Raw genomic sequence first — 144,179 nt, 5'->3', positions numbered from 1 at the left:
TAGTGGGTGACATCACTGCCTAAGAAGCAGCATTCTGTGTTTTCCCCCTGAGCCTACAGTCTCCTCAGCAGGCCCCTATTCCCAGCCTGGGTCAGGAGGCAGAACAAGAACCTGCAAATTGCTATTCCAGCGGCAGTTTTGCCTGCAAGCAATTTCGGAGACCACTCAATAGAAGTTTTCAAATAGGAGGTTTCAAGTAGCCACGGTGTAATGAGATCAAGACTGCCAGCATGTAGCATGACAGGAAAAATATCACTTATGGCCGGCTTATGAATCCTATTTGCATAAAACTTATGAACCCGAGAGCGCACACTCCCTACGCAGGGAAAGTCAACAAGAGCTCTCCTGGCTTTTGTTTTCTCTGGCTGGTGGCAGCCTATCAGGTGAATAAGCCTTCGTGAGGAGAGATTTCTCCAAAGCTGAACAATGCTACTCATAATAGATTCCTAAATACACGAATGCATTCATTCAGACACTTCCTTTACTGCTGCATTGTAAAAATAAAGTTTTTCCCCTTAAATTGTTTTACAACTCTTAAATCCCTGCCCACCCACTGACACACCCTTCATACCCCACCTTCATATCCACCCACCCATCCAGGCACAGAGCATCACACAGCCTGTACCCAGTGTATCCAGAGTATGTGCATATCTACAGAGGCTGGCCAGGGTGCTGAAAATTGTCTAAAGCCCTCATTCTCCTGGGCTGATCTTGAAGCTCACAAGGGCATAGTCCTTCAATCCTTTTAGAGGAAGAACACCCTTAACAGGCTCAGGTGAATTTTTTCCTAGGTAAATTGAAGCGGTTGAATTATATGAAGTTTGAAGTCCCTTCTCACATTTTAGAATTCTCAATTCCCTTCGCTCCACACTTCTCAACCTCACAACACAGCATAATACAAGTTAGCAAAGAGTAGGCGTATCATCTACTATGTAAGGACCTTCCTGTGCCTTGAGGGGGCGTGAGCTTTTCTGCTAAATCCCCCCAAACCTTGGTTTTCATTGGTCCCAGTTGCTACTGCACTCAAAGAGTCAAATAAATAAAAATGAATTGAAACCCTACTCTGGACACTTAAGATAATGCCCTTTATGAGTGTCTCTAGACCCAATGTGTCTTCAAAGCCCCTTGGTTTGACTGACTAATGGTGAGGACTAAAGAGAGCCAGTATTAAGATGGGGTAACATTTCTGGACCTCAGAGGTGGTTAGGACCACAGCCAACAGCATGGCTCTGGCGGGTGGACGGGGGCCAGGAGGGTAGACTGGAACCTGTAGAAGGCGGGAGGGTCTGCAGAGAGCTGAGCAGGGAGCCAGGGAAGATGCGTTAGGGCAGAGAGGAGAGTGAGGACCTGAACGTGGGCTCCTCCTGTGCGGGGCTTGCAATACCCCCTGCCCCCAGACAGCAGTATGGTTTAAAATTCCGTAGCCTAGTTGGGGGCCAGAACAGGGATTGTAGATTCAAAAGCTTACCAAGGGATGGTGGCATAATTGTGGGAGACCTTGTTCCCCAGGGTGGGGAACAGAGCAGGGAGAGAAGGGGACTGTGTAGAGAGCAGGCACCTGGCTCTAGCCAATTGTTGATTTTAACGCACAGGGACTCAGCATCCCAAGGTCCGTCATTTGATGTGAAATTTGCACATTTCAAATATTAGCAACTAGAACAAATTTAGAATATTTTGTGTTCCAGACAAAACAACTCGGTGGGCCGATTTGGAACTCCAGTGGGATTTGTACACAGGCCAGAGTAATCAAAGACATTTCACCAGTGATGGGACATGAGGACCTGGCCTGGGGAAGGGCTGTAGGGACCTCAGATAATCTGTGAAAGGAAGACAGGTCACCATTGCCAAAATAAACCTCAAAGTGAGGAAGACTAAGAACATTTGGAGTAATGGAAAGCTTGGCTTCCTCAGGAAAATTGTATAATCAGGGTCCGGGGACCCATGCTGTCCCAGGATATATATACCTGTGGTCAATACTGGTATCCCAGGAAACACTCAGGGGGAAAAAAAAAAAAAGGAAAAAAGAAAACCTTACTTCTGGAATACATGAAGCTTAAAAGAAATTGCTTCCAATTTATACCAGAAGAGGGAAATGAGGTCAGAAAAAGGTGAGAATAAATCAAAATACTTACATTATAGAAAGAGCTACACCCACCTGTTTCCTGATTGCAGGAAACTGAGCAATGCTTTTGGGAGGCCGGACTGCAAAGCACAAACCTGTTTAGCTATGGCTTGATTACAGGCAATTCATGCCCCGAGATTCCCCTCTCACTATGGTTCAAAGTTTGTGTCCTTTAAATGGTGAGCTGATGATGTTGTATTACTGTGAATGCATATGGATGTTACAAATAAAGTGGGGTTGGGAAATCAATATTTTTTGAGCACCTACTATGTGCCAGGCCCTCCGGGGGTGCTTCAGATATGACAACTGCTTTTGTTACTCACAGCATCTTTATGAGATAGGTCATTTTCATCATCCCCATTTTATAAATGAGGAAACTGAGGCACAGAATGGGAACATGACTTATTCAATGTCAGGGAGCTAATAGTAAGTGGAAGAACTGGAATCTAAGCCAATTCAGTATAATAATAACAGCAGCTAATACTTCTTCTCTCCTGTAAGGGATCTCTGAGCTACCTCTGACTTGTAACCTTCCATGATTAACTCCAGCCTGTCTTTAGAGGGCTGTGAAGCTGAAATGAGATGGCACATGTAAGCACTTAACACACTGACCTGCCCAATAAATGCGATTAATAGTTGTTATTATTAATAGAAGTAACTGGATCTGGCATTCAGAAGGCTCTGATGACTGCAAGGGAGAGAGACAGGAGGGACAGAGACAGATTGCCATGGACTGGGAGGTGGCTGGAGATGAAAAAGAGGAAGCAGCATGTATAGACCACTCTATGGAAAAGTTTGGTGTTTGAAGTTTGTTTTCAAGAAAGTTGATTTACCACACTGCTATGGACTGAATTGTGTACCCCCCAAATTCACGTGTTGAAGCCCTAACTGCCAATATGATAGTATTTGGAGATGGCCTTTGGGAGGTGATTAAGTCATGGGGTGGGGCCCCATGATGGGATTAGTGCCCTCATTGAGAGAAGATCTCTCTCTTTCCATGACCAGAGGACACAGCAAGCAGATGGCCACCTGCAAGCCAGGAAGAATGTTCTCACCAGACACTGAATCTGCTGACAACTTGATCTTGGACTTCTCAGCTTCCAGAACTGTGAGAAATAAATGTCTACTGTTTAAGCCGCCCAGGCTATGGTATTTGGTGACAACAGCCTGAGCTGATTAAGACAATGACTGTAAGTGGAAGAAGAGAGGCTGATGCTGCAAAGGACAAAGGTGCTGGTAAATGAAGAACAGCCCTAGGGGCTGGAGGGAAGGGCACCAGGAGCCCAGACAAGGTCAGTCCTGGAAATGGGGAAGGATGTATATTCCCCTGAAACAGGGGAAAGAAGAAAGTGGGTAGACGACCCTGATATATTTTGATGTGAAAGGAAGAAAATTGAGGCACTAAAGTTTGACCTAATTCCAATGGAAGTGGAGAAAATGCCTCTCTTCAGGGAGGAGAGAAGGAAAGTGCTGGGCGTGGAGGAGCTAGGAAAAGGTGGCATGGCTTCCGTGGGGAACCGTAACCAGGGTTCCCTAAATTTTCCAGCACAGCCCTGATTTTAGGATTCTCCCCTGTTACCCTCTGTAAGTACATTCATATGGACACGCATACTTGCCAGACCTTATGCCCAATTTGGGATTCAAAAAAATAGTCCTATCCACTAAGGGTGAATAAAAGTAATGATGAGCAGCCTGAAACACACATGAGATTAGACTGAGCAAATGTGCACTGGATTCTATCAGTCAGGCTGGGGGACTCTAGCTCCACAGAACAGTCCAGAGAACCAGAGGCAGGGAAGGCTTTGCAAGGGGGACATGGTGGAAAACCAAAAATGATAGGATTCTATGGCAAAGATGAGAAGCAAGGCATTAGGATGGGAGCACCTCTTTCCCTGTCCTGACCCAAAGTAAAGAAAGCTTACCTTATACTCAAGATTTCTCAAAATGCATTCCCCTTGGTCAAACAAACTTAGGAAGCACAGTGTATTTTCTCCACAGAGGATTTATATTACAAGCCACTGTGTTAAAGTCTCTGAGAAGTCCTGCAGTAAAGAAACTTTGTGTCTGATAATGAAACACATGCATTTTAATGAAACTGATCTCTAGGAAAATACTAGAGGTACTTGGAAGGACTACTTTAATCATCTACTAAGGGTTGGGGTGGCATTGAGTCGGTAAGGAACCTGCTTAAGAAACAACAGATGGGCCCTAAATGCCTGCTATGGAGAGTGGGACCAGTGAACTGCAGGAGTTTTGTTTTACTGAATGCAATATGCAGGTTTGGGGCCAAGACAAAAATTTTCTGGACAAAGAAGAAGAAGCTGGATTTGAATGAGGAAAGGACGGGTAGAAGGACTTCCATGTGTGCCAGGAAAATGTAATCTTGGAAAAGAGGTACATCTAGTGAGGATATTTAAGATACCTTTCTATGAGTATGGGTGACAAAACTTCCTCTTCATTTTTTCCAAGAAAATTTCAGCAAAGGCTGAAAAATAAAATCACAAAATAGCTGCATGTAGTTGAAATTCCCTTTGAAAATGGTAAGGGAGCTGAATGCCACATGGCATGGAGTTGACATGGCAGCATATTAAGATGGGGTAGGGGCGATGTCTGTCCAACTGGGTTCTCTCTGTTCAACCCCGTATTTCCCAAACTTATTTGTCCAAGAACCTGTTTTCTTTCCTTATAACACCTATTGACATCTCAGAACTGGCATTCCTCAGATCCAAATTTGGGAACACCTGGTCTTACTCATTCCACTTTCATATAATCTGACTAAAGTAGGGAGCTTGAGAAAGTTCTAAATCTGACTTCTGGCAGAAATAACCAAGGATAATATTCAAAATAACTAACAAGTCCAGCATGAGTTTCAATAAATGAGTGGGTAACTGTCAGACCTGAACATTCAAGCTGAATATCAGCCCTACAAAATCCTATTCTTTTCTTAAATACCTAACAAGTCCAGCATGAGTTCCAATAAATGAGTGGGTAACTGTCAGACCTGAACATTCAAGCTGAATATCAGCCCTACAAAATCCTATTCTTTTCTTAGGCTACATTTAATTCTGGCCCTGGAATTTAGACTTATCTCTTAATAGAACTGGAAGGGACCTTGGACACCTTATTCTTCAACTACCTCCTTGGATACAAGAGATAATAAATAGCAGGTTGGTGGCATAGTTGGGGCTGAAACCCCAACCCACTAATTATGGGGAACACTAGCAGTTACTCCATGAACTGCAGTGAATAAATTGCTACTAGAAATCCAAGACCAAAATCATCAAATGCTGCCCTCTTCCTCTTCACCCACCCTCCTCACCTACCATCTGTTTCGGGGCTACAGTTATGCAGAAACCCTGCATTTAGGAGCAAGACCACAGCAGTTGGGCTTTGCTTGGATGTGGAAGAAGGAACTCTTTGGACCTGTGTTAGTTAGGATGGATTAGGCTGCAGTCATAAATAGATCCATACAGGTTATGGCTCAGCACAACAGAAGCTTATTTCTTGCTCACATGATTGTCCAGAATGGTTCCAGATCTAGGGAGCTGGGGGATGGCGGTGGGAGCTCTTCAGTTATTCAGGAACCTAGGACGTAGGTTCCTACGTCACCTTCAGCATGTAGCTTCTGAGGTGGCTCAGGGGTTCTCCATCTCAGTCAGCAGGATGATGGAGGACACATGGTAGCATGTGAACTAGATTGGAAGCAACACACATCACTTCTGCTCCACTCCCATTGGCTGGAACTCAGTTACGTGGCCACAAGAGAGGATGGGATTGAACCGAGGAAAGCGAAGGAAGACATTTTGGTGAGTAGATCCTTTGACCTTCATTTTCCCATTAACTTATGAAGTGTGAGGATTTAAGACATCAGTTTCTCCATCTGTAACTGTGAATAAAATAGAAAGAAATGACAATCAGCTTCACTGGTGTCTTTTTTTCTTTTTAACTTCCTAATGTTTCCGGTAGCCTGGTTTATGTTTAGGACAAAAACTGGCAAATGCTGATAGTAATGTAGAGTTCTTCTCCAAATCCTTATATGTTCTGATTGCCCCCCTCCTTCTCCTCCATTCTATGAATGAAAGAGAAGTGCTGGATACTAGAAAGCCTATTGATCTAACAGACAGAAGATTTAGGTTCAAACCCTTCCACTTCCTAGCTGTATGACCTAGGGCAAGTCCATTAGCCTTTTGGAGCCCCAGTGTCCTTTAATTATAAATTAAAAATTTACATAGGCGCTCCACCAAGATATCTAGTCCCAGAAAGTGTAAGAGTCTCCTCCATCAGTTCCCGTATACATTCATATTAGGGTCCTTCTTGGAGGATTCATTTCATTGTTCACATACGTTGACAAATGCTCTATTTTGGGGCTGGGGAGGGATGGAAGGCTAACCCAAAGATGCCATCAAAGTGTCACACTTGAATGGGGCCATTTTAGTGAGTCATCTGTCTCTCCTTGAAAGTAAAGAGAGAGACCAATTTTTCCATGAACTTGGTTTTGTTTTTGGGGTTTTTTTTTTTGGTTTTTTTTTGCCATTTCCAAGCCACTGGTAGTCTGTCTAAATTTATAGTCATTTTGTGTTTGAGTCAGTCCTTAAATTAAGACACAATGCAGGGGATTTCCCTGGCGGTCCAGTGGTTAAGACTCTGTGCTCCCAATGCAGGGGGCCTGGCTTCAATCCCTGGTCAGGGAACTAGATCCTGCATGCATACCGCAACTAAGAGTCTGCATGCCGTAACTAAGACCCAGCGCAGCCAAATAGATAAATAAATAAATAAATATTTTTTTAAAAAAGATACAATGCAGAACATAGACTTGGAGAACTGGATTATGCACAGAAAAATCAGTGAAACTCATATCATGAACTTGGGGCACATTTTTATTTTCCAAGATACATCAAGGTTCAGGATAAATTTTTTTGTACTTGTAGTATCAGTGATGATGATGATAATGATGACAATGGTGATGATTTATGATGATGATGATGATTTTGCATTAAGGATATAACACTGATTTAATAGGAATACAAATAAGGGGTGGTGGTTGGGTAGAGATGGTTGTGGTTAGACTTGTCAAAGGGGAAAATTATGAAAAGATACATGCACCCCAATGTTCAGAGCAGTACTAAGTACAATAAGCAAGACATGGAAGCAACCTAAATGTCCATCAACAGATGAATGGATAAAGAAGATGTGGTACATATATATACAATGGAATATTACTCAGCCATAAAAAAGAACAAAATAATGCCACTTGCAGCAACATGGATGGACTTGGAGAGCATTACGCTAAGTGAAATAAGGCAGACAGAGAAAGATAAATACTGTATGCTATTGCTTATGCATGGAATCTAAAAACTACAACAAACTAGTGAGTATAACAAAAAAGAAGACTCACAGATATAGAGAACAAACAAGTGGTTACCAGTGGGGAGGAGGGAGGGGCAATATGCAGGGTGGGAGGCACAAACTATTGGGTGTAAGATAGGCTCAAGGATGTAGTGTACAACACAGGGAATATAGCCAATATTTTCTAATAACTGTAAATGGAAAGTAACTTTAAAAATTGTATAAAAATTAAAATTTTTTTAAAAAAGAGGACAATTATGAGCAAAATAGTAGAAAGGCAGAAATAGACATAGTTTACTAAAAGACAGTGGAAATTGATTTGGTTAATGAACACTTCTTTTTTTAAATTAATTAATTAATTAATTTTATTTTTGGCTGTGTTGTCTTTGTTGCTGTGCACGGGCTTTCTCTTGTTGCGGAGAGCGGGGGCTACTCTTCATTGTGGTGCATGGGTTTCTCATTGTGGTGGCTTCTCTTGTTACAGAGCACTGGTTTCAGTAGTTGTGGCACGTGGGCTCAGTAGTTGTGGCGCACAGGCTTAGTTGCTCCGTGGCATGTGGGATCTTCCCGGACCAGGGCTCAAACCCATGTCCCCTGCATTGACAGGCAGATTTTTTTTTTTAAGGAATTTCTTTATTTTTATTTATTTATTTATTTATTTTTGGCTGTGTTGGGTCTTCGTTTCTGTGCAAGGGCTTTCTCTAGTTGCGGCAAGCGGGGGCCACTCTTCATCGCGGTGCGTGGGCCTCTCACTATCGCGGCCTCTCTTGTTGCGGAGCACAAGCTCCAGACACGCAGGCTCAGTAGTTGTGGCTCACGGGCCTAGTTACTCCGCGGCATGTGGGATCTTCCCAGACCAGGGCTCGAACCCGTGTCCCCTGCATTGGTAGGCAGATTCTCAACCACTGCACCACCAGTGAAGTCCCTGAACACTACTTTGGTAGAAGGAGCAGACAAGAGGAGGGAGAGAAGGTCAAGAGAGGCAAAGAAGGAAAACCGACAAGGGCAGAGGAGACGAGGGTCAACCGGCATTTAGAATCCATTTCTATTGCCTCCTAGTATACATGTGCACAGCACAAGCTAGAAAACAAAACACGACATTCCTCAGACGTTTTCCCTCCACCCGAAAGTGGGGTTGTGGATGTTAGCTGGGTTCTATCCAACAAGGGCCAGCCTGCTCTGAGCATGCAAGCTGTGTGAGCAAGGGCCCCTTGCTCAGCAGGGCTCCAGGTTCAGTTTAATGCTCTGCTGTCAAGGTCTGGAAATCCTGAATAATTTTAGCTCTGAATTTGTGTTTTATAAGTGAAGTCCAACGGGACAACAGAGCACGTGTGTGAGCAGAGGAGATACACACCGATGTGGGTGTCTGTTACTGTTCCTTGCTGCCCATTCCCATGTAGCTTTAGGGGGACCCCATGAACAAAGAATCTACGTAGGAGGACATTTCCCCCTCCTCCAAGCCCCTGGCAGCCACTAAGCTACTTTCTACCTCTATGGACTTACCTATTCTGGATAATTCATATACAAAACTCAAAATGAGTACCCAGGAAGGACATTACCTACACAACTGAATAAGCAGGGCTTTCCACTTAGGCAGAACTTCCTTGAATACAGAAAGAAGGTAAAGACATTTTAAGATACATGAAGCACCAAGGTACCGTTATCATATCGTTTCTTACTTGCATATTTTTTACTTTCCTATAATCAGGCAACCACTTATGCTGAAAATGAGGGAAAGGGAAAGCTACGGTAACCCATGGTTCCTTTTCTTTCTGTCTGTCCTTGCTCACCAGTAAGCTGAAGGCACAGAGTATTGGTGGAATGTGTACATGTCAAAAAGTGAAATAAAAACAGTTGAGTTAGGGAATTCCCTGGTGGTCCGGTGGTTAAGACTCCGTGCTTCCACTGCAAGGGCCATGGGTTCGATCCCTGGTCGGGGAACTAAGATCCCACATGCTGCGGCATGGCTTAAAAAAAAAAAACACTTGAGTTAGTTATGTGCAGTGTTTCCATTGCTCTGATAAGAATAAAATATATATGCATAAAGAAGCTATAAAATACAAATTGTGTGATTTTGGTGATCCTACATGCAAATTAAATGCTTTTATATTTGCATTTGAAACTGGTATTGCACAAGGTAAAGATGAATGGTAAAACTCATGCTAGTAAATTTTTAACTTTTTCTCTCTGAGAAAGACATGAAATAGCAAATAAAAAACACCACAAGTCAAGAGAGAGACTGCAGAGGAAAGGGAAAAACTTTTTATTTTAGTACCTTTAACAGTACTTTTTTTCCTTCTCTTTGAACAAAGGGCCCTGCGTTTTCAATTGCACTGGGCCCCATATATTATGGAGCAGGCCCTGTCTGTCAGTTTGATTTCCTCATGTGAGATCTGGGAGGCAAAATAGTGTGGACGCCACTTTCCTTCATCGCCACTGCTTTCCACGCAATTGCCACTGCCTGACGCAGCCATGGCTCATGGTTTACGCTACTTTCATCACAAGATGAAAACAATAAGAGTCCTAGAGTAAGGTTTAAATTAGGTAGGGTTCCTTCCCTATTTCAAAGGTAATTCAGGGTTTTGAGTCTAATACTATTTTTGAATTAATTTTCATTTTTATCGAGGTAATACTTTTAAATAATGGAACATTTCAAATAACATATGATTTTAAAAATTGAGTTGTAATTTGCATACCATAAAATTCACCTTTTCAAAGAGTACCATTCTGGAGTTTTTAGTATAGTCACAAGGTTATGCGACCATCACCACTATCTAATTCCATAATATTTTCATCACCCCCAAAAGAAACCCTGTACCTCCTGGCAGTCACTCCACATTGCTCCCTCCCTTAAGCCCCTGGCAACCACTCATCTCCTTTCTGCCTCTGTGGATTTGCCTATTCTGGATATTTCATATAAATGAACTCATACACTATGGTCTTTTGGGTCTGACTTCTTTCACATAGCATAATGTGTTCAAGGCTCGTCTTAGTGTCAGCAGCTATCAATACTTCATTCCTTTTTATGGCTGAATAATATTCCATGACATGGATATGCCATGTTTTGATTATCTATTCATCCACCAAAGTATAAAGTTTAAATGAAAAGAGTAATCCCTTGCTCCAGTCTTTCCTTCTCCTCACTCTTACTCCCCAAAGGAAGCCACTTTCTACTCTTGAGTCATTTCTCCTGGTCTGTACCTCCCTGTTTCCACATATCCTCTTTATACTGCTATTTATTTGTAATTTTTAGATCTTTATTATATTCCTACTTGGGAAGATATGTCACTTTGACACCTCCACACAGACCTATTTTTTCTTCTTCCTCTCTCTTAATACAGTTACATGGACAATTTTTGGTTAAATCAGTATGTATTTAGTGGTCAGATTATCGTGACCACGTAAAATGCTGTTCACTGATGAGCCAAGAATTATACCATTATTCCTTCTACTTTGCAGAGCCAAGAGAGTCATCTCTCTTCCTGATCTCCACGTGCTGGAGTGCCGCAGGCTCAGGCCTCGGACCACTTCTTTTCTCTATTTACACTCACTTTCTAGCCACCCTCCTGGTTTTCAATATTATCCAAATGCTTATGACTCCCAAATTTATACTGTCAGGCTCATCTTCATTTGCATTCCAGACACATGTCATCCACTGCTGACTTGACATTTCCACCTGGATGTCCCACAGGTACCATATATTTAACTTGCCCAAGACAGAATCCCCACCTCCTTTCCTCTGGAGCCACAAAATTCCCCATTTCAGGAAATGGCGCTTGCATTCTTCCAGTTGGTTAGGTTCCAAACCTTGGAATTATCGCTGTCTCTTTTTTTTTCCCCTTTCATACCCTCTATCCAATCCACAGAAAATTTGGTCAACTCTACATCAAAATATATAAAAAATCCAACCACTTCTCATCATTCCCTACTCTTACCACCCCAAGTCCAGGACACCGTCATCTCTCACCTACACTATGGCAACCACCTCCTGACTGGTCTCCCTACTGCAATCCTTGCCCCCCGACAGTTACTGTCTATACAGGAGCCGGAATCATCCCTTTAAAACGTGAGTCATGTCACGTCACTCCTCTGCTCAAATCTCTCCAATGGTTTTCTGTCTCACTCAGATAAAAGGTGCTGTAAGATCTGACTCTGCTGTGTCTTTGACCTCATCTTCTTCCACTCTCCCCCAACTTACTCTGTTCCATCAACGTCGGCTTCCTTGCCACACATGGAACACTTTAAGTGCATTCTAGCCTCAGGGCCTTTGCACTTGCTGTTGCCCCACCCAGAATGCTTTTCTCCCATATAGCAGCATGGCTGGCTTCCTTACTTCTCTAATGTCCTACCTGCTCAAATGTCACCTTATTGGGGTGGCTATTCCATTAGGCTGTATAAATCAACCCCCTACTGTGACTCTCTCTATACTCCTAATCTTGCTTTATTTCTCCACCAATATTATCTCCAGTATTGTTATCACCTGACACATTATATATTTGTTTATTGTCTGCTGTCTTCCCCTGGAAGGCAGTCATTGTTACATGTACTACTGTATATCCAGTGTCTAGAATGTGCCTGGCATACAGCAAGCACTGGAATACAGTAAATATTTGATGACTGAATGAATTAATTTAAAAGTGTTAATAAATGCATGTATTCAATCTACAGGTTGAATTCGGAAGCAGAATTTCGTATCCTGCAATTAAAAATTCTATGTAGTTTCACCTCATAAATGCCTCCCTAGTTTGTAGGACTCTGTGTTTATGTCTCATTCTCTTCCACAGCCTGAAGCTCCTCAGAGGAATTCTCAGTGCCTGGCACAGAAGAGACCCTCAAATGTCGGTGGGACTGTAATATCTCAGGGACTTAAAGAACTAATGGGTAGTTCTGCTCATAAAGGTAACATGTGGCTCATCCTTCAGATACATTTAAGGAGTGAACCCAATACATCTGAGATGGAGAATTCTCCAACCTCGTTCATCCATTCATCCATGTATTCATTCAAGCATTCAATCTGATATGTATTGAGCACCTTCTTTGCGAAAGTCTCTAGTTCCTAAACACTTTCTATTGTATCTAAATGACCTGCCCTCCCCCCTTACTGGTCTAAATGTTATTTCTTGTTCTGACCTCAGTGAAGCTGGGGAACAGCTGGGTACCAGCATCTGTCTAATCACCCTTCATCCCTTGGCAACTATTAAGACATGCCAGGATGCTCTTTGCTGAGACCTCTCAAATTTAAAATGGGGACACTTGGTATTCAAAATAGAGAGCCTTGACATTTGAATATTTGCCCCTCCTTTTTCCTGCCGGAGAGAAACGTCTGGTTGTTGACTTTCAGGGTCAGGCATAGGCAGCCCATCCTTCTGTAGGGCTGGTGTTTGGTTTGGTGGATTGATTTCATAGACAATGGGCACATTTTCATAAGTTGTCACAGCAGGAAGTACCCACCTTCTTGGAAGCAAAGTGTGGCAGCATGAGAGAAGAGGGGTCATACTTTCTGTATGGAACTTGAATTCTATTCAGCTGATATGGAGCAATTTGTTAAATGTGGGCATAGAGATGAGGCCAAATTGAAAACCAGACCCCCAAGTCTAGCAGGAGGGCTATTTTGTAGTCAAGTCTTTAGAAGTTCTCTGCAAAAGTCATTGGGCTCGCTGTACATCCTTGCAAACTCCCTGCTTTAGTTGGAATGAAAAGGTGTCCTTGGAGTGAGTTTCCTGAAACTCTGCTGTGTTATGTAAATAAACTTGTTTTATAATCAAGTGGTGGGGGGTTTTTACTGTAGGGCCTTGTTTTTAGGTCAGAGGTCAAGAAAGCAGGGCAAGGACCAATCAACATTATTGTTTTGCAACAATTATTCACTGTTTATGTTATCTTCTAAAAGGAGACCATTTGCAGGGTAAAGGGATGTTTTACTGCAAGAAACAAGAGGCAAAAATTCATTCTTAAAAAAACCCAAAAGCTGAACCTAATTCTTTCATATTAAGAGGGGATTCTTTGAAGCTCTCCTGTCGTATTTTAAATGATTCAGTTTACACAGATAGCTACGCATATACATACAATTTGTTTTACAACCAGCTTTTGGTTTTTGTTTTTTGCTGCCTGGTTCAGAGCCATTGTGTAAACGACTATCATTTGTATGTGAGACATTAGTAGGGGAAATGGGCTCATCTGCCTGGAAAGGTGAGGGGGGAGGTGGTGTCAGTATATAAAACTGACTCCGGATTCCTATCGAGTGCATTTGCCTGTGAAAGGACCTATTCAGCCGTAGTGAGGTGGAGTTACAGCCCTGGGCCACAACTGTTGGGAAATGTTCCTGGACCCGCAGGTGGGCTGGGCCTGGGGCCGGTTCCTGGTACAGCTCCTGGCTTAGACTAGGCTCCTTTTGTTTTCCTCTGGGAGGTTGGCTCCGCTCTCCAGAAACCTGCCTGTGGCTGGTTCTCCTGCCAGGTGCTTCCGTCCTTGGAAAGGTACGGGCCATGAACACAGGGGCAGCTCAGTTAGGACACACAGTTTGTAATTTAACCGATACATTTCTCTAGATATGCACAGTCTTCCTTCAGAAGTATTCTTTCCCCTTGACCTCATCCCTAGAAGTTACTTTCTTTTGCTCTAAGACATTTTCAGAATCCTGTGTTTATTAGCCTAACTTCCCAGCTCTTATTCTGTTCCGCATCTTACCCGAAAGTCCCAGATCAGAGCTTTCCACCCACCTGGTGCCCTCAGCCTCCATGGGAGCTACATCCTCTTCACAAGGATGGAAGCAGGTTGGGGAGTCTTCTGGATTGAGTCCCTCAAAGCTCCTGTGCAGTCAAGTCACCCATTGATACCGGGCTAAATAAGCACTGTTTTTGATGGTAGATAAATTATCAGGAATAGATAGAAAAGAAGCAAGTTTCAGGGAGTTAAGTAGCAGGCAGACGACTACAAATTTCTTTCTTAATTCTACCATCAACTCCCTGTGTGACCTTGAGTTTCTAAGATGTAGCATAAATGCAGAGAACCTCAGATAACTTCCCAGGGCTATTTTGAGCAATACATATTAATTGGCTAAGGAATGCGGTGATTACAAATGACTTTGTAAATGCAAAGCTTTATACATACTAAGTAATTTTTCTGCATGACTTACTAACGACTGGACTAAAAGCTACAGAGAGAAGTCCACATTGTCTCTATAATAATAAATATACATATAAAATAAGATATATAATAATATCTTGTATAATAATAAGAGCTAACAAATATGAAACCTTTATGTCCCAGGAGCTGAGCTTAGATTACCTCGTATAATTTCCCCAACAATGCTTACGGGTCAATATTTTCATTTTCCCCATTTTAGAGATGAGGACACGGAGGCACAAAGAAGTTAAATAATTTCCCAAAGTCTTGCAGACAGAAAGGGCCAGAACTTCAGCAATTCATTTTCATAATTGCTCTTCCCCACTCTGCTGTAATGCCCACCTAGATCTGGAAGTCTCTTAAACTACTGCAGAAAAGTTTGTTAATTCTGTTTCATTAAAATCTTCAGTCCATCAGAGGAAATAATGAATACCTGTTGAACGATTATTTTGGCAGTTACACATATTAAACCATTTAATTCTCACATCAACCCTAAGAAGTTGGTACTTATTCCCTGTTTATGGATTAAGCACAAAGATGTTAAGAAACTTATCCATGGTTACAGTTAGCAAGTGGCAGAGACTGGCTTTGAACCTTGGGTAATCTGGATCCAGAGTTTGTGTTCTTTATCCATAAGTAACCCAACCAATGACCAAAAGTGTAGAGCAACATGTAGAATCCCATCCCTGTCTCAAGGAGTGGACTTGACCAATAAACTCACTGTGTGATTTTGGACCGCAGTTTCTTCATCTGTAAAATGGACGTTCTCCAAAGACCCTGCCAGCTCTGTAATTCTGTACTTTAACAAGTCTGCATTTCTTTTTTTTTTTTTTTAGTATTTATTTATTCATTTATTTAGGCTATGCTGGGTCTTAGTAGCAGCACACGGGATCTTCATTGCAGCATGAAGGATCCTTTGTTGCAGCATGAGGGATCTTTAGTTGTGACATGCGGACTTCTTAGTTGCAGCATGCATGTGGGATCTAGTTCCCTGACCAGGGATCGAACCCAGGCCCACTGCACTGGGAGCGCAGAGTCTTACCTACTGGACCACCAGGGAAGTCCCAAGTCTGCATTTCTTAACAGGAGTCTGGAGAGCAATCTTTGCAGCTTCAGGAACAAGTGGGTAGCAAACATCGCAATTGTAGGAATTTGAGAAGAGGAAGTCTACACAAGTTTGGTGCTTCATGCAGGAGCCGTGGGATGCTTGAAACCAGAGGTGTTAGTGAGACTTCCAGGAGGTAAAACCTCTTGGCAAGAGAACAGTGTTGCGTTCCCAGGGGAAGTGAAAGCTGGTGAGGGCTTTAGAGGTGTGGTACAGAGGGGCCGTGGAGGACTCACCTAGAGTAGAAGGTAGGAAAATGTTTAAAACAACAACAACAACAAGAAGTAAAAGTGTTTTGTGAATTTGGATGTGATATTGGGAAAGGAAGAGAAGTTGCAATGTTATCATTCATAAAATGCAAATCTTATAGTAAGGGCAGAACATAAAGAAAGAGCATAAGGGCTTTGGAATGGGACAGACATGGGTTTGATCCCACTTCTGCCACATTTTAGCTTGTGATCTAAGTGCCTTAATTTTCTCCTTGGTAGAATAGGGGTCACATAACACGGAGCAAAGACTCAATAAATGCTGCTTTCCATTCCAACCAGCCAGGATTGCTTCTCTCCCGTCCCCACCCTCACCCCAGACCTAAGACAGTCAAAAGCCAATGAAGTCTTAGCAGTGATGAAAAGCTTTGATCTTAAAAGAGGAATGAAGACATCACATCCTCCCCTGTTTTTCCTTTCAAATTGCACTAGGCTCCCCAAAGAGCTTCACCCTGAGCTCCAAGAGGAAGGGATGGGAAGACCGGGATGAGCAGCAAGAAAGCAACCCGAAGCTGGAGGAGACCAGCTTGCACCAAAAAGGTAAACCTGGGGAGTCTACTAAGAAAAGTCGTAATCGTAGTTCCTCCCTCCTCGGTCCTGTTTCCCCACCGGCACCCGAGGTCGGGCCTGGAATACAGACGCTGGCCAGCAGCTGACTGGCTCCACTGGAGAGAGGGCTGTCAGAGCAGCGGCCTCCATCCTTCCACTCAGGGTCCTCACAACAGAAGCAGCCTTGACGTTACTCAAAGGGAAGAGTGGGATGAGGCAAGAGTGTCACATACATAGATGCCAAAGGGCAAGTTGCAGAGAGTGGAAAGAGCCTCCCTGTATCAGTTTCCTGCTGCTGCTGTAACTAATCATCACAAACGATGGTTTAAAACAACACAGATAATTATCTTACAGTTCCGGAGGTCAGAAATCTAAAATGGCTGGGAAGGCCAGCTGTCCTTCTGGAAGCTCTAGGGGGAAACTCATTTCTTTGCCTTTTCCAGCTTCTAGAAGCTACTTGTGTTTCTTGACTTCTAGTTTTAGATTAGTCCCATCTCCGCTTCTATCTTCACATCTCCTTCTTGGACTCTGACCCTCCTGCCTCCCTCTTGTAAGGACCCCTGTGATGACATTGGGCCCCCCTGGATAATCCAGGATCTCGCCCCATCTCAAGAGCCTTAATGTAATCACATCTGCAAAGTCCCTTTTGCCTTGGAAGGTAGCATATTCACAGGATCCAGGAATTAGACATCTTTGGAGCAGGCCATTATTCAGCCCGCCACACTATCTAAAATTTGGTAACCAGAAATCTGATTTATCTCCTTATTAAATTTGTAATCTCAAAACAACTCACTTCACTCTAAACCTTGCTGTCTCCATCTGTAGAAAGGAAGTGACACTATTTTACTTGATTCCTTTTGGGCTCATAGGGGTCATCTACATAGGCTGTCCACTCTCGTGCCTCGTGTGGCGTAAGGGAATGGTAAATGTTGGATCGTCTCCCTCTTCTCTAGCACGCAACGGATAGGCATTATAGGGTTAGGGGCTGGGAGGAGGCACTGGGACCCTTGGGAGCTGTCACAGGTTGAATTCCCGGGAAAACAGACGTTGAGACTGAGATTTGTATGCAGGAAGTTTATTGGTGGGTGGTCTCAGGATCAACACCCTTGGGGTGTGTGGGAAGTAGAACTGGGGACATTGGGCTGTGATGACGATGCAACAAAGGTCTCAACCTACCCAACGGAGAGCTCAGAGTTGACTCAGGTTAGGCTGAGGGGCTGAGCTTCTATATCACTGCAGGTAGTCATTATACGAGGGTTGCCTGAGGAGGGGCACGACATTGGCCTAGGGGGCTTTCTCCCACCGAGGGTACCCCAGGAGGAGAACACATCAGCAGCCAGTGCTTCCAGAAGCTGGAGGAATGTGTGCCCCAGTTCTGCAGCAGGGACCTGGGGAGTGTACCCTGGTATCCACTATAGCAGCTAACCTTTCTGTCTTATTGAGTGAAGACCAGAGAGAAAACAGACCATAAGGGTCTTGACCGGCTGTATAGTGCACAGGCTCAGAGGCTCAGAGCTTGTGCTCTCAGGCAGGTAAGTCTGACTTCATATCTCATTTCTACTTCTTCCTGATGTGTGATTTGGGGATGTCACTGTACCTCTCTGTGTCTCTGCTTCCTCATCTCTAAATTAGAGGATAATAGTATTAATCTTAGAATTGTCGTAAAGATTAAACAGATAGTCAATGTAGAATTCTCAGCAGTGTCTGACATCTGATGGGTCCCATACATGTTAGATTTTGTGGTTAATAATATTCTCACAACTCCTTTCCTACTTTGTCTTTTCAACCCAAACCCAAGTGTTTAACATGTGAGCTGGAAAGGAAAGGGAAGAATCCTACAAGAATACCCATCGTGACTTAAGACACATCTCACTAAAGCCGGGGGTGGAGGGCAGAGACTGGGGCTTAGAGAGTGGGAAGAGGGGCGTTAGGAGCACACACCTGGAGCCAGCCTGCCTAAGTGAGACTCCATGCCACTCACGAACTGGCCGGATGACCTTGGAGGGTCATTGTGGGAATTAAATGACATCATGAAAGTAAAGCTCTTAGGACACTGCCTGACACATGGTAGGTACCATGTATGTTTGCCATTATTATTCTTAGGCTACAATGTATCCACAAAGGCAATATCAAGGGAAGAAGCCCTTGATTTAGACCTTGCAGGTTTCCCAAGAAGTTTAAATCACTTGGATGTCCAGACTGAATTTCTGAAGTTGGCTACAAACTCTGTCTCTTCTGTTACTAGATTAAACCTCCAGTAGCACCAGTTCCCTGGCTTAAGTGTTTAATCATTTACAGCTGTCACCAGGTTGTCAAAGAGGGTGATGCTAGCTTTAGTTTGAGCTGGGACTGGGTGAAGAAAAGGGGCTTAGGAAAAATTACTACAGGGATCAGCTACAGGGATTGGTGTTCTTTGAGAATCCTGGACCTCCCTTCAAGGTAAAATAAGGGTTGGTAAGAGATACTAAACCTTTTATGCATTTTATGTCTTTTTCTTAATTCCTTTTTTTTTTTTTTCTTAAAGATTTATTTATTGATTGATTGATTGCTATGTTGGGTCTTCGTTTCTGTACTAGGGCTTTCTCTAGTTGCAGCAAGCGGGGGCCACTCTTCATCGCGGTGCACGGGCCTCTCACTATCGCGGCCTCTCTTGTTGCGGAGCACGGGCTCCAGACGCGCAGGCTCAGTAGTTGTGGCTCACGGGTCTAGTTGCTCCGCGGCATGTGGGATCTTCCCAGACCAGGGCTCGAACCCGTGTCTCCTGCATTGGCAGGCAGATTCTCAACCACTGCGCCACCAGGGAAGCCCCTCTTAATTCCTTTTTTACCTGGAATGTTAAAACTTGAGGAACTTCAAACACCCCAACCTTTACGTATCTGCCACTTTCTCTTATGTTGACGTTCTCCAATTTTCTTTCTCCCCAGTCCAAACCCATGCTGGAAAGGGTTACAGAAGATGGGACTGATCAGAATAAAACTGGGACTACACTACTGAATTAGGAGACAGAGGGGGGGTGCTTTACCTCCTTGCGGAGGGTCCAGGCTCCAGGCTGAGAGGTCCTGCCCCATCCTCCACTCTCCTCTCCTTGCTCCTCTCTCTGTATCAAAAATATCAGATATTTACTTTGATTTTCCTTTTCAAATGTGCTTGATTTTCAAGCCCACCTTGTTGGGTTCCTACCACACAGAGTAATAAAAATAAGCCACAGGAATCCCAAGTCACGGAGCCAGTTTGTTGGACCCATTTAATCTTTCTCCAAGACTAACTCATTAGTTTTATTTAGTTAAGAGTCACAGGAATGTTTCTCCTGCAACTATGGTGTCAAATTTTTTTAAGCAAGTTAAAAAAAAAAAAGCAAAGTACGCAATAAAACAAACATGCAAAATATTTTGATAAGAGGGGCAATCATGCTGTCTGTATCTTTCAGAATCTGAAGAACTCCTAGTGATCCAAGTTTTTGGCATTAAGGGAGATACTTAGCAGACAGGATCATGCCCCTGATTTTTAACTTTGTGGACTTAAACTCAGTGAAAGTCAGTTCACAGAGTTATTATTACTAGGCTGGAATGGACTGTCCATTTCCTGTAATGGCTTTTCATATCAGAAGGCAGAGTTGACCTTAAATCTTGTGATTTTTATTTCCCAGAAAGAAAAAATGAGAATAGGCAAACAGAGAGAGTCATGGGACTTGAAGGGAAAGCCCCCAATCAAAATGTGTCTGAAATCTATGCCCTACTTTCTACCGCCAATGCTGCTCTCCTAGGGCAGTCTACTGTTACCTCTAACCGAGACTATTACTTACAATGGCCTCCTAATTTATTTCCCTGTATCAATGCTTGCCTGACTCCTGTGTGTTTTTCCCACACACAATGGCCAAGGTGATTTTCAAAAAGTTTAAATCAAATTATGTCACTCCCCTGACTAAAAGTCTATACTAATTTCCCTTGCACTTCAGGTAAACCCAAAATTCTTTCTGTGAATACATGGCCCTGCTTGTCCTTGTAGGCTCAACCCACTATTTTCTAGCCCCACTAGACTTCACTTCCTTAAGTAAGATCTTTCAGGCCTCAGGACCTTTGCACATGCTGTTTCCTTTATTTAGAAAGCTTCCCTCCATCTTATTCCCTTCTTTCAAGAGACGTTCTCTACTCCTCCTTAGACCTCACCTTAAATGTCACTTCTTCAGGCAGAAATTTCCAGACTATTCTATTTAAACTAGGCTTCTCATTCTGGTCATTAGTCTCTGTTTTAGTCTTTACATAGTATTTATCATGATTCGGCATTATTTATTATTATTAATTTTTCTTTTTTTCTGGTTTATTTTCTGCTTCGTGCACTTGAGTGTAGAGGGCTAAAAGCATGTTTTTCTTATTCACCGTTGTATTCTTTCTGTCTAGCCGGGCAATTGGCACAAAGTAGGAACTCAACAAGTATCTGTTATATCAAGAAATACTTTATTCTGATAGGAGGTTTTTTAGAAGGCTGCATTTTCAGGACTTCCCTGGTGGTCCAGTGGAGGACTCCATGCTCTCTATGCAGGGGGCCCAGGTTTCAATCACTGGTCAGGGAACTAGATCCCACATGCTGCAACTAAGACCCAGCTCAGCCAAATAAATAAATAATTTTTTTTTAAAAGGCTGCATTTTCCATGAAGTAGTCTGCTTTTAAATTTTTAATTTTATTAAACTCTATATGACATGCTGAAGTGTCTGTTAAAATCATCTAGCTATAAATTTCACTGAGATTGTTTGCATCCCCTTGTTTCTCATGTTTGCATCCCCTTGTTTCTCATGTTTTCTTGTCTTGTCCTTTGTGGATTTTACGAATATGAATGTTTGCTAGAAGGTAAGCATCACTTTGCCTGTTTTGTTCACTGCTGCATCTCCGGTATCTAGAACAGTGCACGGCACATAGTAGGCATTATATATATATATATTGCTGTTACATAAAAGCTATCCAGGGTGACAGTTCAAAACTGATTTAGCACTAAGACTGTAAACCCACAGAACAATGGTTCTCACAATATAGAGTTTGCAAACTGGCAGAATATCAGCTAGAAGGGTCCCACAGAAGTGTCTTGTTTAACCTGGGTAGTATTTTAAATTGTTTTAAATAAGTTACCTTTATTTAAAAATTGGGATATCATATAAAAATCCCAACTCCAACTTTTCTTGAAAAGCCAGAAGATCGAGGCACACCAGAACCTCGGCCACATGACACAATGGGCTAGGCTGGGGAGCACCTGCCCCTTTTGGAGGCCCACGTCCCCTCCATTTGCTTTTTCTAACACTTTGTGTTGACCCAAGGATCCCACCCTATTGCAACTGTCCTTAAAATAAGTGTGGGATTTTTTAAAAATACATCTTTATTGGAGTATAATTGCTTCACAATACTGTGTTAGTTTCTGTTGTACAACAAAGAGAATCAGCCATATGCATACATATATCCACATATCCCCTCCCTCTTGAGCCTCCCTATCCCATGTCTCTAGGTCATCACAAAGCACCGAGCTGATCTCCCTGTGCTATTCTGCTGCTTCCCAGTAGCTATCTATTTTACATTCGGTATAGTATATATGTCAATTCTACTGTCACTTTGCCCCAGCTTCCCCCACCCCTCCACCTCCCATGTCCTCAAGTCCATTCTCTATGTCTACATCTTTATTCCTGCCTTGGCATTAGGTTCATCAGTACCATTTTTCTTTTTTTTAGATTCCATATATATGTGTTAGCATATGGTATTTGTTTTTCTCTTTCTGACTTACTCCACTATGTTTGACAGACTCTATGTCCATCCATCTCACTACAAATAGCTCAGTTTTGCTTCTTTGTATGGCTGAGAAATATTCCATTGTATATATGTGCCACATCTTCTTTATCCAGTCATCTGTCAATGGACATTTAGGTTACTTCCATGTCCTGGCTATTGTAAATAGTGCTGCAATGAGATTGGGGTGCATGTCTCTTTTTGAATTATGGTTTTCTAAGGGTATATGCCCAGTAGTGGGATTGCTGGGTCATATGGTAGTTCTAGTTTTAGTTATTTAAGGAAACTCCATACTGTTCTCCATAGCGGTTGTATCAATTTACATTCCCGCCAACAGTGCAGGAGGGTTCCTTTTTCACCACACCCTTTCCAGCATTTATTTTTTCTAGATTTTTTGATAATGGCCATTCTGACCAGTGCGATGTGATACCTCATTGCAGTTTTTATTTGCATTTCTCTAATAATTAATGATGTTGAGCATGTCTCCATGTGCCTCTTGGCCATCTGTATGTCAAAATTCAACACCCATTTATGATAAAAACTCTCCAGAAAATGGGCAAGAGGGAACCTACCTCAATATAATAAAGGCCATATATGACAAACCCACAACAAACATCATACTCAATGGTGAAAAACTGAAAGCATTTCCACTAAGATCAGGAACAAGACAAGGATGCCCACTCTTGCCACTCTTATTCAAGATAGTTTTGGAAGTCCTAGCCATGGATATCAGAGAAGAAAAAGAAACAAAAGGAATACAAATTGGAAAAGAAGAAGTAAATCTGTCACTGTTTGCAGATGACATGATACTATACATAGAAAATCCTAAAGATGCCACCAGAAAACTACTAGAGCTAATCAATGAATTTGGTAAAGTTGTAGGATACAAAATTAATGCACAGAAATCTCTGGCATTCCTCCACACTAACAACGAAAAATCAGAAAAAGAAATTAAGGAAACAATCCCATTTACCATTGCAAGAAAAAGAATAAAATAGCTAGGAATAAACCTACCTAAGGAGGCGAAAGACCTGTACTCCGAAAACTATAAAATGCTGATGAAAGAAATCAAAGATGACATAAACAGATGGAGAAATATACCATGTTCTTGGATTGGAAGAAATCAATATTGTGAAAATGACTATACTACCCAAAGCAATCTACAGATTCAGTGCAATCCCTATCAAACTACCAATGGCATTCTTCACAGAATTAGAAAAAAAAAAGTTTACAATTCATATGGAAACACAAAAGACACCAAATGGTCAAAGCAGTCTTGAGAAAGAAAAACAGAGCTGGAAGAATCAGGCTCCCCAACTTCAAACTATACTACAAAACTGCAGTAATCAAGACAGTATGGTACTGGCACAAAAACAGAAATATAGATCAATGGTACAGGATAGAAAGCCCAGAGATAAACCCATGCACATGTGGTCACCTAATTTACGACAAAGGAGGCAAGAACATACAATGGAGAAAAGACAGTCTCTTCAGTAAGTGGTGCTGGGAAAACTGGACAGCTACATGTAAAAGAATGAAATTAGAACACTACCTAACACCATACACAAAAATAAACTCCAAATGGAGTAAAGACCTAAATGTAAGACCAGACACTATAAAACTCTTAGAGGAAAACATAGGAAAAACATTCTTTGACATAAACCACAGCAAGATCTCTTTTGACCCACCTCCTAGAGTAATGGAAATAAAACCAAAAATAAACAGATGGGACCTAGTTAACCTTCAAAGCTTTTGCACAGCGAAGGAAACCATACACAAGACGAAAAGACAACCCTCAGAATGGGAGAAAATATTTACAAATGAAAAAACAGACCAAGGATTAATCTCCAAAATACACAAACAGCTCATGGAACTCAATATCAAAAAAACAAACAGTTCAATTAAAAAATGGGCAGACCTAAATAGACATTTCACCTAAGTGTGGGATTTTAAAACTAGGTAAATACAGAATTTCACCAGAAAACCCATCAGGGATGAAGAATCAACTCGGAATATTTGTACAAGATTGAGATGCGTTAGGCCTGATTGGTCCTTCAGAGATTCATTCAAGGCACTCTGCAAGTGGTGCAGTAGGTTAGTGGCTGGAATAGAAATCTATTACTATTCTTGAGATTTTCTTTGTTGTTAAATTCTGGGCATGGTATAAGAAGCTAGATGGATTTCTTCCTCTTAGGACCAAGGTAACTCAGCTTATAAAAATTATTCAAGGACACCATGTCCCCAGAGAAAGGAGGAAATAAGAATAGGCATTATTTATATCTTGCCTGGGCCATAAGCCTTGACAGTTGGCAAGCAGCCAGTGCCTGGACAAGTCAAAGTGCTTACTGTATTGATAGATGATGAGTTAGCAACAGCAGAGGATCGCCATTACCGTCACCATCACCATCACCATCACCATCACCGTCACCATCACCATCACCGTCAATAGCATCATCATCACCAATGAAATCTGAGTTTTCAATCTAGGCATTTGAAAACAAGTGACGCCTCCATACAATGTAAGCAATCGTCTGAGCTTGATATAAAGAGGTTCAAGTTACATTTGATCAGGAAATACTTTGGTTCTGTCTGCAATCAGGGTCAAAAGAAAAAAGAAAAGCGATTTACTAGATCTAGAAATGAGTTATTGGCCTAAGCAAATCTGGGCTGATTTCAAAATGATAATTTATGATAAGCGTTTTGCTTTTAGAATTTTATTTTTTGCCTCTATTCCCTTATTGTTTTGGTCACTGTGGGGAAAAAAAATAGGACTGATGAGGGTAAAAACATCTAAGTACTGCAGAGTTTGATTTAGCCTAGCAATTAGATACATTTTTACGAGTGCTACTAATTGTCCCCTAAAATAAACTGTAATGCTATGAAAATGGATGTCACAGTCGAAAATTACTCATCTATTTTGAAATCTAATTCATAGCATCTACTTAAATATTTACAGATTATAGTAAAAAAATACGAACTATTAAAATTATAAAATGTGTAAGTATAATTTATGAGGAATTTATCATTCGTGATTTAATTAAGTAGTTCATTGCAGCTGTTCAGTTTCATTCTTGAACAAAAATATCCTGCATCCAGCAATATTATTGAAAACCAAAAGTTTTACCACAACAGGGTTAGTTTTCTTGGAAGCTTTGTAAAACGTGGTAAAAATTAACGGAAGAGTAGCAGTGCTCCATGTTCAAGACCAGAGCCTTGGAATGGGATTCATCTGTAATTCCTGGTATGGCCCATGTTGGCTCCCCAGCTTAGAGCAGCTGAGCTTTAGAATCGTTGAGAATCACTGATGGGGCTTACTAAAAATATACATGTGCCTGGAACATCAGATTGCTAAATTCTAGGTTAGAACCTGGAAATCTATAGTTCGTAATGTTCCTCAGGTGTATCTGATGATCCGCCACATTAAGGAAGTGCTAGTCTAGTTCCAGGGGATTTGAGAGATAGTAGAGGGACCTGAAATGGATCCATTATCCTGTTATCCATCAAATTCAAGCGAGCTTGGAGCCTATGTTCTGAACCAGGCAAGAGCCCTCCAGGCTAGTTCTGTCCTTACATTCCAATGTCTCAGATTCCAATGCTGAATCCAAGGTGAATGATGATAAGGGGATTGGCAATTAGAGGGCTTGGGGTCTAGTCTTCTTTTTGCTTCCAACCAGCTGTGTGAAATCAATCTCGCCTGCAGCATATCCATCTATAAAACGAAGGAGTTGGGTTAAATGGTCCCTAAGGGGAGGACTGCAAACCGGTGGCCTCAGGCCACATCCAGCCTGCAGATTGATTTCTCTAGGACCTACGCGATGCTTGAAAATGAATGTCAATTCGTTTCCCAGTAGGGAAATCGCCCCCTCCCCCCGCCCAGATCTAGATTTTCAGTTTCTCTTGGAAAATCGGAAATTCTGGGCAACAATGGGCCCCTCATTCTTACCCAACAAGTGTTACCTGGTAGGGTAGGTTTGTTCCTTTTAAAAGGACCATGAGGGCTTCCCTGCTGGCGCAGTGGTTGAGAATCTGCCTGCCAATGCAGGGGACACGGGTTCGAGCCTTGGTCTGGGAAGATCCCACATGCCGCGGAGCAACTAAGCCCGTGAGCCACAGCTACCGAGCCTGCGCGTCTGGAGCCTGTGCTCCGCAACAAGAGAGGCCGCGATAGCGAGAGGCCTGCGCACCGCGATGAAGAGTGGCCCCCGCTCTCCGCAACTAGAGAAAGCCCTCGCACAGAAACGAAGACCCAACACAACCAAAAATAAATAAATTAATTAATTAAAAAAAAAAAAAAAAAAAAGACTACCTTCTTTTTAAAAAAAAAAAAAAAGGACCATGAGGAACTTACCTGGTGGTCCAGTGGTAAAGAATTCACCTTACAACGTAGGGGATGCAGATTCGATCCCTGGTCAGGGAACTAAGATTCCACATGCTGCAGGGCAACTAAACTCACGTGCCACAACTACTGAGCTCGCACACCTCAACTAGAGTCTGCGTGCCGCAAACTACAGAGACCACGCGCTCTGGAACCTGCGCGCCACAAATAGAGAAGAGAAAACCCAAACGCCACAACTAGCGAGAAGCCTGCGCACGACAAAAGATCCCGCATGCCTCAACGAAGATCCTGCGTGCTGCAACTAGGACTCAACACAGCCAAAAATAAATTAAATAAATAAATAATAAATAAAATCTTTAAAGAAAAAGAAAAAGGCCACGAGCTCTTATATTCCAACGGTAACCACACTTCCTACCCACCAGCCTACTCATACATTTATGTTTCTGCTTGGTGCCTGCAGAGTTTGGAGCTGTTGGTTCTTGCCCCAAGGTCATTCTCAAGACTAACAGCCTTTGTCTCTAGACAGCATCATAAGGGTGGGTCCTTAACCAGGCCTGTGTCTAACTGGCACCTCAGCAGCTGCTCAGTCCTCCTGAAATTTTGAGTCAGGAAAGCAACCTCTGCTGTTCCTTTTTCAAGGCCTAGGGAGTCTTTAAGAAAGAAGCAAGAGAGTAGGAGCTTGAAAGAATGTGGTGACTGCTTCTTCAGAAAGGATCCAAAAAGCTGAAGTTTCTATGTTTACAAGTTCCCAAGTACGGTATACCCAAGTGGGCCTTATTTAGGCCAAATGTTTGTATCACTGGTTATGTGCTGTTCCATCAATTGCTAAACTGCCAGGTTTTTGCAAATTGTAATGAAAATTGTATGGCACTGAGTCCAAAATCCTTGTACCAATATAATAATTGCTGTATGACTAGAATTACTGAAAGGAAGTGGCTTTTCTGGGAAAACAAAAGTGGGAAAAGTTCTTTTTTGCTTTTTCAGAAGCATCTTCAGCCTAAAGGTGGGATAATTGGGGTTGAGGGACTTGGGAAATACTACTGAACTGATATAAACCTGATTGTGATTTAATCAGATCTCAGTTATTGGAGGGATTGACCTCCCATAGGATGACCTATTCAGAACATGTTTTTCACACCACTTCCTCTTAAACACCTTCAAAATACACCAAATGCAAAGAGTGGCCAGTGTAGATACTATTCTCAGCTTCCACAGGCAAATTAGTGCCAAAAGCACACTCCCTATGATCACTTCATTAAAATCAAACATTTCTTGGTTCCCAGTTATGGGCATAATTCTGTGTTATAAAAGATGGATAAAATTTGAGCCCAGAAGCTAGGATATGTTACAAATATCTATGCAAGTGACAAAAATACCCATTAGATGTTTTGAAGGATTCTACTGTTGAGAAAGGAACAACTATGGGAATGGGAGGAGGGTATCATTTAGGTTGGGCCTGGAAGGATGGGATGAATTGGATGGTGAAATGACAAGGAGCATTTAGGCAAAGGGCCTGACAATAGCACATGTGTTTGAGGAAACTTGCACGGTCTGCTATGACTGGAATGAAAGCTTCTTGGGTGATGAGAGAAATAAAAAAGCATGAGAATTGGCAAGAAATAAGGCTAAATTACAGCCAGATTGAGAAGGGTTTGAATGTCATATTAAAGCATTGGAGCATTCTTTTTAGGTAAGAGTGATACTCATTGAAGGTTTTTGAGATAGACATTGAAATTAGCATATTTTTATTTTAGAAAAATAACTCTCCCTGCAGAGTGCAGCATGGATTGGAGAGGTGGGGCGGGGGAGAGACAAAGTTATTTTGAGGTTTCTAATTTAGGTTTGTTATTATTATTTGTTATTATTTTCTTCCTGAAATGTAAAAGATAAAATATTTATTGATTTAGATTTTGTTCAATGATGCGGTTTAATGTTAGCTTAATATTAGAGTAAGAGACCTCCCTGGAAATTGAGTTGTTTTGTTAAAATAAAAGATATATATTATTTTATTCTAATATACTTTTTTATTGAAGTATAGTTGATTTACAATATTATATTAGTTTCAGGTATACAACATAATGATTCGGTATTTTTACAGATCATATTCCGTTAAAAGTTCTTACATGAAAATGCTTATAATTCCCTGTGCTATACAGTATATCCTTGCTGCTTATCTATTTTATACATAGTAACTTGTATCTCTTAATCCCATACCCCTAATTTGTCCCTCCCTGCTTCCCTCTCCCCTTTGGTAACTACTAGTCTGTTTTCTATGTCTGTGAGTCTGTTTCTGTTTTGCATAGATGTTCATTTGTATTATTTTTTAGATTCCACATGTAAGTGATATCATACAGTATTTGTCTTTCTCTGTCTGACTTGTTTCACTAAGCATAATATTCTCTAGGTCCATCCATGCTGCTGCAAATGGCAGAATTTCATTCTTTTTTATGGCTAGTATTCCATGGTATATATACACCATATCTTCTTTATCCATTCATCTGTTGATTGACACTTAGGTTGCTTCCATATCTTGGCTACTGTAAATAGTGCTACTGTGAACACTGGGGTGCATGTATCTTTTCAAATTAGTGTTTTTGTCTTTTTCTGGATATGTACCCAGACGTGGGATTGCTGGATCATATGATAGTTCTCTTTTTAGTTTTTTGAGGAATCTCCATGTTGTTTTCCATAATGGCTACATCAATTTACATATTCTGATATACTCTTTCATTAAAAAGTAGTGTAACTAAAAAAAAAACCACAGTTCAATTATTTAAGGATTTCCCCCTCCTCTTTATGAATTTCCTAGGGTCTTTTCTTCTTCCTCCCCTTTTTCTTTTTCACCGATTCTAAGCAATTTTGCAGTACTTTGCAGTATAAAGTGTGGGCATTGAACCAGGGATGGTAATGTTTTAGATACAGGTTAGGGGTCTGAATGATCCTCGAGATCCCTGTTCTCTCCTGCTACAGATAGCTGAGAGTGTGATAAGACATATGGGATGGAAACTATCAAGTCAAATGTGGAAATAAGCCAATAAATAAGAGATCTGATCATGACAAGAAGTAGGAATGCAAAAGAAGCATAACCCACTGAGAAGGGGAAGAAACATAACACGCATACTAATATTTCTAGTATGTTTTACACTGGTCCATTAAATATGGAACCTGTTTCAGCCTCATGGAAAATGGGTGATTTTCAGTAGAGTCTGCCAATGAGAGGCCTTTGGGGATTCTGAAGGAAAAAGGAAGGCCTTACGTATAAAATACAATTACAACTGTGTGAAGTGTCTTCTTGCTGGGTCTGGCACTATTGCACTTCACTGAAACATAATTAAAAGTTCAATTCTTGTAAAATATGGAAAATGACAGCTGATAAGGACTATAATGCTGTTTCCTGAATTTCATATAACTTGGGATATATTCTGCCCACTGAGATGCAAGGCTGAAGAAAAATTCCATAGAATGAGGAAAGGCCGAACTTAATATTTCATTATGTTGCTATTACATTTATTATTTTGGAGAACTATTCACAAACTGCTTTATGAGTATTTTCATTAAATATAATTATTGCTAATTATAAATCCATACTATCTTCATAAAAACAATACAATCTCAGACCGTTTTAGTTGGAAAGAGGGCAAAGAACAGTAAGCACACTCACAGAGTTCACACTTTGAGCAAAGCGAAGTCACCTGCCTCCAAGTTCCTTCAGGGTTCCAGTGATGGACACTAGGGTCCTATGCAATTCTCTGTTATGTAATCATAAAATCCACTGCTAATCCAAGATTATCTGCTCCCTTCCCACCAATACACCATGGCCAAGGTTAGGGCCTCCAAAGTCAGACAGGTTTGGGTTGCAAAGCTGCTCTGTTGCTTACTAGCTGCGTGGTCTAGAGTAAGCTAGCTAACTGTCCCATGCCTCAGTTTCCAAATCTGTAAAATGAAGACAATAATCTCTTAGGGTGGTTTTGAGTGTTAAATGAGAAAATTCATCTAAAGCAGGGTTTATCCACCTTTGCACTGTAGACATTTGGGGCTGGATAATTCTTTGTTGTGGGCCAGTGGTCCTGTGCACTTTCAAATGTTTAGCAGTATCCCTGGCCTCCGTCCACTAAATGCCAGTATTCTCCCTGTGCTCCCCTCTCCCCCAGACGTGACAATTAAAAATATCTCCAGGCATTGCCAGTGTCCCCTGGTGGGCAAAACCACCTCCCTCCCCTGAACTGATGATTTGAATAGGATACTTGGCACATAGTGGGTGCTCAGAATACATTAGCTATTATTATCATTTTGTATTGTCGTTAAGAAGCAATCTCTTTGTTTCTTTCCTTGGCCTTGATGAAAAGGTGCAGACAAATGGTCAAATGCATGGAGTAGCAAAGGATGAGTCACAAACCGTACCATCAGTTTCTGACAGTTTTGTTAAACATTGTGATTTCTTATTATTATTATTTTTTTTTCTGCCACTAAGGAGAAGATGGTGACCCAACCCTTGGATCCTTCCTGATATTTTCAGATTTTACCAGGCTCCGCAGATGCCCGAGTAAAGAGAATGTTGTCACGTTACCAAGCCTGCTGCGGAGAAAAGGGAAGATGATAATATGATTAAATCACTTGCCCGCTATTCTACAAGTTGCACTCGGGTGAGCCAAGCCATCTGCAAATGTAATTTCCATGCATTTCTTCACCTCTCACCTTCCACCACCGCTATTACTTAACCCATTGACCCAGATAGCTGCTTATTAACATTTAACACATGTTGAAATGTTAGTGGGCTTTGAACAAAACGTGAACAAGTTTCTGACTTGCTTTTAGCTCTTTGCCCTTGAACCATTACATGAGTAATTCTTAACACTTCTGCTCTGCCGTTGCTATAAACGTGGCTAGTATTTTTTTTTAAGATAAGAATGAACAATTTATGAAAAGAGTTGCCACCCCCCTGGCAAGCTTTCATTTGTTTAGTGAATGTTGATGAGCCCCTATTATGCTGGACATTGTGTGCTAAGGTCTCAATGAGCAGACATGGTGGTGGTTTTCTAGTTGTTGTGGTAGGGTAAGCAGGGGAGGGGGGTCCCGGGAGACACAGACAGGTAAATGGGCCATTATAATACACCATAATACAGAGTGAAAAGTCCTAAGACACAGAAGGTGTGTCACCCAACTGAAACACATAGTTGGACCCCTAACTTGGGGGCCTAACTTGGGCCCCTGGGACCACCAGGGAAGTCCCAGGACTCTATTTTTAATATTAGCACAATGCTATTACCTTAAAAATAACAATAATCTCATCAGCCTGTCAGTTTTCAGGGGTTAGACAAGTTGCCTCTCTTCAAACACAAATAAAAAGAAAATTATCCCCACTTCCCTCATAAATAAATAAGTAAGTAAATCAATAAATTAATCAAGTAAGTAAGTAAGTCACACTGATGATAAAAATACAAAACTCTGGGGAATTTCCTGGCGGTCCAGTGGTTAAGACACCGCATTTTCACTGCCAGCCTGGGTTCAATCCCTGATCGGGGGAACTAAGATCCCGCCAGCCTCACGGTGCAGCCAAAAAGAAAAAAAACAATACAAAAACTTTGTCTGACTTACTTCACTTAGTATCATAATCTCTAGGTCCATTCAGAAGCTAACACAACATTGTAAATCAACTATACTTAAAAAGAAAAAAAACAAAAAAACCTCAATCAAGGGGGAACCTGAATGTTGGTGACATCTGAAGTGTGTAGCCCTGGGATATGCAAAATGCAAAAGTATTTGAGTATAGGAATATTTAATATTTATTAAACATAAATATTTCTTAATTCCTAAGTTCCTTCCAGAAAATATTTGATGCAGCTAAATTTGGCAAATAGCAACTTATATTTTATTTTTTACATGATAAAAGTAATACATGAATTTACTTGAATAAAAGTTCAAAGAGTACAGAAAGAAGCAAACTCCCCTACTTCCTTCCCCCTTCCCCAAATCTACCCTCCTTGCCTAAGATGAACAGTTAACAGTTTGATGTGTATCCTTTCAGAAATGTAGTTCCGTATTAGGTGGAACCATACAAAATTGTTTTCGTTGGTCAAAAATGGTCAAATTATCGGTACCTTCTTAGGATTCCACCTAATATTTAACATGATTTGAGTCATCTTACACATATTACTTTGTGACTTCCCTTTTTCTTCAACAGCATATCTTTAAACTCTATGTCAATAAACAGAGATCAAACTTATTTCTTTGTCACATAACATCTCTAAAAGGATTATTTAAAAAAATAATCTTGAGATGACAGATTAAGGCTGATGATGGTAGAGCTGCTGGAAAAGTTACTCATCATTTGCTACCATTTGAAAAATAAACTGCTTGCCTGAGGTCAGCCTGACCAGAGCCCCAGTGCTTTCCAAGGGACCCAGTGTGCATGGTTAAGAAGCTTTTCAGTTTGCAAACAAAAGAACGGCCCTTCCCCTCCCCTGTGCTGGGCTGGCTCTTGCTGCCTCATGTAATTTACCTTTCAGCCATCCAGCGTTCTCCGACTGCACTGTGCTGGGCTCCGGGCTGTCTGGGAGAAAGGCTGGCTGGCTCCAAGACCCAGAGCCCGTACTCTGCAACTCAGACTAAGTTTTTGTGTTAGCAACAAATGTTAACTTGGTTTCTGATGACTGCCGGAGTCTTAGGCTAGTACTAGATCCTCCTAGATTGTTGTCTAGTATGATTTTTCATAATTGCTATTTTTCATAATAATGCCCTCAGAGGGCAATTTGAGTGGAAGCAGCCTTGGATTTATGATCAGAAAACTTGCCTTTAAATGTCTGCTCCATTGTTTATTAAAATGGATAGACTTCGGCTAAATCACTTCTCCTCACTGAACCACAGTTCATTTTAATAGCTATAAAATTAAGATAGTAAAAAAGATCTCTCATTTATTGGGTGCTTACTATATGCCAGGCACTGCTTTTAGCACTTTGCATATATCAACTCACAGCCGTGTGAGGTGGCTCTGGCCCTATTTTTACCCCATTTTACAGATGAGGAGACTGAGGTGCCGAGGTTAAATCACTTGCCCAGAGTCACATAGCCAGGGAGTGACAGGAATGAAAGCCAGAGGTGCAATGCTTGAAGAAGCTGAAAGAATATGAGCGGTTTTACCATCTCTTCTTGGCCACCAGCACGAAGTGTTGGTGGGGTTTTTTTCCTTTCAGTTATTGCCCCCAAATCAGAGAATCACATCAACATTTTGGAGCAGGATGGAACCTCAGAGACTGTCAAGGGCAAACCTCTCAGGTTAAGGGAGAAAGATGCTGGACCCAGAGCATTTAGGAGACTTGGGCTCAAGCTTGCTGATTAGCCTGTGGGGGTGTTGACCTTGCTGCCCACTGCCCTCAGCCGTTCCCCTGCTTTTCCCCATCTGGTGAAATACTGCAAACAACTTAAAAAAAAAACACTGTTTACTGTGGATAAAGTTAAACATCTACAATAGTATAATGGACACCAGGGGTCCCACTACCCAGCTTCAACAATCATCAGAAAAAGAAAAAAAAAAAAACAACAACAATCATCAGTCACTTGGCCAATCTGGCTTTATCTGTATTCCCACCCACTCCCCACCTCCCAGCCCCCACTGGGTAATTTTGAAGGGAATGTTAGGCATCATACATTTCATCATAAATAGCTTAGTATATACCTAAACTATAAGGACTCAATTTTTAAAAATGGATATTTTTTAATACATTTATTTACTTATTTATTTATTTTTGGCTGCGTTGGGTCTTCGTTGCTGCGCGCGGGCTTTCTCTAGTTGCGGCGAGCGGGGGCTACTCTTCGTTGCTGTGAGTGGGCTTCTCATCGCGGTGGCTTCTCTTGTTGTGGAGCACGGGCTCTAGGCGCGTGGGCTTCAGTAGCTGCGGCACGTGGGCTCAGTAGTTGTGGCAGACAGGCTTAGTTGCTCCGTGGCATGTGGGATCTTCCCAGACCAAGACTGGAACCCGTGTCCCCTGCATTGGCAGGCGGATTCTTAACCACTGTGTCACCAGGGAAGTCCCAATTTAAAAAAATATTTATTGAAGTATAGTTGATTTACAATATTGTGTACAGCATAGTGATTTGGGGTTTCTTTTTTTTTTTTTTTTTTTGCAGTTATATTCCATTAAAGGTTATTACAAGATGTTGGGTATAATTCCCTGTGCTATTCAATAAATCTTTGTTGCTCATCTATTTTATGTATAGTAGTTTGTATCTGTTAATCCCATATCCCTAATTTATCCCACCTCCTTTTCCCCTTTGGTAGCCATTAGTTTGTTTTCTATGTCTGTGAGTCCTTTTCTGTTTTGCATATAGATTTATTTGTATTATTTTTTAGATTTCAAATATAAGTGATATCATATAGTATTTGTCTTTCTCTGTCTGAGTTATTTCACCAAGCATAATATTCTCTAGGTCCATCCATGTTGCTGCAGATGGCAATATTTCATTCTTTTTTATGGCTGAGTAAGGACTCTATTTTTTTTAAAAATACGTATTTATTTATTTATTTGGCTGCATCGGGTCTTAGTTGCAGCATGCAAACTCTTAGTTGCGGCATGCATGCGGGATCTAGTTCCCTGACCAGGGATCGAACCCTGGGGCCTCTGCATTGGGAGAGCGGAGTCTTAGCCACTGGACCACCGGGGAAGTCCCAGGACTCTATTTTTAATATTAGCACAATGCTATTACCTTAAAAATAACAATAATCTCATCAAACAGCCTGTCAGTGTTCAAACTGCTTGCCCCATTTAACACACATTTTTTTTTTTTTTAATTAGAATTTTTTTTTTTTTTTTTTTAAGAAATTCACGTTCTTTTATTTATTTATGACTGTGTTGAGTCTTCGTTTCTGTGCGAGGGCTTTCTCTAGTTGTGGCAAGTGCGGACCACTCTTCATCGCGGTGCGCGGGCTTCTCACTATCGCGGCCTCTCTTGTTGCGGAGCACAGGCTCCAGACGCGCAGGCTCAGTAATTGTGGCTCACGGGCCCAGTTGCTCCGTGGCATGTGGGATCTTCCCAGACCAGGGCTCGAACCCGTGTCCCCTGCATTGGCAGGCAGATTCTCAACCACTGCGCCACCAGGGAAGCCCTAACACACATTTTTTAATAGTTGATTTGCAGCAAGCAACTTTTGAACTTTCAACAAGTACAAGACACTGTGGAAGACACAGAGATGGTGAGAAACAATCCCCGCCCTTTGGTTCTGAACAGTTGAGGATGAAGTTGAAAACCTATTATCAAAGTGAAACAAACATGCACTGTGTGCCGAGGCAAGCAGCACAGGATGGATGTTTGCTCATTGGCTGCCTGGGTTCAAGCTTACCTCCACCACTTACTAATCAGGTGACTGTAACGAATTCACTTGACCTATGGGTGCCTTCCTCTCCTTATCTGTAAAATGGGGCGAATGATAGACTGACCTCTAAGGGTTGTTTGGAAAAGAAATGTGTTAATACAGAAAAACACTTCAATCAGCACATGAAACATCGTAATTACTCAATAAATATAATCTATTATTATTATATCCTGAAATGGTTATGACCCATTAATAAGTCTTAAAGGCATTTTATAGTAGAAAGGTGGGCAGTTCTGGTTATTATGGCATGAATAATTATAATACACAATAATAATTATTATGTATGAGGATGATGATGATGATTTTGGCCAGGACTGTTTTTTTTTAATGTGCAAGTCAATGAAAATTAATGGACTTTAGGGGCTTCCCTGGTGGTGCAGTGGTTAAGAATCCGCCTGCCAATGCAGGGTCACAGGTTCGAGTCCTGGTCCGGGAAGATCCCACATGTCGCGGAACAACAAAGCCTGGGCGCCACAACTACTGAGCCTGCGCTCTAGAGCCCACGAGCCACAACTACTGAAGCCCATGCACCTAGAGCCCGTGCTCCGCAACAAGAGAAGCCACTGCAATGAGAAGCCTGCGCACCGCAGCGAAGACCCAATGCAGCCAAAAATAAATAAATAAAATAAATAAATTTATTTAAAAAAAATTAATTGACTTTGTCAATCACAATTTGGAAGTGATTTTGCACTTGCATCCTCTCTCTCTCTCTCTCCCTTTCTCTGGGTTCACACCTCCTTCAAGCTGAGGGCAGAAGGACTCAATCCCTGCAGACACATGTCTAAGGCGTTTCTGTCTTAAAGGGCCCAAGGGATAGAAGAGATCTGATTCCTAATTGAAATGAGGGGGCTGCCGAGAGGTTGCTATCATCTTTATGCTCAGGATAACCATTCACCCCGGAGGGTTTGGTTTATGCCTGTTGTCCCCTTTCACTCCCCAAAGTGTCTCAGACCTCTTCCTCATGCCCGTCCCTACCCCCTCCTGCCCTGTATATACCCCCATCTCCACAGACACTTTAACCACTGAAGGCCTGAGGACAAGCCACAAGCAGAGCTACTTCTGTCCCTGGAAATGGTTTCTGCTACAGCACTGGTGTAACAAGGGCCATGCTCGCATTACTATCCCTTCAGTTGTGGAAATAGTTCCTATCAATCAAGAATGAGGGGACTTCCCTGGTGGTCCAGGGGTTAAGACTCTGCGCTTCCACTGCTGGGGGCACAGGTTCGATCCCTGGTCGGGAACTAAGATCCCGCATGCTGTGTGGCAGGGACAAAAAAAAAAAAAAAGAATGAGGGGAGTTTGGGATTAACACATACACACTGCTATACATAAAATAGGTAAACAACAAGGACCTACTGTGTAGCACAGGGAACTATACTCAATATCTTGTAATAATATATAATGGAAAAGAATCTGGAAAAGAATATATATATGTATAACTGAATCACTTTGCTGTACACTTGAAACTAACACAACATTATAAATTAACTATACTTCAATTAAAAAAAAAAGAATGAGGGGTGGGTCCCTAATCTGAGATTATTTAGTTGCAAATTTCAAGAACTGTTCTGTAGATTAAACAATTCTGCTCCCTCCCTCCCTCACCAATCAGGAGACCTGATTTACATGTACTCTTTTTTGTGTGTGTTAAATACGTTTTTCCTCCCAGTATTTTCTTGACCGTTTAATACTTTTAATCGTAAAGCAAGTTCTTCTTCCTTCCTTACTCCTGCAATGTGACTTCTTTATCAGATCCTAAGGAAAACATCAGAAGGTGAAAAGATCATGGCATTCAGTATGAGATTAAGACAGATTTGGATTATACAAATTTATGACAATAATAATTCCAGAAAAAGAAGCTGTATTTCATGGAGGCTGAATAAGCCCTGGTAAAATAAAAATTATAGGAAAAGGCACCCAGTTACATAGTTCATCCGTAATTCCATCTTGCAGACATTCGGTGACGACCGTGTGCATCATGGCTTCGTTTTGGGCAAGCCCTTCAGCGAGACCCACAGCTGAATTACAGCACAGTTTCCTCAAAGAATGTATTATTTAGTGGAGAGAGGCTGTGACAAGGTTACGAATAATTCTAATAAAAGGCAGTGAAAGATATATGACTTTAAGAGATGCCTGAACAATGTGCTGTGGGGATTTATGGAACACAAATGTGACTCTGAAGTTTAGAAATACTCCTAATTCTGGGAAGTAGCATGGATTTAGATAAGAGGCCCTATTGAGTTGTTTTCTGTTTATTCATTTATTTTTTTTAAAATAATTTTAGGAGAATTCTTTTTTATTTATTTATTTATTTATTTATTTATTTATTTATTTATGGCTGTCTTGGGTCTTCGTTTCTGTGCGAGGGTTTTCTCCAGTTGCGGCAAGCGGGGGCCACTCTTCATCGCGGTGCGCGGGCCTCTCACCATCGCGACTTCTCTTGTTGCGGAGCACAGGCTCCAGACGCACAGGCTCAGTAATTGTGGCTCACGGGCCTAGTTGCTCCGCGGCATGTGGGATCTTCCCAGACCAGGGCCCGAACCCATGTCCCCCGCATTGGCAGGCAGACTCTCAACCACTGCGCCACCAGGGAAGCCCCTGTTTATTCATTTTTGTACAGTGCCCCAGAAGGAGCAATTGCTGTTAAGTATGATAAAGTAATCTTTTAGTGTCATCTTTTAAGTACTAAAAATATATATATACATATTTAAGTATTAAATATTAAGTACTAAAAATATATATTTAAGTACTAAATATTAAGTACCAAAATATATGAATATGTATATATTTATGTATACATATAAATGACTCTAGGATTTTAAAATTGACACCTCCCACCCCCCTGCAACTTTTCCCATTTCTCACTGGACTCCTCCCTTCTGTTTTCTAATGTTAATTCCTCCATCTTGACTTTAGATTCTGTTTTTTTTGTTTTGTTCCGTTTTTTGTTTTTGCCACGCTGCCCGGTTTCGGGATCTTAGTTCCCAACCAGGGATCTAACCCGGAAGACAGTGAAAGCACTGAGTCCTAACCACTGGACCACCAGGGAATTCCCTAGATTCTGTTTTCATCTCCCGTTCTCAATCATCCTCCCCCACCAGCTGGATCTTCCAAATCTCCCTCTTCTGGTGTTTTCACCTCAGCCTACAAACTGCTCAAGCCCTCCCAATCTCCCTTTGATCCCTTGCCCCATCCCCTCCTTTTTTATACCATTCAATTTCTTGAAAACGTACCAAGCAATAAATCTTGGATCCATCTCTTCACCTCTATTGTATTGCTCAACCCACTGCAGCCTGAATTCTGGCGTCACAAACTCTGTCTGTGTGTCTGAGTGTGAGAGTATAGATTTAGTCACCAATGACCTCTAGGTTAACTAGGGAGGTGAGTTATCACAGGAATTAAGTACAGGAGCTATGGAGTCAGCCTCCAAGGGTTCGAATCCTGGTGTAAGTTTATTGCAAGTTACTTAACTTCCTTGAGCCTCAGTTTCCTCAGCTATAAAGTAGGGGAGACCAAGAGTACCTACCTGGTAGAGTTATTGTGAGGATGAAATGGGCTAGTTTATGTAAATAATTTGGAACTGGCTAGGCGTTGCCAGTTCTTATTATGATTACAGACCAACTGATGCTTTTCTGTCTTTATCTTATTTAACTTCCCTAAGAGATAGGCAACACCTGAACACTCCCACTCTCCTGAAAACTTCTTGTGCCACAGCCCTCTCTGTGTTTGCCTTTCTGACCCTTGCTTATCAGGATCCTTTGTGGGATTCTCTTTTTCTGCTTGTCCCTTAAATGTGGGTGTTGCCCTAGGTGCTGACATCAGCCCTCTGTTTTCCTCAAGGGGGACACTCCATCTGGGGTGACCTCATCCAAACCCTCGGCTGCAGCCACCTCCCTATGGCCTGGCCTGTGCTGAGCTCCAGGCCTGGGTGTCTAGCTGTCACGACATCCACGAGCACCTCAAACCCACCAGGCTCAACTCCTTCACTTTCCATTAAAAACCTGCTTCTGTGTCTTGCTGAAGGGAAGCATGTTGGAGCTGACATCAGAAATCGGTCCCTCTTTCCACTCACCTTCCACAGTAGTGTTGGGGATCAAGGCCTACAGGTCTGCTCAGCATCTCTCTTTTTCACCCCCTCTCACCACTCTCACCTCCACAAACTTAACCCAGTTTACCACTCCTCCTGTGGATCACCGCATTAGGCTCCTATTTTCTCAAGTTTTGGCCCCTTTCCGTACATCCTTCACTGCGTCTTCCCACTATCTTTTCAAAATGTTAACCTTATCACATCTGGCCCCAGAGTAAAGTCCTTTAGTGACTCTTCATAGCTTCACCCTTCATCAGAGGATGAAGGTCATGATTCCTGGCATGAATAGCTCTTGTTTATCTCTGTGGTCTCAACGCTTCCCTCCCTGTGAGGCCCCACTTCCTAGCTGTGCTGCAGTACTTGTGGTTCACATGCCTCGCACTGGTTCTTGCCTCTAGCCCTTCGCATGCGTGCTTCCTGCCTCTCCTCTGGATGCCTCAGAATCTGCCATCTCTTTGGGGGAGCTTCATGAGGCCACTGTACATGATCGAGGTGCTCTTCTGTGTTCAAACATCACCCTGTGCAGAGCTCTGTTAGAGCACCTGTATAACCATTTCATCTTTGACCCCCTTATGTGTCTCTCTTTTTTCTCTGCAAATCCCATGAGGACAGCATCTCTGTCTTGTCTAACTCTGCATTCCCAGCACCAAATAGAGCACATCTGGCACATAGAAGGTGTTCAATCAATACCGAGTGAAAGCTTGAACTAAGAACATACATTATCTTTTTTCATCCTCACAAACTGTGAGGGTTATCATTAGTATAGAGTCTACCAATAAGGATCATATACTCATTTCTCCCATTTGATGGACAAAAGACTTTCAAATCGTTACTGGAAAAACAAGGTCTATTAAGGAGCAAACTTGAAAAGGATTATTCCCTCGATGTAGCAATTCCACCTCTAGGAATCTATCCTAAATAATTAATAGGAGGCAGGGAAGTTTCATTCACCAAGATCTTCATCACCAAGTAATTTATGATAGAAGAAAACTGGAAAAAAATAGAGAAATGATTAAACATCCAGAATTATGGTATATAAATAGGACTGACTGAACATTGTATTACCATTATATGGTATGTTTCCAAAGAATTTTTAATGATCTAGGACAATGCTTGTGTTATGATTAGTGAAAAAGCTAGAAAGAAAATTAGCAAATATTGTAAAATCAAATCATATAATGAAAAAAAAAAAACCCGTAGAATAGGCAGAGAAAAAAGACTTGAAAGAAACATACCAGGGACTTCCCTGGTGGCGCAGTGGTTGGGAGTCTGCCTGCCAATGCAGGGACGTGGGTTCGAGCCCTCGTCCGGGAGGATCTCACATGATGCGCCCGTGCGCCACAACTACTGGAACTGCGCTCTGGAGCCCTTGAGCCACAGCTACTGAGCCCACCATGTGCCACAGCTGCTGAGGCCCGAGTGCCTAGAGCCCATGCTCCTGCGCACCGCAATGAGGAGTGGCCCTCGCTCGCCGCAACTAGAAAGGGCCCGCGAGCAGCAACGAAGACCCAACATAGCCAAATAAAGAGAGAAAGAAAGAATTGCTTTGCTTGGCTCTGTAAAAAAAAAAAAAAAAAAAAATACTAAAATGAACTCTTCAGTAATTATACCTTGGGTGATTTTTGTTTTGTTTTGTTCACTATAATTTTTGGTATTTTCTAAATTTTCTACAACAAGCATCTTTACTTTTACAATCAGAAATATAAAAAATCTTCAAATTACAGATTTGGGCTGTGTGAGACTATACTGAACATTTTTGGTTCTCTTTGTGCAGCATCATTCCTCCTTCTCCTGTTGAGAGGACCTCGCTTTTTCTTTGGGAACACAATCCTCCCCATTCCCTCGTGATGTGGATGAAGTGGGCCCCCAACCCTAGCTCCAGGGATGGGCATGTGACCCAGGCCTGGCCCATCCTCATGTTCCATCTGTTTGGCTTCAGTGACTGGTTCTAGATGGGCATGTGACCTAAACCAAATCAGTACTTCTGCAGGAGATGTTCCTGAGGGCAGAAAAGCTCTGTTTGCATTGGTACTAATGAGCTGTAAGTCTAGAGCTGCATATGAGGTCAGGGAAGCAATACAGGAAAGCATTGCTGAAGGATGGAGATGAAAAGGAATGCATGTGTGTTCACACACACACACACACACACACCCCACCTTCAAGTGTGATGACTTTGAGCTCTTAGATCTAGGAAAGTCTGGGACATTATCACCCCTGGACTTTCCAGTTATCTGGGCTAATACATTTTAGGTTTCTTTGTTTGCACAAACTAGTTTGCAACTTCTACAAGTTGCAGTCAAGAGTTCTCATTAATACAATTACGAAAACAATAAAAATACATAAAGTATAATCCATGAAAGGGTCCAGGGCTAATCACAAAACAGACTACAGAACTGGTCCCACACATCCCACCTGAGATATAAAACATTTCCATTATTGTAAATGTTTCTACTGGACATGATCTAAAGTATAGTTCATTCCCCTGGAAGTGCACTCATAGCACCTTCTATATGCCTCCTTTTAGTACATAGCTGGCAGGGGGTATTATTAAAAATAGCTAATAACCCTAAAGGCACAAAGACTGGAAGCTCTCTGTTGTGCCTGGCATTAAAACTAATTGCTGGATCTGGGGAGATTTGGAGTATCTCAAGGGAGGAGTTGGAGTGAGAGGATACTAAGGTGTTTGGGAAAGTAGATTTTTTTCCAATCAGTACAGAAAGATTTCAATATTCTACCAACCGATATGGTCAGCCTGAGTGTGTACAGGCTGAACACAAGCCCTGTTAACAGATATTATAGTTTCTTATTTGGGTATCTGTTTTTCCTCCTGGAACAAGAATCCCTCTAGGTAGAGACTCTGTCTTACTGATTTTTGTAGCGTGTGCCTACCTAGGTGCTCATAGGTGTTTTTGAATGGTGAACATGAATGATAGTCCAGCATTGCATAATTCCCTATTCTGTTTTTTATTTTTTTTTCTGATAGACGTTTCCTGCCTAGAATTAAATAGCAATATGGTCTCTTTTCAGCCACTCTTCTGAAGACTTGTTATCCTCTCCAGTATCAGTTGATTGAAGAAGAAAATTGTAAATTTTCTCTTTCAGGCAAAATGTTGATATTTTTAACACATAGTGATTTTTTTCCCCACTACAAATGATTTTAGAAATAAATCAAGATCCTAGAAACTTATGATTGCTTTGAGTGGTAGCTTTTATCTCTGTCATTTTTTTTTTTTTTTTTTTTTTTAAATATAGTACTGATTCCATGGCTTTTATTTATTTATTTATTTATTTATTTATTTATTTATTTTTTAATGAGGATCTTGAATCAGATGCGTATGTTTTGATTGATTGATTGATTGATTGATTTTGGCTGTGTTGCGTCTTCGTTTCTGTGCGAGGGCTTTCTCCAGTTGTGGCAAGCGGGGGCCACTCTTCATCGCGATGCGCGGGCCTCTCTCGTTGCGGAGCACAGGCTCCAAACGCGCAGGCTCAGCAGTTGTGGCTCACGGGCCCAGCCGCTCCGCGGCATGTGGGATCTTCCCAGGCCAGGGCTCGAACCCGTGTCCCCTGCATTAGCAGGCAGACTCTCAACCACTGCGCCACCAGGGAAGCCCCTCTGTCATTTTAAGAAGAAGATGTGGTCTGATGGCCCTGAGCACACAGCCCTTTGAATTTCAGTTCTCCCACAGCTGTGTCACTTGAACCATTTGCTAGGACATTGGGGTGTGGGTTCCCACACTCGACTGTAAGGATTGCGGCAGGACCCTCATCTGTCTATGAACAATGGTCCTCCCAGTGCCTAGCCCCTACTTGTTCACAGTAGACACTTAGATGCTTATTGAATGAATAAAAACATTTAAAGAGAGGCGACCATATATATTGATGAAGTAATGATGATTTTTAAGTGATTAGCTTTTTTAAAAATTTTTATTTAATTAATTTATCTATTTTTGGCTGCATTGGGTCTTCGTTGCTGTGCACAGGCTTCCTCTAGTTGCAGCAAGCAGGGCTACTCTTCTTGTGGTGCACAGGCTTCTCATTGTGGTGGCTTCTCTTATTGCAGAGCAGGGGCTCTAGGCACAGGTGCTTCAGTATTTGTGGCTAGTAGGCTCTAGAGCGCAGGCTCAGTAGTTGTTACTGAGCGCCCGGGCTTAGTTGCTCTGTAGCATGTGGGATTTTCCCAGGCCAGGGCTCGAACCCCTACCTCCCCTGAATTGGCAGGCGGATTCTTAACCACTGCGCCACCAGGGAAGTCAAAGTGATTAGCTTTAAAAGTCACTTTTCTTAAACCAATTTAGGTCCTATCAACATCGAACAGGTGAGCTTTCAATATTAAATAAAGGGGGTGGCAGAGAATTGGTTAATTATAAATTTTGGCTGCTACTTTAGAGAAGAGTCTAGGTGTATCTAAATTATTCCATAGCTTTTTCTTATGGGCACTTCCCATTTCTTTTCCATTCTGAAGCTTTCTGGAGAGGTGTTTACTGATTTATTAGAATGCACAGGGAAAGCTCATCACACCTGGGGTCAGTCTTATAATGACTGGGTCTCCCCTCTTTTAGCTGTGTGATCTTGGGCTACTTTTAGAATTGAAATAATATACATATCTGTTCCACGACCTCACAGGGCTGTTACTGTGAGCATGAAATAGCATTCAGCGTAAGGAGGAACTATAAAACCCTATACAGATACTGTTGTTTCCTTGGGTAAAGCACTTCCTAGGCCGTGAAACTTGGCTTAAGAGGATCATTTTACCATTGTTTTGCCTTGGTACAGGCTAGGGCAGCTAAGAGGAACACAAGAATCCCCACCCCTGTAACTGTCGTCTGATAGAGAGGCAGAGAAACCCTACAGGGGGAAAAAAAAAAAAAAAAGGCGCCCAGAGGGCTTCTAGAACAACGACTTTGGCGCAAATGGGTTTAAAAACTCGGGCTCCCAGAGTAAACTTCTCAAGGCCCCTTCCCACCCCAAAGCCCCAGTCTCCAGAAAGGTCTCAACAGGGGCTTGTTGGGCAGAAGCCACGCCCACCAATAGAAACCAACTGTGATCGTACAGGTTGAGGAGCAGGTGGCGAAACTGAGCATTAATAATTACCTACGCCTGGGCTCAGCTTTTTACCGCGGCGCCCGGCGCCACGCTTGGTCCCCCTCGAATAACAGGAATAGAGAAGAATGTCGGGGCCCAATCCCATCGCCCCCCGTTCCCCCGTTCCTGTCCCCCGCACCACCTCCACCACTAGCGGCGTCCAGCCTCCTCCCTCGGGAGCGTGCTCGAGGGGCGGAGGCGGACCTTTATTGTCTGGGGAGCACCTGCCAGGTGGCGGGCCGGTCCCCTGATGTGCGCGTGGTGCCCAGCTTCACAAAGCGAGCGGGCAGCGGCACTCTCGTCCGGGAACCGCCTCTGGCAGCGCTACCATATCACAGGAGAGAAGAGGTGGAGAGATGAAGGGGCTCTGGGGTCAGGAGCGGGCGGCGAGGGCCGGCGTGCTCGCTCGCTACCCGCGGGCTCGGTCCCCCGGGATCAGCACGTCGAAGGAGCAGGGGTCAGACGCCGCAGCCAGGGAACAAGACCCAGGAGTGGGGGAGGGAGGGAGGGGAAGCGAGGAGGGGCGCGGAGAAGGGGCGTGGCCGGCACGCAGTGGGAGGGCGCTGGGAGGAGGGGCCGCTGCTCGGCGCTCGCAGCTCTGGGGGCCCGGCTTTGCCGCGCTCCGTGCACTTGGGCGAGAGCAGGAACGTGAAACGGAGCTCTGCTCCCAGCGCAGCCACCGCGATGAGAGGCGCTCGCGGCGCCTGGGATTTCCTCTTCGTCTTGGTGCTCCTGCTCCGCGTCCAGACAGGTGGGAGGGCGCTGCGGGCACCCGGACCGCGTCCCTCGGCTCACCCTGTGCTCCCCTAGGGCCCGAACACGTTGGGGTGTGTCGGGAGAGGTGGCTGCCGGCCCTCTGGTGCCGGGGCACTTCAGCCTCCGGGAAGGTTCGGGGCGGCCCTGGGACTCTCCTGCGCCCTGCCCTGCTCACCTGCGCAGGGAGCCCCCTGTCGCTGGTGGTGGGCGCGCTGAGCTGGGGGTCTTCCGGGAATGGGGGCGGCGAGGGGGGCTTAGGCTGAGCGAGGTGAGGCTGAGGGCAACGGGTTGCGTGCGAGTTTGGGGATGCTTTTGTGTGGAGGGTGAGCGGGCGCAGAGGCGGGCGGCAAGGGGCTTCGCACCCAGCGCGTTAATCTCCGCCGGGCGAGGCGCGACCGCTGCTTCCTTTTGTTAAAAGTTGTGCGTGTGTGACCGGCGCACCGGAGGACCGGCCGGCAGGTTCTCAGCCGCGCGGAGGGCGAAGTTGGAGGAGAGCCTTTTCTTTGCTCTGCGGCGCCTGCTTTCCAAACCGCGGCGCTCTTTGTGCCCCAGAGCAGGAGACGGACCCGCTGCGTCTTCTGCTTCAGGCGCCATCCTGGACCCGAGTCGAAGACTGCGTTGTCCCCGGGTCCTCCGTTTATGCCTTTTGCACGGGGAGCGTACCGCGTGCGGCTCTGTGGCCGCGAACCTGGAGGTGCGGCTCCGGAGACAACTTGGGTAGGGCGTGTGGAAAACAGCCGCTAGGTTGCAGACTTTTTGCTTTTGTAGATTCCGTGCCCGAGGCTCGCCCCTTTCTGCCGGGTGCCGTTTCTTTCCTGCAACGCGCCTCGGAGCGGCTGAGGGCTGCGTTTGCTGCCTGCTCCCGGGGGAGGCGGGGACGGTGCGCCAGGACACTGCGGTCCCTGACCCCAGCCGCCACCCACTCACGGCCAGAGTGCCCGGCCAGGCTGGCAGGGCTCTGCAAGCCCCTCTACACGGTGTCTGCGACCTGTAATCGCAGGTCCTTGTTTTCTTTGGGAATTTTGAGATTCGCAACACCCCCTCCCATATGATATCTCTACTGAAGGGCTGCCTGAGGTGACGGGTGGGAGATGGAGTGGAACTTTCTGCAAATCTTACTTACATATTAAAGCTGTTATGAAAATCGGTTATATCTGCGCGGGAACTGGGGTCTTCAGGTGGAGGAGGATTTGCAGGCTCCTGGAAGCCCTCAGATTCCTGCCCCTTCTCTTTTTTTCTGGGCGTCGCTGGTGCGCAAGCGAGTGCAGGTCGCCCGGCTAACCCCTGAAGCCCTGCTTTTTCCCAGGTCTTTTTTTTTTTTTTGACCTTTAAGGCTAACTTGATGATGTAAGGATAGAAAGTGAGTCTGAACTGGAATTCAAGGGCTCCAAAGGAAGCATCGCTATGAACTATTGTGGGACTCTATCTACTGCTGATCAGTTTTCTCATGAAGTCTTAAAATGCAGCCTTCCCCTTCCCAGTCTTAAAAGGCATTGTGAGGGCTTTCCTGTGGGGGAAGAGAGGTAGGAGGGATCATGAATGAGTGTCCGGATTCCCGTGGCGGATTTGACTGCCTAAGCGTTCAAATTAGACGTTTGGTCCTTTCCATCTTTGTGCCTTGACATTTTAATTTCAGTGAAGGGGTGTGCACTGGACCCGACGGGGACACAAGAAAGGTAGACCACACATACTATTTCCCATTTTTAAAATTAAATGAGTCAATTGCTCCCTTATTCCTCATAATTAGCCCGCTCCATCCAACAGATTTTTTTGGCAAAGGGGATTTTAAGGTCTGGCTCCTGGGGGGCAGTGTGGTGTAGTGACAAAGGCTTGTGCTGCCTTTCTGGTTCTCCTTTTCTCAGCTTCTATTGGCTGTGTGCCGTTGTGCCAACCCCTTAAATCTGGGGGAGCCCGGGGTCCTCAACAGGGCAGCAAGGGGTCTGCACCATGAAGGATCCTTTGGGTCCCAAATTCTCCTCTTCCAGCGTTATGAGCGTAGACTCTACACTTCCTCTGAACTCTTTCCCTGAATCCTTCCTGCCTCCTTGAAATTCCACTGCCTCCTGGTCACAGCGACCGCTTGGTGGTGTCCTACTGGTCTGCCTCTGGTTAAAGCAGGGAGATGTGTGTTCCCTCCGGTCCACACATGCTCGCCTACAGTTTCCCTTTGAGGCCTAGGAGGTGCCAACTCTGCAGGACCCTCCATCATCACCACCCCCGCCCCGCCCCAGTGTTTACAACTCCTGTGCCCAGCAGGATGAACCTGCAGTGAAGAGTGAATCATACCCTCCCCTCGTTCCTGCAGGTGTGAGGCTAGAGTCATCCCCAGCAGCTGGACACATAACATTCTGAATTACCATCCTGCTGGAAATAACATGATGGTCTTATAAAAGGGAACCCAGACAATTCATTTATCCCCTTTCTGGTCTTTCCCACCCATCCACACATTTTTTCTTAAGACTTTATAAACCATTCATGCTGTGCTACTGCAACACGTTTTCTAGGGTGCCTCCAATTTCACATTAGTGCCAGACCCAGTGCTGGGGCCTTTGCCTGCAATTTCCAGTCCTCTCAACAAGCCCTGGAGGTAGTCTTGTTACCATCCCTACCATCAAAGCTGGAGAAACTGGCTGAGGATAAGCCAGTTCCCAGAATAATCAGGGGTGAAGCCTGAGATTGGCCCCATATGCCCAGCTGTATATCCAATCACATGATTTCTCAGAATCAGTTGTAAAGTGAGATTTATTTGAAACTATTCTATATCATATGCCAGGCATTGTTGGAGGTTCTGGGAATATAGGATGGCCAAGATCATTACTTTCCCAGTGTTGGTGAAAAAGACCTAGATTGCCTGTCATACGATGTCTGAGTTAGTGTTCTCAATTTGAGGGAAGTATTCATTGAAGGGGGAGTCATTCAATGATAGCTTCCCTGGGGGGTATGTAGGCATTTGATGCTGGGTATGAGGGCTTTAGGTGTTAGCTGTCCTATTCCAGGTAGAGTCCCTCCGAAATGAAGATGCACTGTCTCTAAAATGATGGTGCAAGTTAGTTGAAATTTTTTTCCACCCCCACTGCAAAAAACTAAAAGTGGTCTTAGCATTATATACTTGTGGCGTACTTGTGAGAGAGAAAACCCCCAGTGATGGGTAACATCATTGGCTGTTTACCCTGGACGAGCACAATGAGATATAGTGGCAGCTCAGCACTCAAAGCCTTTCTTTTTCCAAAACAAATGCTTATCAGAAATGTGCCAAGTTATTTTGTGGGCTTCCCTTGGAGCACGTTTATGTACAGATGTTGTTGTGATGGATTTTGCTGCTGTTGTTGACGGCCGTTAGAAGTTGCCCTTAGGATTTTGACTCATTTCCTCAAGTCTCCCCCAGCTGATTAAAGAAAGACACCAGGAAATGAGCCGCGGTGTCCTGAGCGGGAATTCTTGAAGCTGGACTGCAGTGCAGGGACCCCTCAAAGGCAGCGGTCAAGGCTGCAGCGACGTTTTCTCCAGAATGAATTTAGTTTAACAGCTGATAGGCTAGGGAAGTGCTTAATGTTGCTGCATTCACATATGGTAACTTTTTTAAAAAGGGGACTGAAGGACATTTGAAGAAATCCTAAGCATGCAAAATTTCACCTGCAGTCTCTGTAACTTGAATAGATATTTTCGTGGCTGCAAATCCAGAGTGAAGAGGGCCTACAAGGGAGTCACCAGAGGTAAAAGTTTGAATCTAGGGCGAATCCAGTGTAAATCTTTGTTGGAAGCAGAGAGGACTTGTGAGGAAGAGCCTAGCCTGGCAGCTCTGGTCTCTTGACATTTTGGACCCGAGACAGACCATCTTTTGACTTCAGATTCTTAATTGCAAACTCATAGCTCTTGCTTGGATGTGTTTCGTTTGGCCCACATGATGCTTTTTTTAGAAAACATTGGGGCAGTATTTAAAATATGGAGAATTTATATCAAGATCTAGATTTCTTTATTCTCTCAAAGAATCGAAACCTCCCCCTCTTTAGATGGGACCTCTACTCTTTCCATTGCTCTAGACAATACCACTCTATACTGCAAGTCGGGCTTTTAGGCATTTAGCCTCGGGTCCCGGTGAGCACAGGTGGGACCACGCAGGTACCTAGTGGAAGGAGCACAGGCCTAAGGAATGAAAACAGCCTTGTATTAGTCTGCTGGCTCCATGACTGACAGCTTTGTGACCTTGGAACAAATTGCTTACCCTTGCTGAACTTCACTCTTTCATCCTAGTTTTAGCTGTGTGACTTTGGGAAAGTTACTTAACCTCTCTGTGCCAGTAAATGTGCGGCTACATATAGAGTTTTTAGAATGGTACTGCCTGGCACGCTCATGGTACAAGCTCAACACATGTCAAGCTCTGTACATATTTATTATCTGTAAATTAGGAATTATTGCTGTCCCTAAAATGGGAATAATGCCTTCTCTAATATGATTACTCTAAAGATCAGAAACAGATTCTTGTAAAGATACTTGGCACAGGGTCTGGGATGGCATAGGCACCTAACAAATGAAGAAACTCCATGAATATGTAGAATCTGACTATTTCTCTTTATAATCCTTGCATGCAGATACCAATAGGTACTAACTTGACAGCTTTTAAAATGAAATAAACTTTAATTTTTGTCTTGAGTTTTACATAGCTTTTGACAAAACGGTTGGGAATCACTAGTGTTAAAGAGTGAACAGATCTTGGACTATTTTTTTCCCCAGGGGGGAAGAAAACCCAGAAGAATTTTTTTTTTAACATCTTTATTGGAGTATAATTGCTTTACAATGTTGTGTTAGTTTCTGCTGTATAACAAAGTGAACCAGCTATACATATACATATATCCCCCAGAAGATTTCTCCAGTGAAAACATTCATACTTTCTAATTTTTCCATTCATCTTACGCTTTAGCCTTAATGCTTACATTTTGGTTATGAAATGCGTTGGTTAGGTATTTTCCGCTGCATACCTTTCTGACAGTTAGGTTTTTAAGGCTTTTGCAAACTTTAAAGTTTAAGCTAAATTGTTATTCAGGGCATGTGGCATCAGAGTTAAGAGTTTGGGCTCTGAAGTTGACAAGTTTATCCAGCTTGGCCTCTTGCCAGCTCTGTGACCTGGGACGAGACCGTTCACCTCTGCTTAAGCTTCAATTCCTCATCTTTAAAATGGGGATGATGGTATAGGCCTACTGAAAGGAGTAAATTAGATCATGCACGAAACACACTTTGCATAGCGTCCCTTACAGGGAAAGCACGGGGACTCCACCATCAGGCTGATTTTATATTTCTTTTTCAGCGTTTGTCTCTTAGAGAAATTTGGAAATGGTTTAAAACCAGATTGTATAGAGGGGTTTCTTTTAGTATTAAGATGAAGCTTATCCATTCAATGTCTAGTTTTTTAAAAGGTTCACAGTTAGTGTTAATGCATACTTCTCTCCCTGGTTCTTTGTTTAACCTTATTCACAGGCTGTTTTCCACTAAAGGGAATACAGCTTTCTGGATAAAAGTTTAGGAGGGGAAAGTTCTGTAAATGGCCCATTTTCTCAATGAATAAGTAAGTGTAGCTCACAGAGGGTCCATGAACCCTATTGCCTTGTAAAGTGGCATTGAAAGCACCTTGAGAGGGAGGAGCTTTTCCGTGACTATATGAGGCCCTTCCCTAGCTGTGAGGGACCAAGCTGAGCTTGTCCGTTGCCCTGGGCTGGACACACAGCAGTGCTCAGGCAATACTGGTTTAACTTCTCTCCTGTTCTCCAGCACTTGTACAGAGCTTTGAACATAGTGAATGCTCAGGCAACATTTCAGATTCAGTTTAACGAAGGATGATCAATCCCTATGCCTTGGTCCTTGGGACTATACGTGTAGGCTCTGGCGGTGGAGTGGGAACAGAGTAAGAGCAGAGCCAACAATTCAAAGAGAGAATTGGTGTAAGAAGTGCAAAGGGCCCAGGCAATATTTCAAAGGAGAGGAGTTTACGTCTTGGTGGGCATGTGATAGAGAATCAGGGATCAGTCCATGTGGGAAATAATATTTGACATTAATTTCTAAACTTTAAAAGAGGGTAGAGTGTCTATAGTGGAGGCTTGTGTTGGAAAAAGCTCCTGAAACAGGGAGCAAGAGATGAAGATGTTATTTGAAGATTTTCAAATCTTTCAATTGGTGTTAGGACTTGGGGTAGAGAATTGGAGGCGAAGAGGCTGGAAAGGTGGATTCTGATTAGCCTCAAGTAGCATTGGAGGGGGAGGGTATATTTAGCATTGAGTTTGGTCCAGATTCTGAAAAAAACTTTGAAGTCAAGGCTGCGGTAGACTTGACCCAGTAGTGGCCCTCCCAGCTTTGCTTGCTAGTCCAGGGCTGTTCGCTCTACTATTCTGTCCTGTTAAGTACACTCCCCAACCTGCTCCAAAAACTTGGACATCCCCTTGCTGTGGGCGGCCAGAACTAAGGGAGGGGTGTGAGTGTGTGTGTGTGTTTAAATTTTAGTAAAATGCACGTAACATAAAATTTACCAGCTTGACCATTTTTTTTGGTGTACAGTTCAGTGGTGTTAATTACATTCACATTGTTGTGTAACCCATATCCAGAACACTTACATCTTGCAAAACCAAAACCCTCTACCCATGAAACATTCCCTGAGCCCCTGGCAACCATTATTCTACTTTCTGTCTGTATGAGTTTGACACTCTAGGGACCTCATTCAGTATTTGTCTTTGTGACCGGCTTATTTCATTTAGCATACTGTCCTCAAGGTTTATCTGTGTTACAGCGCATGTCAGAATTTCCTTCCTTTTTAAGGAAGGCAGTGTATGTATACGTATATGTATGTACCAATCAAATTTTTTTCTCCATTCATCCATCGATGAACACTTGTGCTGCTTGCCCCTTTGGGCTATTGTGACGAATGCTGTTATGAACATGGGTGTACAAATATCTAAGGGAGAGTTTCAGAGGGGCCTCTGTTAGGATGGTTAGGCCCACGGCTGAGAGCTATGTGTTGGTGGGGAGCTGGGCAGAGGGACCATCGGTCATACTCTTTAGATGGTTAGGTGGTCTCTGGATGAAGGAGTGAGTGCTTGCGTGTTGGGGTGCATGCTCTGGAAAGAAGGGGGAACACTTAAGAGACATGAGGAAGATAAAGGTGGCAGACTTAGTTACTTTGCTTGGCAAATTTACAGGCATCTTGCATGTGCCAGGCACTGACGAGATTGTGGGGAAGGGGAGCAGGGGCTGTTGTGGGTGTGGTAACGGAGATCTGGGGGTGTCATGGAGTTCACAGAAATAAAGCCAAGAAGAGGAGCCCGTTTGAAAGAGGGCATATGATGCTGGACTCCGCTACGTTTGTTTATTGATTATTTACAGGCTGCATTTACTTGACACTTAATTTCACAGACACGATGACAGATATAAATAAAAATCTTCTTAGGGTCAGGTGCATGTAAAAAACTAAACCCCCAAGGTCACAGAACATGGCTCTATAATATTACAGTAGGATTTGGGGATTGTAAAGGATTGTGTGTTGTGTACCCATCGTATAACGAAAAGTAAATATTCATGAAAAGAAATCGATGGAAGGAAGATAGTTCTTCATTTAGTCTCTGCATTAGACTATTTTAAAAGTATGTTTATTGGTTTTCTTCGAGAACAAAATGGATGTTTTAGGCACAGAAGAGGACGTAGAGTTGATTAAAGCTTTGGGAAATAGGCCCTTTGAAGGCAACTTAAAGAATTGGATTTATTAAGCCTGGAGAAGATAAGGTAAAGGAAGGTTTAGTGAATGACAGTCTTCAAATATTTGTAGTATGTGAGTGAAGAATGGGACAAAATGAGAATAGTTTAAATTGCCCCAGAAAAAAATGGAGGTTTTTTTTTTTTTTTTTTTTAGGGAATATTCTTTGATTGGAAGGGTTGGAAAAGACTTTATTGTGTTACCAGAGTTATAGGGCCTTGGCTACAGGTATGAGAAAAGCCAAAAGTAATTGTCATTCTGAAATGGTTAGGTCCTGCCCACCTCAGTTGGCTTGATGACCCTTTAAGGGCCCAGCTGAAATATTTCTAAATAAAATAACCAGCTGTTTTTCTCTCTTCACTGCCTCGGCTGTGGGGTGGACAGTTTCTTATAAATTCTGGGTAGACTCTAACAGGATCCTCACAGTTTTTGGTTATATTGAAAATAGCCAATAAAGAACCCACACCTAAAAAGGGGTTATTGATCAGTCTATTGGAGTTGGGGACAGTGGATCGAACCACAGAATGAACTGTGCAGTGCACGATAGCTTAAGCTGAGTGCCAAAATAAGAAAAACAAGGAAGTTCGGGGTCTAGAGAAATCAGTAATCGACCATCATTAGCGCTAACCTAAAACTGATTGTGCTCTGTGATCACCCGACCGACTGGTGATTTTGAGACACAGCCAGCCATGCTGCATGTAGGCTGACAGATCTGTAAGGGTGAAGGAAGTCCTTTTCCCTTGATTACTCAGGGATGGACTGTTCAGTCTGGGGTTTACCCAGCACCCTCACTTCCCTTCCCACCTGTCCCTTCCCTTTGGTCATTTCGTGGTCATGGCTCAGTGGCACGTTAGATCAGCCAGTGGTCCAGCAGGGGAAGGTGGTAGAAATGAAATTGCAATTGGGCAGTCTCTGGTTGATTACATCATTTCGCTTGTCATGTCAACATGCATGATGACTTCTGAGATGTGATCCCTGCCTTCAAGGAGCCTGGGGTCTGTGGAAACATAAGTGCTTGGTGTAGATGCTAACATAGTAAGATTTGTAATAAGATTTAAATACTAGTGCTGGTCCAGAAGCCAGGACACATATTCATTTGCATTGGGTGGGAGGAATGAGCATCATTTCTTGAGTAGAGTGGCTGATTCCAAGGAAGATCTGGGACCTGAGTTAAATCTTGAAGAATGGGGCAGGAATTGGTCAAGGTGTGAACAGCAGAAGTAGAGGTTTACAGTTAGCTGAAAGACTCCCATAGAAAAAAATCTCTGTGGAGACTAGCAGAAGATGAATAGGATAATTTTTAGGGCACCTGGATTTTTCTTCAGTAACTGCAGTATTTCCTGCGGTACCATATGTGATGAGATTTTTGTATGTGTAATCTGGTCAAGTAGGTGCTTACTCAGATAAATAACTTTAAGAAACGGAAGAGTGGGGCTTCCCTGGTGGCGCAGTGGTTGGGAGTCTGCCTGGCAATGCAGCGGACACGGGTTCGAGCCCTGGTCTGGGAAGATCCCACATGCCGCGGGGCAACTAGGCCCGTGAGCCACAACTACTGAGCCTGCGCGTCTGGAGCCTGTGCTCCGCAACAAGAGAGGCCGCGATAGTGAGAGGCCCGCGCACCACGATGAAGAGTGGCCCCCGCTCGCCGCAACTAGAGAAAGCCCTCGCACAGAAACGAAGACCCAACACAGCCAAAAATAAATAAATAAATAAATAAAGTGTAAAATTAAAAAAAAAAAGAAACGGAAGAGTATAGGTCTCACTTTTGCATGATATTACATATATTGTATGCACAATGCAAATCCAGAGTAGGTCCGTGCACGGATGTGTACTTGGAGTTGCTTTTAAGTCCAGGGCTAATTACCCTCCCCTACCTTCCTACTTCCCACCACCCCGCAGCCAAGATCACAGATTTTGTAGACTCAACATCTGTTAGTAGCAAGAGATGATCTTTGAGTCTCTGCTTCTTAACAAGTTTTAAATATTTATTAAAATGATAAGTCAGGAATGTAACAGTCTGCATAAATTCACTTGTTCAACCAACCAACCAACCCGGCAACAAATGAAACCCCCAAGCCTGATAAGAGTCCTGACTGGCTTAGGCCATCTTGGGATTCTGCTCTAGGTTCCCTAGCCCTGCATTTAGAAGGTAATTAAAAGGTCATGAGGGGTGCTGGTCACTGCCCTTCCCAAAGCAGTGAGCCTTGGGGTGGAGGTGGCTGTTTGCGGGGGGCAGAAATCTATCACTTAAGGAAAAAGTGTGAGTGATGGTACTTCCCAGGGAATGCCTTGTTCTTGACCTAATGGATTAAAAAATAATAGGGAAAATGAAAAGAGGAGAAATCCTTACTTTTTTCCTTGTGTCTCTAAGTTCTTCAGTGAGGCAAAACATCCCGCTTCATTTGGGTTTATCCCAGGTGACTCACGTTATTTCAAAGGGTGTTATAAAATTCTTGAAAACAGTCAGGGCTGCCAGTAATTTAAATATGATGGCCTATGTAGACTCGTTAGCAGAGGAATTGCTTTGCAGGGTTAGAACAAAGGTGGCGTTGTCACAAAGAACTTTGGAAATTATTTGGTGTCTCTGTTTATTGGAAGGAAGTATTTATAGAAAGGGATCTAATGTAGATGTGGCTTCTGGGGAAAACATTTACTAGCGATTTTGTGTGGCATTTGGCTGTTATTCAACTTGGCTGGTGCATGCTTAAAAAAACCCAAAACTATTGTTTAAAAAATTGAAAATTATACTACTTGGAAAGACTATGGGTCTGTTATAAAGTGATAAGTTTTTAAGTTTGTAAATGTTAAAATGCATTTCCATCCTAATTTTCACAATGTAGATTTCTTTTTTAACGGCTGATGGAAGATTTTCATTTCAAGGAATGGTCTGGTAAAACTGCACGGACTGGTCTTTCGGCTTTTTGTCATTGTTAAGTCAAACCAGGATTCTTACTCCAAAAATATGTCATTAGAATCACCACTTGAAAACAGTTAATTGGGATGTTTAAAGGTTTTTGTCCTTATTTTAGTATAGTCAGTATATTTACTACAGGGAAATAGTAGACGAGTTTCTAGCTCAAGCAAAATGCATCACTTTCATGAAAAAGAACCTCCCTTTCCAGCTTTTTAAAATAAACTAGCATATGTAGAAGGGTTTATGAATTTTTTAGGAGATCTGAATGTGTAGCCTAATTTCCATTCCAGTCTTTTCAAGGGATAGTATTTTAAATGATCACCATCGTTTCAGAATGACTGCCTTCTAAGAAGAAGCTGGCCAGGATGCCGAAAGAGCTCAGGTAGCGAGCGGCATGCCATCAGGTGAGGACAAGTCCAAGGCAGGTGCAGATGGCTTCTCTCTCCATTCGGAAAACTTGGAACAGCAACTCTGGGCATAAAGCTGTAGCACTTAAGATTTACAGTTTCATTCTGTTAGTCCCTTCAGTATCTTTTAAACGGACCCTACACGTACCAGGAGTTTATAGATTTGTTCACAAATAATTATTGACGCAGTAGGGGGGCGAGTGGTATAGTTGTAAACACACCAGGCAAAAATCCTTGTCCTCTTGGGGCTTATGTTCTAGTGAATTCTTTTTCTCTCATGAGTCCAGGTCCACAAAGAGCCCAGAAGGAAGAAAAAGTCTAGAGTCTCTCAGAGAAAGCGCCTTCATTTAGATTTATTTCAGTTTCTTATTATGGTCTATTAAGGAAGGAAGCAGAGAAAGGCAAGGTTTCTCAGAGGGTTGGGGGACGGGGTTCACAGGGAAGGAGGGACCAGAAGAGGCAAAAATGAAGTTAGGTAGGGGTGGGTTGGGGAAGGGCCTGGGTCGGGGCCGACTCAGGAGGAGCTTTGTGAGATGTTTGTCACTCAAGTCCTGTCTGCCCCGTCAGTGCCCTTGGAAGGGCTGAGCATCACACGCCAGTCTTCCAGCTTGTCACGGCTCCAGTCTTTGTAACTTCAGCCTCTCCAGCAGGTGTGAGGATGTACTGGTGAAGGATGTACCGAAGGGGGTGGCAGAAGTGTCTGCAACGCCGGGGGAACACAGATAGGTGTCTTCACTTTCAGGACTTTGTGGAGCCTTGAATGTGCCAAAGTGCATGGTCCATCTGTGGCTTTGGAACCGTTTTTCCCAGAATGGACCAGAATGCTTTTTCACAGCTGAGAGAGGATGCTTCAGGGTGGTCCAGGCTGAATGCTCTCCAGTATGTCTCCAAGGACTGGAGGCTCTGCGCCTCCTTTTTCAATTCTTTCATCTTTTTCTTGTCGAAATCTGACCACCTTCAGTTTTTAATAATACCTGTATTTAACTAATGGCACTTTTGAGTCTGACAGAGCGCCGTTTAGCCACCGTCCGTCATACTGGGCATGGTGTGTCAACTGCCGTGTTGCTGCAGCCAGCCTGGGTGAGGTGACAGGGTGACTTCATCTGACTTTTTGCATTTTAGCCTTAGGGTGGCCTTTCAGAGTTCCATGAAGTGATAAGCCCTCCAGCTTCAAATCGGGGACTCCCCCAGATGAGAATTGACACTGTTGGTGCCCAGAACTGGAAAGTTCCTTCTCTGTCAAGTCTTGGGCATGGAGTAGGATTTGTGCTGCCTTTGGTATTGTAGTGTTGATCCTCAGGAAGGAATCCAAGATAAAGACTGTCCAGGGACAGAAAGTGGTACCCTCTTTAGTTATGGGCAGGAAGGCATCCACTGACCACAGCTGTGATTGAAGGCATTAATGTAGATACTCAGGTGCTTGGTACCATGTCAGTTAACAATTTCGATGAAACCAACAGCTTTAGGTATACAAGTGTAGATGCTTAAGGTATTATGAAATCAGTTGCCTTAAAGCACTTGGTTTAGATTTGACAAAAGACTATATAGTGTTTCTAAGCCAGAGAATTCTTTTTATCTGGTGTCATCATCATTGGTTAGCACCTATTGTTTTGGGTGAGAATTTCAGGGCCTAAATTTAAATAGACCCTGTTTAAGTTTGCTATCAGTTGACTAGGAAAGGATTTAAAGAAAAAGGGGGGTGTCCTATGACTTCTAGGCTGGGTTATTTGAAAACCTATTAGCAGCCATTTTATTTCAAGATGGAGGAATTGAATCTCACGTTAACTTTAAAAAATATGTAACTTTAAAATACATAGAAATGTAAGTATATGTATATTTATCATGGGACCATCTCACACACGGAGGATAGTGAACGAACCCTCATATACCTATCATCCAGCTTCAGCAGTTGGATCAACACCAGTCTTTCTGCTTTACATCTACCCACTTCATCCTCCCATTTTCTTTTGGCTGCCCCATGCGGCTTGTGGGATCTTAGTTCCCCGACCAGGGAACGAACCCGGGTCCACAGCAGTGAAGGCCCATGTCCTAACCACTGGACCGCCAGGGAATTCCCCCCATCCTCCCATTATTTTGAAGCATAAGCATCATAGAATTGCATCTGTGAACATTTTCAGTACGTAGCTCTAAAATAGAAAGGTTCCCTTCCCTAAACATAATGGTAATGCCAATGTCACGGCCTTCCAAAGCAATAAAATTCCACAGTGTCATTGAGTAACCAGGATTCACATTTCCCTTATTGAAAATAAATATAAAAACATAGATGAATATGTTAAATATTTGATAGACTATAAGCAAGAGCCATATATGGCAGCTTGTTGATACAGCCTTTTAAGTCATTTCTTATTTATAGGTTCTATTCCCCAATGTTTGTTGAAGAAAACTGAGGATTAGTCCTGTGCAGTTTTCCACAGTCCTAATGCTGCTGCCTGCTTTCCTGTGGTGCTGTTTAACATGTTCTCTGTTCCCTGAATTTCCTGTAAATTGGTCATTTAGAGGTTTGATTTCTTTTTTAGTAAGACAACTTAATAGATGGTGTGTTCCTCTATTATTCTATTTTCTTTCCCTTTTTTGGATATACCATTGGGTACTTACAAAGACGACTTAATAGATGGTGTGTTCCTCTATTATTCTATTTTTCTCTCCCTTTTTTGGATATACCGTTGGGTACTTACAAAGATTGTGTTGGGTACTTACAAAGATTTGTGTTCTAATGGTTGCCTTTATACTTATACCTTTATATGATACCCTTGGTTCGCTCTTTCTGGGGCCCTATTTTCTATTGGTTTCCTTCTGTGAGTAACAATTTAAATTAGCTAGTAGCCTATTCTTTCCTCTCCCTTTTCTCCCCTATTTGGGATTTGAAGTAATATCCTTTTACTATAAGGCAATCAGCAAGCATATTCTACTTTGCAGATACTCTCCCTCCCCTAATTTTTCTGATAACTGCACCAAAATTACTTTATCAGAATATACAGCAGTCACATACTCTGCTGTCTCCTTTGTTACCAACATTTAATCTTAGTTCCACAAGTAAATATATGTTTAATGCTTGCCACTAGTTCTTATGTTCTGTCTTTCCTGACATTTTGGTTTTCTGAAGCTCATCCTCTAACAGATACCTCAGGAAGCATTCATGGGAAGTGTTTCCTGAATTATGTTCACAACAGCTTGTCTGTAGCCTTCGCTTTTATACTTAAAAGTCAGGTTGTCTGATATAAATCCTTGGCTCATCTTTTCTCCGCTCAAGGATCTTTAATATTTTACTATATTGTCTTTTGCCGTAAAGTGATGTCAAAGTCTGCTGGCAATCTGATTTTCTTTCCCTCATGTTTAACTTGGTGTGTTTGCCTAGATACCCAAAGGCCTGTTTTTTGCCTTTATTCTTTGAAGTCCAGTAGTTCTGTAGTGTTAGATGCTCTGGGTTGATTTTTCCAGGGGCATACTGTGCTACTTTAGTAAGTACAGTATCCTCCCATATCTGCAAGGGGTTGGTTCCAGGACCTCCACAGCTACCAGAATCCTGGATGCTCAAGTTCCTTATATAAAATGGCGCAGTACCGTGGGCTCTCTGTACTGTTGTTGTGGAACCTGCAGACACAGAGGGCTGACTGTAATTTCAAACTTTCTTGTAGTGTAGCTTTTGCTGTTTGTTCTATTCTTCTTCTTGGCTTTTGGAACTCCCATTGTGTGTATGTTAGATCTTCTTTGCCTATCTTTTATATTGATCATTTTCTCTCGAAGCCTTTTAATGTCTTCATAATTCGTTTGAATTAAAAAATTTTTCTCCTTTCGATCTTCTCCTTCTTTTGAGACATTATTCATTTTATTTGCTCTTGTGTTCTTTTTATTTACCCTTTATCTCTGAAATGATTTTTTTCTTTCATTTCTAATTCTTAGTTCTTTAGCTCCATTTTCAAATCTTCCTTTTCTCCAGTTCATTTCTTTTTTTTCCTTTTTTTTCTTTTAATTGAAGTATAGTTGATTTACAAGGTTGTGTCAGTTTCTGGTGTACAGCAAAGTGATTCAGTTACATATATATATTCAATCAGCTCGTTTCTGAGTTTTAAAAATTCTGATTTAGGCTGTTCTTTATAGCTTCTTTTTATTTAATTTCTTTTAGCTCATTTTTGAAATATTAGGTTATAGTTTTCATTTGTTTTGTGTCTTTCTGGCATGGTTTTATTTTCTATACTAGGGATGTCATTCTGTTCCTTATTTTTTCTTTAAATAACGTGTTTGGAATTCAACTGCTATTCTTTTCTGTTGTTCGCTGTGAGTTTTTGTATACTCTTAGTAGAGCCATTATAGCTTTTCTAGTTTCACAGTTCTAGAGTACTCACTTAACATTGTTTTCACAAAGTGGTGAAAAAAATGGTCTTTACTTTTCTACACCTAAGGTCTTACTTTTTTTTGGTCTCTGTTCTCAGCCCCTACTTATCTGAACCTTTCCTTTCCTTTGCCCTATTTTACTCACCTTAGATTCATCCTTAGCAGTTTCTCCTCAGTGTGGGGCTTTGACCTAGTTTGTTAGTCCATAGGGATCAGACCTCTCCCACCCCAGAACGTTCCAGCCCATTAGAAATACATGGGTCACAATCCCCTTTGTACTTCCTAGGGAAGTTGGAACCTGCAGAGTCCTCTGCCAGCTTCTGTGGGTGTCCCCAGAATGGCCCTCTGAGAATTGCAGTGCGTACCTATCGGCAGTTCTTGAAGCTGTTGGTAGCTTGTCCCCACCTCCTTCATACATAGGGCTCGTGGGGATACCTTATCACCTGGTTTTGTTGTAGATGCTATCCATGGGGTTTTTGGTTCTGCTCTATTTGTCTGTTTTTATAGTTAAGGTGAGTTGGGGATATTCAATAATTATGCTTCCACCACCATCTTGCCAGAATCTATGCGGACTTTTTAACATAAAATTTATAGACCTTTTGGGTCTACCAAGTCAGGACGAAAGTAGCAAAGTATTGAAACATTAAATCAGTAGTACCTGCCTTTAAAAATAATTTTCTTCCAAAATATAAGAAAGTAGAGAGAAAACTTAATGGTTTTAACTATCTGAAAACTGGCCACTTTATGGGCTACCTAAGCCATATTCTGAGCTTACTGTTTTGTTTTTGAATTTTATTTATTTTCTTATACAACAGGTTCTTATTAGTTATCTATTTTATACATATTAGCATATACATGTCAATCCCAATCTCCCAATTCATCCCACTCTAAGCTTATTGTTTATGACAAAATGTAATAGTTGAAATCATCTGAGTACCAGGAAGCCCATATCTGAGGAAAAGGTGTAAAGAGTGACACACTTTTGCCATTGTTTGTTTGGTTTGATATTCCTTGAGTTCTGAAGGAGATAATGCTATTTTATAGTTTTAAAAGGATTAAACCACACTTACACTTTTAATACCATCTAATAAAGATAAAATCATTGCTTAATTAGGTGCATTTTTCTCTTTCAGCCTTTTTTCCCCCATTGAAGAATTTGCATATCTCTAATTATAGTCATTTGAAAAAAAAATGCTGCCAGGACTTGACATAATATTAATTTAGATTTCCAAAAATACTAAATTTCCTTTCTCCAACTTGAGTTTCCTCCAGTTGGCCATTGATTTAAGTTACATACTAAAAGGTGACAATTTTAGAATTGGCCCTTTTTTCCTCCTGTATTTAGGGATAGCCATTATTCTAAAGCCATAGAAGGAAGAAGTAAAGCTTTCTCAATGGGTATATTGGAAACTTTTTTTTTTTATTCTGTAAAATAGAGTAAGATCATTTTCAGACATTCCCTCTGGTTTTCTACAGAGATTGAGAAGAAATCATTTAAAAATGGGGCTGGTCATTAAGAATTCTTTGCAAACGGGTAGCAGGCTTAATGTATTGCTCTAAGTGAATGTCACCCAAGAAAAATTAAGGGAAAAGTCAACACTCATTAAGCAAATTGACCAGCCAAGTGTTTTGATGAATGTCGCAACAAATTTGAATAAACAAATTTTGTCCATTAGTGTGCTTTTAGACCAATGTGATTGTTTTGGTCTAATTATTTTTTATTTTGTGTATTCAAATGTAGAATGGCTGCAGAATTTACAATTGCAGCAATTATCTGATTAGCAATTTAGAAAATTGGTGAATAGTATCTGACTACTCACCAAGAAATGCCTGGCATTTGATAGGGCTGGTGCAGGACCACATACAGTCTAAGGAGAAGCCTGTGCTGCTTTCTGTTTCTCACCCACTGCAGATGAGAGCCCAGAGGCCGTCACTGGGTTAGCATGGGCTGTGGACATGGGCTCTGGGCCCTCAGATGTCATGCACCAGATTGAGGTCTGATGTGCTACAGAAGTTGTATTTGCCACCCAGTGTCACTATTCCAGAGTCCTGTAGCTGTGACTGGTGAATTCTGTAACATTTCCCACTTCTAAAGCTTGGGGATTCAAGAAATCTGTGCCCGAGTGGCTGCCAAAGCTTGTCAGGGGGACCCAGTGTGAGGCCGATTTCTAGGTGTAAAAGCCAGGCAGATTTGCTCACTCAAGAAAATCTGTTTTGCAGGTTTGCTTTGAATTCCAAGATACAGATTCTGGTAAAAAAAAAATGTTTTTTTGCTGCATTAATGCCACGGGTTTCTCCTGATAGCTGCCTGCCTTGCGGGGGAGGGGATAACTGGTCCTCCACGTGTGGTCCTGGACCCGCAAGCAGCAGGATCACTTGGGGCTTGTCAGGAATGCAAACTCTGCCTTTCCACTCCAGACCAGGGGGCGAGGCCCAGCGGTCCCTTTTACCAAGCTCTCCAGGTAATCCTGGTACAGACTAAAGTTTGAGAACCACCGGTCTTCAATGCAAAAATGATTGGGTTTTGTCACAGCGTTGGGCAGTGATAGTTAAAAAAAAATATTAAAGTTCGTGTGACCTCTTGAATGTCAGGCGAGGGTGCAATTCTCAGTTCTCTTTCTGTGGCACTAGAAAGATAGATAGGAGTTTCAGTTGGTCCAGACAGGAAAGCAGACTATTGGCAGTACTGTGGGACAGTGCCCCGCAGAGGCTGCAAGGGGCCTTCGGAAAACATGCCATGTACCAGGGGGAGGGGTGATGGGAAGGGCCCCTCTTGGTGATATTTTAAAGGAATAAATGTGATCGTGTCCCTCTCTGATTAAAACCTTTCAGAGACTTCCCAGTGTTCCTGGAATAAAGTCTGTCCTTGTAGATCCCATCCCACGCCTCCAGTGGCTCCTCTTGATCTCCATTTTGCAGATTACCTGCCTCATCCTTTGCTGTCCATGCTTTTTCACTCCTTAAAGATGTCCTTGTCCCTTGGAGTTGCAGGAGCCACCCTGCCCCTCTGCCCACTGCCAGGGGCACTGTGTTTCTCCCTGGTCTCCTAGTGCACCTCAGACCCCAGCTCACATGTTTTCCTTTGCAGTCCTTTCTGACCCCCCAGGGTAGGTCAGGTCAGCACTCCTTGTGTACAGTGCACTTCTTCACACTCCGCACATTGTAATTATATAATTGTATAAATTATTGGTTTACAGCTCACCTGTGGAGCTAAATATAAATTCATATAAATTGCACGAGGGACCCTGCCTTGTTTCCCTGCTGCCCAAGGGCCCAGCCCATGGCAAGCATTCAAGAAAAATTTTTAGTTGAATGAATGAATGCGGGTGGTGGGGGGCAGTCCCATTTTTATCCCTAGGACGTGCGGGCTGGTGAATGTATGCAATTTTGTTGTAGGTGTCACCTAATGAATTCTACTTACAAGAGCATATTTGTCACCATCATCTAATCCTCTTGCTAGAAAGGTGAGTCCCTTGCACAGTGGCAGCAGAATCTCATGATTTGGTTCTAATTTGGGGTCTGGCCTGTGGACCACCCAGGAGAAGTTCTTGAGTATTATGCTTCCAGGGATATGGGAGAGGAGGGAAATCCTCTGACCTTGGAGATGTTCATAATGCCCAGGCCAGAAGCCAGCAGCCCGAGTGGTAAAGGTGGCACCTGCGAAGTTTCCAGGGAGATGACTGTTGTCCCCAGTCCCCTCAGGGCTTCCTGGAAGAGCTGCCCGCTCTGCTCCTAGAAGTTGATTTTGGGGCAGCTTCTTTCTCCCCACCCACTTTCAGATCTATTTGATGGAAGAACAGAGATGACGCTCCTTTGCCTCATTTTGGTCAATTTGTCTTGACCTGGGTCAAGCCAGGAGTTTTCATTCCTATTCTAGAAGGTGACAGCATGGGAGTTACTCCCAGAGGCAGCAGCTTCAAGGTGGGGGGCATTTTGCCTCCAGTCAGAAACTAAGTAAGCCTTACATTGATAATTCATGGAAGGGCTGGCAATGGCACACATGGGTGTAATTTATAAAAGTACACGTACTGAGAGCAAGGGCTCAAATTCTTTTTAAAGATGGAGATTTAAGATCTAGAGTGGCTTGCGGGAATCTTGCTTTTGATAGAGGAACTGATAATCTGCTATTTGCCAATTAATTGATTGTTTTACATTTGGGGCTCAGCATACTCTCTTCCAATTTTTTTTTTATGTATTTATTTTTGGCTGTGTTGGGTCTTCGTTGCTGCACGCGGGCTTTCTCTAGTTGTGGCAAGCGGGGACTGCTCTTCGTTGCGGTGCGCGGGTTTCTCATTGCGGTGGCTTCTCGTTGCGGAGCACAGGCTCTAGGCGTGCGGGCTTCAGTAGTTGTGGCACGTGGGCTCAGTAGTGTGGCTCGCGGGCTCCAGAGCGCAGGCTCAGTAGTTGTGGCGCATGGGCTTAGTTGCTCCGTGCCATGTGGGATCTTCCCAGACCAGGGCTCGAACCCGTGTCCCCTGCACTGGCAGGCGGATTCTTAACCACTGTGCCACCAGGGAAGCCCCTCAGCATACTTACTCTCTTATACCCAGTGTAAACTCCTGTTAGATTTAGTGAAACATAATAAACACAGTAAGTTTTGGAACAAACATCATAAACACTATTTCTCACTTGCGACCATTTATTGAACATAAGGTAGGTATAGGATTTGGAGATAATGTATGAATCCTGATGTATCTCACCCCCAATTTATAGATGTCAAAACTCTGAGGCTTGGAGAGGTCAGGTAACTTACCCAAAGTTTCACATCGCTCAGCTTGGAATCTGCAAAACGCACACCTTTTCCATTATATTTCTGTTGCCTCCTGCGCCCATCCAAGCTCAGAAAAGCACCATCAATCTCCAGTCTCTGAGCTTGCTTCTAGACTTGAAAATATTGCTGAATAAAGTTACAGAAGTTGCAAGATGACTACAAAGAACTTCAGGATACCCTTCACTTAGACTCTCCGATTAACATTTCGCCACATTTACTTTGTCCATGTATATACATATTGGCTTTTCTGACCCATGTAAGAGTTAAGTTGCTAACATGCTCCCCTGGAAACCCATCTGAGCCTCAGCCTTGGGTTTGATGAGAACACTGAGGCTGCCCAGGCTGAGTTCCTTCTTCTGCCCCCCACCTGTGTGGTCTTCCCCCTGGCCTCTGGGCTGGGGCCTGGCTCCGAAGAGGGACCCTCAGCTCTCTTTTGCCCTCAGCCCTAGTCCCCAGTCCTTTAAATTTAATTCAGACCCTAAAACCCATCCAACTCCCTTTCTGGAAATTGGCTCTCTCCAGCACCTAACAAACAGAACCTCTTCTCTGGCAGGGTAACACAGGCAAATAGCAGGGGGTTCCCTGTATGTTTCTACCTGTTTCCTGAAAAAGTGGGAGACCAGGGACTTGCCCCAGCTTGTTACCCAGGGCTGCAGCTAGACTGTTTGGCCCCTGCTAATTCAGGTCTCTTTTCAAGACAGTTACCGATGCTGGTAACTTTTTCTCTGTCAACTGCTTCAGATAAAATTGCTTTTTTTTTTTTTTAAATTGATACTTTTGTTTTTACTTCCTTTGTTTTAAACCAGCCCTGTGGCTATAAACCGACATTTTGAAAGTGGAACAGGAGGAAAAAACATTCTCTCTGCTCCATGTATGGGATGGAGGGGGAGGTACAATTTCCCTTATCTGACAGGTCTATTAAAAGCAGAATTTAGCATATAATCACTCATAAAATGTATTGATTTACCCATTATGGTGAAAATTAGCTTAAATATCTATTTAAGCCAAGTATTATTCCAAACATCTTTCAAAACTAGAAAAGCAGAGAGGCCTTCCAAAAATGTAGATCACATTTGAAGGCAGAGTTTAAAAACTGCCTCAGGAAAACACCTCAAATGTCAGGATAAATGGATAAGCTAAAATATGATATTTACATACAGTGGAATACTATTCAGCCTTAAAAAAGGAAATTCTGACCCATGCTAACAACACAGATGAACTTTGGAGACGTTAGGCTGAGTTAAGTAAGCGAGACACAAAAGGGTAAGTATTGTATGGTCCCACTTACATGTGGTCCCTAGAGCGGTCAGATTATTGAGGCAGAAGGTAGAATGGTGGTCACCAGGGGCTGAGGTGAGGAGGTGATGGTGGAATGGGGAGTTATTCTTGAATAGGTTCAGAGTTTCACTTTGGGGTGATGAAAAAGCTCTGGGGATGGATAGTAGTGATGGTTGCGCTATATTGTGAATGTATTTATTGCCACTCAAAATTTGTATAATTAAAAATGGTTAACATGATTTTATGTTATGTATATTTTACCACCAAAAAATGTTTTTTAAATGCCCCAGTTGGCGTATATTTATGTTCGCGAGTGTAAAAACATTGACCAGACAATCCCTTGCTTATTGGTGTTACATTTGATGTCGTTAGAATGAAATGCTATAGAATTAGAACCAGAGCTTATGGGTGTCACATATTTTTATTTCTTAAAAGTTTTCATTTGCTGCTAACACAAGCTCATTTCCCCTCCTGAGCCTGGGAATTGGCATGTTGAGGAATTGTCAATTTCTTGGTTGGAGGAAATGGCATAGTGATTGCAGGCCCACACTCCACCACACATGTCCAGGACAGAGCTAACATGAAGGCAGTTTACGCCTCACAGGTCCTTCTGCAGGTCCTTTCAAGGGTCTAGCTGTTGCCCTCTGTAGAGCATGCAGCCAGGAGGTCTGCTTGGAGGTGAGACACGCACACGTCTGTTTTCCTTGGTACGTGGTAGGTCTGGGGTGAAGCTGGCCTTTGACTAGCGTGGTCGACCTTCCATGCTCTTCTTGCCGTGTTCTTTTCACTTGGCTCTTTCTTGTTCTTCAAGTCAAGGAAGTTAATGTTGCAAGCAGTCCGGAGCTGCCCCACCCCAGCTTCACAGATGGTAAGGGTCTTGTTCTGTTGTTTATTGGATTTGAGTTCTTCTGCTTCTTATCTGCTGCTTATTTCAGTAAGTGCTTTACAGAATTCAAAACGTGGAAATCTACGTATTTACAACAGGAGCTGCACTGGGCTATCAGGAAAAACCCACTGGAAATTAGGACGTTCCTCTTTTCTGCTTCAGGGATGGGTCCTCATACATTATGCTTGTCAAATCCAGACCTCATCTGACTCCCCAGAGACCCACTTCATAATGGCCGTGCGTATCTTTGAGATCAAAAGGGGAAGTCCTGCTCCCTCAAACATCGGGTTGTATTTTTCTTAGGATGACTGAGTAGGAAATATATTAAGGAGCCCTATGTAAGCCTTTGCTGCTGGGGGTGTATGCGTGTCTAGAAGAAGTTTTACAATATAATAAGCTGAGAAGGATCCTCCTTTCATTGTCAAATGGGTGATAACATGCATCTCCACACTTACTGTTCACTTTATAAGATGTAAGAGCCAGGAATCAAGTTCCATGTTTAGGCCCTTATTTAATTCTGTGTTCAAACAGTGGTTTAAAAACAAAGCAGGTGATTAGTTATATTATTTATATCATAAGAGAATCACTGCTACTCATTATTGCCATAAATAGTTGAGTACTTTTTATGTCCAGCCAGTTTTTTTTTTTTTTTTTTAAATAAAGGGTTTCTTTATTTTGACCCTATTATGGCCTAACTATTTGATTACAGATCCTAGAGTCTTAGGGCTTTTGATGGCCTCTTTTTAGTTTTTCAGAAGAGGAAACAGATGCCTAGAACCTAAGGGACTTGCCCAAAATTTAGAATCCAGAATTTCTCTATGTCCCCACCATTACATTTTTCCTTCACTAACTGCTTCAGAGCAAAAATACATAGTTACACATTTCATCTAAAACGTACAAATATTAAATATCTTAGCAGACACCAAACAGTGATTTTGCTCGTGCCTCCAACCTGGGAGAAGCTTTGACAGATGTCGTACCTTTAGAAGGCATTTATTGGAAGCCTGAATCCTTGCTGCTGAGTCCTCTTAGTAAGTTTCCTTAGAAGAATGCAGAACATCTAACATCTCCTTGATCTTGGGTATGCTTTTCAAACAGCAAAAGCAGCCTGAGGGCAGCTTCTTTTGCCCCCAGATGGCATGCTTGTGAATGGAGAATTGATGGAAAGAAGGAGTTGAGGGTTCAAGTACAAGGAAGCTCCCAGTTGGGCATCGTTGAGGGATCTGCGTGGAGACATGCTTTATAGCAGAGAACGAGGCCTGCGTGATTGGCCCAGGGATCACAGTAACAACCAGAAAAGCAGAAAATACACATGCTACAGGAAAGGTGTGATCAACACAGGTGATTTATTAGTGCTGGGTTTGTCCATGTGGTTAAGGCAGAAAATAAAGGGGCTGACTCGGCCCCCAGGAGGAAACCGCTCTCAGGAGCACAGGCCGGAAGCGTCCAAACCACAGGTGAATCCACCGCGGCTGAAAGCCTGCAGAAAGGTGAGCCAGTGTGGGGTGGGAGTTGGGGTGATGTGGCCCAACCCTGCCTCTCCAGAGGAGGGCACCCCTGTTTGCACTGGGGCATCCCTTTCTAGCACCAGGGAGCCTGGTGAATCACTCTTGCTCAGACATCCATGAGAATGTGGGACCCACATGTGGTAGCACAGCTCCTTTGTGCCACAGATATTTTTCGGAAAAGAGCGTGTTCAAAGAAAGAGGGGCTTTAAAAATAGTGTTTTTACCCCGCCTCAGTCACCTCATGGCCACGTTCACCAGCCCCTGAGGTCAGGCAGTAGCCGCTTAGGCCTCTCCAGCCAGTCTGTGTCGTGGTCTTCTCGGCTAGTCACTGCTCTGTGTCCCTGACTCCCATTCCTTCCTTCCTTTGCTGTCCTCCCTGGCTGCCTGCCCCCTTGGATACTCATCCCCCCACCTTTTCATGCGAGACCTCTGGCAGCTTCCATGTCTTCCATTTCCCCATTAGCCACTGCCTTCCTGCTCACTGACTTCAGGAGTCCTCCCTCCTCCTCTTCCCCCCTCCTCCCTCCCCTCCTCCCCCTCCTCTCCTTGACGTGCAGTCAAGGCTCCTCTTCTCCCACATCCCAGGCCTGCAGTACTGTCAGAGATTCTGGCAGGATTGGGTTCTGGTGTGCAGCCAGGGTTGCAAATGAGTGATATAAGTTCCATGACTCTCCATCCCTCCTCCCTACTGCCAGTGACCAGTCCTTTGTGCTGAAGACTTTAGGGCTGGTTCTCTGTCCATTTCTGTTCCCCCGCCTGCTGCCATGTCCTCCAAGATTCTAGCATCCTTCTAGAAGTCCCTCCGCACCCTCTAGCCTGGAATTTCCTGGCTCTCTCTTACCAGTCGAGTCATCACCATCTCCACCCTACTGTAGCCACCTCGGGCCTTGTCATTTCCTTCTCGGCCCCTCTGTTCTTTGCACTCTCCACTCCCTCCCTGGATGATTTTGTGGGCACCCCGGGATACCACCCCCTGTGTGCTGGTGAATATGTCTGTGGCCCTGACCTCCCCTGCTGCCCCCGCCCCCATCAATTTGCAGAACCTTCCAGCTGCCACCTGCTGATCCAAATGCCTCTAAATCAGTTTTTCCCCCTCCAGTCTGTTGGCACCCCATCTTCTCATAGGTGTAAGCCAAAAACAGGGGTGTCTTCTTTCCTTCCTCTTGCTTCCTTACTGCCTAGATCCACCCATGCCGAGGCCCCGTACTCACCCAGTAAACACCCACCTCTCCTGTCCGTCCCATACCTCTGGCTTATGTTCTCATCAGCTCCTGTCTGGACCTAGTCTCCTAGCTGTCCTTGTCTCTAGTCCTGTTCTGTCAGTACTATCCTTCACTGCTCCCAGAGGGGTCCCCCCAAAACACACACCAGTAGCTCCCCATCTGGGCAGGCTCACCTCCTTACCATGACAAAGACCCTACTGGGTCTCTGGCCTCACACCTTGATGCTGCAGGGATTTTGAGTGACATCTGACTTCTAAGCATGCGTCTTGCTAGTTCTGTGACATTTGCTCCTGCGGTTCCCCCACTCGATAGACCATCTGTGCCTGCAGTCTGGCCAGGTCACACCCATTTTTTAATCTGAGCTCTAGGAATCCTTTCTGACCCCTCTTTTTTTTTTTTTTTAATTTATTTATTTTTGGCTGCGTTGGGCCTTCGTTGCTGCACGCAGGCTTTCTCTAATTGAGGTGAGCAGGGGCTACTCTTTGTTGCGGTGCGAGGGCTTCTCATTGCGGTGGCTTCTCTTGTTGCGGAGCACGGGCTCTAGGCACGTGGGCTTCAGTAGTTGTGGCACAAGGGCTAAGTAGTTGTGGCTCATGGGCTCAGTAGTTGTGGCTCGTGGGCTCTAGAGCGCAAGCTCAGTAGTTGTGGCGCACGGGCTTAGTTGCTCCGTGGCATGTGGGATCTTCCCGGACCAGGGCTCCAACCCATGTCCCCTGCATTGGCAGGGGGATTCTTAACTACTGCACCACCAGGGAAGTCCCTTGACCCCTCTTCTTGCTCACACGCTCTGTTGCCCTTTCTGTCTGCTCTTGCTTCATTGTATGGTCACTATGTGTGTGAGTTCAGCTTCCCCGCTGGGCTGTCATGCCCTGCTCTGTATTCCTGGTGCTCAGCCCCACCCAGGCCAAATGGTAGGAGCTCAATTACCATTGCATTCGTGAAGACACGTTTCTGAAGTGCTGGCTTTGTTACTGAGCCCCCTCTCTTTGCCACTAATGACTAACGCTCCAGTTTTTCTTTCTCTGTCCTTCGGTTCCCTTCTGTCAATTAGTTCATAATCTTTACACCAACATTGAAATATGCTTAAGGAGCTGCTTTTTTTAAAAAAGACTGTGCTGCAGGATGTCTTTGTTATTGATATTTTGTGATTTTAAACTGACTTTCAAATGGCTGATCATTTTATAATGGTCTGTCGCCATTGCTTGAAACCCTAAGCTGTCTCGAATATGGAAACAGATTTTGTATAATCACTAAATATCCTAGACCTAATGTAGTACCAAGACCTGGCATGCAGAGAGAAATTTTATTTTTAGAAGCTAAATACAAATTTGCATTGTACCAAGGAATTGTTTTTTTCAGGCCCCGAACATAGGGGTATTACAGTGAGAGACTTAAAGGATGGTGAGGAGACTGTGTCAATTACCTATTGTTTATCTCATGTCTAAACCTGAGTAGATTTTAGCAGTGAGTTCTTTTCAGTTGAGTACTTTAAATCTCTATGTTATAAGATTATAGATATATCTGAGCTTTTCTCTTACCCAGAAAATCCTTTGGAAAGTGTTCAATTGTGAATTGGAATTCAAGTGATCCATTTAGGACTGTTCTCAAACTTGTCCGTGGAGGTGCTTTTAAAGGTTGGAGATGGTCAGGATTTGGGTGGTGTGTTTGTGAGTATGTAGTCGTGAGGCAGTTCAATTTCTTTGAAAGCTCATGTTTTCCCCCTGAAAAAAATGCGTTTGATTTTTTTTCTTTCTATTTTATGCTATGTATTATAATATAAAAGAATGTTTACTGTTATTTGTCACTGAGTGAAATTGACCTTCAAGAAGACTGTTAGCAAACACCCTAGATGAGGAAAGCACTGCCCTGTAAGATGATGTCTCAGATTATCTTCCCATATCCTGCACCTCTGCATTTCCTATACGTAGTCATTCCTTCGCTGTGCACTTAGTGAGCACATGCTGTATTCCTGATGCCCTGTGAGGCCTTTGAGGCTAGTGATGGCTACAGACCTGGCTTTGGATTCTGAGAGCTCACAGTTTGGGGGGGTGGGGGTGGGTGGGATGGGATCCTCATAGGATGAGCTTTTCCTCGAATACACATACAGACACGGGCACATGCAAACACACAGACAAAGACTTCCTGGCTCAGCTCTCATGGCCCCTCCCCCTGGAGCTTTTCATGGTCCTTTTGGGCAGAATGATAGCTGCTTCCTTTGAGTCTTGGGACCTGTTTGTGACCTCTCAGTATTTTTGTCTCATTTGTATTAGATTTGTCTCCTACGCAAGGCTGAGTTCCTCATCAGCATCTGGTTCACTACCGTGGTAATAATTATGCAATAGATGCATGTTGACATGAAAGATGTCTTAATGGTTCTGGTGGCGTGGCCTCACCACAGTGGAACGGGGGCCATGCTGGATCCTCCATGGCGTGGCTTCCTCCAATTTGCGTGGGGATCCGGAGTGGATTCACACTCTCCCTGTCGCTGGGCAAGAGCATTTTTAAGGACTTGTGTGGTTTTCACTGAGCTCATACCCCCAACCCCAGCTTTATTCTATTTCCAGTATCATCTACTTGTTTTCAAAAGCCTCATGGGTGTTGTGGGCAATTACTACGATCCTTCCATCTTGATTTTTATCCAGTTTACTCCTATGGGAATATAAAAGTGTGTCAGAAACAGTAGGATATACAAATCATTAGCCCTTTTATTACGAACTGTGGTTGAACAGTATGTGAACCAGAGAGGAGCTGAACTACAGTGGAGCTTTGAGCTTTGCCTTATTCACAGCTCTACTTCCCCAAAACTAGAATAGGCCTCTCTATGTGGGTTTTCTTCCCTGCCATTATTTCGCCTGGTTCCTTATATTTGTGTCCAAAGAGGAGAAGGTTTTGAAATGACTTCCTTACTTTTAACCCCAGCTATAAATTCAGTCTTTGCAGCTTTAGACATTTGTGAAGGGTATAAAGACCTTAGGAGGACAAGTTGAGACTCCAGATTGATTAACAGTTGACATGGTCCAACCACTACTGAAGGTGGTTGGGGAGCAACCTGTGCTCAAGCCAGTTGCCCCGACTTACACAGGTCATTAAGAAGCTTGTACTGTAGAAGCCCACTCTGGACTCGAGTCTTTTAAGCCACAGGTCACAAAAAATACAGGTCTACCTTGAATGGTTTATTTCACTTAAGAAAAGAAAGATGGATGGCTTTGTTCTTTTTGATGGAGAAGCAGAACTTTTTCTTTGAGTTTGGGTTGACTTTGAGTTTGGGTTGACTGATGGGAGTTCTCAGGCAGTCTGAGCTGCTGTCTTCCCCATACACCACACCCACAATATAAGACCTGCAGTTTCTAATTTCAGTTTCTTTAAACATAGTGCCTGTGAGACAGTCAGAATGCAGAATCCCCCCGTGTTTGTGAAGTGGAGACCCTCCCCCAATCTTCTAATGTTTCACCCACATTTAACTTGAAGAACCTGTAGGGTTTTTTCAGTTGAGCCACCTTGTAGAGTGTTGCTTAGTTATCAGAGAATCAACAGCTTTCCCCAAACACACACACATACACACACACACACACACTCACACACACTCATATTTCATCAATTTTCATAACATGTACTTATATATAATATAATATCAAGTCCAACTTCCATAAACAGGTTTGAGAATAAAACCAAAGGACTCAGATAGTGTGAGGAGAAAAGCAAAGATGTACAGGAGAAGAACTCTAGTAGCCTTGAGCGTTCAAGTCTCTTGGGCAGTAGTCAGTGTGGTTTAAAATTTCTAGCTTATTCAGCCCAGAGCGCTAAAAGAGGCTTCTGCTATGCATGACTACTCTGTATAACTACTCTGCATGACTACTCTGTATAAGGTAGTAGAGAGCTGGGAAGAAAGAGAGCTGGTGTTCAAGCCCTCAAACACAGCTGTGTGGAACAAATAAAAATAATAACAGTGATTAATTTTTGAACGCTGTGATTTAAGATAAACTTGGGGGCCCACAGAGGCTACTACTAGAGGTCAGAGTGGTCAGATAAGAAAGAGCCCAGGTAGCTGAGAAAATTTGAGGCTTCCCCCGTGCCTTGAAGAATTACTGATTTTTAAAAAACTTTAGTTTTTTAAAAAAAATTGTGGTAAAATATACATAATATAAAGCATACCATTTAAAAGTGTCTAATTCAGTGCCATTAAAGTACATTCACAATGTTGTGCAACCATCACCATATCCTTTTCCAGGACTTTTTTTTTAATCATCCCGGACAGAAACCCATTAAACAATAACCCTCCATTCCTCCCTCTCCCTAGCCCTTGGTAACCTCTATTCTACTTTCTGTCTCTATGAATTTGCCTATTCTTGATACCTCATATAAGTGGAATCATACAGTATTTATCCTTTTGTGTCTGGCTTATTTCACTTAACATAATGTTTTCAAAGTTCATCCATGTTGTAGCATATGTCAGAATTTCATTCCTTTTTATGGCTGAATAATATTTTGTTTTATGTATATACCACATTTTGTTTATCCATTCATCTGTCGATGGACAACTGGGTTTTTCCACATTCTGGCTATTGTGAATAATGCAGCTATGAACGTTGGTGTGCAAGTATCTGTTTGCATCCTGATTTCAATTCTTTTGGATATGGTTGAATTTTACACTAAAAAGAGGTTACAGAGGGTATGTTGGTATTTATCTTGAACTATTGTTAAAATCTTGCATTGTTGACTGTTCATAAGTGCCCTTTTCCTCCCTTATTTGTGCTTCTTGAGAGCAAGGACTGTTTCCTAGGTCCAGCACTTAGCAAGGTACCTGGGATAAGTATTTGCTGAATAGGTCCTGGAGTTCCTAGCCCAGAGCCATCATTCATTATAGTACTTGGTCCCCAGAATGGTGGGTTTTGCCATCTATCATTTTTTGGGGGGCTCATTAATTAACATGTGTTCAGGAAACAGAAAGCAACTCTTGATATTTTTATTAGCCAAACATAATTAGGGAAGTATATGTTCAAATGCAAAGGGTCCTGATATAGATAAAACCCAATTCAACAAACGTTTGTTGAGAACTTGCTGTGTACCTGATATATTTCAAAATGTGTGATTCCAGAGCAATTTCAAAGGTCAGTTGGAATAAATTATTGGTATTGCTTTTTAAATATAATAAAAGTATGTGTGTATATATGTCTGTGTGTTTGTATATATACGTATACACACACATATATATATATGTTTTAACAGGAATCTCTAGTTTGTTTTTTTTTTCTTGTGAGAGCATTATAGTTTGGAGACAAGAGAATAATATCCACAGCCCCACTCTGATATAAGCTCTATTTTCATTTTATAGTATGAGTTTGAGGGTTGAACTTATCATTTATTTTGAAAATAAAACCCTGAATGTTTCTGGTGGGGAATATTTAAAAAATTTATTTTTTAAAACTCTAGAAGTAAAGTGCAAACTAATGATATCAAATTTGGAGGTATCCATAGTAGTTTTAATGGATGAATTAAGCCACTCCCTTTTCTTAGTGGAGCAACGGAATAGACAGTTGTGCTCTTTTGGGGATTGGTCGGAAGACTGTTAGCATCTGTTACAGGAGCTGGGTGTTTTGGAACCTGCCCTTCCTCCAATCTTCTATATGTTCAGGGATTGAAGGGAATCTTTCTTATGACTATGCTAGGGAAAAAAGTACAATTTAGGATCCTTACCCTGAGGGCCCTAAGATCTTGCAGTAGGTAGAGAAGGTAAGATATAGATGTAGGCCACTATGGTACAGCAGTAGAAGCCAGATGGGTGATGGGGTGAACATGTTAGAGGGATTTAGTGGGGACAGGTGATCACGACCTGGAGTGGTTAGGGAACAACAGCCGTGAAGACAGGGCTTTCCATATGACAAAGAGGTGAATTGGTGGAGTAGCTGTGCCCTGGGGACATGGGCAGAGAGATGGGCATAGCAAGGACTGAAGCGTGTTTGCAGCATCCTTAGCCTAAGGGTCTGTCTGACTGGAGAGGCAGGTTGGGTCCAGAGGAAACAGCTAGAAATTAATCCCGTGAAAATGCTTTGTAAGCCGCACGTGATGTCAGTGTTAGCTGCTGCTGCCTCTGTTACGGGTTTTGAGGCTGGGAGTGGGGTTGTTGAAAAAGTGGTGTTTTAGGCTGATGGGTCTCAGGGTTATGAGGTTGGATGATTTGGGGGTGGGGTGAGTGGAGGCCGGAGGCATGGAGATCTTTCAGGAGAGGATGTTCTCTCCATGACATTGTAAATGGCTAGTCTGGGGTGGGGCAGCAGGAGTGGAAAGGCATACAGGGATGTGTGGCAGAGGCTCTGCGGAAAGAGTGCTATGATTTTACTGCCAAGGAGGGCGAAGTCAGACAGAAATCTGTTTGGGAAATGATGGACTCATTCACATCCATAGGAAGTAAGTCAGGACTGATTGGAGGGAAGATAAGAGATTCTGTTTTTAGAATAATTGTGTCTCGTATTTATTATGTGTTTTCTATGTGCCTGAGCACAATTTTGAGTGCTTTACATAACAGCTTTATGAACAGGTGCTGTTACTGTCTCTACTTTCAAGATGAGGAAACCGAGGCAGAGATGATTGGTAACTTGCCTAAGGATCACACACTTAGTAAGTGGCAGAGCCAGGATGCAAATCTGTACAGTCTTATCTCTAGAGATTATCATACTAACTGAAGTAAGTCAGAACGAGAAAGGCAAATACCATATGATATCACTTATATGTGGAATCTAAAATATGACACAAATGAACTCATCTACGAAACAAAAACAGACTCACAGGCATAGAGAACAGACTTGTGGTTGCCAAGGGGAAGGGATGTAGTGGGAGTTTGGGATTAGTAGATGCAGCCTATTATATATAGGATGGATAAACAACAAGGTCCTACCATATAGCACAGGGAACTGTAATTTCAACATCCTGTGATAAACCATAATGGAAAAGAATATGAGAAAGAATATATATGTGTATAACTGAATCACTTATAGCAGAAATTAACACAACATTGTAAATCAACTATACTTCAATAAAATAAATTCAAAAAAATTTTAGAGACCTCAAAAAAAATGAGAGCGCTTACCTAGGATGCTTTATTGCTTCACTGTAATAACTAGCATTTATTACAAACTGCCCAGTCCTGTGTTAAGCTCCTTGTGTGTATTTATCGTATTTGATTTGCATTAGAACTCTGTGAAATGAGGGTATTTCTATCATCATTTTCCAGATGTGGAAACTTGGGCACAGAAAGCTCGAGTGGCCTGCCTTAGGTCACACAGCCAAGCCTTGCCTACGTTGGGGTGGCAGGTCTCCAGAAGTCAACAGTATTTATTCAGCCAGGTTGTAGTATCTGCATATGCCCTTAAGACCCACTCATGAGAAGATTGAATTGATTGAAATATATTGCAATATAAATCCTTGAGAATTTTGGAATCAGTTTACTGTCAACGTCGCTCATATGGACTAGGAAGTACGCCTTTTTTTTTTTTTTTTTTTGGCCGTGCCACGTGGCTTGTGGGATCTTAGTTCCCCGACCAGGGATTGAACCCAGGCCCACAGCAGGGAAAGCACCAAGTCTTAACCACTGGACTGCCAGGGAATTCCCGGAAGTATTCCTTTTTTAAAGGGGATAAATAATTGAAATAATAGCGTCTCCATTTACCGCTGTGCCCATTTTCATTATTTAATGCACTGTATGACTTTAAAAATAATCCTAACCACTTCATTCCCACATTCTGGCTCCTTCATTTAGATGCTCAGCCTAGTGGGCTCACAGTCTCATCCATAGCACTTCTCATATTGTTGGTGCTCAGTAACATTTTTTTTTTAAACATCTTTATTGGAGTATAATTGCTTTACAGGGTTGTGTTAGTTTCTGCTGTATAACAAAGTGAGTCAGCTAAACGTGTACATATATCCCCATATCTCCTCTCTCGCGTCTCCCTCCCACCCTCCCTATCCCACCCCTCTTAAGTGGTCACAAAGCACCGAGCTGATCTCCCTGTGCTATGCGGCTGCTTCCCACTAGCTATCTATTTTACATTTGGTAGTGTATATATGTCCATGCCACTCTCTCACTTCATCCCAGCTTACCCTTCCCCCTCCCCGTGTCCTCAAGTCCATTCTCTAGTAGGTCTGCGTCTTTATTCCTGTCTTGCCCCTAGGTTCTTCATGACCACATTTTTTTTTTTTTTTTTTTAGATTCCATATATATGTGTTAGCATACAGTATTTGTTCTTCTCTTTCTGACTTACTTCACTCTGTATGACAGACTCTAGGTCTGTCCACCTCACTACTTTTTTTTTTTTTTCACTACTTCTTTTCATGGCCGAGTAGTATTCCATTATATATATGTGCCACGTCTTCTTTTTTTCTTTTTTTTTGTAATTTATTTATTTTTTTTATTAATCAGTCATCAATTTTATACACATCACTTTATACATGTCAATCCCAATCGCCCAATTCAGCACACCACCATCCCCACCCCACCGCAGTTTTCCCCCCTTGGTGTCCATACGTTTGTTCTCTACATCTGTGTCTCAACTTCTGCCCTGCGACCCGGTTCATCTGCACCATTTTTCTAGGTTCCACATACATGCGTTAATATACGATATTTGTTTTTCTCTTTCTGACTTACTTCACTCTGTATGACAGTCTCTAGATCCATCCACGTCTCAACAAATGGCTCAATTTCGTTCCTTTTTATGGGTGAGTAACATTCCATTGTATATATGTACCACATCTTCTTTATCCATTCGTCTGTTGATGGGCATTTAGGTTGCTTCCATGACCTGGCTATTGTAAATAGTGCTGCAATGAATATTGTGGTACATGACTCTTTTTGAATTATGGTTTTCTCAGGGTATATGCCCAGTAGTGGGATTGCTGGGTCATATGGTAGTTCTGTTTTTAGTTTTGTTTTTTTTTTTAACATCTTTATTGGAGTATAATTGCTTTACAATGGTGTGTTAGTTTCTGCTTTATAACAAAGTGAATCAGTTATACATATAAATATATCCCCATATCTCTTCCCTCTTGCGTCTGCCTCCCTCCCACCCTCCCAATCCCACCCCTCTAAGTGGTCACAAAGCACCGAGCTGATCTCCCTGTGCTATGCAGCTGCTTCCCACTAGCTATCTGTTTTACATTTGGTAGTGTATATATGTCCATGCCACTCTCTCACTTTGTCCCAGCTTACCCTTCCCCCTCCCCGTATCCTCAAGTCCATTCTCTAGTAGGTCTGCGTCTTTATTCCTGTCTTGCCCCTAGGTTCTTCATGACCACATTTTTTTTTTTTTTTTAGATTCCATATATATGCGTTAGCATATGGTATTTGTTTTTCTCTTTCTGACTTACTTCACTCTGTATGACAGACTCTAGGTCCATCCACCTCACTACAAATAATTCAATTTCGTTTCTTTTTATGGCTGAGTAATATTCCATTGTATATATGTGCCACATCTTCTTTATCCATTCATCTGTCAATGGACACTTAGGTTACTTCCATGGCCTGGCTATTTTAAATAGAGCTGCAATGAACATTGTGGTGCATGACTCTTTGAATTATGGTTTTCTCGGGGTATATGCCCAGTAGTGGGATTGCTGGGTCATATGGTAATTCTATTTTTAGTTTTTTCAGGAACCTCCATACTGTGCTCCATAGTGGCTGTATCAATTTACATTCCTGCCAGCAGTGCAAGAGGGTTCCCTTTTTTCCACACCCTCTCCAGCACTTATTGTTTGTAGATTTTTTGATGAGGGCCATTCTGACCGGTGTGAGGTGATACCTCATTGTAGTTTTGATTTGCATTTCTCTCATGATTAGTGATGTTGAGCATCCTTTCATGTGTTTGTTGGCAATCTGTATATCTGGAGAAATATCTATTTAGGTCTTCTGCCCAGTTTTGGATTGGGTTGTTTGTTTTTTTTGATATTGGGTGCTCAGTAACATTTGATGATTATGATTGAACTTACTGTTAATCTTCTGTGAATCAAGGCTGCTGAGCATCTTCTGATCTGGGGGTGTACTTTGTTTTTTTGTTTGTTTGTTTTTTTAAATTAGTTTATTTATTATTTTTGGCTGTGTTGGGTCTTCGTTTCTGTGCTTGGGCTTTCTCCAGTTGCGGCAAGCGGGGGCCCCTCTTCATCGCGGTGCGCGGGCCTCCCACTATTGCGGCCTCTCTTGTTGCGGAGCACAGGCTCCAGACGCGCAGGCTCAGTAGTTGTGGCTCACGGGCCCAGTTGCTCTGCGGCATGTGGGATCTTCCCAGACCAGGGCTCGAACCCGTGTCCCCTGCATTGGCAGGCAGACTCCCAACCACTGCGCCACCAGGGAAGCCCCTGGGGGTGTACTTTGCATGACATCATGGAGCTACAATTGATGCCGTGGTTGGAAGGTGCCCAGATGAAATATTTGTCTGGGTTAACAAAGTGGAACTGAGACTGGTCATTTATACACACCCTCAGGGGGCAACTTTATCCCTTCTTTAGAGCACCTTTGGTCTGTCCCTCTCCATGGATTCTGTTTCTTCCATCTTCAAATGCCAGCAGGCCTCCTATTTTTTTTTTTTTTTAACTTTTAACCTTGTTTGACTACAGATCTATTTCTTCTGTGCTTTCTCCTGCCACAGCTCTCTAAGAAGAGGTCTACACTTGCAGCCTTTAACCTTGAAGCCAACAGAAATTCCCACTCAACTGAAATTGGATTTCCGGTGGTGTCTTTCTAACCAAGTCTGGGGAGGCTTGGTTCGTTCCCTTTGACCTTGCTCAGCCTCTGCCCTGGGACCCACCCACCTTCTCTTTGAAACCTTTTGTGTGTTGCCTGCCTTGCCTCTTTAGCCTCTCCCCTTCCTTTCTGGTGGTCTCATTTTCAAAAATCTCTTTTGACTCTTTCCTACCCACTCTTAGCTGGTAAGATCGGTACTCGTTGTGTTCCTCTTTTGTCTACAAACCCTTTCCTTGGATTATTTGTTCGTGTCTTTTAACTTCACAGGTATTACTCTTCCTCCACCATCGGAATTTCGGGTTGTCAGGTGAGAAGTCCATCTACTGCCCAGGTAGCACCTGGGAGCAGGTCTCTTGCTTCTCCCGTCCCTGTCCCTTTCTGACCCTCCCTTTCTATCTCCATCTCTGCCCTGAACTTGTGGAGAGGCTCCTGGTATGGCCTACTCCTGCTGCCACCCCTTCCTCTACCTGGCTTGGATGGCTTTTGCTCCTCCTTTATAACCCACATCAGTTCTGTCTCTGACCTTGTATGTGTGCAGGGGGCACAAATCCCAGGCACATGAACCAAGCCCCCCTGGGTGCTCTGTTCTCCTGGTGCCCCAGCCCATCTCACCCAGGTCATATGTGAGTCAACCTTTTGTATTTTTCATGGCACTCTAGCCACTAATGTGCTCTTCCTCTGGCAGTATCAGATCTTCCTCTTTTCGTCTCAAATCCTTGCTGTGGGTTCTGTGGCTTCTGCCTACCTTAGGACCAGAGCTTTTCACTGGTTTCCCTGAATCTAGTTGACCTCTGGTATCTCACTGTGCATGAATGTCTCGGTGGTATGTATCTGGTACATGTCTGTCTTTTCTTTCTCCTCTTCTGATATTGTGAAAATCCAGCCCACTTCTTTTTCTTTAGCCTAAAGCTAAACCTTGTATCTTTGTTTCATTATTCTGACATTGAACACTGTGTACTTTAAGCTCCGGAAGTGTAAGGACTGTGTGTCCCATTTATGTGGATTTTCTCCCAGCACCTAACAATGCTTTTGTAGATCACAAGTAATGAACAGATACTTGCCTTCATGCTACAGATGCATGCGTGCACAAATGAATGAATCAATTGGCTGCTGTGAATTTTCTAAGGTTCAAGTTTCATATTCGGAGTCTATAGTTTATATCTTTAAACTAGTTTCCTATGTAGGAAACCTCTCTAGGCATTAGGTTGATCAGGCCGCAACCCAACGTAGGCCAGGAAATCTCATGATCTGATCATTAAAATAAGATTTTCATTTTCTTCCCTATTATTTGAAACTTACAGATAGTCCTTTTTTGATGACCATCACCATATAAGGAGAATTGCATAGAAATAACTGAATTCACAAAGTTTTAAGAAAAAGCCAAGTTAATCATGATCATGTACATTTTGCTTAAAGAGTGACAGCCCAGTAGTTTTTTTTTTAATAGTGCAAGATTTTGTTTTTGTTGTTTTTAGACTGGGTGTCAGCATGTCAGTATCATTGCAATGGCCCGTGTTCAGAGTGGAAACTTGACCCCGCTCTGTGTTTAACCCAGAGAAGGCCATGGCATCCAGCAAGTCTTGGCTTGCATACCAAGGGTGACCCTCAGGATTAATTGAGGGTTGCAGAAAATAACTTAATTTTCTAGATGAACTTGAGAAACTTTAAAAAGAACTCTCTCCCCATAAATAGCTGGGCAGCTTTGTCCTATTTTTATTGTCGAGTACACAGAAGATGGAAATCAATATTGGAAGAAATCCTTATTTCGCCTAAGAAAAAGATCACATTCAACACGATTTTCATTTTTCTTGGCAGGCTCTTCTCAACCATCTGTGAGTCCAGGGGAACTGTCTCCACCATCCATCCAACCAGCAAAATCAGAGTTAATTGTCAGTGTCGGCGATGAGATTAGGCTGTTATGCATCGACCCAGGATTTGTCAAGTGGACTTTTGAGACTCTGGGTCAATTGAGAGAGAAAACATACCCAGAATGGATCACCAAGAAAGCAGAGGCCACAAATACAGGCAATTACACGTGCACCAATGAAGGCGGCTTGAGCGGTTCCATTTATGTGTTTGTTAGAGGTAAATGCTCAGCTTTCTTTGATGCTGTACTTAGAGAACTTTATATCCTGTCCTTAATTAGGGATGACATATAGATGGCTGAGTCATGGATAAAATATTACTGGCTGGGTCTAGGAAGCATAAGACAAAAATTTTTTTTTGTTCGTTTCCCCTGTCTTTTGATACATAGTGGCTTTGGGTATGACTCCAGCTGAAGGTCTGCAAGGCTGTGATACTCTTCCTAATGAGATTACAATATGGTTTAGCCCATTTGTCCTGGTGATGTGAGTAAACCCTGAGAATAAATTAGGCCCTTTGGGAAGGCGGCATTTTAATGCCTTGAGATTCTAGATACTCCCACTTAGTAAAAACACTTCAGGGAACTAAAGGCCTAAACAGATCAAAGCTTCAAATGAATTGACCCACTTTTAGGGAGTAAATTCCAGAAAAATAACTCAGTTGGCTAAGCACCCCCTGTCCTTCCTAGGTTCTTAATAGAAGTCAGTTCATTCATTTAAAAAATTGTGACCTCTTAGAAACAAAAGGAAAATGCGATGGTTGGATTTCTGTACCTCATCTCATGTGATGAATGCAGTGATTCATCTGTTTGTGCTTTTAATATCCTTGTCAGGAGGAGATTTCCTGGGGGGCTAGGGGCAGGGATAAGGGAGGAGTCTCTTTTTGCTGATGTAAAAACTGAAGCACTTAAAGCTTAAGAGACATACCCACAGTATAGGAGGAGAAATAGTTTCAGTTCTAGTCCTGGGTTTGTACCTGGCCTGGGGTTGTCCTTGCAACCTCATGGTATTGTGGAAGAGGACCGAATAAATTTATCCTAGATTGTGGATCTGAGCCACCCCTAGAGTCACAGTTCCTCACGGCAACACTTGGATGAGATCGCTTGCTCTGTCTTCCTTATGTAATTGTTATCAGGGAGACAAAATTGTGCAAATTCTAGTTCTGTCAAGGGTTAGTAAAATTGCCTCTCATGTTCTCTGTACAGAAGGTTGCCGTGAAACTGACGCTGCCTCGCCTTAGTTTATCTTTTACTCTTTCCTGGGTGGGTAGCTGCAAAGGAAGACGCGTTGAAAAGCCACAGCTAGCCTCCGGGTATGGTTCTATAATTGTTGAGCCGACCATGTCCTGTTCTTTGACATTCAAGAAGGTACTCTGTAATTTCCAGGTGGTAATGAAGTATCATTCTGCTTATGAATAGGATGGGTAGACAGCTGAATAAATAGGGAAACTGCTGCATTAGCCAAATCAGTCTCACAGAGCTCACAGATTTTCTTGCTGGGGGAAGTCATCCCCAATAACTTAGAACTGTACTTAATTATTACAGATTTAAGATGTTCGGATGCTTAAGTAATGTGTCTTAAACAGCAATGAAGGAAATTGGGACATTGCTGTAGGAACTATGACTCAAGTGACTGAGAAAGAATAGATGGAAAACTAACCAGCTATAGCCTCGAACCGTATTTCAGCCATTATGAGATAATTTGTTTGCACAATAACTTAGGAAGGCTGGGAGGTGCATAATTTGTTTTGGAAAACTCTTTGAAAATTGGTCAAAATTATATAAGTATATTTCAATTATGTCATTGATTTTTGTGGGACACCCGATTTACAGATGGAAAGGACAATTAAAAAACATTTTAAGTGTAATCTGTTGGCCCAACCCTGTATCTGTATTATCTTTACACAGTAGAGGCGGCAGCATACTGTGTATACAGAATGAGGTTTGTATTTGCTAATATGAGGTCCCCGTTGACCAGAGGCTTTCCCAGTCCATGCCTGGTGTCCTGGCATAATTATTAAGAGTACCCCTTTCAGTCACAAATATCCTGGTTTGGACAATCAAGTATTTGCCATAGCATTTCTGAAACTCATAAACTCCCCGTGTGCATATCAATTTATTTGATTTCTAGAAGTTCTATTTATACATATCTTTCAAGGAATATGAATAGAGTGAGACCCACATGTTATTTATACTGTGTGGCCTCCTGATAGTTTTCTAGATTCTATTCAGAAGCTGGAAGATCCTGGAGACTGGGAACTCTGGAAAGAGGCCCACACGGAGGGGTTAGGGTTTTGTAGGAATGAAAACACTAAATGACAATTTTATGATGATTCAGTTTTGTTTATTTATCAGTCTTAATTTTACTCTATTGTTACTTATAAGCTGATTGAAATTTATCTTAATGAAGAAAGAATTGTGTGGAATGTCCCTGTGCTCAGGGTGTTCACCGGGTTGTTCTTAGGGACTTTCTGAAACCCGTGTTGTTACAAACAATGGAGATGCTGGTAATTCTCTCACTTTATAAGGAAAAACATCTGGACCCCTCCAGCTCCTTCTCCACATTGATGTACTCTGCACTGTTACTACTGATTATCATACAAGCTTCAGGCTGACCCATGGGGTTCCCATATTCCTTGCTTCTTAGCACATCTTGAGTACTGATAACACTGGTTAGTCCCCTTTTTAAACATTTCTTATTTTTTTCCCTTTCCTCTCATTGAATACCCTCACATGGCTCCTAGATCATGGTCATTTTGCCTCCCTCTAAACCTCTGTGTTCTTCTTTTAATTCATAGACTCTTTCCCATGCTTCTCCCTTAGTCTTGGAGGCGTATAGTACATATTTGACTTTGAAGTCAAGCACACTTGGAGACAAATGAGGCAAGTTATTGTATCACCAGAGGGAAATTATTTCACCTTTCTGAACTAAATAGGTCTTCTTACTTGTTAAATAGATTAAAAAAAATATATATATATATGATTAATTCGGAAACTGGTACAACAAGGAGGTATATTTGGACACTTTTCAAAAAAGTGATAAAGGCTCACACAAAAGTAGAAGTTGTGTCAATTAGATAAGATCAAAACAAATTCCAGATTGGACAGTAAGTGGGAAAGTCCTGAACAAGGTATAATTCTACTTTTCCCACCCTATTAGATACCATCAGGCTGGCTTATTCTTGGCCCAGTTTCTTTGGAGTGTTACCTGCTGTAGAAAAAAAGTAACTATTACAATAAAATATTCCCAGAGCTTTAAGAGTTCAAATTGTGATATAAGTCAGACCTGGCTTTGAGTTCTATCTTGCCATTTCTGGGCTATGTCACTTAAGGAGAGTTACTGTTTTTGAGACTTCAGTTTATCGATAAAATGGTGATAATGATAGCGCCTGTCACATAGGGGTGTATTGAGAATTAAATGAGAACGAGAAGTGTGTAATGGTCCAGGCTTAGTGCCTGACACGTGGAAAGTGATTACTAAGTGTTAACTCTTCCTTATTAGTATGATTCAGATAAATTCTACTTTTGTTTGCAAGGAATAAAGTCAGCAGCCATTTGGGCCACTAGGAATTGTTGTTATGAGCGGCAATATTTTAGATTTTTATAAAATGTTTTCAGTGACTGTGACCAGCCATTCAAACTACTGATTGTTGATGTGCTGTAGATCCTGAGAAGCTTTTCCTGGTTGAGCTTCCCTTGTACGGGAAGGAAGGCAACGACACGCTGGTCCGCTGTCCTCTGACAGACCCAGAGGTGACCAATTACTCCCTCACGGGGTGCGAGGGGAAACCTCTTCCCAAGGACTTGACGTTTGTCGCTGACCCCAAGGCCGGCATCACGATCAAAAACGTGAAGCGCGAGTATCATCGGCTCTGTCTACACTGCTCGGCAAACCAGAAGGGCAAGTCCGTGCTGTCGAAGAAATTCACCCTGAAAGTGAGGGCAGGTACGGGCCCTTGTTTGCTTTCTTCTGGGAGTCAGAGCATCCTGTGATCTAAAAGAAGACTTCTCTCTTCTCACTGGTCCAACTTAGTATGTCACTCAGGTAGCTTCTCGGATCGTTTCCCCCAGCCTCAAAATAATGCCGGCTGCTTGTGATTACTTTATTTCACAGTCTCCATCCCATGTGTTGGGTCCACGACCACCTCCAGCTGGGTGTGTCTACCAGGGATGGGCATTCAGATGGTCCTGGGGACAGTCTTTAAACCTACTGACACCAGGACATCCCAAAGTTTCATAATTGCACAAAGTGTTCCTTCCAAGAGAAACTCATTGGGAAGCCTTAGTTACACTGAAAAGATTAGCACACAGATTATTCACTCCTTGATTTACTATTGATCTATGAATTGACTTCCTCCTCAGCTATTTAATTTTAATACCTTCTCAAACTATTCACAATCTGAGGAGGAAAGTACCAGCTGACTTTGGACCTTGTTATTAATGTGGCATTATGTAGAATATTTTGATAGCTGGAAGATACCCAGATTTTTGTATTTCAGAGATCATCTAACTCGACACCAGTTGGCATTTAGCTATTGCGTAGTTTTTATTAAGGCTTTTGAAAAAGGATGCTCTTTGGAATTAAGGAAAGTTTGATTATTTTTAAAACCTGTGATTTTAAGAAATAAGACGTTATTTTTTTTTTTAATTATTATTTATTTATTTATTTATTTGGCTGTGTTGGATCGTTTCTGTGCGAGGGCTTCCTCTAGTTGCGGCAAGCGGGGGCCGCTCTTCATTGCGGTGCGTGGGCCTCTCACTATTGTGGCCTCTCTTGTTGCGGAGCACAGGCTCCAGACGCACAGGCTCAGTAGTTGTGGCTCACGGGCCTAGTTGCTCCGTGGCATGTGGGATCTTCCCAGACCAGGGCTCGAACCCGTGTCCCCTGCATTAGCAGGCAGATTCTCAACCACTGCGCCATCAGGGAAGCCCTAAGACGTTATTTTTACAGCACATGGGAAAGATGCCTGTTTGGTTAAAAGAATATAATTAGTTGTTGGTCACATTCTCATGAAACCATCAAGTCAAATAAAATGAAGGCAGCTTCACTATGCCAGGGCTTCTACCTATTTCAAAATAGCATTGATCAGGATTATTATAATCTCAAAGTAGACAGTCTATCTTTTTCACTCGGTGTTAATGAAGTTACTTGAGGGATGTACAATTTAATTGCTGATGTCTTCAAATATACAAGTAATACAGATCGGTTAGTACCATACCTTATATCTTATTTAAAAGACCACAAAGTGAGCTGGGGACAGCTGAGGAAAAATGGTAAGTTAAAGCGTTATGCTATACTACAGCCAGTTATTTGAGGGCCATGTTTCGTTTTATTCTAGCCATCAGAGCTGTGCCTGTTGTGTCTGTGTCCAAAGCCAGCTATCTTCTCAGGCAAGGGGAAGAATTTGCAGTGATGTGTTTGATAAAAGATGTGTCTAGCTCTGTGGACTCAATGTGGATAAGGGAAAACAGCCAGGTGAGTGGATTGTTTTCTCCATTTGCCTCAATGTATCATTCTCTCTGTGTGGGAGAGTTGAAGGTTTTTCTTTAAGAGTCTTTTTTAAAAAATTTATTTTCTTGAAGTAGAGTTGATTTACAATGTTGTGTTAATTTCTGCTGTACAGCAAAGTGATTCAGTTATACATACATGTACATTCTTTTACATATTCTAGAAAAGTCTGTTAATTGTCCTGGGGATGGCTCAGCTGGTGTGTCTGTCAGGGGTGGAAGTGTCTAGAGTGTGTACAGATGTGTATTTACCCCTTTCATTGCACCATATATAGATGTGTACATTCATTATGAGTAACAAAGAAATGTCATTTTGTAAATTTATTTTGAGAAAGTCGTAGAGAAAACTTCAGACTTGTTATTACTCCATGCTGTTTCTTTGAATGACTTTCGTGGGGGAAAAAAAAATTAATGGTTCAGTGAGTAACTACCTTGATTTTTAAAGCTACTATGGCAACTATTCAGGCCAGATTATTTAAAATATTGGGGAAAGTTGCCAATTTTTTTCCTTCCATATTAACAACATAAGTCAATGGTCTCAGATGTTAGCCAAGAAGCCCTTCCCTCTGCCACGGAGAGGCCTATCGATTTGAGAGATTTCTTTTTGTATGGATCTGATTTCCTCCTTTGAGGCTGTTTATCCGAGGTCAGGTTGCTAATGGTTTTCTATTTGTTTTAGTCGCTATTAATAAAATGGTTGTCATCAATCTGAAACATTTGGACACGTTTAGGTTATCATTCATTTAACAAATGCATATTGAATGTCTACTGTATGTCAGATACCGTGTTAGGCATATCTTAAAATTAAATAAATTTTAGCCAGTTATATTTGAAGGTTTTTCTCCCTCTCTAATACTCGTATTAATAACAAGGTCTTTAAAATGTCCAGTTTCCCTAATATTTTGCCTTAAGATTCCCATTGACTGAGTTTTTAACAATTTTTGTTTGAATGATCTTGGCCAGCTAGTTAATTTGCTATCATGGTAGTTTTTCTTTAGTACACACGTGCGTGTTACATTGGAAGAAAGGAAATACTGTCTTTTCATCCTCCTCTTCCTCTTCTTCCGCCTCATGCTCTGTATTCAACATTGGCTGTTTCATGCCTGTTTAGAGAATCCTTTGCTAAACAAGTAACTATGGTGATTAGCATAATGCAAACCATTATGATGGCGTTCGTGTAGACCTGTGATGGATGATACCTTGCTAAGTGAAGCCTGCCATTAACAGGAGAGTGGAACCAATGAGTCAGAGAAACAAGTCCTATCATAAAACCAATAGCTTACATATGAATTTTTGACTAACCTTATAGAACACAGACCCATATTAATTGCCTTTCTATGATCCTTGATTTCAGATGAGAGAACAATTTACGGTGTGTGTAACTGAGCCTCTACAGAACTTGAAAATTAGCCTTTTTGAGATGAGAATTAAATTGCCCCAGGCAGTTTTGTTCTGAACCACTTTTTCCCAGGAGTCCTGCATGCCATTCCCAATTAATCCACTGGCGCTGGTAGATAAGCCTGCAGTGTTGGGAACTCTTTGGGGAAATCCCAGTGAGCACCTCCAAGGGTTAAGGAAAAGCAAATCACGTGCAAACAATATGTAATGTGTGACTTGCAGATGGGGCTCATGGCTGTATGCCAGGGTTCATCCATGAATCTTTTATTGATATCCTTTGGCTTAATTTGGAATACCTAGCACTGTTATAGCACTATCAAATTCTTTTAAAAATCCATAGTATTTGATCTGGATCATTTAGAATAAGTTTAACTCACAATGAAATTTAGGGTAAAACAACTGTTGTAGTATTTTTGCAACTGTTTGTTTTAAAACGTAAGAGAGTCTTGGAGTTTATTCAACACTGTGAATCTTGGTTAGCTTTTCTAAGGTTTCCAAACCCTCATATTTTTGCTTGCTTTTATTATGATCTTTGACAGTATCCTAAATTATGGCCTTCGGGTTTGGGTGTTGATGTTGTATCAATTATTAACAAACTATTCCTTCTAGCACCAATGTATTCATTGTCCTGTTTAGCTCCCTAAACAGGGACTCCTGGGCTCTTGCAGGAACTAGAAGGAAGATACCGGGAATCTAGAATATAGTCTGTGACCTGCCCATTGTCACTCTGCCTTTGCCGAGGAGAAGTCTGTAATATGATGGACTGGAAAAGGCGAGAGAAAAATGTCACTTCCTCTTTGTCTCTTCTTAACAATTACTCTCAGGCAGGAAAATGTCAGCTTTCTGCCAATTATTAGAAGAATCTCTTAGAAGGGATTATCTTCAAATCGACATAGTGCTCCAAACCAGAAAGGCCTTTAAAGACCTTTATTCTCTCATTGCCTTTTAGAAACAAAAGCTGAGACCATAGTGGCATCCTTGACTTGGCCAAGATCTCACAGTTAGTTAACCAAGCAGGTTTCTCTTCTTTTTTTTTTTTTTTTTATAATTTTTTTTTTTTTTTCCCCCTACTTTATTTATTTATTTATTTATTTTTGGCTGTGTTGGGTCTTCGGTTCGTGCGAGGGCTTTCTCCAGTTGCGGCAAGCGGGGGCCACTCTTCATTGCGGTGCGGGGACCGCTCTTCATCGCGGTGCGCGGGCCTCTCACTATCGCGGCCCCTCCCGTTGCGGGGCACAGGCTCCAGACGCGCAGGCTCAGCAGCTGTGGCTCACGGGCCCAGCTGCTCCGCGGCACGTGGGATCCTCCCAGACCAGGGCCCGAACCCGCGTCCCCTGCATTAGCAGGCAGACTCCCAACCACTGCGCCACCAGGGAAGCCCCTCTCTTCTTTTTAATTCCAAAACATTCAACTTTGGCAGTCAGCTTTTATGTATGCTTATCTTAGTGAAAAGAAATTTCCAAAAATATAATAACATCAGAAAAAAGAAATAGCTATAATTCTACCACTGTACATTAGCAGCGCTGTGCAATAGAAATAGAATGTGAGCCTCCTATGTAATTTAAAATTTTCTAGTAGGCACATGACAGAGTAAAAAAAAAAAAAAGTAAAATTGATTTTAATGTATTTTATTTAATGCAATATATCCAAAATATTTTATCATATAATTAATATTAAAAAAAATTTTTAAACATCTTTATTGGAGTATAATTGCTTTACAATGGTGTGTTAGTTTCTGCTTTATAACAAAGTGAATCAGTTATACATATACATATGTTCCTATATCTCTTCCCTCTTGCATCTCCCTCCCTCCCACCCTCCCTATCCCACCCCTCTAGGTGGTCACAGAGCACTGAGCTGATCTCCCTGTGCTATGCGGCTGCTTCCCACTAGCTATCTATTTTACGTTTGATAGTGCATATATGTCCATGCCACTCTTTCACTTTGTCACAGCTTACCCTTCCCCCTCCCCATATCCTCAAGTCCATTCTCTAGTAGGTCTGTGTCTTTATTCCTGTCTTGCCCCTAGCTTCTTCATGACCATTTTTTTTTCTTAGATTCCATATATGTGTGTTAGCATACGGTATTTGTTTTTCTCTTTCTGACTTACTTCACTCTGTATGACTGACTCTAGGTCCATCCACCTCACTACAAATAACTCAATTTCATTTCTTTTTATGGCTGAGTAATATTCCATTGTATATATGTGCCACATCTTCTTTATCCATTCATCTGTTGATGGACACTTAGGTTGCTTCCATGTCCTGGCTATTGTAAATAGAGCTGCAATGAACATTTTGGTACATGTCTCTTTTTGAATTATGGTTTTCTCAGGGTATATGCCCAGTAGTGGGATTGCTGGGTCGTATGGTAGTTCTATTTTTAGTTTTTTCAGGAACCTCCATACTGTTCTCCATAGTGGCTGTATCAATTTACATTCCCACCAACAGTGCAAGAGGGTTCCCTTTTCTCCACACCCTCTCCAGCATTTATTGTTTGTAGATTTTTTGATGATGGCCATTCTGACCGGTGTGAGATGATACCTCATTGTAGTTTTGATTTGCATTTCTCTAATGATTAATGATGTTGAGCATCCTTTCATGTGTTTGTTGGCAATCTGTATATCTTCTTTGGAGAAATGTCTATTTAGGTCTTCTGCCCATTTTTGGATTGGGTTGTTTGTGTTTTTGATATTGAGCTGCATGAGTTGCTTGTAAATTTTGGAGATTAATCCTTTGTCAGTCGCTTCATTTGCAAATATTTTCTCCCATTCTGAGGGTTGTCATTTCGTCTTGTTTATGGTTTCCTTTGCTGTGCAAAAGCTTTGAAGTTTCATTAGGTCCCATTTGTTTATTTTTGTTTTTATTTCCATTTCTCTAGGAGCTGGGTCAAAAAGGATCTTGCTGTGATTTATGTCATAGAGTGTTCTCCTTATGTTTTCCTCTAAGAGTTTGATAGTGTCTGGCCTTACATGTAGGTCTTTAATCCATGTTGAGTTTATTTTTGTGTATGGTGTCAGGGAGTGTTCTAATTTCATTCTTTTACATGCAGCTGTCCAGTTTTCCCAGCACCACTTATTGAAGAGGCTGTCTTTTCTCCACTGTATATTCTTGCCTCCTTTATCAAAGATAAGGTGACCAAATGTGCGTGGGTTTATCTCTGGGCTTTCTATCTTGTTCCATTGATCTATATTTCTGTTTTTGTACCAGTACCATACTGTCTTGATTACCGTAGCTTTGTAGTATATAGTCTGAAGTCAGGGAGCCTGATTCCTCCAGCTCTGTTTTTCTTTCTCAAGATTGCTTTGGCTATTCAGGGTCTTCTGTGTTTCCATACAAACTGTGAAATTTTTTGTTCTAGTTCTGTGAAAAATGCCAGTGGTGGTTTGATAGGGATTGCATTGAATCTGTAGATTGCTTTGGGTAGTAGAGTCATTTTCACAATGTTGATTCTTCCAATCCAAGAACATGGTCTATCTCTCCATCTATTTGTATCATCTTTAATTTCTTTCATCAGTGTCTTATAATTTTCTGCATACAGGTCTTTTGTCTCCTTAGGTAGGTTTATTCCTAGATATTTTATCCTTTTTGTTGCAGTGGTAAATGGGAGTGTTTTCTTAATTTCACTTTCAGATTTTTCATCATTACTATATAGGAATGCTAGAGATTTCTGCATTAATTTTGTATCCTGCTACTTTACCAAATTCATAACATAAAAATTATTGATGGGATATTTTACACTACTTTTTTCATATTAAGTCTTAAAATCTGGGGCATATTTTATATTTACAACACAACTCAATTTGGACCTACTACATTTCAACTGCTCAGTAGTCTCAAGTGGTTAGTCCTTATAAATGCTATATTGCCCACATTTTTTTTCATGTTTATTTTCTCTCTCCCCTCATGCATATGTATTAACACATGGTTGCTGTCTTAAGGTACACTCATTTTATGCTTTTTACATAAAAGAAGCATTTTTCTTATTTTCACGTATTCATAATTTTGATACCTGGTATACATTTAGGTCATCTCCAATTTTTCACCACAGTAAATATCTTGGAGCTTTTGTTTTCTATTGAGTTGTTTCCTTGAGATAAATTTGCTGGAGTTGCTCAGTGGTCTGAACATGCTTCCAAGTTGCTTTCCAGAAGGACTGTTCGGATTTACAGTACTGTCAAAATGGTCTAATGCTAATAGGTTCACGATAGCCTGGCCAGGGAATCACCCTTGATCTTGTTCCATGTCAATATCAGCTCCTGTTTATTTTCTTTTTTAGTTGCTTCCCTCCCCGCATTGTAATAGGAATGTGTTCATGTTACAGAAAATTTGGAAGATGCAGAAAGCTCTATGCTATTCCTTTTAATCTTTTCAGAGAGTGGTTATAGTTTATATTATGGTTGTTTCCCCATGACGTTTTCCATACAAGAAATCTCTCCACGTCTTATCTGCAGATAAATATTAACAGTGGGATGGTGATATCACAAGAGTAAACGCACAACCTTTTCTCTTCAGCTCATGTGTAAATAATTTGGGATTTTGTCTTATATGTCTTATATACTTTGGAACTCCCTTTAATACTTGCCAAAATTCTGCTGGGTAAGAACTATAGGATGAATTTTCGAGTTAGTCTTAGACACTGTAAGTCTATTTTTATTCATGAAAATAATATAAATGTTAATAAAATAGAACGAGTGTTACTAGTGATGTGTTTTCTTTCAATCACTGGGATGTAGAATAGAAAAAAATATATACAACAGGAAATATTGATAGGATATAAATATGCTGACTTGTAAAATATCAGTATCCTGTATTATTTCTTATATAAGAACTTTTAAAATTTGGCACTGTTAAAAAATATTTAGCACTGCAGAGAATTTAGAATTACGGATGCTGTGGTTATTAAGAAATGAATTTTCATGTTTTTCCAATCATTAAGAATGACTATCTTTCAATATAATCCTGTAATATGAAGTGTTCCAATGACAGACTTGTCATGATGTTTTATTATACTTACTTAAGTAGTGTATAATGAATGCTAATACAGAGAAGTTAATTGCTGCTATTTTTAACTTATCTAGGAAAGATCCTGAATATAAATTTTATGGTAATGTTTGATTTTTTTCCCTCCCCTTCTGAAAACAGCAGACTAAAGAACAGGTGAAGAGGAATAGCTGGCATCAGGGTGACTTCAATTTTCTCCGTCAGGAAAGATTGACTATCAGCTCAGCAAGAGTTAATGATTCTGGCGTGTTCATGTGTTATGCCAATAATACTTTTGGATCAGCAAATGTCACAACAACCTTAGAAGTAGTAGGTAAATATCTCTGGGAATGGATAAATTACTGGCATAGTGAATGAAGAAATTACTAGATAGTTTCCTTTTTACATTAATGGAATGTTGAACAGATTCTTAGGGTTTTTATAATTACTGAATGAATGGATGAATATATGAAAGAAAATGATCTTTGTAGCCTCTTCCAACTAGAGCACAAAAGCAAATTCTACCAGTTTAATAGAGGCAAGTGGAAAGTTTTAACTGTGAAGCTGTTTGAACATGTCATTCTCTGCTTACCTCCCCTACCTCAACAAATAAAATGTAGGTTGAGCCTTTCCACAAACTCTAGTCCTTGCTGAATGACTTGAGTTTGGAAATGGATGGAGACTTTCGTCTGTGTAGGAAGGCATATGCTTAGAGCTTAATGTATTTCTCTGAATCTTTTGGTGAGGTTCCTCAGCCTTTTGGTTTATCGTTTTATGATTCATGGGCTCTAGTCACCCTTTGTAGCAGAAAGGACTGAATTGGCTTCTCCTCCTCAGTACACCCCTGACCTCACCCTGTCATCCAGCCTTATAGGCTGCAGCATAAACCTTCAGGAAGGCAGCCCACCAGGCATGGGTCATTGATTCTACAGAGCATAAACTGAAACATGTAACCTGTGCCCTAACCCCATCATATCTGGTATACACAACTGGTTTAGTCTTCCGTGCTTTAGAAATCTTACTGAATATTTATTTCCCAAGCATCTACTTAATGAGATCAGAGTGTGGTATTTTAAATTACTGAAAATAATAATAATTTAAAAATTACTTTGTTTACACTTTTCTTGTCTTTTGAGTAGTTTGCATTTAATCTATTTTCTTGTCTTTTTAATGCAACCATATTCTCAGTGCTTGACTTTGATTAAGTACTTGTAGGGTGGTGAAATTCATCATGAGCAATAATAAAATGATGTGATACTTGTTTTCATTTCTCTCCTTTCCCCCATATTTCTTAAATAATTTATGTACCAATGTTAGAAGTCTGCGATTTATCCCACAATAATCTCATATGATTTTGGCGTTTCTGCCCATGTTGTAATGGAAAGTATCTCACCAGACTGAACGTGAAAAAGACACTTTACTTGCAATTACAGAGCCAGCCCAGAGAAAGGGTACTACTCTGTCCCTAAACATGATTGTGAACCATTTATTAATTTGAATAAAAGGCTATGCTTTTAAAATATTAAACTCCATAAGTGCTAATTTGCTAAGTTGATTAGGGAGCATGTTGATATATCAGCTTCAGCTCCAGAAAGCAATTAGTAGGGATGTTTGGAGCTTATTGTTGTATGTAATCAGATTTTTAAAATCCATTCATCAATTTCCAAGAATATAACTGTGTAACTGGAAAGACTTGAGGCCGTGAAACCTGAATCTGGCTTTGTACTGTTTCAGGAGTGGGTTGGGATGGGATGAACAGTAAGAGACAAAGAGAAAAGTAATTTCTTTAGGGGCTGGGAGTAGGATTTGGACACAAGACTTCGGGGTGGCCCCAAGCTGGTTTTGAGTTGGAGCTCTGTCACTTAACTTTCAAATGCACCCCACTTTAACTCTGCCTGCATTTTCTCTTCCGAGAAACATAGCCTTTAACTCCCAAGGCTGTGGAGGGAGAAAGGCCATATATTTTGCAGATGTGCTTGGCACAGTGTTTGCACTTGATTAAATGTTAATGTCTCATCAATTTCTTAAATCATCCTCTGTAACAACCCAGGTGGGGTTCTTTGAGTCTAATAATTCTTACACTTCATGAATTTGAAGCTGTGTCCTATTATAGGACATAAAACTATATTGAGCAAACTGGACTATAGAAAACTCAGGAGAACTTTAGTATTTTGTACATGATGATACGGAGAGAAATCAGTGGAAATATTCTGGTCTGTGGTGTTTGAATATTTTGCATTGTGTGATATCTTTGAATTTATGACCTTGAGTACCTGAAAATTTAACGTAACATTCAGACAAAACATTTATTTCCTCAAAATTAATCTAAATTAGCTTAAAGAATGGCAGGGGTGTACCATTTATGATTCCGGTATTAGAACAAGGTGGTGTTCTCATTTCATTTGGATGATTTTTGATTTTCACCTGAAAAATATTTTTTCCATTGATACAGAGGACAGTTTGACTCCATTTTTTTATTCTGAATCTGTAGGAAACTAAAGGAGAGTTAAATACTCTAATGTCAACCTCATGTGGGCCATCAATATATTTAACCAAACAGTGCCAAAGACAATGGCACTGTTTGGGTAAATGATAATATAAAATGCTATAACTAATTTTCAAATTTTGAAAAATAAATAGAATATTAAAGCTCTTCCATAATTCCACTAACTTGATATAACCATTTTTAGGATTTGGTATATGGTTATATTTTTATATGCAACAGGATTTTAACTATACATACAATTTTATGTTCTCTCTCTTTCTCACTTAAAGTACGTGGAGACTTTAGGCTGTGCTACAGTAAAGAGACCAGCCTTGGCATCTTACAGACCTGTAGTCACATGTAGGCTCTGCTTTGGGTAGCCAGCTATATGGCTTTCCAGGACTTGATTTCTTTTTCATCTATAGTTAAGGGTTACAAGCGTTCTCTTTCAGTATTGTTATAAGTTAAATGTTTGTCATAATTATTAAATAAAGTGTATGCTAAAGAACTTAAGGCAGTTCTTGGCACATAATAAGCATTCCATAAATGGACGCTATAAATATGATATTGGCAGTTATTTTATGATGGTCTTTTTCAAGCTCTTCCTTGTATTATTATTATTATTATTATTATTATTATATAATTTCTAAGGGCTGCTTTATTTACTTAACCAGTTCTCTATTTTCTCATTTTTAAAATTATTATGACTAGTGTAAATAGCACTTCTTTTTGCACGTAGCCATCTACCTCACTAAGGAGAGTTCTTGGATTAAATTGAAAAATAGATAATTTTTAAAAATCTATAATGCTAAATGCTTTCCAAAAGAGTTGTGCCCATTTACAAAGTGTAATTCAGTGTGCTACTTTAATTACACTTGCAAAATTATTGAGTTTATTTCAGATTAGTTTTGCTATTTTTCCATAGAGTGGATATACATTATTTTTTAACAGCTTTATTGAAGTTTTGCTATTTTTAATATGTGAAAAGGGACACCTTATTTAAATTAGTAGTTTATTTTTCCTTCTATATTTTCATGTCCTCTTTTTCCTATTACCTTAATTTTCCTATATGTAGATATTTTTTGAAAATGTTTATGTATTCAGATTTGTCTTTTATGATTTTTATTTCTTTGGTTGCTTCTAAAAAGCCTAGAAAACTCCCCTCGCCCTCCCCTCCACAAAGTTTGATAGAAGTAAATTCTGTTGTTTAGTTAAAAATATGGTTTAATTATTAAAATGCTGTCCTTGATTCATTTGTGATATATATGATAAGATCTAAGTTTATTTTTCTCTAAATACTAAATGACATTCTTGCAACATTTTTATTAAATATTGGGGCTCTCTTCCCCTTCTTGATTTATGACATCTTCTTATCACATATACAATTATATTGGATCTGGGTATGGGCTAACTATTTAGTCCAAATACTTTTTAGCCTAATAAACATCAGGACTGGTAGTTCTAGAAGATTTATAAGATGGTGATAGATGTTTAACAGACTTGCTTAAGAGACAGAGATAAGAGAATAAACATTTCCAACATGTGTCGTGTCCTTTCTCACTTTATGACCGTGATTCTCCAAGAGCAAAATAAAATGTAAAATGGCTAGTCAAAATTCTTACTTGTCATTGCCAATTAATACTGGAAATCAGTCAATATCTTTATAATCCAAAGATGAAGTTTTGTTATTTGTCAAGATTTTGGGGATAACAGTTTCTTTCTGTCTCATTCTGCTGTGATTAGATAAAGGATTCATTAATATCTTCCCTATGATGAATACAACAGTATTTGTAAACGATGGCGAGAATGTGGATCTGGTTGTTGAGTATGAGGCATATCCCAAACCTGAACACCGACAGTGGATATATATGAACAGAACTTCCACTGACAAGTGGGAAGATTACCCCAAGTCTGAGAATGAAAGTAACATCAGGTAAGAAAAGGGCCTTGTTTGGGGAATTACACGTTCCCCCCACCCCATCCCCTTGGCTTACCGGATCCTATTTCTGTGACCCGTCAATGTATGAGAGGACAGCTGATACAGAAGGAAGTTTGGGGCTGCTTCCTGAGTCGTCATTTCATTTTGCTGTGTGTTTAGAGCACACAGAAAAGTCCATGCGTCAGTTTTCTTGTTTGTAAATTGGAGGATAGTTCTCTCCTAGAGTTCTGAGGATAGTTCAAAGCAGTGACTAGCATATACTAGGGACACATTAAATAATTCTCTTCGGAGAAAGAGAAATGTTAGTGCCTTTAATCATTTTTTTAATACTGTAAGAAAACTAAGAATCATTAAGCATCTTTGGGCCAGGCGGTGAACCCAAGTTTCTTTTATATCAGACCTCTTGCTCTCTTTTTTTTTTTTAATTTTTACTTACTTATTTATTTATTTGTTTATGGCTGTGTTGGGTCTTCGTTGCACGCGGGCTTTCTCTAGTTGCGGTGAGCAGGGGCTACTTTTTGTTGCGGTGCATGGGCTTCTCATTGTTGTGGCTTCTCTTATTGAGGAGCACGGGCTCTAGGTGCACGGGCTTCAATAGTTGTGTCACATGGGCTCCATAGTAGTGGCTCACGGGCTGTAGAGTGCAGGTGCAGTAGTTGTGGTGCACGGGCTTAGTTGCTCTGCGACATGTGGGATCTTCCTGGACCAGGGCTCGAACCCGTGTCCCCTGCATTGGCAGGTGGATTCTTAACCACTGCACCACCAGGGAAGCCCCAGACCTCTCATTTGATCCTCAAAACACTTATAATAAAAACAGTAGCAATAGTGACACTTCATGTAAGCTGTGTGTGCTTTTTTCCTGCCATGTGCTGTTCAAAGTCCTTCATGTACATTAACTCAATAATTTTGGTCCTCACAAATCCGATGAGGAGGCACTCTTACTTCCCTTCTTTCTATAGAAGAGGAATCTGAGACCTAGATGGGTTAATTTGACCAAGAGCCCACGGCTGATAAGAGGTAGGTGCCTAGATAGAGTTAGTATTTTTTCCTAGTCAGGAGCTCTTGGCTGTTGTAAGAGTGTGGATAAGAAAGGATGCTGTCCTGGGCCTCGGTCTAAGGGTGGGAGGGAAGAGGATGGATTGGGAGGTGTCCAGGCTTCCTCCTTAAAGGTGATCGAAGGGGTAGGAAAGAGGCAGGAGCTGAAGATGCTCTCAGGAGTCTGGTTGTGGCAGCCAGGTTGGATGGTAAGAGGCAATACTGTTCGAGGGGGAGGGGAGAGGGAGGGGGCAAAGGCAGTGAGCTCAGCTTGGGGTTTGTTGAATTTGAGGTTGACTGTGGGATCTTGAGCGGGGATGTTCAGGTAGAATGTATCGTAGGTCAGGTTCCCTGGATGCAGCGCCTGCGGGAGGGATTCCCAGGCAAGGTCTTCATTAAAGGAGAGAGAGCCGTGGCGGGGAGTTGGGGGGAACAGGGTAGAGAGGGGAGGGGAGAGAAGAAAGGGTGTGGGTGAGCCACAGTCCGGTCCCAGGGACACTCTGGATGGGGGTGGTGGTGGGACGTGAGCATAGGTCTGTAGAGGAAGAAGGCATAGGACAGGGAGGTCTGGACTAGAGGTCAGAATTTGAAAGTTGTGAGCAGACAGTAAGTAGTTCGGGGGAGCGTGGATTGCCGAGGGAGCACGTGCAGTGTGAGAGGAGAGACTGAACCAGCCACCGCGTGTCGAGTCGGTTGTGGGGGTCAAGGGGCGCCCAGGGCGCTCCATCCACGCTGGAACCCGTGTCAGTAATGCCCCCGATGGTGGTACTGCGTGCTCAGTTATCACAGCCATCTATGATGTCCTTGCTGTGAAACAGAAGGTCGAATAGCACATGCTGCAGAGGACACTGGGAAGAAGCAGCGGGGGTGGGTAGGAGGAAAGCCAGGAGACGGTGGTGTCACAAGAAGGAAGGTGAGGGCAGCGGTATTGACCTTGCTGTGTGACCCTGAAGCATCTGCATGGAGACACCTACATGGAGATGCCTGCCAGCCTGGCGTTTTGCCAGGCAGGTGCTGCTAAAGCAGGGCAGGTGAGTTCAGGGCACTGATGAGAGGGAGGTTGAACAGAGGACCAGGGCAGAGAAGGATGCGGCCGTGGGGACAGCTCAGGAAGAGGAAGAGGCTGCCATCTCTGTGAGGTTGCCTTTATGCCGAGAGAGCCTTTCCCCACTCTGTATTCTCACACGCCAGGCATCTGTTCCAAATGAAATATATGTGTGTGTTCGTGTTTGTTCATGTGGATCTTGTTAATACTGAATTAAGTGGGGCATATTTTTCCAAAATAAGCATGTATTTCCAGGTAGAAACTGATAAAGCCACACGCTCCGAGGCAGGCCGTCCACAGGTGACTGATGGGTTGTCCTTTCTTTGTAGATATGTAAGTGAACTTCATCTAACCAGATTAAAAGGGACCGAAGGAGGCACTTACACATTTCTCGTGTCCAATTCTGATGCGAATTCTTCCGTGACATTTAATGTTTACGTGAACAGTGAGTAGAACGAATGGCTCCTTATCTTTTTATTTTTTTATTCTTTTAAGTTGTGGCTAGTGTTTGTAACAGCTGCTGCACTGAGTTCATTGTGTACTGGGTCAATAACGTTTCATGATAATTTGACCTTAACAAAGACCTCGTGGTTTGGTGGTTGGAAGACTGTGTACAGAAACCAATTCCTTGTCCTACATTTCACTGACCACATGACCTTGTAGCTGGCACTCAGATGCTGGGTGCTGCCTTTGAAGTCAACAGAGGAGCCATAGAAGTTAAAAATAGCAAACAGTTTGAGGGAGAATGTATTCTTACTGATTGTTGAAATGGGGAGGCGGAGGTTGAATAGGAGCTAGATGATGGTATTAGGTGGGAAAGAAGTGCTGTCAAGCCCTGACAGTTTCTCGTTACAACGCTTTCTCTTTCAGGGTTGGGGTATTCTTTGTGTGAGATGAATGCAGTATCGATCAGCCCAGTGGGTCCCTACTGCGTATCGTGTGGAGACTGTGGGAGAAGGGAGCAGGTGGTTTGGGGTGGGAGGATGGCAGTGGACCTGGGAACCTGAACACCTGAGCCCTGTGTGGCCCACATCGCACAATGTCTTGGGGCAGCTTCTCTGCACAGAGTCTGATGCCTGGGGCTGTGCCCACCAGCTGGGACTTCTGCCAAGTGTAGGGCCTGCTCTTGGCTCTGCTCTGGGGCCACCTGCATGTCCCAGGAAGGGTGGCAGGTGCCTGCCACACCACACCAGCCAGGGGACCAGAGGCAGGAGGCCTCCAAAGACACGGAATCCCAAGGGACAGGCCCACAAAATGACCATCGGGAATTAGCCATCCTGGGCATGGCGGGGGGGGGGGTGGTGGGGAGGGCGTGAGGAGACAACCTGGAACAGTCCCTAGAGAACAGCTAGGTAACAGTTTGTGTGTGTTGGGCTGCAGGATGGGAGCCAATTCCCTGTCCTCCAGGAGCTTATCACTTGCTGCATAGAGTGATTTTCCATCGTTACTTCACTGATGCTGCCACTCACTAGCGTGGTGGCGAGCGTGATCCCTTTACAAATGAAGACAGGAAGCAGCTAGCAAGTGACACTCAAGACAGGTTTTTGATTGCTCATCTGGAGTCTTTTGTCAATTCCAGCATTTCCAAAATCGTATTTCCTGAACAAGGTGTTAACACGTATTTAGATAAAGAGCGTCACATCTGCATAAACATTTTTCTTAACTGGGGACCTTCTCAGCATCCTTCATATGCTAACGCGTATTTTGCCTGCCCAGGAGGAGGCATGGGAATGAGCATATATCTCACATTTGTATGACCACAGAACTCTCCTTTTCCAAGGGAAACATGTTAATTAACATCTCAGTTCCTGGGAACAGTTTTGATTATATGGTATCTCATTGGCCTGCAATTCAAATATCTCTAGATTAATTCAGATGTTCATCAGAAGAGTTTAGTGTATTACACATGGGCAAAACTACCTGCTTACCGTTCAAGTAATTGAAGAGATGATTGCAGGTAAATCAATATCCTTGCAAGCATCGTATCTGTACTGTCCATACAAAACTTTATTTAGGGTGTTCTAGGGCAGTGCTCCTCAAACTGTCTGTGGTAAAGGACCTTTTGTATTTTTAATTTCCAATTCCTTCTGGATCAATACTTCTTATAAAATACAGAAAGAACCAGTCACTAGGAAAGTGAGATGGAAAAGAACAAAGATATATAAAATCCAAGAATGGACTTTTTTATTATTAGATTCAACAGATACAATTAAGTCAAATTGCTCCTTCTAAATGCTTAGTCTCGGTTTCTATGCTTAGGTCCTGTGGACCAGTACCAGTAGATCATGGACATGGCCTACTCGACAGGCCTGACTTTGAGAAGCTTAGTAGTTGGGAATTTTATAAAATTGTGTCGTTTGCATTTCTCTTTCCCTGGCTTCAAGGTCCGGGGTGCATTAAGATCTGTCTCTTTTCCCCTTTTTCCTGCTTCCGTTTGCCAGTGTGTGTGGTCTGCCAGTCAGTCATGAGTCAGTGACCTTAGAAAGACATCTCTGAAGTCACCCTTACTTTTCTCAGGGTGACAAAATTGCTACCTTTTTACTTACCAGCCTAATTTGCCATCCGATAGGATCGGTGTTAATGACCTCTGCTGGTGAATTCACGGCTGTTTGAAACTAGAGAGGAAATGGCCTGAACTGTCCCAAATGATCCTTTCTTGGATTCCCTGTTAGTGCAGGAGGCCTTTTCTATTGTATATTCTGGGGCCCGGGTCGCAAACACCTCCCAGCACGTACTGAGCTCCTGCTTCACGGCACTGGGCACACGGATGAGGGTGTGTAGTGTCTGCCCTCGTAGGTTAAGCTCTTCAGGGAGTCTCTTCATTGATGTCAGTTTATTACAAACACTAAGCTGACTATAAAGGCATTTGTTTCACTTACCTAACACGCTGGATTTCTTGATCTCCAAATGCTTTGACAGAGGTAGCATTTTTGTGTGAATCTTTTATCTGTTTCTTATAAAGTATGTCCCAATTGCTCTTCACAGATATAGTTAGCTAATTTCTTTGTTAACTTTATTTTTTGGATTGAAAAAAAAATTCTAGTTGATGTATCATGGGGCAAGATTTTTTTTTTAATGTTAAATTTAAAATCAAAAGCTAAAAATAGTTTTAAAATTTAAACTTGGACCAGTTGTGTCTATTTTGACATACCATTTTAGCTGAGCCAAATACATATGTAGATCTGCTGCATGTTTTATTCTGTAAATAAGCTTAGCCCCAAGGGTGAAAGGAATTGTGCTCTGCAAAAACTAGAATGAATAAAAATCAGAATAATAAATGCATGCTATTAGTGTAGAAATTCAGGCTACTTTCACTCAGGACGGGGATGCATAATTGCTTAATAGATTCAGCTATGAGAAATGCTCAGGAAGATCCTTGATTTTGAATAGTTAAATGTTTGGTGGTTGAAGAATCCATTTGTTTTGAAAATTCCACATGTAGATTTGAGGATAGTGTGTGTGTGTGTGTGTGTGTTTGTGTTTTAATCACTTATGTGGGAGCCTTTAAGAGAAAAATATGTACATGTTAAACTTGAAAATGTTTTAATACTGTTTTTAACTTCTCTAACAAGCCATGATTTACATGGGTCTGGTAAGTAGGCTCACTGACATTAAAGGTGGTTTATAATGGCCAAAAAATGAAACAAAAAAATCAGTGATTCTTTGCATTGAACTTGCATTACTGTAGTTACTCTTGAATTGCTTATTGAAGATGTATACAGAAATCAGATTCTTAGTTCTAAAAAGAAGTTTGATATCTTCGGTGAAAATGGCCATTTGTTTCCCTTTCAGATCAAAATTGGGAGGAAAATAGAGTTCTAAGAACTATAAAACTACCCAAAAGTGCTTTCTTAATAGGCACTACTCTTTCCAAAATTCCTGCAAATGTTAGAAAAAGTGACATCACCAAGATTCTGTAGGTAGCCTGTGATAATGGATTAGAAACCTATGGTCTCTTTGGTAACGATAAATGTCATGCAGTAAAGGTTTTTATCAGATCCAGGACAAATAAAAGGCCAAACACGTATTTTAACCCTGATTTTCCACTTGGCTCCTCTCTCTCTCTCTCTCACACACACACACACACACACACACACACTCACAGACACATACCACATTTTCTTTACTCATTCATCCACTGAAAGAAATTTAGGTTGTTTCCATACCTCGGCTGTTGTGAATATTACTGCAGTGAACGTGGGAGTACTGATATCCTTCGAGATAATAGTTTTGTTTCCTTTGAATTTATACCCAGAAGTAGGATTGATGGATCACATGGTAGTTCTATTTTTAATTTCTCGAGAAACGTCCATACTGTTTTCCATAATGGTTATACCAATTTACGTTCCCACCAACAGGATACAAGAGTTCTCTTTCTCCACGTCGTCGCCAACACTTGTTTTCTTTTGTCTTTTCGATAATAGCCATGCCGTCAGGTATGAGGAGATATCTCATTATGGTTTTGATTGGCCAGTAACTTAAAATGACACTAGTAGCATTATAAAATGTTATCTGGTAGCATTTCCAGATCAGTATTATGAATTTAAAATTTGTAACAAATGATAATCCAGGAGCCATAAATAGATCCCTCCCCAATCTCAAAGGTCTATCCTTTAATGACAGACCTATCAGTTGAGTGAGAGTATGGTGGTACTCAGGTGGTGGTACAGGAAGGCCATCAGGACAAGTAAGGTCTAGAGAATGAAAGGGCTTGCCTTTCATCTTTGGGATTACACGGAACACACGTAATGTTAAGCTCGATTGGATATCCAAACAACTGCTGAACTCTACACCAAATTAATTCTCAGAATCACCGATTTCCCTCCATTTATGGCAGAGTGTTAACGGGGTTGAAACAATTTAAGGAAATGCTAAATAATGTATTATTTCTAAACCATGGCATCATATAATTAACATCCTGTCTGGTGTAGGCGATTATTTATAGATCATACAATATACCCAAACAGTCAAAGTAATAAATCATCCAGAACGAGGCTTCTTCATGGGAATGTTTCCCTTTGACCACATCTACAGAATCTGAGCTGCTTTTTATGTATTTTTTATTTTTGGTCATAGTTAAATCCAGTTATGGATAGCTAAACTATCCTTCTTCCAGGGAGAAGCCATCCTAAGTGCAACACTGTGCAAATAAAGCACATGTGCAACCCACTATTTGCCGTAGGTGAGGGTAGACTTAACAGGACAGCCGTGTAGCTAGATGGCTTTGGACAGTCTGCCAGCCAGCCAGCCAGCCATCTGGGTCATCCACCTGGCTGGAAGTTTCAGTGACTTTATCCAGGGTAAAATAATACCCGTGGTGGCCGTGCCAGTTTGGGGGTTTGGGGCACCTTTCCAGATCCTCATGAGTCAAGAGAACAAAGTTACTAGGACTTCGCCTTTTGGGAAGGTGGAAATGTTTTCCTACCTCTTAACCTGTTAGCCTTTCTATTTCCATTTTTTAAAGATGATAGGGCCTTCCAAACATTTGGGTGTCCAAACCATACTTGCGTTAGAGGCTAAAATTTTAAGACTTAACTGCTAACACACTTACCAAGTTTTACTTGAGAAGCTTTGTTGTTTAGTGTTTTTCTGTTTTTTCTTTTCTTTTTTCCTACTCGGTGGATTCTATTAGACCTACTCCTATACTAAATTACTGGAATTCTTCAACATTAAATAAAGCTAGTGCTAAATAGACCTCCTTTCTCTGATTTATTTACTTGCTTTTGAGAGTTTGCTGTAAGGCTACCACAGTAACCAGAATGTAGCCTGGTTTGTGCAAACATCTGTATACATGTGTTTTTAGATTAAAACGATTTTTTCTTATTATAAAAATGTTATGTGAAGGATAGGATAACTTGAAAATACAAATAGGCAAAAATAAGAATCAAACAAGTTTTTATTGTACCTTTTGAAGTTTATTTACATGTTATGGATTACCAGTGCTAATATATCTCTTATAGATATCTTTACAGACCATTTTTAAAACCTTTTTTTTTTCTTGTGGGGCGGGGGGAACAAGAATGAGGTTCTTTTGCTAACCTTGTGTGTTTTGGTGCTGAGCAGTGAATGCATTGTAAGCAACCTTCCATGCCATAATATTTCTTCTACAGTATTGCTTTGGTAATCTCATTGCATGGCTATTTCATAATTTCTTTAACCCGTATCTGATACCATTTTGAGACATTGTGGTGTGTGAGGGTGGGACTCTGAAATGATGTGACTGAGTTTTTAAAGAAAGCAACCAAATGGTTATTTAAAGTTTATAATTATCTTGTTTAATCTCAAATGAGCGACCTCAGCTAAGTGCCTGGAAGTTGATAAGGTTATCATCTGTCATCTTTCGTGCTCCTATGTCTCGAACATATGTCACGGAAGATACACTGTGCTGGCTTGCAGGACAGTTCCAAATTAAGGAATAATTTTCAGATCTTCTTAGTAGTTAATCTATGTAAAAATAGTTTCTTATCTTTCTACATTAATTTTTGTATAGGTAATTTGAGATACTTGACAGTATCTGAAGTCTGTTTTTATTTTCTTTTCCTGAACTTGAAATGAGTTTTTGTTCTTAAATTGCTTGGGAGTTATGAGTGTTGTTTTTGATGTGACACTTTAATATCTCCTTCTCCTTATGAAGAGGATCTCTGTGGATGCAAGAATTGCTATAGACATTTAAATTAGAAGAAAAAAGGAATATCATGGCAACCTACTTTAGAGTTTGATTCTCTTATATTTTGACAAAATTTAGGAAATGTGTTGGTATCATTTTTCTTTCATGTCTCATTAGAAAGTTGGTCTGGTGGGGTCTGTTGGTAATTTGGAGATCTGTTGAAATGCTGAACCAGTTGGAGGACAGGGTAACCCATCTAGATCGTTAGGCCCTTTTTTGGTGTGGTCTGGCCATTATTTCATGTTTATGGTGGAAAAGCAGGAGAAGAGGTTTAGGTTTGGAACCATGTAAGCTTCAGCTAGAATTGACCCTGGACTTGGGATTTACTTTTGTAAAAATAACATGAGTAGTCCCTTTCATATTAGTGGAACTTCTGCTCTATGGAAATTTCCTTCCCAGTTGAGCCACATGTGTTCTTACATCAAATTAGCCCCCTTCAGTTACAAATGTATACAGCGTCATCTATAATGTAGTGGAAATTTAAATTAATCCAAGAATAGGTACATAATCTTTTCATGGGCATTGTGTCAGTAACCCTTCTCTACCCCTTCTGAATTATGTGGCAAATTGAATTCACTACTCATACAGAGTAGAAAAATAGCACTTTATCACATGCCTGCACTCCTTGGCAGCAGGGAGGGTTGCATTGTGATATGTGTACACATCCCCCCTCCCTGTCTAGGTCACCCAGCGATGGTGCTCCTGTAAATTGGGCGCAGTGATTCTGGCTGAGGAAGGCTTTCTCCAAGTAGTTTCATCATTTTTTTTAAAGCTAACTTTCAGGATAGGGAGATCTTTTTTGATGGCTGTTTAGAATAAGGATTGGCAAACTATAGCCCTCTGGCCAGATTTGACAAATATCCTGTTTTTGAATGGCCCATAAGCTGAGAATTTCTTTCTTTCTTTCTTTGAGGTGGCCGGTGGGTGGTAGGAATGGTTGGGAAAAAAAAACCCAGAAGATTTGTGAGATGTGAAAATAAAAGTCAAATTTCAGTGTGCGTGAATAAAATCTTATTGGAACACAGCCTTGCACATTTGCTTACATGCCTATGGCTATGTTTGTGGCAGAATTGAGTATTTGTGAGAGACCTATGGCCTCTAAAATGTAAAATATTTACTGTTTTACCTTTTACATTAAAAGTTTGCATACCTTTCATTTAGGACATCACTTCAGTAGGAGAATGATTTTTTTTTTTTTAAATGATAGACACTCTGCTAAACAGAACTGGATGTAGGACACTATAGTTGAAGTTTTGTTTCGTTTGTTAAACAAATTTCTATTAAAGTACCCATACGCCAGTTGCTGGATATCTTTAAGAATGTATAAAACAAAATGTATTTTCTTTAATTTTTTTTTTTATTGAAGTATAATTGATTTACAATGTTGTGTTTCTGGTGTACAGCAAAGTGAGTGAGTTGTGCATACATATATAGTACGTATATTCTTCTTCGTATTCTTTTCCATTATGGTTTATTACAGGATATTGAATATAGTTCCCTTATAGGACCTTGTTGTTTATCCATTTTATATATAATAGTTTGTATCCAAAATGTATTTTCAAAATATCTGTTCTGGGGATTTTTTTTTTAAGTATTAAAAAAGTATGATATTCCTTTTATAAGTAAAAGTTAACCTGAGTTTCTTTAATACTTCTATTTTAGTTGATTTAAATTCCTTTATTATAACGATATTATGGCAGGAATGTAGATTTGACTCAGAGCCAAACCAGGAGAGTGACAAATTGCTACCAAGCATTGCTGTATTGCCATTAAATATCATGGGACCTACAATTGTGAAAACATACTCAACTGTAAGATCCCTCTTCATTTTGTCTTTTGTTGTATGGACACTTAAGTCTGTGTTCTTTGCTGATTAGAGAGTGTGGGCAGATGCGCATTTGTAGCGGGAGTTGGTGGAGGTAGTTAAGTTGAGCCAAGAACTATACTCAGTGCTTCCCACCCCCCCACCCCACCTCTTGTTATCTGTGCTGTGTTCTTTAAAATTCGATTTGTTCTTGCCTTCCGTATGGACATGACATTGGTGAAAAGGAATATTTTGTAAGATCACATATCTGTGGGGTAAGTCAGCAAATGGTTGGGATTTTTAATTGTGTGAGCAGTAAATTCTCAGAAGAGTTATAAGCACTCTGAAATCTGCCTACGAGCTGATCAGTGTTGTTGGAGACGCCAGATGACTGAGGTCCACAATGCTTTGAAAGGAGACAAGGCTAATTTTTATCTCCACGGGAAATACATAGCTTATATACCTCTTAGGCTTATCTAAACCTCCAACTTGGGAGGAATTAAGGAATGTGTCATTTGGTATACTGCTGATTGCAGAATATCTAAGAAAACACAGCTCAGATTTAACCTGGAGAATTGCAGGGAGTTATGTGTCTTTAAAAGCAAAATGTATATTTAATGCCTTAGACGGTGTGTTGAGGCACTTACAAAATGCAGATGAGCCCAGATTTTCATTTTTAGGAATCAGAATTATACCTAGCTCATTCTTTATGCATTAAACATTTTTTTGTAGGGCAACTTGCCATGTACAGCCCAAACTGTACTCATGTAATTTAGCCTTTTCAGAATGAGGTCTCTTGTCCCCAACATTAGGGACAGGGCTGGAATTAGGATGAGGCAGGAGAGATGCCTAGGTTGCCAAATTTAAGGAGGTGCTCACTCAGGGTGCCAACCTGTATTTGCAAGACCTAGAGGGTGAGAACCTTCTTAAATTCCTCGCCTTAGGTGCTTTTCTTGCCTCACTCTAGTCCCGGCCCTGATAGGGTCCCTTGAAGATTCTCTAAAAAAGCCCTTTGCTGGGTCAGATGCTCAACTTATTAAATCTCTGGAGGTGGGGCCCGGGAATGTGCATTTTAACCTCGTCTCCTCATGCTTCAAATGCACACTGAAGTTTGAGGAGCCCTCTGAGCTTGGTTTGCCAGCCTAAGGTCCAACAGGACAAAAGCTGCTCTATTAGCCTTAGGTTAGGTTGGGATAATAGCTTAAAAATCTGCCTAATTAACCAGCACACAGGAACAAGTAGGTCAGCCAGACCGTACCTTTTGCCAGCCCTGGCCGTTGTATAACTGCTACCAGGTGTCATGCTGGAAGGCTTGGATCTCAGAGCACTTGTAACCAAAGCTAAATGCAATGGATTATGTAATTTTCAGCTGTTCCAATTTTTTTAATTAAAAAATGTCTTATAGGTTTGTTATTAACTATGTGTTCACTGTAAAAAAGAAAAAAAATTAGAAACTAAGTCAAAAGAATGAAATAGAAACTATCCATAACCCTGCTACTCAGAGATAACCACTGTGAACATCATGAGACATCCTTTCAGCCCTTTCCCCCATGCTGAGTAATATTTAATTCCACTAAAAGTCCATCATGTAGCGTTAGGAAGACTGAATGACAAAAGGAAGGTTGGTATGAGGAGATCTGTCTTATGAACTTGATTCCCATTTGAGTCCTATCCAGTTATCTTTACTGTCTATGTGTAGACCTTCCCCTCTCATCATTAATCTCAGTATGCAAAAAAAAATCACATAGCCAGGGATATGTGTGGATTTCTTATGTCATGGCCCACTATTGCAAAAATAGTGTAAATCCTGCCCCTACACAGGAAAATCACCATTAGGCTGTTCTTCCAGGTCCCTTTTTGTGACTCTAATTGAATTCCTTTGGAATATGAGGGGCTTGTTCCTCTGGGGGGACTTAATCATTCAACAGCTCTTCCTGTATGTCTGCCATAGGTCAGACTCTGCTAGGAGTCAGAGGTACAGTCAGTGAGACGTGGTCCTTGCCCTTGAGAACATACAGTCTGACAGAGGAGGCACACCAGGATATCGTGTAAGCACGTCAGGTGCTCTAAAGGGCTTCAGGTGTAGGGAGGCGAGACTATCCAACTTGGCTTTGGAGAGTTGAGGATGGCTTGGAAAAGAAGGTGACACTTGAATTGAGTCCAGAGAGACCTGCCGTACGGTGCCTGCAGTCTTCAGCAAATAGCATTCTCCTAAAGTTCCACTGCTTTCTGTGTTACGTCCTACTTTCCAGCCTGATCACACAGTTGCCCATGATAATTAAATGAAACTTGCCAGATGGATGCTTTCGCAAGACGATGGCTTGTCTTCTTGCTCTATTTGTGAAAGCTGGCAGTGGATCCAAACTCTCAAGGATGCCCCTACCTTGAGACTGCTTTTGGAGTGTTGCTCTTTTGTGTGTATTAGCCAAATGGCCTGCGCATCAGCAGGTTGAATGACAGGTGGGTGTACCATGCATGCAGACACTCTTGATCCCTGCCAGGCCATTTGCCTGCAAGGAGGTGAGGTGCTGAGAGGTTGTTCTACAAACATGTCATTTCTCAGCTTATTTCCTTCCTTCGAGGAAATAAGCTTCTGATCTGTCAGTCTTTTCCTCTGACCACGTATATTTTTCCTGTCAGTTGCAACATAATCAATGTCAAATTCCCAATGCATCGGGTTAAAACACACACATGTCATCGTGCTATCTTGAAGCAGTTTTTAGATATTGAAGAGAATATTTAGAGTGGCAAATACAGTTAACCTAATTGGTAGCAAACTTGATTAACCAAGGAGGGTGAGTACTCTGAATAGAAGAGAATAACTGAATAAATGAATAACTAATAAATTAGTAATTAATACATTTATTGTTTCGTCTCTGTGAATCATTCTTGGTTCTTTTTGTGCGCCATCTCATTTAGTTGTCACAGCATCCCTATGAAATAGGTACTCTGGTTATTCCCATTGGACACCCGAGGAGACTTGGTGGAAGGCAGAGAATCTCTAAGTGTCGGAGCTGGGGTGCAGGTCTGTCTGCCGCACGCGGCCGCCTGTGGCTCTGTGCTCATGCTTGGCGTCGGCACACGCGATGCTGTACCAGGGATGCAGGATGAGCCCATCACCATCCCTGCCCATCAGGTGCTTACGGTGGAGCTTACTCATTCTCAAAGGGTTAGAATCCTTCACATATATTACCAGTAGAACAACTGTATGTAAATTCATCTTCCGTTCCCTTTAGAAATAATCTCAAGAATTTGCAGTGCTTTAGGGCACCCTTGATTGAACATCAGTTGATTATTATAGTTACACAGAAATGTCAAATTAGAGCATTCCTGCTGATACAGTTTACTTTTTCAGTGATTATACTCAGGTTTAGACATATGTATAAATAAAACTCTTGAGCTGGTTTCCTCTTCTCATTTTCTGTTCCTGTTTTGTATTTGAGATAAAAGTTTGAAGTTAAAAGCCCGTCTTAACATTTTGGCTTCTCTGTAAAAGGGTGATTTAGCTCCTTATCTGCACTACCCCTTCCACACCCCCGCCCGAAAAAAAGGGGAAATTTCTGAGGGGAGGGGGTACTTCTCTTTTCCTGTAGCTCCTCCTAATTTCTTCTATGCTAGTTCCTGCAATAACTTGAAATTCCTATGAAAGTTTCAATAATTTGAAATCCTGATGGCCGGAAACCTTTAAACCGGATTTCTACCTTTAAGATAGTTGGGAATCCTGGAATCCTGATTAGAAGCCGTCTTTCAGGTTCCCCCTCACTGGACACAGAAACCCTGCCCTGTGGTCCTGCGACCTCAGCCATCCCCGGGACAGGGAGATCTCAGAGACCCCGGCATCCGCAGGATGGACAGTCCACACGAGGTCTGGGCAGCTCTAACCGGGAAAGCCTTTCTTGGTCAGACCCTCACATCTGCCTTCCCTGTGCCTTCCACTCACTGGTTCAGATTCTCCCCTTTGAACAACATGTTCTTCAGGGTCCCCTTCGGCCTCGAGAAAGTTTTTTGAGGATTCAGAAAGAGTGGAGTGAGCGTTGGTGAGGTTTTCCAGCAGTCTGACATAAGGCCACTTGTCTCTTCCTGCAGCAAAGCCAGAAATCCTGACTCGTGACAGGCTCATGAATGGCATGCTGCAGTGTGTAGCAGCAGGATTCCCAGAGCCCACCATCGATTGGTATTTTTGTCCGGGAACCGAGCAGAGGTGAGATGATTATTTTGGGTACTACTTAACATGCATAAGGGAAGGACTGCAGTTCACTTGAATTTCAAAGATGTTTTCAGATTTTAAAAAAACCAAACTTTGTTTTGATTAATTTTTTTCTATCCATGTGGCTTTTTAAAGGGCATAATTGCTATAGTTTTCTTGGTAGACATGAATTTTGTTTGCTGAAACATGATTACCGAATGACTTCTCTATTTTGGTGGTTATCTTCTTGGATTTATCATGCAATTTCCACCCTGCAGGTAGATAAAGCAATTTTCCAGGACAGAGTAATTAGATTTCCAATCTATACACAGGAGGTAATATGTGTGGGAAATGTGGCTGTAGTTATCATGAAAAAAATTACCTCGGAAGTTAATTGCCAAGTTACCAAAAAGTAATGATCGCACAATTACCACATACATACGGCGTTTGGGAGCTATGTGTTTTAAAAAGGTTTTCTCCTTGATTGAGGTGCCCAGGCCCTGAGCAGAGCACATCTGGCATTGAACTTCCTCTCCCTCACAATCCACACTTAAACCTTAAGTTGTCCTTTCACATTACCTGAAGATGAAAATGGGGTCAGCGTTGCTGTTTTTATCCATCAAATGCTATTTTACACTCGGACCAGTGTAACGTCACAATCGAATAGTCAGGATAATAATAGAAATTTCATTTTTCACAGAATAGACCTTTTTTATCAACACCAAGTTGGAAGAGGTTACATAGGATTGTTGTTCTCAGCTGAGTTTTAGTGGAGTGATTTCTTTGGGGAGTAATAGGGGGTTCAAGACCCCTGGGAAGTATGCCCACAGGGGAGGAAACCACAGTAGTTTTAGACATCTGTTGAGCAAATATTTATGGAGTGCCACCTCTAGGCCAGACATGGGTCTAGTGAACAAAACACCTGAGTCCCATTTGTGAGTTTATATTCTAATGGGCAGAGATGGACAGAAGATGAAATAAATAACTACCGTATGCAGGTGTTAAGTGCCAAGGGGGAAAGTAAAGAGCAAGGTAAGGGAATAGAAAATTGCTAGGCATATGGGGGGGATAATTTAAAATAGGGTCATCTGAGTCTTTGCCACCTGGAGTCCAGCCCAGCGGCACGATCTCTGTCTCCCTCCATGGAACCTCGAGCCGGTAGGGTCCTCACTTCTGGCGTTTGGCGGCTGACCCTGTCTTTATCCTCATAGACTTGACTGCTTTCCTCCTCCACGCTCTTCCTTTTCAATCCTTCATACGTTCTTTCACCATTTATTTATAAAAGGCCACTGTGTGCCAGGATATGAACCAACCGTCTTATTGAATTCATCTCTGATCCTTTCGATAACCCTCCAAGATGGGTATTACCACCCCAAGTTTACGGCTGTAGGAACTGAGTCTTGGAGAGTTTAAGTACTAGTCGGAAGTCAGCAGAATAGAATAGAATCTGTTTGAGTCCAGATTTCGAACCCACTTCTCACTCTGAAACCTCTTTCTTCTTTTCCAAGCGCTTTTCTTGCTCACAGTGCCACAGGCGTGCTCATCCGTCATCACACTCTTCAGTTGTAAAAGGAAATGTCTGATTACAAACCTCTGACTTAGTTTTAAAAGTATGCCACATCCAATGTGTTTGATCGATTGATTCTTTTTCCTAGAGTAAGTCTGCACTGCTGTTTTTTCCCCGCTAGATGTTCTGTCCCCGTTGGGCCAGTGGATGTGCAGATCCAAAACTCATCTGTGTCACCGTTTGGAAAACTAGTGGTTTACAGCTCCATTGATGACAGCGCCTTTAAGCACAATGGCACGGTGGAGTGCAGGGCTTACAACGATGTGGGCAAGAGTTCTGCCTATTTTAACTTTGCATTTAAAGGTAACAGCAAAGGTATATTTCTTTTTAATCCAATTTAAGGGGACGTTTAAGCTCTGCCTGCCATGTCAATCATGATTTTAAGTCCATTCCATCACTGGCCATGTCATTTCTGGTAATAGTCACATTGCACATTTGATTGTCATCAAACTTACTCAGTTTCATTCTGTGCTAGTTTGTTAATAAAATGTGTGCAGTAACCATGTACTATATATTTTATGTGTGTGTGCACGTATGTTTGTGTGTGCATATGTATCAATATAAAATTAATTGTGTATTTCCAACGGTTTCCATTAGAAAGGGGTAGAGAAAGAAAATAGGAGAAGTAGACTTACTTTATATCCAAACAAACAGAAGTAGGGCAATTTAAAGATTTAAATTCAATTAAAAATTATTTAAGTTGTGACTTAAAATCAGTTATTTTAACAGATTGCCATACACCATATCAGAAAGTTAACATTACCTTTTATGAAATCATGTTAGTGAGCTTATTTCTTTACCATCTTTAAAATTTGATTCATGAGTGACTAGCTCTCCTAACATAAGTTGAATGATCCATGTGGATGAATTGATGAATTGGTATGAAGTCAAAGACAAAGGAACTAGACACCTACATTGTTAGGGCTCGGTTTTTGTTTCTTGAGTTGGCAAAGACAAGTGCCAGAAAGTGGTGTTTGTTCAGTTTTTGAGTAACGAGGGGAAGAATCTTACATTGTTCTTTATCATAGGTTTTTTTTCAGGTAGTGCAATGAAAAGAACACTTTAAAAGTGTTTTTCTCGGTTGTGAAAGAAACTCAATGTGCAATGTAGAAAATTTGGAAAATCAGGAAAACATAAAGAAGAAACTATAAAATATCCATAAAGGAAACACCTTAAAGTTCAAGGCAGGAATTTGAAGTGCAAAGTTCATTGAGATGTTGCTTTTCACTGACAGTGTAACGTTATTCTTGTGCTATGGAAATTGCAACCTCTTTTCCACAGTCCTCTGGTTTAAAGCTGTTATTTTAAAAGATTGCTTTGAATAACAAGAATAAGATAATAATCAGGGCAAGGAGCTCAGATGCAACTGGTTTGACTTCTGCCGTGATGGGCAGTAAGGTGGGAGGTGGGTGAGTTGGGGGCAAGGTGGTCGTGGTGAAGATCCGACCCCACTAACAGGTTGTGATTCCACGTTCCTCCTTCATTTTAGAACAAATCCATGCGCATACCCTGTTCACGCCTTTGCTGATTGGTTTTGTGATCGCAGCTGGTATGATGTGTATCATCGTGATGATTCTTACATACAAATATTTGCAGGTAACCATTTATTTGTTCTCTGCCTTGAACGCTGTAATGGCTGAACCATTAACCATTAGAAGATGATGCCTCTTTCCCTTTCTCCCTCCACCAGAAACCCATGTATGAAGTACAGTGGAAGGTTGTTGAGGAGATAAATGGAAACAATTATGTTTACATAGACCCAACGCAACTTCCTTATGATCACAAATGGGAGTTTCCCAGAAACAGGCTGAGTTTTGGTCAGTATGCAACAGGGGCTTTCCACGTAACCTTTTTGTGTACACATAACAGTGACTTTAGGGAACCCCAGTAGCTTCCTTTGTTTTATTTCACCTGAAACAATAAGTGTTTTTTGTGAGATTTCACCACCTTTGACAGATTTGGCATCAAGCACACTTTAAGGAAGTATATCTAGACAAATTTGTCGCAAATCCTTTGTTGGTTTTGAAATGACACAAATAGTCCTTCAGTCCCACCACACCGTTGCCACTTACTTCCTTGTCTTCCTTTCTATAGGGAAAACCTTGGGTGCCGGCGCCTTCGGGAAAGTTGTTGAGGCCACTGCATACGGCCTAATTAAGTCAGATGCGGCCATGACTGTTGCTGTGAAGATGCTCAAACGTAAGTTCCTGCAAACTACTGTGCGTGCTAACCGTCAGTGTCCCAGATTTGTCCTTTTTTGGCTTTGTTTTTTGTTTTTTTGGGGGGAGGATATAGTTGTTGTACAGTGTTGCGTTAGTTTCTACTGTATGGCGAAGAGAAGTAGAATTCCCTGTGCTATACAGCAGGTTCTCATTAGTTATCTATTTTATACATATTACTGTATATGTGTTAATCCCAATCTCCCAGTTCATCCCAAGCCCCCCCCCCAGATTTGTTATTTGCTAAAATAAGATGTTTCTAATTTTAGCAAGTGCCCATTTAACGGAACGAGAAGCCCTAATGTCTGAACTCAAAGTCTTAAGCTACCTCGGTAATCATGTGAATATTGTGAATCTTCTTGGAGCATGCACCATTGGAGGTAAGGCCATGGCCAACCTGATTCTTTTTATTTTTTATTTTTTTAATTAATTAATTTATTTATTTTTGGCTGTGTTGGGTCTTCGTTTCTGTGCGAGGGCTTTCTCTATTTGCGGCAAGCGGGGGCCACTCTTCATTGCGGTGTGCGGGCCTCTCACTATCGCGGCCTCTCTTGTTGCGGAGCACAGGCTCCAGACACGCAGGCTCAGTAGTTGTGGCTCATGGGCCTAGTTGCTCCGCGGCATGTGGGATCTTCCCAGACCAGGGCTCGAACCCGTGTCCCCTGCATTAGCAGGCAGATTCTCAACCACTGCGCCACCAGGGAAGCCCCAACCTGACTCTTGTTATGGGTCAAATTATCAAAAGATGGGAGATTCTGATATGATTTTTGACAATGCTTGATTATAAGCTCCTTGCAAGATTTTGACCCAGGCAGCTAACCTCTTGCTGGATTCCTGCACCCCACCGCCCAAGCTATTGTTCTTAAGAATGTGTATTTCAGGTTTTATCATCATGGGGCGGAACAGCCCAGGACATACCCTAGTTACAGTCATGCCTGTCTCACTGACATTGACCTCTTGAATATCTCGAGAATGTCTCATCTCCTCCAGAAAGCTTTTCTTTTACCTTGTAAGCTTTTATATTTTGCTGGATGACATTTAGCCACTAAAGTGTTAATGTTCATGTACATACCATCATTAAAAATAGGCCTCTAAGCCTTCCAGCCCTCAAATATACACCAAATGAGCAAACACTTCACTTCTATGAAAAAGAAATTTCCAATTCGGAAGCAAGTCATTAGTCCTCTCATCAAGGCTTTCTGTGATGTTGCCAGAAGGCATTTTGGTCAAAAGGAACAAAGATGTGTAAAATGAGCCATTCCTCAAGGTCTGGAGAGATCCACTGTCAAGTTGACAGGTTTATATAATTTCTTAAAACAGCTGCCATAAATGTTGCTTCACCACATCACGAATTGTTCCTGAGAGATTTCTGCCCGAGTTAATTAGTTGCCTGTTAACTTCAGGGCTACAGTTTTTTAGGCGTTCACATCACCAAAAAAAAAAAAAAAAAAAAAAAAAAGTTCGACAGGTAGGCCCTGGAACTCAGGTGATGCCCCGTCATTCCAGGGTTTCCCCCACCTCCCAGTCTCAGCTGGTGGTTCTGGTGGTTGGTTTTCCTATTATGCCACAGTTTTTTTGTGTACTCATCATCATTTCCATAATAACATTACCAAGAGGCATGAAACCCCCATTGTAAACAGAAATGAATCAAAGGATTCATATAGGAAGCTTGATAATAATATAACGGTGAAAGCTATAACTCCTGTCTAAAACCAGCAGTCATGCCTGGCCCCTAATCACTTAGAAATTCAGGCAAAAAGGTTACTCTGCTGCTTTTTGCTAAGCAGTGTTAATAGATAGGATTGTACTTGTACTAAGTAGGCTTAGCCTTGAACCTGAGTGTGAATGGCCATGATCACCCTTGGGTATTTTTATGGGAGGCTGGATGGTCTGTATATCTCACCTTTTTCTAACCTTTTCTTAAATGCTCGTAGGGCCCACCCTGGTCATTACAGAATATTGTTGCTATGGTGATCTTCTGAATTTTTTGAGAAGAAAGCGTGATTCATTTATTTGCTCAAAGCAGGAAGATCATGCAGAAGCGGCACTTTATAAAAACCTTCTCCATTCAAAGGAGTCTTCCTGGTAAGACTGATTTACATAAATAGCTGTTGACAGGCAGTTCATGGAGTCACGAGGGTTTACAATCAAGGTTGATTCTTTAAAAAAGTGAACCTGAGGTACTTTGAGGTACAAAATCAGAATTATTAAATCATTTAAATGTGATTAACGGTTTAGAAAGTTCAAAAAGTGTTTTTAAAGATTCAAATAGTGTTGAACTTAAATTTTTGTTGATTCTTAAAAATGCATCTTTAGTGTTTTTCTAAGCTTTAGTTCTATTCAACTGAATGAATTCTGTACCTATTTCTGTTATCATCGTTCTGTTCTTGTGTGTCATTCTCTTTATACTGTTGAGTCGGGTACTATATGCATCTTTACAGTGAGACACTGTTTATAGGGAAAGTGGGAAAGGCTGCCAAGTTGTCACAGTGAATTCCTTTAAAACCTTTAACAGAATGGCAAAGAGCTCCAGACAGCTCTCTGCACATAGGTTTCTCACCATCTACCTCTGAATTATTTCTGTATACCTTACGCTTTCTTTTCTTAACTCATGCCCTCAAAAGACACAACTACTCCAGCACATTTAAAAAAATTGTGTGCCTTATTTTCATCTCTTTCATCCTTGACACGATTCCGAATTTGAATGATGTGTCAAGGGCTTCAAGTTCCTTTAAGGAGAATTGGTGTAGTTTACAACCAGAATAGAATTCTGTGCCATGTCTTGCCTTTTCTTTCCAAGTGTTGTTAAGATCCGCCATTTCAGATTTCCTAGATTCACCCTGCCCAACAGAAATCATAGTAATCATGCCCAATCCCTTATACTTTATATTTCTGCAGTTGTGGGGTGGGTTTCCCTCTTTCCTTTTTATTTACTATATCCCCTACATTTTGAGAAGGCAAGACTTGTCTCCTAAACTTAACCCCAGGCCCTCAAGGAGACCTTGGTAAATATTGTTGATAGGCGGTTGCCTCCTAAAGTGTTTTTCTATACCTCTGGCTAAAGTTTTAAATCCTTGGTGAAGCTTTTTAATTCTTTTTTCAATCCTGTAAACTTTGAGTAGTGACAAGTGGAAGTAAAATACAGTATAAACCAAACCATCTTTTGTTAGTTTCTGTAGCGCACATCCTCTTTATATGAATAAATGAGCCACTTTGCCTTTTTTCTAAAACCTTGGCCCCCTATATATTTTTTAACTTTCTGAAGTAATGGCCTAAATTGTTCAGTCCTGTTTGTGTTTTTTGTGCTTTGGGATCCCATATGGGATTGGAACCACCAGCACACTCTGAAGGAGATTGTTGTCATGGTGTTTCTATGCTAATCAGAAGCAGGAAGTACTAGAAATCTTGAAGACTCTCCAGCCAAATGTTGCAGATTCAAGAGGTCCAGATGGTTCAGAAAATCATCCAAATTATTGGTGTTTATCTGAACCAAACTTGGTTTTTTTAAACCTTCTTCCATCAGTTGCTGTATGTTAGCGATCTCTGTCTTCCCCCACTAATAACACATCTCAGAAGCTCTGGTTCTTTGTCTCTTTCATCTTGTCTCTCTTGAGGCTAATTTAGAGAGTTTGAAGTAATGTGGGATAATGGTTTTGGTTCTCTGCTTCTCATTAAATCCCTGGTGTCAAGAGATGGGAAATTTCTGACCTGAGTTCCATCTACAGTTGAACACAAAAAAGGCCATCTAATTCCTGGGGATTGGACCCGAATGTTGAATATTAAAAACTCATATCTTACTGAACAAGATTTTCCTCATTGAAACTTGGCAACGCTTTCTTTAAATAAAAGCAGCCTCTTATGTTCAAAAAGGGATGGGGAGATAGAGCCTGGCCCTGTGTGCTCCCCCATTTCCCATTTTATTTAATCATGATTTGATGGATGTTTCATCTCTCCCAGCGGTGATAGTACTAATGAGTACATGGACATGAAACCCGGAGTTTCTTATGTTGTACCAACCAAGGCAGACAAAAGGAGATCTGCAAGAATAGGTGGGTACCTATCAAGCAATAAAAACAACTTCATTGACAGAGGGTTTCTCATACCACTGTGGAATCTAACACCATTCCTGTAGTGACCGGTTTTCCTTGAGGATAGGATCCATTGCCATAGGATCCAGTGGCAATGCCAGTGGTCAATGGCAGTTAAGGGTTGCAAGTGGATATTTGGGGTCAGGGCATGTGTTATTGTATCTGAGCATCTTACTGCATATATGATAACATGCATATCAAAATATATCACATACATAACATATTTTGCATATAAAAAATATGAGACTTTTGTATTCATCCACTGTTCTTCTTCCCTGAAGATTTAGTAACTTAGCCCAGGATTGGGAATATTAGCTTTGTGATTCAGTACCTACCTGTCCTTAACACTGGGGAGGTGATTTGCCTGCAAGTTCACATCAGTTCCTTGATTACCAGCCCTTGGAGGTATTGTTGTCACTGTCTTTTACTCTCCTTATCTTGAAGGTTTTAATTGCTAGGAAAATCCCTTCTCCTCCTAACAGGTTCATACATAGAAAGAGACATGACTCCTGCCATCATGGAAGATGATGAATTGGCCCTAGACCTGGAGGACTTGTTGAGCTTTTCTTACCAGGTGGCAAAGGGCATGGCATTCCTTGCCTCAAAGAATGTAAGTGGGGGTGATTCTCAGAAGAGTCCTCTCCTTGCCCCCATGGCCCCCAAGGGGCATTTTAGAGCCATAGTTAGAAGGCAGAGTGTCATTTGAAATGTGGTAACCAAAAGCAGAGGAAATACAGTTTCTTCACGTTCTAACTGCTGTCTCTTCAGAATTCATGTTCTCATTTATAAGCTTTAAAGTGCAAGCCTGTCTAAATGAGCTTTCTATGAATATATTTTTTTTATATGCAATGAATTCATTTAAAACTTGGCTTTTAGGATATAGGAGCTGCTCTTAGAAAATAAAGAGATAATTATTGTATCAGCCAAAGGAGGGGGTAACTCATGTAGTTGCAGTGCTCGGTGAAGCATATACTTGGGTCTTTTTGAAGTTAGACCTCAAATATTGCACATATGGTTTACAAAGTGCAGGGGAGTAAGGAATCAAGAGAGAGCAATAAACATTTGATCAGAAGGTTGGGGGTGGGAAGAGAATGATGGAACCAAAACAAGGAACATTTTCTCTGGAAGGGTGAGAGGAATTCCTTAGGAAGTGGGACACGCAGAATAGAATGAGGTTACAGAACCTACCCTTAAGTATCATTGGTGACATTTCCAAACAATTACCAAACTAAAAGAGGATATAGGATGGCTGAAATAAAGAGCCTCTTCCCTTTGTCCTTAGGAGGTATCAAATTGAAGTTGTAGACATTTTAGAAACTCTTTAAAAGGACATTCAAAGAGAAGCATGTAAAATGAGTTTTCCGTTTAAAAAAATGATGCGACTATTTATAATGTATTTTCCTATGAATGAAAGTAGTCCTAAGGAAAAAAAGAAGCATTTATTCAAGTTGGTTTTGAAAATGATTATAGTAATTAAGGTCCTAACAATGTGAAACACAAATTTGAACATCATTCAAAGTGTAATCTAGATATTTATTTTTGGTGCACTGAATAGTTTAAACGTAAAGCAAAAGTATTGGCACTGTATGACATAAGCAGCATTCTAGTATTAAACATAGCTCTCACTCTTTAAAAGTTTAAAATAAATGTAAATGGTTTTCTTTTGTCTCCCACTCTCCTAATAGTGTATTCATAGAGACCTGGCAGCCAGAAATATCCTCCTTACTCATGGTCGAATCACAAAGATTTGTGATTTTGGTCTAGCCAGAGACATCAAGAATGATTCTAATTATGTGGTCAAAGGAAACGTGAGTACCCACTCTCTCTTGACAGTCCAGTGAAGGAGTTTTGTTTCAAGTTTTCTTAAGTATTGCTTTTTATGATTTTCATAATGCAAATCCTACCTTTGCGGTACCCTGCATTTTAGCAGTCAAATTAAGTGTACTTTAGCAAAATTCCAATAATAGAAATCCTAATTCTAATTGTGTAATTATGGAGCATGTGAAGGAAACAGAAATAGCCTTAATTTTCATTATAGCCTGAGAATAGCAATGAACTTGATTTTGTTCAAGTGAAACAAATGTGGACCTGAAGGTCACAGCAGGAGAATTTTATTTTGAGATTGACATGCTATGTGAAAAAGATAATGTTAAGTCTAACATAATGTTCAGAGTTAGGTATATAGAATGTTGAATCTTACAATCAAGAGAGCTTATTAAAGACATTCATAAGGAATAATTGGCTTACGGAACATAGTGATTTTATTTCAAAGTGCTTTCATTGCCAATTTTCATTGTATTGTCAGGACAAACCCTTGGCATTAGAATGCAAGTCTTCACATTTTAAAAGTTGGAGAAACTAAAAACACAGTGTATTTTAGTGAAATTTGTCTGAGATGACACAGGTCAGTAGAGGCTGAAACTAGAGTCTATGATTTCTAGAGGAATATCCCATTAGTATGGGAAGCCAATAGTCTTGAACATATATTCTACATCTGTTTTCCCAGGCCCATACCTATAGTCCAGAGCTATTCCTGGAGGTAGCTCTTGTGTGCCTTATGATGATGTAATATTTCCTTCTCCATCACTATGGCATCTCTGTGGGTGGGCTATATTAGACTTGTTTTTTTGCAGAAACGTTCCTGGATTTACTTCCTGATGATAGCATGAGTTTCTAGTAACTCGCTAAGGCTACGAGTGTTAATAACACCAAGTCCTCTCCGTCCTGGTACACTATTGGAAGGAAGAATGAAAGGTGGTTTTCTATCCAGGCCTTTGAGTATTGACAAAAGGCTACTGGGTTCTGGACCCAGTCTTGCTGAGTTCGAACCTGGTTCTATCATTTAGTGGCTGTGTAATATTTGGCAAGGATTACCCCAGCACCTCTGAACCTTGGTTTTTCTCCTTTTGGTAATAATACTGTCACCTGCCTCATAAAGTTGTTGTGAGGATTAAATGAGTTAATATACATAATAGGGTGTTTAGAATAGTGCCAGGCACACTGTGGCTAATACTTACATGAGGCACTTATTATTCTGGCTAGATGTCTTATTTGGAATCTAAATAATCATAACAGTGGTAATGCTGCAGCTTCTCAATAGCCCGTTCTTGGCTAGTGACCTTAGTTGGAATTAACAAGGATGGGTCAGGTGCTTTGGTCCCACCAGGCTTCAGATTGTGGACTCCAGCTAAGCCAGTTCAACTAACCAGTCACAGATATCACTCTTCACCAGCCTACTGGGTAAGGAGACCTAATGGGACAAAATTAAAAGCAGGGAAACTCACGCAACATGTTATTGGCCCCAAATTTACATCACAGTCATTTGAGACCTCCTCGTTGTCTCAGTTTCTCTGAAAGTTCTTCACACGCGTTCTTGGTTGTTTTTGTGCTGTGGCCCCTATCATAGTCCAGTGACACCTGTGGATCCCTTGTCAGAACACTGTTTTATTTTATTTTATTTTATTTATTTTTTTTTTTTTTAAAAAGAATCTTATGAAGACGGACTTTTTTTTTTTTTTTTAAATTAGAAGACTATCCTTTATTTATTTATTTTTATTTTTGCTGTGTTGGGTCCTCGGTTCGTGCGAGGGCTTTCTCCAGTTGCGGCAAGCGGGGACCACTCTTCATTGCGGTGCGGGGACCGCCCTTCATCGCGGTGCGCGGGCCTCTCTCCATCGCGGCCCCTCCCGTTGCGGGGCACAGGCTCCAGACGCGCAGGCTCAGCAATTGTGGCTCACGGGCCCAGCTGCTCCGTGGCATGTGGGATCTTCCCAGACCAGGGCTCGAACCCGTGTCCCCTGCATTAGCAGGCAGATTCTCAACCACTGCGCCACCAGGGAAGCCCCAGAACACTGTTTTAAATGCATAAAATACATAGGATACTGAGAAAAGCCGTTAAATGTAAATGAAGTTATTAAAATATTAAAAAGTACCTCTGTGATATTCATTACACGTGCTTCTTTGTTACACAGAATAACATGTTCTAACTGTGGGTCTAAGAACTACTGTAATTTCTAAGTGATGAATATAAAACTGTAATATGACGGTATCTATGTTACTGTTGGTGACAAAGTCACAGGCACTGCTAAGACCTGGTGCTTTATTGCCTGCATTCATAATTTAAGGAAATGCTCAACTTTAGTTAGTGAACACAAGAATGTAATTTTTTCCCTTCCAAGTTCACAAGCCCCTGAATTCAAGACACCTTGTAAATCTCAGGTTAAGGGCCTCTATAAGAGCTTTAGCACAAAATCTGGGAGGGGATACTGGAAAGCATTTTTTTTTTTTCCTACTGACTAAAATAACTTTAAGACCAGAAAAAATTGTCTTCCCAGTTTTCAATTCCTAAATGGATTCAGCGAAGGATTGATTTACCTTTTTATGGTAAATTAAGATCCAGGAATCCAGCAATGTCTCTAAGAGGAATAGTCACAGAAAGTTTGGCTCGAGGTTAGCGGGAGGAGTTCAGGATGTGAAGTTCGGCCATTGAATTTAAACCCCGAATCTGCCACTCACCACCTTGGAATAGTCATAGTCAGCATATCTGCTACTCTCTATCACGTGCTTGCTTGTACAGGGCAATTTTTCAGACACTAGTGAGTCAGCAGTACCCGGCTAAGCACTGGTACCCATATTATCTCATTTAACCCACAAGACAACTCATGGAATTTGAAGTAGTATTTTTGCTTTACAGAAGAATATCCCGAGGCTTAATTATAGATGCATAAGTGACTTTCCCACTGTATTAGTAAGGGATAGTTTTGGTTGCATATGACAGAACACCCCAAAAAAAATAAAACAAGTATAGGAGTAGCAGGCCGGGCCTGGTATGGAGGTTCCATGATGTACTAGGGGAGCGAATTCCTCCACCTTTCTTTTTTTTTTTTTTTTTCTTTTTACCATCCTTGGTGTAGCCCTTATCTTCATGGTCCGTGATATGACCATGAGAGAGCCAGCTAACACATCCAGAAGGCAGGATAATGGAGGAAGAGACAAGAAGGAAAAGACCACAGGGCACATGCCAGCTTCATTTTAAGGAAGTTTTCCTAAAGCTGTCACACAACACTTACATACCTTAGTGGCCAAAACTGAGCCACATGGCTGCGCGCAGCTGGGAAGGAGCTGGGTCATGCAGTCCTTACCGTGGGAGGCCATGTTTCTATTAAGGGAAAAGGGTAAACAACGTTCGGTGGTAACTAACCTCCGTGTTACACAAGGCCAGTGGTGGAGCCAGGGTTAGAACCCATGTATCTGTGTGTGTGACATCTGTGCTCCTATCCACCACACTGTACAGACTCAACGTCCCCATCTTGAAAATGGGGATAGTATACAGTTGAACCATGCAGGGGCGAATCTCAGTATAAATTAGAGCCAGCCCTCCGTATCCACGGTTCCTCTGCATCCTCGGATTCGACGCACCACAGACCGTGGTGCATTTATTATTGAAAAATATTCATGTGTAAGTGGACCCGTGCAGCTCAAACCCTCGTTGTTCGAGGGGCAAGCTGTACCTGTGATCCGCCTATTTCAGAGGCAGTCGGGGTCATCTGAGGTTATGTGGGTGGAAGGCCTTCGTGAGATGCCCGTCGAGTTCTCACCTCCACCCCTCAGCAGAAGCAACGTTTATAGGAAGATTTTCTGTTCCGTGTCGTTTTTTGCGCCTCGTGATTAGCGTTGTCGACTCTGTCACGCTTCCGTTGCAGGCTCGGCTACCTGTGAAGTGGATGGCACCGGAGAGCATTTTCAACTGCGTGTACACGTTTGAAAGTGATGTCTGGTCCTACGGGATTTTTCTGTGGGAGCTGTTCTCTTTAGGTAAAACGGGCCTTGCCAAAGGCTCCTTGATCAGACTCAGAGCATCTTCTTTAAGGTGTTGTCAGCGTCCTGCTTGCTTACTGTTACACTGATTTGCAAACTGTTTGTGCCTCAGGCAGCAGCCCCTACCCTGGAATGCCAGTCGATTCTAAATTCTACAAGATGATCAAGGAAGGCTTCCGAATGCTCAGCCCTGAGCACGCACCTGCGGAAATGTAAGGGCCCAGACATTCTTCCTTCAGATAACGTTTCCCCTTTTAGTTTCCTTTTTAAAGACAAGCTCAGATGTTGAGGGTTTTCACGAGCACAGTTTGAAATGTCGCTTGGTTCCCTCTTTATGACATCCTGGTCAAATGTCATTTCTGTAGCTGATTTTCGTAATTCTTGTCACCAAATATACAGAAAGTTTTGGCAGCATCTCATAGACACAGTTTTATTTTATGCCCATGTCATTCACTATGTCCAGTTGCGTAGCCCTGGAATTATTTTTGAAATTGCTGCATGCCATACACCTGAGGACCAGTTAAGGGCATTGAGGAGTGATAAATGGCCCTCGTTTTGCAGGTATGACATCATGAAGACTTGCTGGGATGCTGATCCCCTGAAAAGGCCAACATTTCAGCAGATTGTGCAGCTGATTGAGAAGCAGATTTCAGAGAGCACCAATCATGTGAGTACACTCTAGCCAGGCATAGGACCTCCGTTCTCTTGGTTCCAAGCGTGTCCTCCTCCTCAGGCTCTGGGGGTAAGGACTAAGCTACCCACCCCTTCTCTCCTTGGCTTAGGCTGTAAATTGGGCTTTGGGTAGGAAAGTAAAGCAATGGAAACAGTTTCTTTTTTTGCCCAACCCCCCATTCTGGGCCAAGGGCTATGAGATGAGGAGGTGAAAGAGTAGAGGGCTTGGCACTCAGAAGTGTGGACATAGATGTTTCCGTAAGGATTTGCCACGTTTCCTCTTCCACCCCAAGTGCTGGTCATGGGGTCGGCATGCGCTCTGCCTCACGTGTCAGGCTATTCAGCCTTTGGAGGGTTGGGGTGATGTGCACTAGAATAAAATCAGAGAAAAGACAGCTTGTTGCTGCAGTAAAATAAACCTTCAGCTCAAGAAAGCATAACCAGAATGTGGCAGATAGCTGTCATGGCCACAAGCCATAGAGAATGAAGAGTTGTTTGAAGTTGGGAGATCCCTCCCAGTGATTTGAGGAGGGGGGAAATCAAAACTCAAATCCATCATTTCTTAGGCTGTTAAGGAAGAATGAGTGATCCTTACTTTGACTCAGATTTTTTTTAAGCTGCTTTTTTTCCGGTTTGTGTGTTTGGAGCTGTCTTTTCTTCAGCATATACCACTGATACTTTTGGGTCGAAGCTTGCTCTTCCAGGTGTCAAAGCACATTTTTGAATTAAACAGCATTTCACACCCAAGAGCCTAGTTCTCAATGGAAGACCCCTGGAAGGACCACCAATTTCTTAGTGACTGACATCAGCCTTTGCATTGGAGTTGGCTGTAGAGATTTATACACCTTTTAAAAAAGTTAGGGCTTCCCTGGTGGCACAGTGGTTGAGAATCTGCCTGCCAATGCAGGGGACATGGGTTCGAGCCCTGGTCTGGGAAGATCCCACATGCCACGGAGCAACTGGGCCCATGAGCCACAATTATTGAGCCTGCGCGTCTGGAGCCTGTGCTCCGCAACAAGAGAGGCCGTGATAGTGAGAGGCCCGCGCACTGCGATGAAGAGTGGCCCCCACTCGCCGCAACTAGAGAAAGCCCTCGCACAGAAACGAAGACTCAACACAGTCATAAATAAATAAAAGAATGTGAATTTCTTTAAAAAAAAAAAAAAAAGTTAGATCGTTCTCTTTCCCAGATGTGTCCCAGAAGAAAAGCACATTTTGCACCATCACTTCTTAGGTAATCAGACCTTGGGGGAAAATGAGGGCTAGAACAAAGCTTGTCTTTGGTCAGTATGATGTGGTTCTTGGCTGTAAGGTCTCGTAAACCCTCCTGGCTTTAGGAGTCTTCATAAGTTGTGATTCTGAGGCCGCAGATGGGCCCCTTTGTTGCTGTGCTCGTTATGGAGACTGGCGTATTAACTGCGGACTTGTTTTCCTCAGATTTATTCCAACTTAGCGAACTGCAGCCCCCATCGGGAGACCCCCGCGGTGGACCGTTCCGTGCGGATCAACTCGGTGGGCAGCAGCGCGTCCTCCACGCAGCCTCTGCTTGTGCACGAAGACGTCTGAAGCAGAATGCGCATCTGGGGTTTGGGGGGGGACCCCCCGACAAGAATGGCCCCCACTCTTTTGGTTTTCATAATGGTTATTTTGTTTTCCTTCGACTCAAATCCTACTCCAGGGTAGTGGACACCCCACTGTACTCCTGTCTTTATGAGCACACTTTAGTGGCCAATGATTTCTGTCATCAGCTACCATCGAGCTGCATATGTTCCCGATAGCAAGCTAGCCCCCGTTAATGGAATAACTTCAGACTTGGAGAAAGGGTGGGTGGGATGGGCTATAGACACCCTGAGTCCTTCCCAGGGCTTCTCCAATTTCTGCCTGAAAAGTATAGTTGATAGTTTATTTGAATACATGGCAGTAGTCACCTTCATTCCTCATAATCATCTGTAATGATATGATGATGCAGCAAGATTAGAAGCCGAAAGCTCATCCCTTGATGTGGAAAATAGAATGTTGTTCAAAGGGCAGAAGCCTATGAGTATCTGGGCTCAAAAAATCTAGTATTTCATGCTGGGAGTGAGACGTAGGATGTGGAAAAATGCTTTCCAGGCACGCATAGACTGCTGGGTGAGAGCCTTTGTGCTCCTGACCTGGTTTCTAAATAGAGTTCACAATTAGGGAGCTGAATTGGAGAGAAGGCCTCCCCAGCCCGCATTTTGTATATACTCATCTATAAATTGTACAGATTCACATATTTGAGGGGGGAAACCCACAAGGTGTAGTTTCTGGATACGATTCTGGCTTGAGTCTGCTGTGTGTAGGAATAGCTGAAGAGCCAGACAAGTTTGAAGGAAACAGTTAATGCTTTTTTTTTTTTTCTTTTTTAAAGAAAATACATAATTGCCAAGCACAATCTTAACAGAGATCTCCTTTGTAGCCGATGAACTTGCTCTAGAGATTGTCCAGAACAAGCTGACCAGCTTCAGAATGGCATTGTGTTCAGTGGATTTGATGCCGTTTGAAAAAGTGACCGATTTACTGCATGACTCCGGCAGAAGTGACAAAGCAGTACTGTCTTAGTTGGATTCTTCTGTAGCCGGAAATAAACTTTAGATTCAGCCTCCGTCGCAGGCATGTCCTAGACACTGGGCCAGTATCTATATAAGTGTGTATGTGTGCGCGCGTGTGTATGCTTGTAGACAAATATTTTGGGAGTAGTCTTGCCTTGAGCCCAAGAGGGTCCTTCAGTACCCAGGAAGTCGCTTGGCTTTCTTCAGCACAGCTCTTGTTTCGCTCCACCTAGCTGTGTAGAGAAGCTTACCAAAAGCTTACGTAGAGGCATATAGGAAGTGGAGTGCTTAAGTACCTGTTTATTTGCAATCCACCTGCACTTAAGGCACTCTGTTATTTATACTCAACATACTCTACCTGTTCCTTAGACCTTATTAATGCTACTTTCCCACTGAAACATATTTAAATTTTACACTTTAGGCTGTAGCCTGGATATTACTCTTAGAGTTTACCTTTTTTTTTCCTGCCCAACTATGAGAGATCCACAGGTACATGGCAAGGTTTGTGTGTTATCTCGTGAGATTCAGGTATGCTGCCCTCATGGTTTTCTCCTCCTAGGTCCCTTAGCTTTCATTTAGAGAACTGTGGCCATTTATCTGGAAGTAACCATTTGCACTGGAGTTCTATGCTCTCGCACCTTTCCAAAGGTAACAGGTTGGGGCGTTTTGTAGTCACGTAAGAAGTTGTCGCTGTTTGCCATACTTTGAAAAATTTCCTTTGTGTTTCTATTGACCTTGGTTATAGTAAGAAAAATGGTTGTTAATTGTAGATGTCTAGGTACTTCAGGGGCACTTCACTGAGAGTTTTGTCTTGGATATTCTTGAAAGTTTATATTTTTATAATTTTTTTTTTTTTTTACATCCCATGTTTCTTTGGCAGTGGCTTAATGTTTGAAATTATTTTGTGGCTTTTTTTGGTAAATATTGAAATGTAGCAATAATGTCTTTTGACTATTCCCAAGCCCATGAGTCCTTGAAAATATTTTTTATATATACAGTAAGTAACTTTATGTGTAAATATGTAAGCGGTGCAAGTTTAAAGGATGTTGATGTTCTCTATGTTTTTTCTCTGATATGTTGTCCAATTGTTCACAGTTCTGAAGAATTCTAATAAAAGTGTAAATATATAAATCAAGTGGAATTTTTAATTATTTCAGACTCAGGGAAATTAAACTTGAAAGTGTTAAAGTGCATTCACCCTGGCATTAGAATGGTTTGTACCTAGTATGCATAAGATACATGCGAGGCTACCAGATTGCTAGGATTTATATACTTAAAGATTCAACAGACATCTGTTAAGAATTTGTATGTGCTGTATTTTCTCATTTTATCTCTACAACCCAAGGTCTCCATTTAAATTGAGAAATAAATATAGAACACATTGAGATTACTGCACATTGCGATGATGATTATTAGGTTGATTCATGTGAAATGATCATCCTGGTTAGCAGCAATTTTATGTGGTTCAATCTAATATAACTGGTCTGTTTCTTCCTAAAAGAGATTGTCTAAAAATTAATATGAACAGTAAAGTAATTCACAAGGTTGACATGAGGAATCCCAAGAACGTGATTTGTATTCTTGTTGGCTTGGATTTTTAACATCCCTCTTGAGATGTTCATGCCCCACCCTTTAATCTTTATTCTCACTTGCTTCTGGAACAAAGTGAAGTTCTATCACTTGCTTGGAGGGAGGGGACTGGTGCCTTTTAATTCGGTACTGTCCTGTGGCTGGAGCAACCTTTGTGATCAGGAGGGACTGTCCAGACCATTGGAACCTGCAGAGAGCCTGTTATTCCAGCTTAAAACAATCACCCCAAACCACAAAATCCTATTAAAAATGAGTTAAGCACACAAAACACCATCAGTTTTATTTTCTTTATTGACATGGCATCTACACCTGCAGAAGTAACTCCTGGAAGGAGAGGGAAAAGGGGTGAAAGGTGAACTGTAATGAAGAGGAATCCTTTTAAAATCAGGAGGGAATGGTGTGGCCAGAAACATCAATAATCAATGAAAAACAGACCCACATTTCAGTCAAGCATTTTCCATTATATTATCACAGACAGGAATGAATGCTAACTGACCACAAAACGAAATCCTTTATGAATGGTTTCATTGTCATTTAGACTTTTTCATGTGTGTGCAATCAAGAGTTAGAAGCAGTCCCTGGCCCTTATATTATTAGTGTAGCTGTTACCTTCACTGGCCCAGCTTTTAATCACAAAGTAGATGCTTGGTGTCCAGTCTCTCACTGGGTTCAAAGGTGCCAGCCTTGTCTCAACCCCTTACTGCTCTGTGACATTGGGCAGATGAACTCCTCTCATTTTCCAAAACCGTGGTAACTGCCTCAATGTACTAAAATGAAGCTGTCAGACCACCTTGTTCATATGCCTATTACATAAATAGCATTCAAAAATGGTGACTTTTGGGGCGTCCCTGGTGGCGCAGTGGTTAAGAATCCGCTTGCCAATGCAGGGGACACGGGTTCGAGCCCTGGTCCGGGAAGATCCCACATGCCGCGGAGCAACTAAGCCCGTGCACCACAACTACTGAGCCTGCGCTCTAGAGCCCGTGAGCCACAACTACTGAGCCTGTGCACTGCAACTACTCAAGCCCGCGCACCTAGAGCCCGTGCTCCGCAACAAAGAGAAGCCACCGCAATGAGAAGCCCACGCACCACAAGGAAGAGTAGCCCCTGCTTGCAGCAACTAGAGAAAGCCCACGCGCAGCAACGAAGACCCAACGCAGCCAATAAATAAATTAATTAATTAATTAATAAAATAAAATAAAAAAGAATGCTTACTTTAAAAAAAAAAAAAGGTGACTTTTGTCATGGCTGATTAGGCTCGTTAGGAAGGAAGAAGATGCTCCCGTACCAACGTAACCCAATGGTTACCCCGCATAGAACTCTACAGTCAAAAATGTGCTTCTAGCTGTTGTCTTTCTCTAAAATGCAAACAGTACCATACTAGTTTGCTGTGAAAATTGACTTTGCTATAGAGATTTCTGTTTTATTAAAATCCCAACTTTTTAGCCAGGAATTCAAGGCTCTCTATTCTTGCTCCAGCCTTCCCTCCACGCGTCTCTCATGTTACCCTCGACTCATAAATATGCCCCACTCTTCTGCTTCCATCCATTCTGACTTTATGTTGTCTCTTCTCTCCCAACAAGCCCCCCACCCTTCAAGACCAGGGAAATAATCTCAATTGGAAGTTGCCTTTGAATCCCCATGACATTTGGTACCCATCATTTTTATTGCTCTTAACAATGTATTCTGCCTGGTACTGTAATTATTTTGATTTTTGTGTTATCTCCTCCCCACCGATACTATAGTCAGTGTTAAAATTAATTAACATAAAATACCTGTATGTGGTGGGTCACTAGTTTCTCTGGTTATCATTCACTTGTTAAAATTAGACACTCCAGAGGTTAAATCGCTCAAGAGTTTGCAGGAGGTAAAGACTTGCCCAAGTTCGCTTAGTGGTATGTGAAGTCCCTGCACCTCCGTGGTGGCAAGTACCTGGTCTTCCCATGCTGGCATCTCCCTATCCGTGTCTGTGCAGACATCACTCATGTAGCACAGCACTCTTTCCCATGGAGATGCCTTAGAAGTCTCAGCTTTCTCCAGGAAGCCTGTACTTGTCAATCGGAGTTAGCCTAAGGAGAGACTTACCCGTCACTCTTAAATGATCACTACGTTTCGGATTTCTTGAGGCACAGGTGTTCTCAGATGCTGCTGAGACTTCTAGCACAGTGGTTCATGAGTGATTAATTAATACTTATGGAATGAATAATTAAACATTCCATCAGCATGGAGTAAGGGAGAGCCATCTGGGAGGAAAGGGGTTCAGAAAAGACAGGAAACATACAACATTTACCCAGAGTGGGTGGGACCTTGGAATGCAGTTTCATTTCACAGTAGGGGTGAGGCTTTGGGGAGAAGAGAGAAGGGAACTAGGAAAGTTCTTTTGGGCAGTCTCACTGAGGCATGCAGAGCTGCTTTGTGGGAACAAGGAGAAAAGAAGTAGAGAAAAGGAGGGTTTGGGTGGCCGGGGAAGGCTAGAGAAGGGAAAGTGGCAGAAGTTCTCTTCTTCATGCAGCATGGAGAGAGGTGTGGGGGCTGCCAAGAGGCCCCTGGGGGCAGAGGGAACCAGCCAGTGGAGCACAGAGGGCGGACGTAGAGGAAACATTCCAGGTGTTTGGAGACAGCTGGAAGCTGTCCATACTGATTTTCGTGGTTCTGAAGTCTAACTGAATGGTTAAAATTGCCTTTTCTTTGTTCTGCGTAACGCCTGCCACACTGTGGTTCGTCTGGCGAGGTGTGAGGACTTAAGTCCAAAGCACCTGAGGAGCCGTGGCAAGCAAGCCACAGTAAAGACGTGATTTGGGGAAACTTAACAAACTAGAGATTCCTCACGATGCCACTCATTTCTGTAGCAGAACTATTTTTTTTTCTATGTGTGGTATTAATATGTATGTGCTTCAGTGGTAGGAAAACTTGAAAATTCCAAAATCCTTATTAGTTCCCTATTTGAGAGGTTGGTGAAGTAGGATGTGTGTTCATGTGATGTATTTATTATATTATTTTGAGAGAGTAACCGTCTGTTATGTGGACGTACATTAGGTACAGCCAAATTGAGTATTTCCATTTGGTGAGGAAGGTAGGATTCATGAAACTCAGGCCTTAACCAGTAGGTTGGATGACAAGACCAGCTGAAGCCTTATGAAATGTCTTTTTGTTGCTCCTTTTATTTTTGTCTTGGGTTCATTGTCTCATTCTTTAATGATTATTAAAATCTTGCGCCTGAAAGTTTATTTTGCTTAATTATGAAGTAGACATGCATGTTTATATTTATGTAAAGTATTTGCTGTAAAGTTTTTTTGATTTATTTTCTTAAAAGATCACTATAGGTAAGAAATGAAGGTCAGCAATACAAAAAAGAAAAAGAAAAAAGACAGGAGACCTCCACCCCAGGCTTGACCTTGAGAGTGATCAGCCGGGCCAACCTCTCCATGAGGAAACCCCTCCCTGCTCCCAGGGACCAGCCTGGCTAGTACCAGCTGGGCAGCCTTCAAGTGAACATTTGTAAAGGAAAGTGCATTAGTCTGCTAGAGCTGCCGCAATGAGGTACCACAAACTGGGAGGCTGAAACAACAGACCTTTGTTGTCTCACAGTTCTGGAGGCTAGAAGTCCAAGATCAGGGTGTTGGCAGGTTTAGTTCCTTCTGAGGGTTGTGAGAGAATCTGTTCCTTGCCTCTCTCCTAGCTTCTAGTGGTTTGCTGGCAATCTTTGGTGTTCCTTGGCTTGTAGATTTCTGCCTTCTTCACACGGTGTTCTCCCTCTGTGTGTGTGTCTGTGTCCAAATTCCCTCTTTTTATGAGGACAGCAGTCATGTTGGATTAAGGTCCCATCCTACTCTAGTATGACCTCATCTTAACTAATTATGTCTGCAAAGGTCTTATTTCCAATAAGGTCAATTCTGAGGTACTGGGGGTCACCATTATGACTTCAGTATAAATTGGTGGGACACTATTCAATCCATAAAAGAAGTGTCTCAAAAATTCTCTGGAGAGGAGAGAAGATGGCAGAAGAGTAAGACGCGGAGATCACCTTCCTTCCCACAGATACAGTAGAAATACATCTACACGTGGAACTGCTCCTACAGAACACCCACTGAACGCTGGCAGAAAACGTCAGACCTCCCAAAAGGCAAGAAACTCCCCACGTACTTGGGTAGGGCAAAAGAAAAAAGAAATAACAGAGACAAAAGAATAGGGACGGGACCTGCACCAGTGGGAGGGAGCCGTGAAGGAGGAAAGATTTCCACGCACTAGGAAGCCCCTTCGCGGGCAGAGACTGCGGGTGGCAGATGGGGGAAGCTTCGGAGCCACGGAGGAGAGCGCAGCCACGGGTGCGGAGGGCAAAGCAGAGAGACTCCCACACAGAGGCTCGGCGCCGAGCAGCACTCACCAGCCCGAGAGGCTTGTCTGATCACCTGCTGGGGCGGGCGGGGCTGGGAGCTGAGGCTCGGGCTTCGGTTGGATCGCAGGGAGAGGACTGGGGCTGGCGGCGTGAACACAGCCTGAAGGGTTTAGTGCACCACAGGTAGCCGGAAGTGAGTCCGGGGAAAAGTCTGCAGCTGCCGAAGAGGCAAGAGACTTTTTCTTGCCTCTTGGTTTCGCTGCGCGCAAGGAGAGGGGATTCAGAGCGCCGCCTAAACGAACTCCAGAGAAGGGCGCGAGCCGCGGCGATCAGCGCGGACCCCAGAGACGGGCGTGAGACGCTGGGGCTGCTGCTGCCGCCTCCAAAAAGCCTGTGTGTGAGCACAGGTCACTCTCCACACCTCCCCTCCCGGGAGCCTGTGCAGCCCGCCACTGCCAGGGCCCTGGGATCCGGGGACAACATCCCCGGGAGAACGCACTGCACGCCTCAGGCTGCTGCAATGACACGCCGGCCTCTGACGCTGCAGGCTCGCCCCGCCTCCTCTGTACCCCTCCCTCCCCGCGGCCTGGGTGAGCCAGAGCCCCCAAAGCAGCTGCTCCTTTAGCCCCGTCCTGTCTGGGCGGGGAACAGACGCCCTCAGGCGACCTACACGCAGAGGAGGGTCCAAATCCAAAGCTGAACCCCGGGAGCTGTGCGAACAGGGAAGAGAAGGGGAAATCTCTCCCAGCAGCCTCAGAAGCAGCGGATTAAAGCTCCACAAACAACGTGATGTGCCTGCATCTGCTGAATACCTGAATAGACAACGAATCAGCCCAAATTCAGGAGGTGGACTCTGGGAGCAGGAGATATTAATTTTTCCCCTTTTCCTTTTTTTGTGAGTGTATATGTATATGCTTCTGGGTGAGATTTCGTCTGTATAGCTTTGCTTTACAATAGCTTTATTTTACTTCACTATATTATAGCCTCTTTCTTTCTTTCTTTCTATTTTTTCTCCCTTTTACTCTGAGCTGTGTGGACGAAAGGCTCTTGGTGCTCCAGCCAGGCATCAGGGCCGTGCCTCTGAGGTGGGAGAGCCAACTTCAGAACACTGGTCCACAAGAGACCTCCCAGCTCCACGTAATACCAAACGGCAAAAATCTCCCAGAGATCTCCATCTCAACATCAAGACCCAGCTTCACCCAACGACCAGCAAGCTACAGTGCTGGACACCCTATGCCAAACAACTAGCTAGACAGGAACACAACCCCATCCATTAGCAGAGAGGCTGCCTAAAATCATAATAAGGCCACAGACACACCAAAATACACCACCAGACGTGGACGTGCCCACCAGAAAGACAAGATCTAGCCTCATCCACCAGAACTCAGGCACTAGTTCCCTCCACCAGGAAGCCTACACAACCCACTGAACCAACCTTAGCCACCTCGGACAGATACCAAAAACAACGGGAACTACGAACCTGCAGCCTGTGAAAAGGAGACCCCAAACACAGTAAGATAAGCAAAATGAGATGACAGAAAAACACACAGCACGTGAAGGAGCAGGGTCAAAACACACCAGACCTAACAAATGAAGAGGAAATAGGCAGTCTACCTGAAAAAGAATTCAGAATAATGATAGTAAGGATGATCCAAAATCTTGGAAATAGAATAGACAAAATGCAAGAAACATTTAACAAGGACGTAGAAGAACTAAAGAGGAACCAAGCAACGATGAAAAACACAATAAATGAAATTAAAAATACTCTAGATGGGATCAATAGCAGAATAACTGAGGCAGAAGAAAGGATAAGTGACCTGGAAGATAAAATGGTGGAAATAACTACTGCAGAGCAGGATAAAGAAAAAAGAATGAAAAGAACTGACAACATTCGAATTATAGGGGTCCCAGAAGAAGAAGAGAAAAAGAAAGGGACTGAGAAAATATTTGAAGAGATTATAGTTGAAAACTTCCCTAATATGGGAAAGGAAATAGTTAATCAAGTCCTGGAAGCACAGAGAGTCCCATACAGGATAAACCCAAGGAGGAACACGCCAAGACACATATTAATCAAACTGTCAAAAATTAAATATAAAGAAAACATATTAAAAGCAGCAAGGGAAAAACAACAAATAACACACAAGGGAATCCCCATAAGGTTAACAGCTGATCTATCAGCAGAAACTCTGCAAGCCAGAAGGGAGTGGCAGGATATACTTAAAGTGATGAAGGAGAAAAACCTACAACCAAGATTACTCTACCCAGCAAGGATCTCATTCAGATGTGATGGAGAAATTAAAACCTTTACAGACAAGCAAAAGATGAGAGAGTTCAGCACCACCAAACCAGCTTTACAACAAATGCTAAAGGAACTTCTCTAGGCAAGAAACACAAGAGAAGGAAAACACCTACAATAACAAACCCAAAACATTTAAGAAAATGGGAATAGGAACATACATATCGATAATTACCTTGAATGTAAATGGATTAAATGCTCCCACCAAAAGACACAGACTGGCTGAATGGATACAAAAACAAGACCCATATATATGCTGTCTACAAGAGACCCACTTCAGACCTAGAGACACATACAGACTGAAAGTGAGGGGATGGAAAAAGATATTCCATGCAAATGGAAATCAAAAGAAAGCTGGAGTAGCAATTCTCATATCAGACAAAATAGACTTTAAAATAAAGACTACTACAAGAGACAAAGAAGGACATTATATAATGATCAAGGGATCGATCAAAGAGGAAGGTATAACAATTGTAAATATTTATGCACCCAACATAGGAGCACCTCAATACATAAGGCAAATACTAACAGCCATAAAAGGGGAAATTGACAGCAACACAATCATAGTAGGGGACTTTAACACCCCACTTTCACCAATGGACAGATCATCCAAAATGAAAATAAATAAGGAAACACAAGCTTTAAATGATACATTAAACAAGATGGACTTAATTGATATTTATAGGACATTCCACCCAAAAACAACAGAATACACATTTTTCTCAAGTGCTCATGGAACATTCTCCAGGATAGATCATATCTTGGGTCACAAATCAAGCCTTGGTAAATTTAAGAAAATTGAAATCGTATCAAGTATCTTTTCCGACCACAACGCTATGAGACTAGATATCAATTACAGGAAAAGATCTGTAAAAAATACAAACACATGGAGGCTACACAATACACTACTTAATAACGAAGTGATCACTGAAGAAATCAAAGGGGAAATCAAAAAATACCTAGAAACAAATGACAATGGAGATACGACGACCCAAAACCTATGGGACGCAGCAAAAGCAGTGCTAAGAGGGAAGTTTATAGCAATACAAGCCTACCTCAAGAAACAGGAAACATCTCGAATAAACAACCTAACCTTGCACCTAAAGCAATTAGAGAAAGAAGAACAAAATAACCCCAAAGATAGCAGAAGGAAAGAAATCATAAAGATCAGATCAGAAATAAATGAAAAAGAAATGAAGGAAACAATAGCACAAATCAATGAAACTAAAAGCTTGTTGTTTGAGAAGATAAACAAAATTGATAAACCATTAGCCAGACTCACCAAGAGAAAAAGAGAGAAGACTCAAATCAATAGAATTAGAAATGGAAAAGGAGAAGTAACCACTGACACTGCAGAAATACAAAAGATCATGAGAGATTACCACAAGCAACTCTATGCCAATAAAATGGACAACCTGGAAGAAATGGACAGATTCTTAGAAAGGCACAAACTGCCAAGACTGAACCAGGAAGAAATAAAAAATATGAACAGACAAATCACAAGCACTGAAATTGAAACTGTGATTAAAAACCTTCCAACAAACAAAAGCCCAGGACCAGATGGCTTCACAGGTGAATTCTATCAAACATTTAGAGAAGAGCTAACACCTATCCTTCTCAAACTCTTCCAAAATATTGCAGAGGGAGGAACACTCCCAAACTCATTCTACGAGGCCACCATCACCCTGATACCAAAACCAGACAAAGATGTCACAAAGAAAGAAAACTACAGGCCAATATCACTGATGAACATAGATGCAAAAATCCTCAACAAAATACTAGCAAACAGAATCCAACAGCACATTAAAAGGATCATACACCATGATCAAGTGGGGTTTATCCCAGGAATGCAAGGATTCTTCAATATACACAAATCAATTAATGTGATACACCATATTAACAAATTGAAGGAGAAAAACCATATGATCATCTCAATAGATGCAGAGAAAGCTTTTGACAAAATTCAACACCGATTTATGATAAAAGCCCTGCAGAAAGTAGGCATAGAGGGAACTTTCCTCAACATAATAAAGGCCATATATGACAAACCCACAGCCAACATTGTCCTCAATGGTGAAAAACTGAAACCATTTCCACTAAGATCAGGAACAAGACAAGGTTGCCCACTCTCACCACTATTATTCAACATAGTTTTGGAAGTGTTAGCCACAGCAATCAGAGAAGACAAAGAAATAAAAGGAATCCAAATCGGAAAAGAAGAAGGAAAGCTGTCACTGTTTGCAGATGACATGATACTATACATAGAGAATCCTAAAGATGCTACCAGAAAACTCCTAGAGCTAATCAATGAATTTGGTAAAGTAGCAGGATACAAAATTAATGCACAGAAATCTCTTGCATTTCTATACACTAATGATGAAAAATCTGAAAGTGAAATTAAGAAAACACTCCCGTTTACCACTGCAACAAAAATAATAAAATATCTAGGAATAAACCTACCTAAGGAGACAAAAGACCTGTATGCAGAAAATTATAAGACACTGATGAAAGAAATTAAAGATGATACAAATAGATGGAGAGATATACCATGTTCCTGGATTGGAAAAATCAACATTGTGAAAATGACTCTACTACCCAAAGCAATCTACAGATTCAATGCAATCCCTATCAAACTACCACTGGCATTTTTCACAGAACTAGAACAAAAAATTTCACAGTTTGTATGGAAACACAAAAGACCCCGAATAGCCAAAGCAATCTTGAGAACGAAAAATGGAGCTGGGGGAATCAGGCTCCCTGACTTCAGACTATATTACAAAGCTACAGTAATCAAGACAGTTTGGTACTGGCACAAAAACAGAAATATAGATCAATGGAACAGGATAGAAAGCCCAGAGATAAACCCACGCACATATGGTCACCTTATCTTTGATAAAGGAGGCAAGCATATACAGTGGAGAAAAGACAGCCTCTTCAATAAGTGGTGCTGGGAAAATTGGACAGATACATGTAAAAGTATGAAATTAGAACACTCCCTGACACCATGCACAAAAATAAACTCAAAATGGATTAAAGACCTAAGTGTAAGGCCAGACACTATCAAACTGTTAGAGGAAAACATAGGCATAACACTCTATGACATACATCACAGCAAGATTCTTTTTGACCCAGCTCCCAGAGAAATGGAAATAAGAACACAAATAAACAAATGGGACCTAATGAAACTTAAAAGCTTTTGCACAGCAAAGGAAACCATAAACAAGACCAAAAGACAACCCTCAGAATGGAAGAAAATATTTGCAAATGAAGCAACTGACAAAGGATTAATCTCCGAGATTTACAAGCAGCTCATGCAGCTCAATAACAAAAAAATGAACAACCCAAGCCAAAAATGGGCAGAAGACCTAAATAGACATTTCTCCAAAGAAGATATACAGATTGCCAACAGACACATGAAAGAATGCTCAACATCATTAATCATTAGAGAAATGCAAATCAAAACTACAATGAGATATCATCTCACACCGGTCAGAATGGCCATCATCAAAAAATCTAGAAACAATAAATGCTGGAGAGGGTGTGGAGGAAAGGGAACCCTCTTGCGCTGTTGGTGGGAATGTAAATTGGTACAGCCACTATGGAGAACAGTATGGAGGTTCCTTAAAAAACTAAAAATAGAACTACCATGTGACCCAGCAATCCCACTACTGGGCATATACCCTGAGAAAACCATAGGTCAAAAAGAGTCATGTACCAAAATGTTCATTGCAGCTCTATTTACAATAGCCAGGACATGGAAGCAACCTAAATGTCCATCGACAGATGAATGGATAAAGAAGATGTGGCACATATATACAATGGAATATTACTCAGCCATAAAAAGAAATGAAATGGAGGTATTTGTAATGAGGTGGATGGAGTTAGAGTCTGTCATACAGAGTGAAGTAAGTCAGAAAGAGAAAAACAAATACAGTATGCTAACACATATATACGGAATCTAAGGAAAAAAAAAAAAAAGGCCATGAAGAACCTAGTGGCAAGACGGGAATAAAGACACAGACCTACTAGAGAATGGACTTGAGGATATGGGGAGGGGGTGGGTGAGATGTGACAGGGTGAGAGAGTGTCATGGACATATATACACTACCAAATGTAAAATAGATAGCTAATGGGAAGCAGCCACATAGCACAGGGAGATCAGCTCGGTGCTTTGTGACCACCTAGAGGGGTGGGATGGGGAGGGTGGGAGGGAGGGAGATGCAAGAGGGAAGAGATATGGGAACATATTGTATATGTATAACTGATTCACTTTGTTATAAAGCAGAAGCTAACACACCTTTGTAAGGCAATTATACTTCAATAAAGATGTTTAAAAAAAAAAAAATTCTCTGTACTGTGGCAGGTGACCTGATCCTCACTAGAGTACTGAAATTGGCCCTCTAAAA

The 144,179-nt window shown here is 41.9% G+C and overlaps 1 protein-coding gene across 3 annotated transcripts; it reads left to right on the top strand.

Annotated features, from left to right (window-relative positions):
• The first annotated feature begins 45,774 nt into the window (after positions 1-45,774).
• KIT (KIT proto-oncogene, receptor tyrosine kinase) lies at positions 45,775-132,675 on the top strand. Of its 3 annotated transcripts, none has more exons than XM_007168427.2 (21): positions 45,775-45,902; positions 83,521-83,790; positions 87,231-87,512; positions 88,906-89,042; positions 95,620-95,788; positions 99,683-99,872; positions 102,288-102,403; positions 114,516-114,630; positions 116,304-116,485; positions 117,672-117,778; positions 117,873-117,999; positions 118,277-118,381; positions 118,671-118,781; positions 120,336-120,486; positions 122,359-122,450; positions 122,972-123,099; positions 124,175-124,297; positions 128,192-128,303; positions 128,419-128,518; positions 128,868-128,973; positions 130,416-132,675. In XM_007168427.2, the coding sequence occupies exons 1-21, from the start codon at positions 45,836-45,838 to the stop codon at positions 130,542-130,544; spliced, it is 2,919 nt and encodes a 972-aa protein (XP_007168489.2). In that variant the 5' UTR covers positions 45,775-45,835; the 3' UTR covers positions 130,545-132,675. The 3 variants fall into 3 exon arrangements, with proteins under 3 accessions (XP_007168489.2, XP_007168488.2, XP_007168486.2); XM_007168426.3 differs by having other exon boundaries at positions 95,617-95,788; XM_007168424.2 differs by having other exon boundaries at positions 95,617-95,788; positions 116,304-116,497.
• The last annotated feature ends 11,504 nt before the right edge of the window (positions 132,676-144,179 follow it).

This window comes from Balaenoptera acutorostrata, chromosome 5, assembly GCF_949987535.1.
Source record: "Balaenoptera acutorostrata chromosome 5, mBalAcu1.1, whole genome shotgun sequence".
Classification (NCBI taxonomy): Eukaryota; Metazoa; Chordata; class Mammalia; order Artiodactyla; family Balaenopteridae; genus Balaenoptera; species Balaenoptera acutorostrata.
This window is presented reverse-complemented; position numbering and strand designations above follow the sequence as displayed.

Bases quoted from the DNA above. Each gene is read 5' to 3' on its own strand.
- KIT (XM_007168424.2), top strand. From the start codon at position 45,836: ATGAGAGGCGCTCGCGGCGCCTGGGATTTCCTCTTCGTCTTGGTGCTC. The intron at 120,487-122,358 runs GTAAGACTGATT...CATCTCTCCCAG, and splicing joins CATTCAAAGGAGTCTTCCTG to CGGTGATAGTACTAATGAGT. The intron at 128,974-130,415 runs GTGAGTACACTC...TGTTTTCCTCAG, and splicing joins TTTCAGAGAGCACCAATCAT to ATTTATTCCAACTTAGCGAA.